Source organism: Microchirus variegatus, assembly GCF_963457635.1.
Source record: "Microchirus variegatus genome assembly, chromosome: 5".
Taxonomy (NCBI): Eukaryota; Metazoa; Chordata; class Actinopteri; order Pleuronectiformes; family Soleidae; genus Microchirus; species Microchirus variegatus.
In genome coordinates this window covers 21,786,813-21,930,991 of record NC_139806.1, presented here as the reverse complement: position 1 = coordinate 21,930,991, position 144,179 = coordinate 21,786,813, and the positions used below count along the sequence as shown (strand labels likewise).

The 144,179-nt window shown below is 39.3% G+C and overlaps 6 protein-coding genes across 7 annotated transcripts; 2 read left to right on the top strand and 4 right to left on the bottom strand.

Annotated features, from left to right (window-relative positions):
- Nucleotides 1-44,323: 44,323 nt before the first annotated feature.
- On the top strand, nucleotides 44,324-74,912 carry emilin2a (elastin microfibril interfacer 2a; the record flags this gene model as incomplete). Its single annotated transcript, XM_083890156.1, has 9 exons — nucleotides 44,324-44,475; nucleotides 46,568-46,693; nucleotides 49,795-49,985; nucleotides 50,117-52,090; nucleotides 63,525-63,878; nucleotides 72,454-72,507; nucleotides 72,907-72,966; nucleotides 73,109-73,249; nucleotides 74,359-74,912. 9 exons carry the CDS (start codon nucleotides 44,324-44,326, stop codon nucleotides 74,691-74,693), a joined length of 3,387 nt encoding a protein of 1,128 aa, XP_083746282.1. The 3' UTR covers nucleotides 74,694-74,912.
- A 3,624-nt stretch (nucleotides 74,913-78,536) lies between these two features.
- Nucleotides 78,537-89,971, bottom strand: lpin2 (lipin 2). Its single transcript, XM_083890157.1, has 19 exons — nucleotides 89,771-89,971; nucleotides 87,332-87,427; nucleotides 86,286-86,647; nucleotides 86,086-86,193; nucleotides 85,854-85,980; nucleotides 85,379-85,745; nucleotides 85,213-85,312; nucleotides 84,870-85,057; nucleotides 84,408-84,501; nucleotides 84,250-84,319; nucleotides 84,067-84,159; nucleotides 83,855-83,937; nucleotides 83,442-83,589; nucleotides 82,866-83,014; nucleotides 81,606-81,692; nucleotides 81,001-81,153; nucleotides 80,275-80,389; nucleotides 79,340-79,443; nucleotides 78,537-78,691 (listed from the first exon to the last, which is right to left on the bottom strand). The coding sequence occupies exons 1-19, from the start codon at nucleotides 89,960-89,962 to the stop codon at nucleotides 78,547-78,549; spliced, it is 2,781 nt and encodes a 926-aa protein (XP_083746283.1). The 5' UTR covers nucleotides 89,963-89,971; the 3' UTR covers nucleotides 78,537-78,546.
- Nucleotides 89,972-96,745: 6,774 nt separating this feature from the next.
- Nucleotides 96,746-121,976, bottom strand: myom1a (myomesin 1a (skelemin)). Of its 2 annotated transcripts, none has more exons than XM_083890154.1 (37): nucleotides 121,828-121,976; nucleotides 120,356-120,581; nucleotides 117,378-117,527; nucleotides 117,095-117,278; nucleotides 116,848-117,005; nucleotides 116,516-116,608; nucleotides 116,283-116,371; nucleotides 115,985-116,029; nucleotides 115,167-115,328; nucleotides 114,925-115,086; nucleotides 114,220-114,361; nucleotides 112,896-113,095; nucleotides 112,753-112,809; nucleotides 112,241-112,365; nucleotides 111,409-111,592; nucleotides 110,653-110,827; nucleotides 110,036-110,157; nucleotides 108,112-108,308; nucleotides 107,812-107,938; nucleotides 106,799-106,983; nucleotides 106,574-106,688; nucleotides 106,182-106,338; nucleotides 105,986-106,092; nucleotides 105,478-105,522; nucleotides 105,208-105,344; nucleotides 104,964-105,108; nucleotides 104,619-104,678; nucleotides 104,462-104,529; nucleotides 104,215-104,340; nucleotides 103,199-103,286; nucleotides 103,063-103,101; nucleotides 102,817-102,922; nucleotides 102,076-102,239; nucleotides 101,951-101,987; nucleotides 101,687-101,709; nucleotides 97,945-98,000; nucleotides 96,746-97,798 (listed from the first exon to the last, which is right to left on the bottom strand). In XM_083890154.1, the coding sequence occupies exons 2-37, from the start codon at nucleotides 120,529-120,531 to the stop codon at nucleotides 97,529-97,531; spliced, it is 4,476 nt and encodes a 1,491-aa protein (XP_083746280.1). In that variant the 5' UTR covers nucleotides 120,532-120,581; nucleotides 121,828-121,976; the 3' UTR covers nucleotides 96,746-97,528. The 2 variants fall into 2 exon arrangements, with proteins under 2 accessions (XP_083746280.1, XP_083746281.1); XM_083890155.1 differs by having other exon boundaries at nucleotides 120,356-120,542; nucleotides 121,828-121,971.
- Nucleotides 121,977-124,645: 2,669 nt separating this feature from the next.
- Nucleotides 124,646-126,216, top strand: myl12.2 (myosin, light chain 12-2; the record flags this gene model as incomplete). Its single annotated transcript, XM_083889617.1, has 3 exons — nucleotides 124,646-124,829; nucleotides 125,717-125,878; nucleotides 126,050-126,216. The coding sequence occupies 3 exons, from the start codon at nucleotides 124,646-124,648 to the stop codon at nucleotides 126,214-126,216; spliced, it is 513 nt and encodes a 170-aa protein (XP_083745743.1).
- A 350-nt stretch (nucleotides 126,217-126,566) lies between these two features.
- Nucleotides 126,567-129,097, bottom strand: bag1 (BCL2 associated athanogene 1). The gene is made up of 7 exons (XM_083890162.1): nucleotides 128,989-129,097; nucleotides 128,176-128,304; nucleotides 128,015-128,097; nucleotides 127,817-127,930; nucleotides 127,536-127,643; nucleotides 127,400-127,462; nucleotides 126,567-127,319 (listed from the first exon to the last, which is right to left on the bottom strand). The coding sequence occupies exons 1-7, from the start codon at nucleotides 129,023-129,025 to the stop codon at nucleotides 127,230-127,232; spliced, it is 624 nt and encodes a 207-aa protein (XP_083746288.1). The 5' UTR covers nucleotides 129,026-129,097; the 3' UTR covers nucleotides 126,567-127,229.
- Nucleotides 129,098-130,980: 1,883 nt separating this feature from the next.
- On the bottom strand, nucleotides 130,981-136,468 carry chmp5a (charged multivesicular body protein 5a). Its single transcript, XM_083890161.1, has 8 exons — nucleotides 136,318-136,468; nucleotides 134,217-134,321; nucleotides 134,068-134,114; nucleotides 133,442-133,535; nucleotides 132,621-132,692; nucleotides 132,183-132,291; nucleotides 131,977-132,092; nucleotides 130,981-131,447 (listed from the first exon to the last, which is right to left on the bottom strand). The coding sequence occupies exons 1-8, from the start codon at nucleotides 136,384-136,386 to the stop codon at nucleotides 131,397-131,399; spliced, it is 663 nt and encodes a 220-aa protein (XP_083746287.1). The 5' UTR covers nucleotides 136,387-136,468; the 3' UTR covers nucleotides 130,981-131,396.
- Between the last annotated feature and the right edge of the window lie 7,711 nt (nucleotides 136,469-144,179).

Sequence of the window (144,179 nt, the reverse complement as noted above, 5' to 3'; positions counted from 1 at the left end):
CTTAAGAGCCTTCTTAAGTCCTTAAGAAAGATCGTATCTGGGAAACGCGGCCACGGTTTGTGATGTGTTCAATGAAATAAAATTATTGTACATTTGGCTTTTTTTTTTTAATTCTGGCAATGCTGGATTCAGCTTTCAGATATTTACTGTGTGAGGAAGCCAGATATTTATTACAGTGGTATGCAAAAGTTTGGGCACCCCTGTAAATTTTCATGATTTTCCTTTATAAATCATTGGTTGTTTGGATAAAATTTTTACAGGGGTGCACACTTTTGCATACCACTGTATAATCCAGTATGTGGGTTTGATTCCTGGCTCTGCTAGTGTGCATGCCGATGTGTCCTTGGTGAAGACATTGCTGGCAGCATGTGAATGGATGATTGATAGAAAGATGCACATAGATGTGCTGAATGAAAGTGTGAGTGAATGAGGGTGAATGACAGCTTTGAGCGCTCATCAAAACAAGTGCTATATAAATACCATTTACCATATTTATTACACTGAATACATTTGTGAAATACAAAGTCACTTCATAGCACTCCTAACACGTAAATAGCATTTAAAAAAACGATTATCCATTATCTGAAATGAAAGGTAATAGCAGTATGGTTTAAGCATGTTCATACATACAGATCATAAACAAAGGATATTTCATATGTATTTGCAGTGTATTGTCACCGCAAAAGAAAACTCTTCATGCGTCCAGAGAAAGAACCTGTGTGCAGCTATATATTCCTGTATGTCGGAATACAGCCTAAAAATATCGAGATATTGTTTATAAGCCATATCGCCAGCCTTAACAAACACATAAATGTCAATGGTGAATTGCAGTTACTGTATTTTGTTTTAAAGGTACAATGTGTAGTATTTATGGGTTTATATAACCCAAAATCCACTTTTTTATACACTGTATATTATGTGCTCCTGCATTGTCTAGTCGCTGTATAATAGTTTTTGTTTCATTTTCGTAGTGTTTCAAAAAGTAATGTAAAATAACATTACTGCGGACCGTGGTTGCATAGCCACTGTTAGCAGCGAGACGCCATGTTTCTACCGGAGCCTGCAAGGACAAACGCGAGAGAACAAAACAAGCGTCTCTTTACTTGTAGCGGAAGTCCCGCCTCCACTCTCTCCGCTTCGTCTGCTACGGCCGCGGTAGCTCGCCCTCTCCCTCGCCTCAAGAACCTCATCTGCTGACACGGAGAAAGACAACGAGGACGACATTTGACCAGCTGCGGATACCGTAGCGTTCAGGGAAGGGAGGGGGTGAGCAGAGCAGCAGGTCTTTGTTGTAAATTTCAGCCTCTCCTCTAGATGGCACTATAAACTACTTATTTCCCCTTTAAGTCTATCCCACATACATCTATAAATTAAGTTCCAGGTCTCGTCATTAGTCGTCTTTGTAGAGTCAGAACATAGTTTCAGCTCCGTGTGCACCAGTGTCACGGACATGAAGATCAAACTTATTTAAAACACACCATCAAAGTCTGAAAGAGAAGCAGACGGCAGCATACACCAGTGACGTGCAGTCAGGGTAGGCAGTGCCTACCCTAGGCACTGAGGTTGAGGTTGAGTTCATGTAAGGTTTGATAATTTTTTTAATGGAACAACTTCGGAACAAGGGCGTGTGCGTGGGTTTTCTCCAGGTTCTCTGGCTTCCTCCCACAGTCCAAAAAACATGCAATATGGGGATTAGGTGAATTGGTCACTCTAAATTGACAGTAGGTGTGAGAGTGTGAGTGAATGGTTGTTTGTCTCTATATGTGGCCCTGTGATGGACTGGCGAACTGTCCAGGGAGTACCCCGCCAATCGCCCAATGTCAGCTGAGATAGGCACAGCACCCCCCGCGACCCTCTGGTGGAGGATAAAGCGGTAGATAATGGATGGATGGATCTTTTAATGTCAGAAAGCTTCGCTACAGCTTTGAATGTGTCCGCATTTGGTGATTTTCATAGTGTAATAAAAATGACTCAACAGCATTGTTTTCTGGTCAGGCAGCGGCTGCACAAGCTGTTTGCCATTGCTCTATTACAGAGCAAAGTCACAGACCTCCTCTGCCTTTCTGTCTCATCGGCGTGAATGGGACTGTTTGCGCATACGCACTCAGTTTCCCGTATAGTTAAAATGTACGTCAAAAAGCAGATCGCTACGCTGCCTATTGACGTAACTGTACTATGTTTGTGCTGCATTTACGTTCACATTGCTTTCATGAATTGTCAACACACCGTCACGCCCTCTCGCTGTTTTACGTCCAGCAATTTAGCAGGAGGTGTAATGATAGCTCTACAAGAGAGGCTTAAACATTTCTCAAGGCTGGCATTTGATGAAAAACAGAAGCTTTTATTAGAGGGAGACCCACGCCTGAGCTACTGAACCTTCTCCAAAGGAAGGGACCGAAAATTATACATACTTTTCAAAAGGAGTGGAATAAGAAAAAGGACAGAGCAACTGTAAACTCTGTAGACTGTAAACTGAAGGCCAAGTCAGGAGACTTTTATAACTCTGTCATCGACAACTTTGTGAAGAAGGAACGGTGCATGGACTTCATCTTCAAATGAAATAAGCAAGTTTTAACGCACTCTCTCTACCTCCCTCTCTCTCTAACACACACACACACAGTTTAAGTTACTGTTATAGTACAGTAATACAATCTCGATATTCTCAGATTGCATGGTGCACTGTCTGCAACGTATGAAATACTAATTTAGTGTGTACGTCTTGGTCTGTGACTGCCTGCCTACCCTACCCCAGAGCCACGTCACTGGCATACACTCTAATGTGTATTTGTACAGTATGCAAGTTTGACACCTCCACAGCACATTCCTTCTTTTGAACGGGCACCCACTCTTCCTTCTTTTTTGTTCTGTCACTTGTTTGGTGTGGGAACTTTACTCTTCACTCAGTCAGCTTAGACGTGGTCGTGTGATTCGCCGAATACACAGTCGACACCTCTGAAAACACCACAAAGAACAATGATCTTTGTTCTGATGTGAAGCAATAAAGCAACATGTACTTTCATTGCTCTTTACGTCTGCCGGGTTACACCTCAGCACTGGATATGAGTGCTGACCTTTGGCAAACTTAACCCCACCACGTCAACCACTTCAATAAGCAGGAGAAAAGTTTTGCCTAAAGTTTTTTTATTTTCTTTCTTTTTGTTGAGCTCCAGTTGAGAGCGTGGACTCGCCTTTGTGTGCATGCACTATTAAAGTAGCAGATATTGGCGTTTTGAGCCTGTCTATTCAATTCATGTCAGCATCAGTCATAGAGTGTTAACAAAACAAAGACAGCTGCAGCCCTCATGCCCTGTCTTACTTTTGACTGACACTGACCTCTGCTCAGACCCGAGTGCTGAGAAGTAGCATACTTATCCATCTGACCATAATGCCCTCCCCCCATCCTTTCTACTCACTCTTCTCCCTTCTCTCCCCCCGTTTGGCCCCACCCCTCTCCTTCACACCCTCTCTCCGTTTCTTAACTTGGCTCTTTCTCTCCTGCCATCACTCCCACTTAAGTCCCGTACGCAGGGGGCCTGACCGAGCGGATTGATTTCCAGTAAGGCTGTGTCTGGAGCACATTCTGGAGCTTTCCAGACGTGATCATCCTCCTTTATTGCACTCTAATCTCAAGGGGTGACCATGCTTCCTAGACACTCACTCACACACACACACATATACACACACACACTACAATACAATACATAAAAGCTTAAACACAGCCACATGGAGCCAGCAGTACAGTGATTTCAGTATTTGGCTCTTCCCTCCAAAGGCCCCTGCTTAATAGCTAAGCATTGTTATTGCCTTCTTTGTCTTAATGAATTTTATTGGCCTTTCACAGTTGAGCTAGTCTTATTGAAAAATAAATAGGCTTTTCATTTATAGCAATGAATGAATCCGATCAGTATTAGTGCTCCAGTAAAGGAGATTTATACTCTAGTTGCACACACTGGGTAACAAAAGCGTAACAGGAGGCTCTAGAAACTTTTCTCCATTGTTGTTTCTTAACGCATTACTTTCTGATACCAAGCAAACACCTGCAGGGTAGAAAACCAGCTTCCTTCCAGTGTACGTGAATGGTCACATTATATTCAGTTAGTATCATTATTATTTCAAGAGAAATCCTTTTTATTTAAAAAATAAAATGTAATATTATGGATGTAGCCATAAGCTTCTTTGGCCCCTGCACTATGCACATGAACCCTCACCCATCGGTCCCCTGATGCTCTGCTGACGCTGCCCACCAGCTGCTGCAGGGAAAAGACGCTCCTTGCTGTGAAAATCCCTCACCCTCTCCCAGTGCAGGCACCCAAGCAGCCATGCCCAATTAATGCAGAGGTCAAAGTTTTAATACACTAGCCAACCATAGTTGCTATTCAGCCCAGTACTCTGAGATCAGGACCTGAGATAATGAGATTTCTTAGCACCTGGTGATTACACCGAGCAGCCAACCAGAAACCAAACAGATCAGGACGGCAGGATATGCCCACTGATGGGCCTATTGGTTGGATCGACCGTGACAGTCTATTTTTGGCCATGTTCTGTCTGCCATGTTCTCCAGGGTCAGGTTTTGGGGAGTATCACACAAGTCCTGAGGGTTTGTTTTTAACACCCAATGAATAACAATTACCAAGAAGGCGAAAATGGACAGACTTCAATTAACCCTTGTTCAATTATTGAATAAAGTGTTAGATTACTTTTACGATTAACTGATAGGTCACTGTTCAATAAAATTGAATTGAATGAATTAAATAAAAATAAATAAAACAATCTCAAGTAGTTATATCATTTTTGTCAAATAACAGTCCAGTGATGTCAGCTGCAGTTTTACAGTAAATATAGAAAAGAGGAAAAGAACTTCAGCCAAACTGAGAGAAGTGTTGTACAGTTGCTGTTGCCAAACTACTGTATGACTCAATTTTGGTTGATTTTGCCAGGTCTAACATTGGCTCACAAATCACTATTCAGCTGTGGAGATGGGACATTTACAAAGGATCCACATCTTTAGAATCTATGTGTGACTGCACCTGCTTTCTTTGCTGCCTGTTTAAACACTAAAATTAGATTTCTGAACCGAGGTGTACAATCTTTAAAAAAAACGATCAACACCATTCCCATTGTCAGTGGATGTACCTTTTTCACCCTGTGTCACCCATGTGTGTATAGTGACATCATGAATGCATCCAAAAGAAAAACAAATCAGAGGAAGAGGTAAACAGCAACACCATGGACAGAGGCGATTCTATAGTCTGTAGGGGCCCTGAGAAAAAATTCGCAGGGGGCCCTTCCAACCAGTGTTCATTACCATTATGTTATAGATAATCTGACACCAACGAAAAATGTATGCGTTCAAAATATATATATATTTTTTTTAGGAATTAAATAACATGGAAAAACCTTGTCATTAAAAAGTATGTGAAAATATAAATGTAATAAAATACTGTAAATAGCTTTTAAAAAACTATATAAACTTAGTAAAAATAATACATTACACTGTAAAGAACCCCAGTATAAAACAATATAAATATATATAACAATAAAATACTGTAAATAACTGAAAAAAAAAAACATATATAAACTGAGTAAAAAACAATCCTCTTAATTTTCCAACTTGCAGAACAATAACATCACAGAGGTTAACGTGAGGTAGTTTCCTACCGAGTGTCAGGGGCCCCGTATCAGCTCGGGGCCCCAAGCAGTTGCCTGCCTTGCCTGTTCACAAGCTGCGCCTCAGGAGCTCAGTCACAACATTATGGTGGTTAAAATGTGTATATTTTCCATCCATCCATCCATTTTTTACCGCTTATAAAATAGTATTAGTATTAGTATTAGTAGTATAATAGAGTATTATCCCAAGCTGTAAAAATTAAGGGTTGTCATAAACATTCATGGTTAAAGGTAGGAATACACGATACTTCATGATTGGACTTTATGCCAATATCCTGACATATCGGAGTGTTTGGGCTGATAACCAATACATTTAGTTTTCCCTGCAGAAAGATAAATGCAAAATAGAAATTAAAATAACAATAAAGGACGCAAGCATAGAAGTCAAGGAGGTAGCAACGTATTTAGCAGAAGTAGAAAATAAATCACCCACTGCTGAACCTAAAACCAAGGCTTGATGATATGCAGGACATTAAGGCTTTAAATGATATTTTGTCCCACCTGCTTAACACAAGCTCAAATAACACTATTTAACTCTTTATATTTAACTCTTCGTGTGATGTTAACAAATCCAGATCATCTTTGAGGTGGAATGGGTGATTGTCCCACATTAACCGTCGCAATCTTGCTCGTGAAATAAGCTTCCAGTTACCATGGAAAACACTGATTCTGCGTCACAGAAAAGGATGAGCCAGGAGGACCCATAATTTGCGCAAGGGCCTAGGAATAAAGTGGATGGCATTGACAGTCAGCCTCTCTCTTTTTCTTGCAAGCAGCTTCCGTGTTATGGTGCTTTAGTTTTCATTCAATTCATTTCCTTTGTTTGGTGCACACACTTCATCCCTCACTGCTGATCATTGTGCTCCTTTATACTTTCTTGAAATAAATTTCTATTCATCTGCAGTAACTGTGCGTCTCCTATCTTCTGTCATGGCTTCATAAGTCAGGTTGTGACACTCTTGTTCAGCTCCTAACAGGGCTGTCACACATCTACGCCCTTGACATGTTCTTACACCACACCCATTTTCTCATCCTAAAGAGAACACTGACAACACACGGACAGAAACAACAGAACAGCTCGGTGCAACCTTGCAGCAGTGACTTATTCAGAACAACAGGGAGAAATTGAGAAATATTTTTTAGATTATAATTTATTCACAGGCAGCAAGCAGCACCGTCTCCCCCTCTTCTCTCTCACTATGCACATGCAAGCAGGTGTGTGAGTCCCTATGGCAACACGGACGCTCTCTCTATCTGTGGCTTAGAAACTTTCTCCGGATTCCAAGCAACAGATTTTTAGTTTAGTCTATTTGGTTTATTGAACAGGGGCCATGTACAGCAGCATTACCCACAGAGGAAAACATGCTTTATACCACATTATAGCTCTCTAAGCTCATTTCCATCTGCAGTCCCTGAGACACACAAACACCTGGAACAGTAAGGAAGACAATACAGAGTCTTCCTTACTCTGTATTGTCTGTATTGTCTGTATTTCACTATTCACATAGTGAAAAAAATGCAATGTAGTAATAAAAGTGTTACCTGGTTTAACTCCCTGCCCACCCTACTTCCCTCAGTCCCCTGTGTTTGTGCTGGCATATTTTTAGTTCTGTTGGGAGTTTGTTCCATTTTCGGTCAGTATAAATCTATATTTTCGATCAATATCACACAGGGTTGCCATCAACCTCTAACCTCTCTCAAATCAAACTCCATAATCTCACGCCAAAAACACAGAAACCTCAAAGCAAAGTGTTCATGAAGACGTAATTATAAAGGCAGGAACAACTTGTAATATTCATTTATTGTTTTTTTTTTATATAGATTTTATGGACATTTTGTCCTGTGATACATTTAATTCAGTTTTCAGAAAGAAGATGGGGAGTGTTATAATGAATCTCATCCATCAGCCTAACACTAATCAACACTTATCCAATACTAAAAATACACACACAAAATAACCTGCTGTCTACTATAGATCAAACCTTGGAGACATATATCAACCTTCCTGTTAGGATTCCTGTGAAGAGCCTCTCCTCTCTTGCCGTGGTGTCTGGTCCTGTGTTCCAGGGTTGAGTGAAAATGCTGCCAATGTGACATGGGCTGATGGGGTGCTGGTCCCCAGCAGCTCGATAATGATGAGATAGATGTATGACAGCCACTCACAGGAGAGTGTCAGCCTATTTGTCTTTCTGTCTGCACAGAAAGATGGATGACGCTTCAACCCCATGCTGGTGGAAATATTCACATGCTGCCGTGTCAGGAGAAGCCTATCATCATCCCTCACCTTCTCGCCAGTGTCACCTGAAGACTTCACAACTTGCTTAGACTGAATTAGTGAGCTGGTTTTGGCATTTGTTTGTTTATTTTTGAGTTTGGGAGCTGCTGCCATCCAGTGAAAAGAGATTCATCATGCGAGTGGTGATACTGAACAAACCTAAACATGTGATGTCATAGAACTTTTGACCAAGGCTTCCTTTCTTTGTTGTCAAAATAAAAAAAAGGTCTGAAAAGTCGTATTAGAATCATTTTCAAATATCTGTTGAGTTATTGGCCTCTAGGAGCAGCCTAACACAATAGTAACCACAACATTAAAACATTACGGACTTAAAAAGTTTACACGAATGAGGAGTTAGCAAATAAGAGAGGACCATTTGCACTGTTTCACAGTTGTGACATTAAAATGAATTTAAGATCAAAAAAAGAAAAAAACAATAAACATTAGCTGTTAATTGCATTAGACATAGAATTGTCATGATTATCCAAATCCTTGATTCAATTAGATTTCACAATTTGTTTTGATTTTCCATCTTTTTTTTCTCTCCTATAGCGCCGATGGGTCTGCCTTTTTAACATTTTTGTCCAGGAATATTGTTTTTATGTATTGATAACTCATGATATTTTTTATTCCCATTTGGTTGATTGTCTACATGGTGTCACGAGTGATATAATGTCCATCATTTGTTTGCAATGTACCAAACTCAGGCCTCACTATCAAATTTAAATAATGTATTAACAAGTGTAGCAACAATAACCAGGAAACTAAGTGTAAAAAGAAGAGAACATCAAGAATCATGTCGCTCTGTGTTCCTCTGAAAGTCCAACAATCTGTTGTTAAGGTCACTAAATCTGACCTCTGACCTCCAATAACATGATCATACATGGAAGGAAACAACTTTGTAGTCAGAAGTAGGGATGCACCGATTAATCGTCCAGTGATCGGAAATCGGCCAATTTTCACGTGATCGGCCAAAATCGGTGACCGGCCGATCAGTCAGAATATTCCGATTTTAATAAGCTGATCAAAATGCACCCGCATCGCGCTACATCAGCAACACACGTGCACGCGGCTACACGCACATGTAGTGGAGTGTATGGCTGGGCGGTATACCGGTTCCCACTGAAAACCGTTTTTTTTTCCGTTATGATATGAATTTTTAATATACGGCCGTGCCGGTGTATTTGATTACACAACATCCGTGCAGCCGCAGAGCTGTGGCGGCGCTGCGCCGCTGCCGTCTGCTTTGCGAGTGAGCGCGCTCTGCATGTAAATGTTTCATTAATGTTTATATATTTGTTTCAATCACTGAACGAAGCCTGTCATATTTAAGACAAGAGTCAGGATCTTAAATCACTTGCACAAAACTTTTGATCAGCATTTGTTTGTTTGTCATTTAAACCAGTGCGCGCAGAGAGCGCGAGGCATTGTTGGCACGGGGCGGGAGAGAGCGAGCGAGAGAGAGAGAGACACACACACAGAGAGAGAGAGAGAGGTCATTTACTTATTTGTGTGTAGGTACTATATTGTAAAATATGTTTAAACTTAAATAAACTACACATACAGGTAGGGATTCGTTTTTGTATTTTTAGTTGGATATTGGATGTGAACAACATGGTTCCATAACACTGCACTTTTAAGATGTGTGTGAATATTCCACAGCATTATTTAGTTCTATTTTATAGTGATAATCTGTTCAAAAAGTCACACTAAGTTATTATGTTCCATGGTAGCATGTTCAAATGTATCATGACAATTGTTTTTGTATTTTTATATATACTTCTATTTTATAGTGATTCGTTTTTGTATTTTTAGTTGGATATTGGATGTGAACTGATTGTATTTCTATGTTAAAATGTTCTATTAAAGAGAAAAGATGCAGAAAATATATATCTTTCTATATGCTGAAAAGTGGTTTAAAAAATTGAAATCGGGATCGGCTAAAATTGGTATCGGCAGGTCAAACTTCTTGAAATATCCACTGCTGAGAACGTTGGGTTTTAAGTGATCTCGGGCTCAGCGAGATGTCTGAAAAAACCTGTTCTCGTTACGTAACAAGCACTTCTCCTGAACAGCAGATCCTTCTGGTCCGGGCACTAGTCCAGACACATCCGGTTGCGTACATTGAACCGCAGAAGAAGAAGAACGTCCGTTGTGGAGGTGTTTCACGACCGACAGTGTCTTCTGACTGTGTCCGACTCTGGGTCAAAATCGTAAAAAGGGACTGCGGCGGGGAGTCGTGACAAAGCTATTTTTAAACATTGTTAAAACAATGTTTTGATAATGAGTAGCAGTGCATTCACCGCTCCAGAGGGGGGAGCTGCGCTTCTGAGAGTTGGCGTGCCAATTACATCACTTCCAGGTACCTGGCCAATCACAAGACAGGTGGGAAAGCTGTCATTGGCGGGCCAATCACAACACAGTCTGTCTTCTGGGGGTGAGATTTCTGAAATAGCGCCGCTGACGAGAGCTTCGGTGAGGAGAGATTTCTATCAACTCGTTTGTGCCAGGAACGAGATCGTGATGACCAAGGTAAGACACAGTCGCAGAGACACAAGGTTCAAGCAGGTTCAACAAAGTTTATTCAGTCCAGGTCAAAAACACAGGAATTCGGTCCAAACGGGCAGATATATCAGAATCGCTAGGCAGAAGACTTGGTCGGACAAACAGGCAGGCAAGGGTCGAAACACGGGAAGACAAAACTATGACAAGGAACGTGGGAATTAACGTGCTGGAACGCGAGACAAAGCTACAAACGAACTGGCAACGAGACAGGACACAGAGGGGGTTTAAGAGCAGGGCTGATCAGTGAGCAAGTGCATGCAGGTGCACAGGAACAATCAGGAAGCAGGTGGACACAGACGAGAAGGGGGCAGGGCAAATAGGAACCTGGAACAGATACAGGGGTGATTGATCACAAAATAAAACAGAACAAGACAAGACATGAAACATGAAGTAGAAAACCATAATCAAAACATGACAGACAAAGCAAACCATGACAGTTTGCAGCAACTAGGAGGTGTTTGACCATAAAAACAAGTTGCAATGTATGCAAGCAGACCTCCATAACTATACTGTATATGTGCGATACGACCAATATGGTGGCTGCCTTAAATCTAGGGTTTTCCACCACTGAATAAGATCATGATGCTATAAACATGCCTATTGTGCTAGGTACAGTATACCAAAGTTTATTTTTGTTTTGCTTTAAATGAGGACAGTGAAGTTGCCTGTGTTAGCGTCCATTTGATGAGGAAATGTCCTGCTTTTCTACACGTGCATAACAAAGCTTACACACCGTGGTTTTCTTCAAGTCAAACTGGGGGTTTAAAGGGTTTAATCGTCAATTCCACCTTTGTTTTTCTGTGACGTCGTTTCAATCGATATTCAATTTACAATCGAGATCGTGACACCCCTAATAGAAGTGTGACAGTTGTAGCTGTCACAAAAATATAAATGAACACCCTGTCTTACATGGAGAAATTAATTGAGATCTTGATGTTCTTTGTTAAAGGACACACTTATTACTTGTTATTTGCCGAAGACATACAAGGGAACATGTGCTGTACTAGCACAAATCAAATGTTAATGTTTATTTATGGTGAGGATTAAAATCAAATCCATGTTTGAGTCAGATACTATTTTTAGGCATCTTATCAGGACGGAGTAGGATGTAAACACATGTTTCACGCATCTGTGGGCGGAACTGCAGCATTATATTTCTGTATGATTTGTTGCAACCTCGCAAAAGACGAGGTTGCAACAAATCAAGAGTTAAAACAGAACTTTGCAAGATTTGTACCCTAATTTAAGAGCTTTCGGGTCATTGTGATGGTTAAATGTCTTGTTGCAGGGAGACTGGGAGCTGTCTCCGCCCACTCTATTGTCTGTTAATGGAAAACCAGCCTTTCAAGATCAGAGCCGCCGATCTGGAGTCCTTAGAATCAGGAGGTCTTACAAAGTATCTGGTCTTCAGGTCCAGAAACACAAATTACACCCTAACCATGTACCGGCTATAAGATCAAGGCAGTGATAGTGTTATTTTAGACGTTCGTCATGGCAGAGCTGGTGAAAGAGAAGCAGAGAAAACCATCGATGGAGGAAGCAAGGAAATGGAGTAAACATTGGACCGGCTATTGTGAAACATGCAAAAACAGATGGACATGGCTCCACGGCTTGTGTTAGCCGGCTCTGTTGAAGGGAAGGGGGAGCATCAGTGGTATTTTTTACAAACGTGGATAGAGGATAAAGCAGTAGAAGATGGATGGATAGATTGGTGTTGTAAAAATATGTATTCTGATATTGTAGGAGGAGCTCCTTACTTTTGTTTTACTTTTGAAAATAACAGCACTACAATCAAATATAATGCACGTGAACTTAGAGCTCCAGTGAGGAACCTCTATCGCCCCCTGTGGACTTCTGAGTAATTACCAAAGCACTGAAGTCTCTACAGGCGCTTTTCCGCTTTTCTCAACTCTACTCGGTTTGGTATTGTTTTCTTTACTACCGCCTCAACGTGAGCGGAGTCATCATAGCACAGCTGTAAAGCATTTATTTCCAGTGTAGTGAATCATTAGAATCCGTTAATTAAAAAGATTTGTTCACAGAATCGTTCAGTACTTCCTGCATGACCGGAGCACAGACACAGTCACTGAACTGAAATACGGCAGAAGGGGTTGTGATGTGGCTCTCCCCTCGTGATTGTGGCTTTTAGCGGTGTTGTCGCTACAACAGACTCCTCTGTTAAATGATTTTAGACATTTCCTTGCAAAATGGAAATTGACGCATGTTTTCTGGATTTAAAAGTATTTTTAACTGATCGACAGTTCAGCATTGTTCAGTTTGATTCCTGTGTCAGACACCACTCTCATGACTCTTCCAGTGACGACACTCTGACCAATCAGTGACCGACAGTCTGACGACACAGACATTTATTATCGGCTCAGCTCACTTGGAATCTCGCCAGAGCAGGTACTAAAAAAAGCACCATGAACCAGGTTTCTCCTCACTCCTATCAAAGGTTATAAACAGAAGATGTCACACCTTGTCAAGCCCTATAAGGAAAATTGGAGTCTGCCTCAATGAGCTATATAAATAACATTTTTATTTGATTTGAACATCTCCTGTTGATTCATAATTACTGAAGAATTTAGACTAATCCTGGCACACACACACACACACACACAAACACACACACACAGCAGGTCTCTAGAGAAGAAGGGTCAGTCACAGATGGTACACGGTAGACAAGGGCAGAGCAGGCCGGAAGATTGGAGGAAATAATTATCTCCATACATTCCAGTCCCTCATTTCCCTTGGGGAATGCATCCATCACTCATGCTCCCAACCACCATTTCCCAAGATCACATCAGCTGTGTAGTCCTTCCTCGGCAGGTAATCATGTTCAAATGAAATTCAGTCTCATTTGAAGACAATTCCAGTCCTCAACTTTTCATATGTGCAGTTTTTGTCTCGGTAAGCCCAGATCTCTGAATCCATGTGCTAGACTTCAAGGACCCACAGCACACTGTTCTGTTCAGACTGCTTTGATGGTGCATTACACTCTTGATGACTCCCACTGTTACCTTGGTAACAGCAGGTGGTACTATGGGGTTGGGGGGGGGGGGGGGGGTTCAGAGAAGGTGTGAATTGAGTTTGTTGATAATGAGAAAATATGTATGGGTGGTTAGGTTTTTCTCCTCAGATATCTCGGAGCTCAACATACCATCATGGCATCTAGTAATTCTAATTCATTGTGGAAAACTCTGCATAAACAGGATGAATAACTTTTAGATTTACTTAAGAAATCTTCCTTTCTATGACATTCTCTCTTGGTTAGAATTAAACCCTTATGAAAGTTAATACTTCAATAAACACCGAGGCCATTTAACCTTCCCTAAAATTTACAATGTAAATCATCATGCACAAGATTATCCCTGAACCCTCACGGCTGTAAAGAACCATGCTTTTGTTCTTCCTTTTCATACAGTATGTTGAAACAGAAACTGCAGATCATTCATTTTTAGTACAAATGATGTCGAGTTTATCCCTGGCATTCAAACTAATTACTTTGTTCTGAAAAATTGTATTGTTATTGAGGATCATAAAAGGAAAATGGATTGTCTTTCTTTGGCCACAGGCCACATTATACTTCTCCGACTGCGTATGCGCTATCCGACTGCGCAACCACGGAGACCACTCGAGCCTTCATACTTCTGCGTCATGGTGACGGATACGCGCTGCAATTTCCCGCCCGATCAGTAGGGGTCGCTGCGCAAGGTTGTTGTGCTTCTGGCTACAGTGAGCAATGGCGTCTGAGAGAGAAAGAGAGAGAAAGACTGTTGTTGTTGAAACAGTGGCCGTTTCTCATTTTTCTGTGTCACGGAACGTAGTTTTAAGATAATTTGAGGTGAGAAATTTGCCATTTAGAGTCTAAACATGTGCTGTGTGTGTTAAGATATGACGTATTTATAGTTTGGCAGCGACGTAGTCGGCGGTGATCAGCTCCGCCTCTGTGGACGCTCGGTGCTCAATGTGAGCCGGCACAGAGCAGCGTTAGCTCGGCCTGTCCTGAGGACCAATCGCAGCTCTTGCCGTCTCCATTGTCCCTTGACGGAGTGACGGACACTTAAAAAATATTTTGTGCAGTCGGAGACGACGCAGAGGCTCTGCGTAACCTACGCAGAGCACTTTACGCAGGAGTATAAATTGGGCTTTTTGCTGACTTTTGTGGCAGTGAAAAATTTGTCTGGCTTGCCTGAAGCCCTTTCTACATCTTGTCGGACAATATATCAAGTACTGACGTCACCCTTCATACTTCAGTCCACTTTCTTTTAGTTTGTCCACTTCTATTTTCATTTTTTTAATTTAACACATTGTAATTATGGCAAATAAAAATAAAAAATGTTACAAAATCTATTAAATCTTCATTTCAGATTACATAAGACAAACTAAACACATGTAAAGGTCTGCTGTGTAACAGCAGGTGTCTCTAACCTCGCTGCTGTGTTTTGAATACAACATTTTTTTTTCTTTTGTTGTTTTAATGCTGTTTTGTGGATCCACTGGCGCTCCTCCACCCTCCCCACAGTGACAGCTTGATGGATGTTGTTTTACGAGTGAATGGGATTTGCTGTAGAGTGTGTGTCTGTGGTGTTACTGCATGTGCAACAAGACCTACAGTTGTGGCTCAAACACAGCGCTGTGGGTTATCCAGACATTGCTCAGTATAACAAACAAGGAATTTAACTAATCTGTTTACATTTCATTGTGATTAGCTGTTGTGACTTCATTTTTATGTTTTACATTCTTTAGGGGACTGATGAGAGAAATTAGCCTTTAGTCAGAATAATATGTCCCTTTGTTAACTCACTTTAAGGAACAACAAAATAATACTCAGTATGTTTACATGCCATAGTCAAGAAATATCAAATATCTTCAAATAAAAGGTAAAACAAACTACTTTCAACCGTTTGTTTTAAACTAACGTGGTGACAATACCAAACTGCAGAGGTAAAAATATAAGAGTAGTCTCTATAATAAAAGCAAATAAACCTGTGATGTCACATGACACACTCACATTCAACATTAATAACAATGAGCAAGATTTGTAAGCAGATGTAGGAAAAATCACTGCTGAGCACTTCCATCATCATTAACATGATGTTTTTCCTTCTGAAAAACTGTTTTATTATAGAAGATGTCAACTATATTTAACACATTCATGATTCCCTGACTATGGATCGTTAACATGGGTGAATATCAATTAGAGAAATTGCTTAAAATGTGCATCAAACATCCAAATTATCAATTCTAAGTGATTTAAGAGAATACGATTAAGTGATATTCTTAATCCAATAATTCACAGGCTACAATTATTTCTGAAGCATAATTAACATTAACGGCATGTAATAAATTAGTGAATTACAATCAATATTATCTTTTATAACCAGTGTCAAACTTTTCTTCTTTTTTTCAACTCGAAATATATTATGGATAATAAAAAGACATTGGTCATAAATCGTGAAGTGAGAATCATCCATTATGAATGAAATTCCCATGAGAGCAGCACGTCGTTGCCATTATCTTCTACAGGCTGATACAATTTCTGCAGAAGCTCAATCATTTCAGTAGAGGTTAACCCGTCAAAGACGAGCGCTGATATTAAACCCTGATCAGAAGTCCGGTAATCATTACAGATTGGCACATTAACAGCAACATGAAATGTGATGCAACGGAGCCACTGCTGCTTTCAAAAAGCTTCTTATTTATTAGATTTCAGAGGGAGATTTATTCTCCAACAATGGTTAAGTGATACACAGCCCACATAAATGATTAGAGAGCAAACCTCCATAAAAACTAATTCTTTCAGGCTTTTGCATGAGCCCATGTGAATTGAAACATTACCATTGCCAAGTGCTATGTGGAGGCTGATAGAGGTAAGTCAGGTCTCCATGCTGAGCAGAAAAGTTGCTAATTGTTTTCCAGAATGGAAAGGATTAAGCATCCTTTTATAGATTAGAGCAAGAAAACGCTATTGAAAAATTGGACATTAATGTTTGACCTGCGATACTGCCTTTTACAAGTCACGGAAATAAAAATATTTAACTATTGCATCTCAAAGTACATTTAACAGAATAATAAATGACAAATGTCAATGTTATCAAAGTTATCAGGCTACACAGAGTGATGTCAGTACTACTGTGTTAGTGTTAGTGTTTCTGGAGTGACCACAGGCTGGGCCATTAAGAGGTTGCTTTTGGGCCACATGTGGTCCACGAGCCACTGGTTGAATAGACTAAATGTACAGTAATTGAATCAGCTTTATTGTTTCTTGAGTCTATAAGAAGTGCTGCTCTGCTCAGTGTATCAATAATAATACAAATGTCAATTATACCATCATAAATATTTTGTGTATTTGATAAACGGAGAACAAATGTGTATTTTATGAACATCATCAATGCATCTGTTGCTCAGGTGAAAACACATGAACTCTGGTCTTTACTCCAGGTTTTAAAACAGATTCATGATGAGGACAAAATGAAACCAAGTGTTTGCTCAGGAGTGATACAGTTTAACTGCTTACCTGTCAAAGTTAAAACATTTGAGAGAATGAAGTAAGGTTTTTGTCTTATTCACAGAGCCTTGAGATAATGTATGTTGTGATTTGGCGCTATACAAATAAATTTTATCGAAAAAATTTAATTGATTGTGTTTATAACAGAGGTGTCAAACTCTACACTTTGTATCATGACCTACGATCCTCCTCATCATTATAATCGTAGCACAGGTGGCTGAGGCACCAGCTGCCAGGTGATAGAATATAGACATACTAAATGTGTTTGTGAGCAAAACTTTTATTATCATTAAAATAATAATAATGCATATTCCATTAATTAAATGCATCGCATTTAGCTTGTCTAGTGTTTTTATTACAGTTATTTACACATAATGTAATACACATTATTATCTGTCTGTAAAATTCCAGGAGCGTCTGTCTGTCTGTGTGTGTGTTATTCACATCTCTCGAACCGATGTTCTAGACCAGCCCCCTTTTGACCAGATTATATGGTCATTGCCCCACCACGTCATTTGAGTTCTATGACTTCAGGCTGCAGAACTCCACAACCAATCAAATGACCACACGTCCACTGCTCATTCAATACAGGGATTCAAAAGGAAGGATGAGACACCTAGTTACCTGAGAGGAAACAACTCATCATGCCCTAACGTTTTTAGTTGTGCTAATCTGGTTATTTCCAATTCATCATAGTTAACAAGGAAGTGCAATACTTAAATGATGCCGCCATGTAATGACTCACTGCAGCAACACTGACCAACAAACTTCAATTCTTTGTGTGATGAGAATCTTTTTCTTCTGTTGTGAGACTATGACATCAAGAGTTATATATATATATACATACACATAAATAATAATGCATTGTATTAGGGCTGTCAAAAGATTAAAATGTTTAATCAGATTAATCACAGGGTATAGCTGTGGATTAATCACGATTAATTACCATTCGTAAATATGCCATAAAAATTCAAATTTTCTCTTTATATTGGTGTAGGAACAGAGAGATAAGTATGTGAAAATATAAATTTAAAGAACAATAAAATACTGTAAATAACTTTTTAAAAAAACCTATACAAACAGTAAAAAATAAACATTACATTGTAAAGAACCCACATTATAAGACAATATAAATATATATATTAAAAAAATACTGTAAATAACTTTTTTTTAAAAAAGAAACTTTAAAAAAAAATGATATATTGCACTGTAAATAACTCATATTAAAAAACAAAATATAAAGTATAGAAGTTAAATAGTTTTCTTGGGGGAACTAAACCCACAGCAGGAAATTCCTCATTAGCACCTTTGAAGCACCGCTTCTACTAGTTAGCGTTAGCATCAGCTAGCATTCTGACGTTATGTTAGCTGCTGTTCAAGTCTGTGTCCCCGTTAGTTAAACACAGTAACTGTTCAGTAACAGCAGTCGTTTACTATTAATGTTATGATTATATCATTATCTGCGCCAGCAGCGCCACTTACAACTGTCTTTCCTTCTTTTTTCTTCATCCTCTTTTTTTTTCTTCCTCTTCTAACTACCTGATTGATAACTCCTCTTTATTTTCCTTCAGCTTCATTTACAACTTGCAGAACGATAACTTCACACAGATTAACGTGAGGTGACGTGCATGGGGCCCCTTTAGGGAGGTTTCCGACTGAGATGTCATTGCAAATCAACCATTGTTGTTTAAGGGGGACGGGGATGCGGCTGCTCACTGATGCATTTAGGCTACAGCCCTCAGGCTCTGAGTGTCGGGTGCCCCCCTATCGGCTCGGGGCCCCAAGTAGTTGCCTGCCTGCCTGTTCATAAACTCTACTCGTAGGGTAATGAAAGTGAGAAAGTGCGTTAATGTGTATGTGTATATATATATATATATATATATATATATATATATATACACATACATACAACAATTAACTTTGGAAATGTAGTTGGTTACAATTACAAGTTACCCTGTTGAATATGTAATATTAGTGTAACTATTTAAATTACTTTCTCAAAGTAATGTAACTAATTACATTTGATTACATTTTGATTACTTTTCTTAATTTTGAATGAAATCTCTTAACTGTTAACCATTTTCACATGTTAAGACCTATAGTGTGATAAACCTTTCAGCAGTACTTAAGACTATATAAAAACAACATAATAAAATACTTTTTTTTAACCATATATTATGAGTCTGACCTTAGGTCTGTACTGTGAAGGAGGCTCACTTCCTCACTAAATGGAGCGACAATGGGCTGATTTCAGCCAAGAGGAGCAGGTTGTTTTAATGGAGAGAGTATGAGCGATACAAAAAAGCCTGATCGCAGCCTGAAGCAACAGTGTTGCTGCAAATATGACAAGAGGCTGATTTTAATTTCTGACAGCTCTTCATTGAGCTGCTTTTAAATATGAACCTTTAGAGCAACAACAACTGTTGTTTTAAACTGTGTTTTATATTGTTTCATATATTTCACTGATCACAATTATAAAATGCCAGTGTCTGTTTTATTGAAAGCGAGGCTGGGTGTGCGTATGAAAATAGGTAACGGTACAAGCAAATCTCATGTTGTCTCTGTAAAAAGACCTTTTTGACTGTATATAAAGGTAAATAGTCTATAGCCTAATAAATGACCTCCTGACGCTGAGCAGCTGAACATCTGTAGACGGACACGCTCACAGAGAAAGTAAACAGCAGCGGATCAGCACGATCTCTCCCTCCGTACAAATGCTCCGTTCTGATCCAGCTCCACTGGACTTTGGTGACGCCAGCTGTAAATGAGTTAAATAGTGAAACAGCGGCGCTTTTATAGCCGATGTTATGATTAAACTGGTCGGGACCAGGTTCTGGTCTGTCTGTATGAAGTGTTTTTTGTATTTCCAGCCCAGGAACATCGCTGCTGAGTCTGACTGCAGCCGTACGGTTTGTTGGTTGAGTCGAATGGCACATGACCAGAGAGAGCCAATCACAAACGTCAGTTTTGGAAGGAGGATGTTGATTTGAAAAAACTAAAAACAAACATGAATCCATGGGGAAGAAAAAAATGATAAATCTGAGCTTTTGTGGCGATTTTTTTTTTTTCAAATGTAACTTAAGTTGTAATCATTGACATTTCCAAAAGCAACTGTAATTTAATTACATATTTTCTCCCAGTAATGTAACTGTTTACAATTACGTAAATTTTGTAATTAAATTACGTAACGTCGTTACATGTAATTCGTAACTTCCCAACACTGTATATATATATATATATATATATATATATATATTATAATTATTTTTATTTCACTTTACTTTTTTTTTTTTTTTTTCTAAACATCCTCTACAGGTGAGTATTTAGCGTGATCTACCCTTACACTTGAACAATAACACAGCTCTGTTAGAGGTGCATTATGTAATAAATCTAAATCAACTGGTCATAAAATCCTCCTAATATGTCACAGAGACTCAGGAATAATGTTCATATAACAAACTGAACTCACCCACAACAACAGTACAGGCAAAATATATGCATTGAAAAAAATGTTTTATTTTTTTATATAACATATCATGTTTTGGCATGTGGCGCCACCTACCGTCGTCTACCAATCATTGCAGTCAGTGGAGTCTCAGCTGTCGTTCAACCACGGGTTGCCAGTTACGTCAGAAAACGAAACCTAAAAGACCTCGGTATTTTGAATTTGAATGTAGTAACCGTTTTTGGCCACATTCTTACATATGGCACCTTTAATACTGAAGCGGAACCTTGATTAATGTTACTGGTAAATCCTGTGTTTGTCCGACTATTTCATTTAAAGAAGCCAGATTTATTCAAGACATGCTTGAGCATTACATACATATTGAATGAGTTAAACTCATTGACAGCTCGCTAATATATAAGACTAGCTAGCAACAACGAGGACGACTAGCAGAGGTTACTGTGTAGTACAACACAGATGTACTGAGTTTGGCAGATCAGCCTTTTCTGTCAGAGCCACTAATTATTGGAACTCTGTACCAAACGAGATCAGAGATATTAGTACATTTACTAGTTTTAAATTTAAGATAAAATCATGGCTTAAATCTACTCAATTATGCACCCACCAACCATAAATTCAAACATTAACTCACTATTTTGTAATCTTTTTAGTGATGTATCTTAACACGGTTTTATTGTGTTTTGACATTGTGATTTTATTTTTGTTGTGTTGTGTTGTACTGTGTTTTGTGTGAAACTGTGGTATCGTTGTTGTTTGTTTATGCTAGTCTTTGTTAGATTTATATTTTGTTTGTTTTGTTTTTTCCCTGCCCAGGGACTACAGATGAAATTTAGCTAGTAGCTAATGGTAGGGCTGAGAGCCTTGCATTGTCCCTGTTAAATAAACAACAACATTCATTCCAAATTCACATGATCACAGTATTTGACAGAAAAAACAACAGAGCTGGTGGTGCCCTGAAACTTTTGCACAGTACTGTATATATACATACATACATATACAGACACACACAGGGTCTTCTCAAACAAGTCTGTAAGAGCGTGTCATTTTCTAATGGGTGATTAGATGACCACAGTCGTTCTACTGCCTGAATATCCACTCTTTAAGTGGTGTGTAACATCTAAGTGTGTTGTGAGGGACTCTTGGACATACTGCATCTCTAGGCTGGATTTTGAAACAGTATGTGACAAGACATAATTATGTCAGCCTGCAGACAGCATTGTCTAATTTTAAAAGCCTGAATGATTTTTTTTTACCTCCACACCTACAATCTATTATTTTTCTCTGAACCGATAAATAGATAAATGTCAGCTACAGAACACCGTCTCCCACCCAAGTGTTTGATCAAAGGCTGAGCAATTCAATAAAAGACTTTGCCCCAGCTGGAGTCTTAGCAGCTGGAGTATTGCCAGAGTTTTGCATTAAAAAGCAGCCACTGTGAGTCAGAGATATTGCTGTTACTGTTGGACCAACACCTTGTTCCCCATTCACAGCTCTACAGCTCATGCAGCTAAACCAATGCCCCTGGAAGAGATGAAGCTATAGTTGGCAACACTTCTGGCAAACCCGGAAATACATCATTGATCACAAACACAACGGGAAATTCATTTTACATTAACATTTAGCCGCCTTATTGAATGGATCGTCACTCGTCAGCGGGAAGGCAAACAAAAATAATTGGTTAGGTTGGTTTAATAACGTTTCAGAATGTACAGCTTGAATCTGCTTTCCCACTCTGGGGAAATATTCTCTCATTACGCTGCACATGGGGAGGAGGGAAGCGGCAATAAGGTAGATTTTATCTGAGGCTCAGGAGAAAATGAAACCTTCCGATGACAGTCGAGCATGAAATGTTTTCATCTTGCTCCACCCATAGAGGAAAATTAAACAAAAATTACTATTGCATGTAATATTTTCTGGTTCTTTAATCCTTTGATTGTTTCCTCCTTTACAACAGAGCGTTTTTTATGTCTTGATCTATCTGGTACTTTAACACATTTGTACAACTTGTTGTTTGGCAAACACTGCTGTCTTAGTGCAGTACAACGTTTGAGCAGCCTTTTCGTTTGTTCCTGCCATCACAACAGCGGGTATAAGCTTCAGAAGACAACCTTTGATTCTGAAGCAGGCGTCTGATTTCTCAAGATTACTTTGGCCTTTCTGGAACGTAAAAGGCCAGGTGCTTTGTTGTGTGTTGTTCACAGAACATTGACCAGCCAAAGTCTTTGTGTGAGTCCGTGTGTCAGTGGACCCTGCTTGGAATAGCAAAACTAACAGGTTTGAGGGAAAAGTGTCCTATGTTGGATGATTGTTCTCATAGAACCATACAAAAAAAAGCTTAAATGTGTCACCATATCGACTTTGCTATGAACTATGACTTTGAAACATGAGGAATCACTTTACGACTGTTTGACAGCGATGTGCAGGTGTTTTTTGCGCGAAGCTCACGCGTGTGTTCACACCAGCGGAGTGTCTGCTGCGTGCCGCTCGTGCTATCGCTCATCTTCCCACTCAGTGGCTCAGTGGAAGCGAGAGTCATCTTTCGACTGGAAAGGCTGTGGGTTAGATTCTGCCAGTCTACACGCGTCCTGCTTTGGAGAAAATACTAGCAGTGTGTGAATATATATGGGACATGAGGTCATCAAGACCAGAAAAGCAGATTCAATAGAATCTGGACAGGTGCTGAAATTATTACAAAGATATAATATTTATGCTTTCAGATTCAGCCTAGAGCAGCCGTTCCAGCCAACATTTTTTTATATTTAATGAACTTTCACGGACCATGTTTTGGGAATCACTGACTGAGACACAAGACTGACAGTGAGAGGTGACATTTGTTATGTAATCATGCTGGTACAAAGTCGGTATTATTATCAAGAGGCCACAACTCAAAAGTAACGGGTAAGGACATTCAAAAAAAACATGACGGGAAGTAGCAGTGACGCATATCCGATGCATCTGATGTGAGCCAGGCCTTAGGGGCAATACTTTCCACATTCTGCGTTCATGGAGAGCATTTTTTCATAGGCATACATATCCTTCCTTACTAAATACCGAGATCTTTTAGGTTTCAATGATTTGTAGACGGCGGTAGGTGGCGCCACATGCCAAAACATGATTTCAAAACATAAACATGATTTGCAGTCTGCAAAATATTTTTTTAATGCAAATATTCTGTCTGTACTGTTGTTGTTGGTGAGTTCAGTTTGTTATATGATCATTATTCCTGAGTCTCTGTGTCATGTTAGGAGGATTTTATGGCCAGTTGCTTTAGATTTATTACATAATGCACCTTTAAAGCATAATTATTCAACCTCACATTCAATTAAAATAAAGGTGATTTCTCAACAGGGGTTTAACCTCTTTTGTATTTGCTTATATTCTTTAAAGGGGAAATAAGTAGTTTATAGTGCCATCTAGAGGAGAGGCTGAAATTTACAACAAAGATCTGCTGCTCTGCTCACCCCCTCCCTTCCATGAGCGCTACGGTATCCGCAGCTGGTCAAATGTCGTTCTCGTCGTCTTTCTCCGTGTCAGCAGATGAGGTTCGTGAGGTGAGGGAGAGGGCGAGCTACCACGGCCGTAACAGACGAAGCGGAGAGAGTGGAGGCGGGACTTCCGCTACAAGTAAAGAGACGCTTGTTTTGTTCTCTCACGTTTGTCCTTACAGGCTCCGGTAGAAACATGGCATCTCGCTGCTAACAGTGGCTATGCAACCGCGGTCCGCGGTCATGTTATTTTACATGACTTTTTGAAACACTACGAAAATGAAACAAAAACTATTATACAGCGACTAGACAATGCAGGAGCACATAATATGTATAAAAAAGTGGATTTTGGGTTATATAAACCGATAAATACTACACATTGTACCTTTAAGCACTAAGTTGTGCCTGCATGGGTACCAGCAAAGTGTCTCGCATTATCTGACGCGAGTGTCCTTAGTTATCCTCTTTTTTTGTTAACTCGCTTGTCCAAAACAAGAGCGCCACCATATGGGCAGATAAGTGTTGTGTTACAGGTAGGATGCACATTCGGAGTGGACTGGAACTGAAGGGGGGGAAGCTTTCATCTGTGTGGTCTACATGCAAAGAACATATTGAGCAGTTAATGAAATTTGCGACCCCAGCTGACCTCTGCAGACACACGTGAATGGGTATGAAAAATGAGTGATAGAAAAATGTGCTGCAAATAGATGTGCTGTATGAAAGTGTGAGTAAATGGCTGTGAATGGGTGAATGGCAAAACTGTGTAAAGCAGCTTTGAGTGGTCATCAAGACCGGAAAAGCGCTATATAAGTACAGACCATTTACAATTATCAAAATAGTTGGTGATTAATTTAGTAATCGATTATTGTTGCATCCCTACCATAAATTAAAGATGTATGATTTCCATGTAAACAAAAGATGTGTTGCGGTTCACAGATGTGTTCGCATCTGAATTTAGACATTAGAGCATGATTAACGCACGTGTGACTAGTCACAGTAAAAGGCCACTCTAAAATGTGCCATTTATCTAAAATAAAAACATTTATTAGTCAATGTTTACATGGGGTATTTTTCAAGGAGAGAGCCTATCAGTACCTGATATGACTACTGACACGACACATCTCCTTCACATAGTGTTGGTCAGGTTATTGATTGTGGCCTGTGGAATATTGGTCCACTCCTGTTCAATGACTATGTAAAACTACACTGACAGAAATTGCAACCTGCTGTTGATCCAAAGCATAAGCTCAACAGGTGGCATGTCTGCTGTTCAGACCATGCAAGTACTGGAATGTTTTTATTTTATTTTTTTTATCGTTTCTATTTCACGGAATGGAAATCTTATGGGGCCATTTCTCAATAATGCAAATAACAATTACAGCCCTACATTCAGTCCCTCTGTAACATCTGTCTATATCAGAGTGGCATTTATTTGTGACTAAACAACTTGAAAATGTATTGTAGTTTCATCCTTATCGGAAATATATAACTGATTAATAAGCAAAGCCAATTGTACACATGATAACATTGAAAGTAAGATTGATATTTTTCCTCCTTTCAAAATCTTTATTTCTCTGGCATGAGTGTAGATTAAACCAATCTGAGGCATCATTGCATGGCTCCCATGGCCCTAATGCAGCCCACTGATCTAAATGGAAAGCTTCTTTTGACATATTTTTTGCATATCAATACAGCGTCGTCAAATTGAAATCCCTTTCTATTTTAGGAGATTGCTTTCCAATGGCTTCTCATTACAGGAATGTTGGCTATGGGTCAAATGAAAATGTCATCACATCGAGGGGAGTCCTCTCCTGACACAGTCATACGGCCCTTTTTTCGCTTTAACCTTATTCACCTGAGAAAGGATGAATCATGGAGCTCAACAGAGAGCGCACATGATGATGGGAGGTTGAGTAAGCGTCTGATGAGGTGCCAGTCAGCCTGTTAGTGACCATCTTACACGCTGCCTACAGTGCCATTATAGCTTTAAGTCAGAGAGATACTTTCAGGTTTGTTACACTTGCTTTTGAAAAGCCTTAAATGAAAAGCAAAAAATTAAATCAAATTCAATGAAATCTAATCAATCAAGTCATTTAGTAATTGTTTAGTGGAAGTTTCATAAATTGTAATGACGAAATAGACGGCTCCTCATGATGATAACACAACCTGTATGTGTAGGTGTTCTATACCTTTGTATTATTGGGTTAGGTACTTTGAGTATTCACAGAAATATGGTTATTAATCGACTAGTCATTCAGGATGGGAATGAGTACGCAATTATCGATTAGTTACTGTGATATATTAAAAAGATAACAAATGTTTTTTATCAATGTTTGCATTTATAAAAAAAATAAGCTTTTCCAGCGACTCCATTTGTGGTGCACACATTAACCCAAGATAGTAGCAAGTATAGCGCTCCAGACGTCATGTCACTATAAACTGTCATGTTGGGGTTAACCGAAGATGCGGCAAAAATGAACCGGGTTGGTGCTGGATTCAACATGTCAGAGTTCACTGCACACCTTGCTCTGCGTCGTTCATTCATACAGCTGTCTTGAATAGCACCGTCTTAGCCAGTCAGAAAATAGTATTTCTTGTTGCCAGGTAAATACGCTGGTTGTAGAATGGACACACTTGCATCCCGATTCGCACAGCTCCACCAATTTACCAATACATCCATGCAACTTACACTGCTCGTGTCGAACGTCTGCCCTATTTCGCACGGTGGCACAACTGGAGTCACGAGAATTGGTATTCTCCCTGTGCCTTTTGCACCGAAAATACACTGTAAATGTTGTAAACACAACAAACGGAGCAGTATTTCTACCGACCAAATAAACAGGATCACGCTGAGCTTGCAGGGTGATGTACTTAAGTAAAATACCAATGTGGTGTCAAGACAGGATCTAAACCAGATCTTGTTTTCCTACTTCCTCTCCCGCTCGTGCTGAATTGCATTGGATGTGTATTAGCTCAGATCGGAGACGTGAGACAACCGTTCCAAAACCATTATTTAGGTTTCCACTGCAAACATATTTTCTGTTGTGAATGGCAAAAATAAAACTAATTATTTAGTAAATGGCTACACTATAGCCATTTATGATTTATGGGATGTCTATATAGCGTAGTATCCTGTCAGAGGGAATTACCTTGGTTGTGTGACACCAGCCACCGGAGCTCTAAAGTGTTAGTGGAAGCTTGAAATTTAAGAGGTTTCTTGCATCTTGAAGCTGCTCCTCTAAAGTTGACATGCTGTAGATCCCACAGTAATGATGAAATCTTAAGCTTCTTGGTAGCTGCTCCCCTCATCCCATGTGCTGGAGTTTAGAGGATTAGAATAGTTAACAAATATTACCATCAAATATTTGAACAGCATATTATTTTTTCTAGAAAATGGGATAAATACCCATTACTCCTTGCTTCATAGAACAAGGAAATCATTCAAACAAAACATTTTACAACAGTAAACTGTGACTTTTTGTGGACTAGACAAAAGTTTTTAATTAACCGATTATGAAAACCCAGGAAATACTTTTTTCTGTTTTACAAACTGGAATGACAAGCATTTCTTGCGATTAATTGGGTGATAGTAAAGAAACAAAAACACTTCAGGCTTTTTCCAGATGCTGCATCTGAACGGTTAGATGCAGCATCTGGAAAAAGCCTGAAGTGTTTTTGTTGTATCGATCATCATGAGGTAACTTAAACCTATAGAAGCTGTTGATATGACTGAGGTTGTTGCTGTCTCACCAAATTAATCACTGCTTTTCCTTCACTTGCTGCTACATATAAGTGTGTGTGAAAAATAATAATAAATAATAATCATAATAAACTTGCTGAGTCTGTGCATCCTGTCCTTTATTAACTGATTCAGGTGCTTTACCTGGATGTTGGGAAGTTCAATGGTTATTTTGGCCTACTTGAAGTATTGAAAGATGCACAGAAAGTGCTCATTGAAATCTAATCAGGTTGCTCTCATTTGTGCACATGCTGCATGTGAACTCACTTACATTGGACTGAACTTTTTTGAAGACCTTGAGTTTTTTTAAGCCTTTTAAAAATCTAATGTACTCATGAGAATAAGGTTGTTACTGCATTAATATTAAAAACAACTTATTTGTCTCTCGGGGTTTGTTTCTGTGCCCTCATTTAACTTCTGCTTCCTGCTCAGTTTTCTACTCTCTTATGAACTCCCTCCACTCTGTGTGGCATTGAACTTGCTTCTCCACTCACTCGTTCATAATAGACCCTGCGACTCAAAAATCAGCTTTTCATGTCTCTTGAGCTTCACATACGAGTGGAGGTTTAAAACAGTAATTTCACTCGAGTCGCCATGGTAACACTTTTGCAATTATCTCAACACACACATAGCTCCCACCTCTAATTCTGCTCAATGCCATGTCTTCATCCTCTGCAATAGAATGTAGACATTCCCGAGGCAAATGCTGCACCCAGACATGCACTAGAAAAGATTGCGTTAATATATAATGTTTGTATGTTTGCTTGTTGAATAGCTGCTATTGTGGTGTTTAATTCATGACGATGAGCAGGAGGTCAGGTGAAGAGATGTGGAATGGGGGATTTTAAAGCCCAGAGTTTCCAGCCTGGAAGAGAAAGTCAAGCAGTAACAAGCGACCTGTGGCGTCGCAGTCAGTCTGTTTCTGAGTGTAAATGCGGTAATGAGGGTTTTATTCAGAAAGAAATTGTGTCAGGTCCCATCAGCTCCCCGTGTATGGACAAATATCGGTCTCAGTCGGGAACAGCAAGTATGTGTGTGTGGCATTTTAAAAAAGGAATTGTTTCCCATCACTGATGAATTAGATCATTTTCTCTCATTTCTATTGTTTATCTCCTCCATTGTGTGTGTGTGTGTGTGTGTGTGTGTGTGTGTGTGTGTGTGTGTGTGTGTGTGTGTGTGTGTGTGTGTGTGTGTGTGTGTGTGTGTGTCATCTGGAGTGGAGGTCAGTTCGTCGCTGTAGTGCTGTGCTAATGTGGAGGAGACATTAACCCCACTCTCTCTCTGAACGACAGAGCGCTTGACGATCATCCATCCCTGGGGAACGGTGGCATGCTTCCGTCTGTCTGCCAATCTTATTTCCAGGATAGCTTGCACACTTATTTCATGTTGGTCTGCTTCACAGCCCTCTATTGATTTCTGAAACCTTGTGTTGGTGGGAGGATGAAGGGTCCTCTTTTTTTCAAACACAAGGCACTGAAATGAGCTTGTTTTGTCTGCTGTTTGTAGTCAATACACTAAATTCCTAAATTCCTCCGTGACCCTTTGATTTGTGGATTTAAGAGCATAATTAAATAAATCTTTAAATAAATTTGTATGTGCAAGTAAAGACAGAGTAAACGGAGTAAAGGGCAAATATGTTTTTTCTCTTTGGTTTCTCTGCTTTGATACGTGCAAGATCTTTTCCTCTGCTCTCAATCTATTTTATCACTATTTGTTCAACCGCTCTCTCTTCCACGTCTTTTATTTCCCTGGTTGCTTTTCAAATCTCGTGTGCTTGCTTTGTCTGGCTTTGTGTGTCAAAACCAGCGGATATGAGACAGTGGGCTGGGTAACGGAGACGCCGCTGTCTGTCTGTCGGTCCCTGTGGTACATTAGCCGTCCCTTACCATGTATTATTGATTCCCCCTCTCTAATCACTGTCTCCAGTGTTCCAGATGAGCCTTTACTGCCAGCAGCACCTGCACTCCAAGGAGTTTATTGCAGCCAAAATCCAGTCTAAAGCGCATCTCTGATAGATACAGCAGTTTTCATGTAGAAACAACAACAGGTGAGCTATCATTAATTCATGTTTCAATTAAAACTAATGACGTGTCATTATTGAGGTTTTCGATGTACTTCCACAGAACACATCAGAGAGAGAGATTTGCAGAAAAACTAACTAACTACTTCTACTTTTGAAATAATTTCTAAGGGTTGAATCTAAAGTAAACATATAACATGGAGAAGCTACAGTACTTTAGGTACACAATGGTCTTCTTTATGCCATCACATTGGTTAAAGTCTTTAGATTTGCAGTTTGATCAGCTACATCTTGGTTTGTTTTTTGTTTTTTAAAATAAAAGATCACATTTGAAAGTAAGATAAAGATAAAGCATTGTTTACTTGTTACTAGTCGATTTTTACTTGAAATTGGACCAGCATTTGCAAAATGAATGTTATGCTAAACTGAAAACAACCTCAGGTAAATATTTACAAATGAGAAACAGGGTCATTTTTTTTCCACATCGCCTCCTGTTGGCCATTCAAGAGACACTCATTTCTGCATTGGCTTCACTTTCCCACTCTGGGAGGCGTTTTTAAACAATACAGTTTCAGGTCTCCCAAAGCGCAGATTCCATACGGAGGCAATATCAATACGATAAAAAAAAAAGAGCATGCATATCCACCTATCATTGCAGTTCTAACTAACATTCCCCAGTATAATATAGGCTGGGTCACTGGATCAAAAAACTGGGTATGATCGGTTTGACTTCACAAAAAAGCCTCCTATGTTGCTCAGAAACAAAATAAAACCTCTGGAGTTTTATAAGTGCAGTAAGTACATTGTAATATGTAATATTCCAGATACCAACCTTTTTCATGTTTTACATATTATGTAAAATCCCACAGTCAGAACTGAAAACTAATGATAACATCTAAAATCAAGCGGAAGAGGTTTGTTTGTATTTTTAGTGCGACTGAGCTTCCAAAACCTAAACATACGTGTTCATCATCTGAGACCCACACTATACATTTGCAAAAAAACAAGACTGAACTAAATAGGTCTCACAATGGGCTATGAAGTAAATATCCCAGTCTGTGGCCCAGAAGCTGTAATGACGTCATGTTCACTATATAAAGGCCATGTGTCATATTCTGCCTGTCCCTTTGTTGACAGGGATGAAACAAATGTAGACGGATAAAGCCAAGATCTTTGCCCTTTCAACTACTCCATCAGTGCTTGTTCTCAGATACTGAGGAGATGGATTTCGCACAGTGGGGAATCAGTTACATTCAGACTAAGATGGTTCAGAATCCACTGACGATCTGCATTTCTCTCCCCGTCTTCCTCTATTCAGCCCATGTATTGCAAAAGAACATCTAAAAAGCACTGAGTTTTTAAAAAGACTACTCTTGTGTGAATCTCTGCTGGGTGCTTTGGCACAGAGTGAAAATGCTGCATGTGGGAGGAAGTGGGACCCTGAAGGAATATTATTTATTTATTTATTAATTTTAAACGTAATGTGAAGGGAGAGGAGATTATTCAAAGTTTGCCAATTAACTCAAAGCATTACATGTCCCTTCTGAAGTCACGGTGACATCATCAACACCCCCCACCACCACCTTCTATGTACTCAACACAGACACATATTGACATCACTCTGAGTCACACTGCAGCATAAAGATGTAGATCAACGTGATGTCAGGAAGAGTGAAAAAACTTGTAGGACTATTCCCAACAAGCCAGCGGGGGGAACTCAGCCTACACAAATATGTGTCATGTCAAACAGATCAAAGTATTTTACACAACTGATTGAAAATGCAACCGACTGACCCCCTGTGACGTTGCCCACTGATCACTACCTCTTCTCCTTTTCCCCAGGCCACAGACTGTAAATGAGAGGTCCAGATCCCAGCACAAACACACGGAGCTGATGGTCAACAGCATAACGTCATTGTCGGTGGTGTAATGGGTCAGTTCTGCCTTCCATAACAACAGCCACTAATTTTAACTTTTCTTCCTTTCAGTTTCTCCCTCCCTAGGGAACGTCACAGCAGATGATCCACATACCTAATTTTGGCAGTGTAAGTTGCCACCTTCCCATTATGGGACCAGTAGTAAGAGTACACCTGTGGCTGGGGTCAAATTTTATAGTATCCAATAATCAATGAGCAATTTGGATTGGCTACCTTGATTACTCTTTGGTTACAAGCCACGTTCTTGCTTTAATTATGAATGAATAAATAAATAAATAAATAAATAAAACACATTGAATGGCAAATTGTCCTTCAACACTACGAGGAATTAAAACTTAACTCTCGACTCCTTTGAAGATTAGACCTTGATAGGGTTCCCACACATTGGTTGACATCAAATTCAAGGACGAACTGCGCAGACAGAGCTTAATATGAGAGGGCAACTCGTAAGGCTTGTCCCATGGCGACCACATGTATTGATTTGCAGCACACTCTGCATCTGGACAAGTGATTGTCCAGTCTTTGCAATTTCACGTCAACAGCAGAGAGAGACAGTGGACAATGTCTGCAATACCACTCGAAATTACGACTCGATGTTTGTTCTGTGTAGGCCTTGTCTATAGGCACATCAAGCATGCAACGGTATGCGGCATCGTAACAAACAAGGCAGACATTTACTTAAATACCAGCTTAACTTATTTTTTGCACAAAATGCAAGCACTTTCAATGACCCGTGTTTATTTAGGAAATTCTCAAAAACTTGGCCTAAAAAAAAAAAAGAATCACTAACTTTCAAGGACTTCAAGTACCCCTAGGGAACCCTGCCAGGATGACTGAGAAGTATACTTGTATACTTTGTTGGCATGCAGTGTTTTAGCAGCTGCAAGTTGTTACTTAAAGCTCCAGTGTGTAACTTCTGTTGCCAAAACACTGCAGTGTACTAGTATTGCCAACATACCCAGACTTACCCCACACCTCAGGTGAGCACTGCAGAGCTTTCTAAAAAGACATTCCATAATTACAACCGTTTTCTTTCAACATTTATTTTGGTATCTCACTCATGTTTCAGAGAACTAGGGATCATTTCTTAACCTAACATGTGCTCCCGTCTCACTTTACTGTAGCTGCTTCTGCTTCTGCCTTCTTTCCGTCAATCGTGACGGAAAATACATCACTCTGTGAGAAAAAAACACTGCTATACTGAGGAACAAAGTACAACTTATTTGATGATGGTTTGAATGAACTGGACAGTTGTTCATAATTAAAATGTACACACCACTGCTTTAAAAATGTCCAGTATAGAACATTTAGGAGAGTTTATTCATTGTATAGGTGTATAAATTCCTTGTAATTATTTAGTTTTTGTAGCCTTGTATTGATGCTTTAAGGGAGGGTCTTGTTTTGCACTTGGGAGCACGAAAAACAATCACGACAATTACATAAACACAGTATGGACACACACACAGCACAATTGAACTTGACTTAAACAATCCCAATCAAATTAAGTTTTTCCAGGAACTGCCCAAAAAGTGCATTAAAAACAATAAAAGCAGTAAATCAAAAGGGAATTTTGTCACAATGGGCCACTAAGCACTTAGCAGCTTATATATATATATATATATATATTGATAAATATATAGAGATATATATCACGGTTATATCTCACACTGTATATATCACTGTTATCAAGTTTCAAGCACAAGAAGTTACATTATTCCCACTTTACTGAAGTTTGAAGTAAAATCAAACTCAAGAAAGCACATACTTTTTTTTTGGACACCCATTTCAAATGAGTGTGGTGGCATTCAAGGCAATGATCAGGGTTCCTGCTTTCTTCACACTTTTTCACAAAGCACAGACGGAGGAGTGTTTGTTCTCATCAAACAACAAAAGAACAGAATTTGAAAGGTTACATCACTTACATGTGATTCAGCGTTGTCCTTGACTCAATACGGTTACAATGGAGGCATGTGGCTCACAAAAGAATGAATGGAAAAGTAAAGAAGTTAAAATCTAAATGAAAGGAGCAAGTCAAAGGGACGGGAGGCTGAAAGGCTGAGTCTGACTGAAGTGCTCATATGACTGATGAAAACTCCTTCAGAAGCCAATGTCTGAAGGGCATTACAGTCTTCATGTGAGAGGAGGAGAGCGTCACACCTCACATTGAAGCAGTGTGATGGCTGTTTGGTGCATTTATGTCAGCCGTTCAGGTTCAGGTAAGGTAAGGACAATTTTTGATTACATATGGCACTAAGGTAATATAGATTAAAAGAGTATAGATTGAAAGAACATCAAATGATAATGAGGGTACTCATATAGACATAATGTATCCCTGAGACCCTTACCTTAACCATCACAACTGCAGGTAAGTGCCTAACTCTAACCCTAATCTCAACCCGATATTCTAACTCTAAAACCAGGTCTTAACCCTGAAAAGGCCCTTTAAACATGTTAGGACCAGACAAAATATCCTCACTTTCCCAAAATGTCCTCACTCCATGTTTATGTTTGTTTTGGTCCTCACAAAGCAACACATACAAGAACACAAATGCAAACTTTACTGGGGACCAATAATTTTGCCTCAGTTTACAGCAGAGAACAGTATGAAAACAGTTATTTTGCTCAAATAAGCTCTGTAGGTATTTATGTTATGCTGCTTGTGCATTCAGTCAGGCTTTTAGACCTTAGTAAAAGCGACTGTATCGTGTTTTACGTATCAAGGGTTTCATCTCTTCATAAGTTTTCATTATAAGCTGTTGTTCAGCAAATCAGTAAATCTGTGATCGACCTCAGGGTCTATTTCAAAGAGACATGAATGCACGCTTACCAGGATAAGTCATAGCTGGCTTGACCAAGATACACTTTCACTGAGTAGCAGAGGTTAAGACTGGCATTCTCAGATCCTGGATATATATTTATATATATTAATTCTACTTTCATGTAACAGGCCCCTGGCCTCTCCTGCTCTCCCCTCACGGCAACAGACAGAACAGCCTCAGAAGAAGTTAAATTTGTAATATGAACAGTACAAAAAATATTTAAAAATCACATTTTGTTTTAAAGTCCAAAAACAGACCAAAGAAAAATGGAAACTATATACAGGCTTTTTTCCAACTCTCTGTTATCTGGTGACATAGACACTGATTCTCAAGCTTCCTGCAACAACTGGAGTGAAATTGCCATTATAACCACACGTTGGCTTTGACGTGCAAATTCTCAGTTTTTCAGAAACAATGGAATTTTTACGATAGCACAAACCATAGTGCAATTATGGTACAGTAATGCAAAGTGCGCTTGCGTAAACGAGTCGTCTACGATACACTTGCTGTTAAAAGGTTAACAAATTGCTAACAGCTGACACATCTTCCAGAGTTACAGTCTCATAAAAAGTACAATTCCTTTGAGTTCTCACATGGTCTTTACTTGCCAAGCTGATGCAGAGGATAGTAAAACAAAGTAGTAATGGCAGTACCACCCAAATAGTACTGATTCTGAGGCTATAATAAAAATGAGGTGTGCAAATCCACTAAAAATTTTGTTAAAAATGTTTATTTCTGTGCCCTCTGGTGGACAAACCTTGTAATGAGACACTTTCTTTAAAAGGAGACATATTATGCAAAATCTACTTTTTAATAATTTTAATGCTTATATTTGGGACTCTGGAGGCCCTATGACTAGTCAAAGTGTGAAAAAAGATGACTCACTTACGTGTTTGTGGTCCGCCTCAGTTTAAGTACAGAAGATAAAACACGCGATGTTAACTTCTGCACTCATTGTTACCTCACAATAATACATTCCTGGAATTGTTGTCTCGCGGAGGTCCGCTTTGTCCCTAAAAAACATGAGAGTGCATGTGAGGGCAATAGTATGCGGAAGAGCGGAAGTCCGCAGTGTTCTATTCTTGGCTGCACAGTGCAGCACAGAGTTCTACACAAACTTCCAGCCTCAGAGGATTTATCTGTCCAGTGGTTTCCTGTGTCTTATTTGCATTTAAAGAGACTGTTTTAGCAAGGATATTGAACTGCTGTGGTGCTTCATCCTTATGGTATTTTGCCCAAAGCATGTCACAGACATGTTCATTAGGACACCAGGGAACTAGGTTCACTTATAGAAATAGAGTATGTCTACTTTAAAGGTAACATAGAGTGGTCCTGTTGCACATATATGTTAGTTATGGAGGTCTACTTACATACATTAACTTGTTTTTATGGTCAAAAACCTCCTAGTTGCTGTAAACGAGCCGATTGAAATCCTCTTTTCTGACGCTGTTCTTCAGCCACGATGTTTCAGAGTGAACTTTCACTCCCAGAAGACAGAGTCTTGTGATTGGCCAGTACTATTCAGCACATCCGCTCTCAGAAGCGCAGCTCCCCCCTCTGGAACGGTGGATGCACTGCTACTCATTATCAAAACATTGTTTTAACAATGTTTAAAAATAGCTTCGTCACAACTCCCCGCCGCAGTCCCTTTTATGACTTTGACCCGGAGTCTGACCCAGAGTCAGAAGACACTGTCACTCGTGAAACACCTCCACAACAGACTTTCTTCTTCTTCTGCGGTTCAATGTACGCAACCGGATGTGCCCGGACTAGTGCCCGGAGCAGGACGATCTGCTGTTCAGGAGAACCGCTGTAAACTTAACTATTACGGGATTTTCAGAGATCTCGCTGAGCCCCGAGATTACAATAAACACAGCGTTCTCAGCAATGGCTGAACTGTTTGTTTCGAAACTTCAGGGCTTCATAAACAAGGTAATGACGCAGATACACACCAAAAAACATCGTTAATAGGAACTTCCGGTCTAGGTCCGCTTTAATGTCCACAACTTATGAATAATTTGTACTCAGAACATCCACTACATGGACATGAAGATGCACACAATGATGAATAACTCCATGGGAAATGTGTTAGAGGAGTCAAAAGTGAACCTTTTCATCCGTCTCTTCATCATCTGTGGATTTATCAGATAAATACAGAATAAGCTTCTAATCAATGCCAAGATAAGTGTTGTGTCAATAATGGATTCCTTCATGATCATTGCATCAGTAAGATGAAGTGCTTTTCATTTGTCTTGTTTTTTTTAAGCAGAATTTCTGAACTATTGTTCATTCACGTTACATAATCATATGGGTCATATGATACATGGGTCGTATTGAAATTAAAAATACTTTGATACAATTGTAACCGCATTACATATTCCTATACAGGTCCAAGTAGTGAGATAGACTTGAATGTCCAATACAATATATAATGCTATAGAATATATCTTGTGACTTGGATGACAAGAAAATCCATATACATAGAAAGTACATTTTCACCAGACAATATAAATAATGAACTAACCGTGGGCGCATCAGTCCTCTAAAGCAAAAGACCAAGACAAGATGAGTATGGACAGAAGAACAAGGATGAAAACCACATTATACTCAAAACAAAGTGTAAGATCTATGATATAAGAGCTGATCAGTGTGAATATAATCTCATATCTACAGTATATGTACAACAGTCATTGCATCACTAAAAAGTGTAAAAGACAAACATCTGGAAGTATTTTCTTTTCCTGTTTATCAATCGCTGCCCACTGAAGTCAACATGATTCATGCATTCACGTTTTTGTCATTAATATTATTTCTTAAGGTCAGTATTTGCAATAACCATAAAAGCATTCATGGGCCACACAGTCAAGCATGTGCTTTGATGTTCTGCAGTGTTTTAACCATGCACACACGTTACAGACTCATCCTTTACCAGTGAGTGAAACTATTACACGGTGCACAGCAGTTTAGATGCAAATCTGGTACTAAAGTGCCAGTAAAATCCCATTCCTTTGAGTGGAATTATTTCTCTACAGGCAAACGGAGTATTAATATGATTGTGATAACTTATATTGCGAGTGACAAATAACTTTGTCTGAAAAAATCCTCACTATAATGTCAATAAATGTGCAGCAAGTGTTGACATTTCAAAAGCTACCACACACACACACACACTATGAGAGAATCAAGCTACAAATGATGCACTTGTTTACAGTAAATCATTACATTAGTTACAAGTTTCAGTGTTTCCTGACTGGATTTAACCGTTTGGTTGTTTGTGGTGCTGTTTAAGTGCAATTGCATGAGGTTACATTACACAGGCAAGTTTCCATCAGTCTGTACTTTAGTGCATTTTCAATATGCACCTCATTGGAAACAGAACATTCGAAATACTCATAAAATAAGGCATAAAATGTTCATATCTGATGGAGGTGTAAAAGTCGGCATATTGATAAAAGTGCAATGGAAACAGATTGAGCGAATAAGGGATGGCATTTAAAAGTTAGGTGACTGAAATGTCATTCCTGCTGCTGCATTTCACTGCACCAGAGGAGGAAAACACAACATTCGTCAACTTTAAATGTTGCACCACGTACTGTTCATGTGGGTAAAAATCTCCCAATATTGAACAGTGGTGGAGGGCAATAAATACATTTTAATTTTCTATCATGATAGAAGCAATAGCAAGGACAGTGTGCTTCCTCTCACCCTATAACGGGTGAAACTAAATGCAACTCGTCCATATGACTATTTTTAGTTAATCAAAACAGCCTCAAAATGACCACACACCATCTCTAAAATCACTACAGCCTTAATATAGGTAAGATTTAATGCAGTATTGTTGGATTAGACTCAAATAGCAAGTCAAATATAAACCCAAAGACAACTAAATCCATATAAACCACATAGATACGAGCAAAAGGTTTTTACAGGAAGTTGTTTTAGCCGAGGGCAGCGGCTCTTATTTTGAAGGCCAGGGGGAAAGGAAGTGATGTTGGGTAAGAAGAGTGAAATTGACGGTGTGTCAATAATAACAAAGTCCGATATTCATGCCATACGGTGTGATTTTTTCTTTTCTTCTCTTTTTGCCTGCACACATAGTACAGCAGCTCATAACCGCTTGGTTACATTAGCATCTAAAGCCGAACAGACAACTAAGTCAGCTAATGTTTGCTAGCATAGAAGCCAAGCACTGAATGAGCAATAACAGAACAAACAACACTTACCTTGGCTTTGGGATGTGAATGAAGCAAAGTACTAATCCTAGGAGAATTGAAGGAAGGGTTTATTGAACTCTGGAGCAGCACTCGCAGAGAAAAAAAACACAAATTAGCTTGCCAATGACATGTTTCATTAGCCACAGATTTACTGCCATAAACCCAAGCCTAATTAGCAAACTCACCATTTTCTCCATAACGAATAAGCCATGTCCATTAATCCTCTGAGGTCACTGGGAAAAAGCTGCTTCTTACTGACACCGGACCTCAACCGAGAATCGGCACGTTTTAAGTTTACTTAAACCTTTTGAAACGTGATGTCATTGGCAGCTGTCAGGAAGTCCACATGGACACCCAAGCACGATTAACTCACGGTTAATTCGGTATACTTTTCATCTATATAATATATATAGTCAATATATATTGACTTCGCTATCGTTGGTTTTGCATTTATTTACAAATCCATGGTTAAAAGCCGAAGTTAATGTGACGCCGGTATTCATGAAATCCGCTAGCGCACGTCATTAGCATACTCCCATCATGCCTTTCGCTGTTCATGTACGCGCCGAGCAAGTCGATAACGCGGACGGCTCGTTCACATAGCCGAGAGGAATTATGGTAGTGACACTACTGCGCATGCTCTATGGGCCCCATAACCCGGAAATAAACGCGGAAGGCAAAAACTTTTTTGGCATATGCGCTGGGTGAGCAGCTTCATAGGAATGAACGGAAGCGAAGGGGCGGTGCTCTATCCAGTTCATATTATACATCCATGGAGTACACAAGTACGATCTCTTCAATTGGAACAGCAGTGTACTTCCTTGTTCTACTGTTTAAATGGTGGGTGGTGCCAAGCACTTAAGCCTCATTACCGCCACCTACAGTGTTGATGAATGAACATATAAAATACTTTTAAGAAATGCATTGTTGTTATTTTCTCATTTTAAATATTTAACTTAATGTGTTGATTCATGTTTATTAAAATATACAGTACCATGTGGAAAATAGATACATTTGAGCAGTGTAGAATATATATATTAGACACACACACACGCGCACACATATATATATGTGTGTATATAAAATGTGTGTGTCCATTATATTTAACTACATATACAATGACAATGCGGCTCTATATATATATATGTATATATACATATATATGTATATATATGTATATATACATATATATTTCTCACCTCAAAATGATTTCAAAACTGCGTCCCGGGACACAGAAAAATATTTATTTCAGGTTTCTATTAGTATTTTATCCTGCTGTGTTCCGCCGAAATGCATTCTGGGATATATGGCTTTCCCAAGTACGCTCAAGTCACCACCCGATGCATACTTGGTAAAATGGGCGCAGCGAGAACACTTCCGGGTATGAGAACCGTACTCGCTGCTCGCGTTCTTGAGAATTGGAACAGAACTTGGACTGAGGCTGATGACGTATTCACAAGTACGGGAGTACGCAAGTAAGGACAAGTATGGATATTGAGAAACGGCCCTGCCTGCTGGACACAAGATACTGATGAGAATTATGATCAGGCACCGTTATCATTTACTTTAAACTCAGTCTGCTCCTTTTTTTTCTTTTTTATAAAGCTGTTTATTTCACTGAACACTGGCCACCTTCAGCACAAAGAAAATTATTCTGGGAAGCAATAAAGATCCATCTTATCTTAGATGTAAAGATGAGAATAGCTGAATTTGTAAGCGGAGATGTGAAAGACAGTACAGATACAGGCTGGCTGAGGGTAAAAATGTATTATATTTATCATTGTCTTTCACTATCACAATGGTTAATTCACACACGGCCATTCATTAACTTAATTACTCGATGGCCGAATGTGCACGACCCGTCTCAGGTGCCCTGGGCGTTTCTTATTATAGTGGATCCAGCTCATCTGTTGTATTTGCTCAGTGGAGACCTCCCTGCCCCTGACACAATCTCACCTCATTAACATTTTAGGTGACGAGTGTGTCATGGCCGTAATTAACAATTCATGAGCACGGCTTATAGCTATATTAACATTTTACAACCAATAAATCAGCTCTCCTAATCTGCTGCGTGCGTCTCCACACACAGGCCCGCGTGTGTGAGGATGTGTGAGAGGCTCTGGAGGGGAGACACTGTACATGTGTGGGTGGCTGTGTTATTTGTGTGCGCTCCCTTTGTCCTCAAATCTGTCTCCAAGTCTGTCTTTGTGTACACATACACAAGAGCAACTATATTGCACTGGTTTTCCTGTCCATCTTTAACTGTGACCTTTGTGTGAACTGACTCTTAATCATTTTACAGTAATTTAGTGAATCCTCTGCACCGTTCTTTCTATTTTTTTTTTTCACAGCAGAACAAGGAAAATCAAACATGTAGTCCGATCCTGAGGGGGTTGTTTTGTGGTGTAATGCCATTTAACACCCCACAAAGATAAATCCAAGAGAACACCCACCAATACATATATCACACATAATGGAAAAGCTGAGAAATGATGGCGCTCTTGTCGATTAGTCGACAATAGCAAAGCAACAGGCTACTATTCAGTCTGTCAAGGCTTTGCCTCCGGGAAGCAAAATAAAGGAGGCAGTGAAGAAGCGGTGAGACAAGGAGGATAAATCTGAAATAGTGGTGCAAGACAATCTGGTAGAGGCAATTCTCTGAAGTATCATCATTCCTGCTTCCCTTCTACCAAATGCATATTCAGAAGCCTCTGAGAGTGGGTGAGACCGACAATCCTCCACCGTCTCATCTTGCTATAAAATGTGTTCTCCGGTAGTATGGCATGTCTCTATGCGCAGAGGAAAAATAATCAAGCAGCCTCTCGCATCTGTAGTGTGATGCACAATGGCTGCAGACAATTCAGCTTTGGATAAAAACCTCTTTTTTTTATTTACATCAGCTCAAAACCTGTGTTTGAAGTGAGTGAAGAAGGTGAAATATATGAACAAAACCACACATTCTCTGTTCTACTGTGTGTAGTTAAAGGAGAGGAAAGCTGAAGTAACAACAATCCCACCACAGCAGCCCCATGACCCCACTTCCAAAAGAACCTGTGTAGGCAGTGTGTGCAGGCCCTGGCTCTTTCACAGTCGACCAGTTTAAATGCACCATTATCATGGTGTAATGCACATGGTGCCTAGCATGTCTGCCAAATTTAAGTGCTGATATAAAAAGGCTTTTTTCAAATCTGTTGAGGCTATTTTTACCGTTTCACTTAGCTCAGGCTGAACTTCTTATGATCATATGATTGTGAGGCAGCCTTTTCCTGGAAATGCATGTGTACATGAGGACTCGGGGATACAGCACAAAACTGGTGCTTTGAAAGAAAACCCCTTCTTTGTGTTTCCTCAGTAGCAGCCGCGCAGGCCCCATCAGTGCATTTGTTATGACATCAAGATCAAAGTCAGCACATCGGTGGGCTGCACCGTGAATTTAAAGGATTCAAAGGCAGAACTAGTCAGGTTTGGCCTGTGAAAAATGCATGGCGCGAATGCAACTTCTGCAGAGGCAAAAACTACGATGTGAAAGAGGTGGCTCGAGGGAACGTCACATGGAGTTCTGGCTGTAATCCTGTGGTTTGCATTACTTATTACGTTACTCCACGTTCCACTGATTGTGAAGTTTGCTTGAACACATGTTGTGTGCTGTGTTGTCATGGTGAATACATACAGCAAAGCAAAGGGCGCTGAATCTCGCCCATCTGTACATAGAGCAGTAAAACTAGACGCATGTGATTTTCTCAAGGGCCGAGACAGAATTATCACCTGATGACAAAAGGCCATAAATGTTAATGGGCATCATTGACGATGAGATTAGATGATTTAGATGGATAACATGAATCCAATAATTTGTACAGTAATGAGTGAGGGGTGGTGAATTTAGAAGGCACGGATAATTGACACAAGCAAATCATCGATCAGGTGATGCATATGGAGAAATTCAGATGTTCGCATTAATGAAATGTGCTTCTTTTCACTCCAACATCTTTGCAAATGAATTGTTATGACTACAATGGCTGGTTGTTGTTTTTTTTGCTTTCTTTACTGCTGCTGTGCTGCCCTCTGCTGGAGGCTACAGAAACAACAAGAACCTGCCACCAATATGACTCGCATGAAGTCGATTAGAAAACATGTTCTATCCCTCTTTAGCACATCAAAGGTTGTTGAATGTATGATGATGGTTAAAACATGAAGTGTGAGACGAAACTAATTAAACCCCCTTGAAAAACAATATCCGTGCAGATATCATTCACTTACTTCTCTAAATGAAACAGTGTAGTCTTCTGTTGCTGTCTGGTGTGATGGCAGTTCACGGGGGAATATTATTTTATGCATTAGAGTGAATTTAAGTGAGGAAAGAGCTTTTAGTTCTCTCTTTTTTTTTACACACAAGCTTTTTCAGCGTCCACATCCACTGCTATGCATTGACTAATTTAACTCACTATTTTCTATGGCTTCAAGGGAAAATGGCCTCAGGCCAAAAAAAATGATGTGAGATTGCAGAGTCTCCCTGTGCTCACACTTCCACACAGCATGAAAGCAGTGACAATGAATTGCCACATCAGGTGCTTCTCCGTCTCGTGCACAATTGAAATATTGCTAAGCAAATTGTTGTTTGGCTCAGGGAAAATTGCTATAATTTCCTGCAGGAGTCAAACAGATGAAGAATAGAGAGTCACATCATATCTGTCTTTATAGTCTGTTCACTGTGGAAGAGGATTAGGACCACATGGGAAAATGGTCTGGAAACTAATTTAAAGAGAGATTTGGTATTCTCAGAATTCTGAGAGGAAAAAAGGATTTTGGATGGGGGAGTCAGAATTCTGATGCGGCAAAAATCAGAAATGTGAGGGAAACAATGTCAGAAGTTTGAGTACATTTAAAGTTGGCATTCTGAGGAAAAAGTCAGGATTCTGAGTGTACTGACTGAATATGAGAAAAAGTAGTCAGAAATTTGAGGAATTCTGAGGAAGAAATTTGAGAATTCTGAAATTAAAGTCAGATTTCTGTGAAAACATTAAGAATTCGGAGGGAAAGGGTCAGACTTCTCACATCAAAGTCAGATTTCTGAAGATAAAGTCAGAATTCGGGCTTTTTATTTATAACTTTAATTAGGATTAGGTTCATATGTGACCCTGTAATCCTCTTCTGTACTACACCAACATGCAGATTGTGAATTACTGTCATTGTCCCTGGTCATAAATGCAATCAACACTCTTTGAGGTGCCATTATCCTCTTAGTTTCATCACTGAGGTGTGAATTAATGGCTGTTGGCTCTCTCTGTGACTACATCAAGTTCTACCAAGTAGTTAGTTACAGTAATTATTAGCTCTTAAAAAAATAAAAGAAAAACATCAACTACAAGCCAGAACAGCCACTGGGCTATAAACGTTTAAAGACTTTGGGGAACTTTTTTTTTCTTCATCTGAGAGTTTGGGGAGGAGGGTGTGGGTCTTGAACGTCACTCCCCTGGAGCTGCAGTGAATGTGGACTTCCACAAACTTGAGTTATTGGAGTTGGTTTAGTCTGCAGGTCAGGAGACTTTGGGAGCTTCGCGCGTTACAACAATAATAACAGTCTTTTTCTATGTTCGGTTTATTTATTGTGGGGCGTTTGTTTGCAGCATGAAGAAGAGGCAGGGTGAGATGGACTGGCGCTGGAAAGTTTTCACTCTGTTTTTAAACCTTTTAAACCACTTCACGCACGGGTCTCCCTCCTCCTATGACTTGTTCCACGGGTCTGCACACACTGGAGTGGTCCACAGACACAGGAATCGGTAAGCAAGTGTTTTTACCGGCTGCTTTTGTCCGAACAACTGTATAAACTTTAACAAGCAGTTTCTCCGTTTATTGGACTTCACGGTGGAGGCTGCGCGCTTTTGTGTCCAAAAAAAAACAACAACGCGATCGCTTCCAAACTCCTCATTGACCGGACTGGCCTCAGATCAGCGGAGATCTAGCCTCTAATGGTCATGGAAAGGTTTACTTCTTATGGTCACGAGTAACCAACTAACATCCACCGTGTCTTTATCAACCTGTGGCTAAATTTGGCTAGAGGTTGCCAGTGTGGTCAAAGGTGATTAGGTCCAGATAAGCACTGGAATGTCAGGGATTGCTCCAGTCTGGCATTTATGAGAGATAGTTACTGCATTTGCTGTCTGATAAAGTTAAATATGCTCCCCAAAAAAACACAAAAAAATCACTAAGATCAGGGCCGGCCCAAGCCTTGCTGAATTTGTTTCGGGGGGCCTCCCCCACCACCTCAAAGTAACTGCTGCTTGACTATTATTGATACCCAAAGCAGTTGTTTTTAACCTTAGATGGCAGTAAAATCACAAATGTGGCATATTTAAGTTAACCAGTTTAATGACGATGACTTAAATGATCAAATCAACATCTTCAAAATAAAACCAAATTTACTTATTTAGATAACTAAACTAAATATATTTCGATTTTTTTAACATGTTAAAAAACATTTTTTCTCTCTTTCTTTCACACTACGACAGCCGTTTAGTTCACCCATGCTTGGGCCGGCTATGATCATGATGATGGTGCCTTTGAGGAATCAGAAACAGAGTCTGTAACATATGATGGATTTGTGAATAAGAAAATAAGGAAGGAAGCTCAGGATCAATAAAAATTAAAGCCGATTGAATTAAGAAAAGCAATTACTGTACAATTTGGCAAAATGAGACAATACATTATCCAACTAAAGCATTAACGATCTGGAGTGAAACATTTAGGATAGTTTATAGGCAGAAATTGCATATATTACCCATAAGTTATGTTTGTATAGGTGTATTATTTAAAAGTCTTAGAAGAAGTTGCTTATGTACTTTAGGCAAGGGCCTTGTTTTACATAGTTACCATCTTGGTTTTTACAGCAGCCTGAATGGACAACATAGCCAAGTATGTTCTTTTCACGTTTAGCAGAAGATTCGTCTTCTCCTTTTAGGAGGCGACACAGCGGACCATCTTGCCCAATTAGGGGCTCACATACCAATAATATCACAATACGTTCATTCTGTGATAATCAATATATTGCAAGAAAATCATATATCGATACATCACGACATCTGTCTAACTAAAGAAAACAAAAACGTCCGTGAAAAGTTAAAAATGCAGAATTTCTCTATTCATTCATAACACGGAGAACAAAGTGCATAAAGTCTATGTATTGAATGTGGATGTAGCATCTCTTAACATAGCTTTTTCCACCATTATCCCACTGTAAACTCCCTCTTCTTCAGCCAGGTAACCTCCACCCAAGTTTAGCTCATCTATTTCCTTGTATTGCACGAGGAAGGAAGGCGATATATCACATAGTTTGACCTGTTCTTTGTGTCCTCCTCTGTCTTCATGCTCACATTTACAACATCCATAACCTGGATCTTCCTCTTTTCCTGCTGCCTGGCAGCTCCATCCTCAACATCATTTGTCCAATATAATAATTATCCCTCCTCTGCACGCCACCAAACCATCTCGACCTTCACTCTCTTTATTTCCAAACCATTCAACCTGAGCTGTATATGCTCATGTACTAGTGGAAGTATATAGCATCAAATCATGTTTTGAATTGTTTTGATGCTACTACAGTACTTACTACTCAAATTAATACTAAAGACTAATCCTTATAAATTCTTACATACACTGGACTGGACCTTTAGATAACATTTAATATGAACTAACTTATCTGCTAGGTATCAATACATGTGCATAATGTCAGAGTTGCACAAATATACACAGAAACATTTCATGATTTGATATTTCCATTGTCAAATTACTAAAAAGTCCTACAATCCTATATATATATATATGGATATATATCGTCCATATATCTTTGTTATTATTTCTGCCTCTCCTCTTCAGGAACTGGTGCGCCTATGTGGTGCACAAAAATGTGAGCTGTGCCGTGCAGGGGAGTGTGGAGAGCTTCCAGGAGCCCGTGGTGGGCCCCTGCCCAACATACCAGCCCAACTGCCAGCAACAAGTGACGTGAGCATCCGGGGAGCAAAGGGAATGAGTTGAGGGTGCATGTTTAAATGTATGAGGCAGACTGGAGTTCTGATACAAAATGTTTCTTTGAAATGTTCACAGTGACTGAAACTCACTGACAAAAAAAACAGCACAGGTTTTCATAGTGAGTGGTATTAGAGATTTGAAGAAAAAGCAAATATGGCATGCAACTTTTTGTATATGAAGAGAAATATTAGAGGACTCTCCGAGTAAGTAGTGTTAAATGACAAGGTGCATTTTCTAGTCTTGATGGACAACTGAAAACTACTTTACACTACAGTTTTTTTTACCACCATTCATTCACACTTTCATACAGGACATTTAAGTGCAGCACATATCTTTCATACACATTCACATGCTGCAGGTACGGTCGTCAGGAGCAACATGAGGTTAAGTGTCTTGCCCAAGGACACATCGGCACATAGACCCTCAACTCACTCTACCACTGATCCACAGTCATCCCCAATCCTCCTTTTTAACAATTTTTTTATAACCCGAGTAATCCTGCTAAAAACATGATTTACTTAGTAAAGGAGTTTACCTTTCTGTTTTTTCCCTCTGATGAGTCATGTTTGACATTATATCATTCGCTTGCTTCAGTCCCTCTTTCAAACTCAGTGGTGGTAGAGTGAATTTTAGGCCGCTGATTAAATGGTGAGCATCAAAATATTATGGCAGAAAAGGGTGCAGAGTCAGCAGCATGACTGCCATAATAAAAACGAAGAGATTAGTGTTTTCATCTGTTGTGCCACTGAGAGTCAGAGCTGATAAACACCCGTGTCTGTTGCAGAGTCATTTGACCTGGGAGTGAATGCTGATTGTATCATTCCAACTGCAGACAAAAAAAAAAACACATGTTAATTCATGGTTCATGTTTGATAATGAAGCTTTACTGAATCACTTCAGTTGCTTCAAGCCTAAAAAGCTATAAAAGAGGACATACAGTATGGTTGAAGTTAGTTGAGATTATTTCTGAACGAAAGCTACAGTCACCAGCCAGCACAAAATATAATCTATGAAGTATCGTGTGTACAATATATTGCATGAGCTGCTCTGAACAATAGCATGTTGGACAACAATACTAATGCGTGTTGTGCCAAAGATGTTAAACACATTTTTGGCCAAACCAGGAATCACAATAGCTGACATTGAATTTAACTCAATTTTCACACTGGAATCTGGAGTCCAGCCATGCAGTCTCCATAAGAGTTTAAGTTTTCCTAATTTGTGGGAATGCGTCTTATTCATTTGTTGCTTCAGGCAAAGGTATCTGCCAAATGAACAAAATCAAATCCAAATGTAGCTTGTAGACGATTGCTCGCTTCAAAATCACTAATGACACAGTGAGTGGTGAATTGCTAAAGCGTCTCATTCATTCAGAACTGTGTTTTTTTTTTTTTTATTAATCAAAGTTTTCCATCCAGAGCAGATGTGCCTCACTGAATCTATCTACATATTTGTGCATTTTCAGTTGTAACCATGTCATGTGTTGTCATCCACTGGTTCACATCTGGTGACTCATAAGTAGTTAAAGGGGCCGCAATATAACATAACTCAGTGCAGCATTGTAGCTTTCACGAGCATTGAGAAAACATACTGGGCTTTGATGTCATTTAATCTGGAAAGCACATCAAGAATCTAATCGAAATTGTATGTGGGAGCTGCATCCCACACGTGCTCAATCAATGTCCCTGGATTTGAACAACAGACTGCTGCAATAGAGTTCTCAAAATACATTTAAGTGTGTAATCCAAGCATCTACAAGTACATTACAAATTGTTTGTGTTTTTATTTTATCTCAGCATAATCCAAATGTTACAGTCTGTCTGTATTTCTAACAGGATGGGCTTTTCTCACCAGTAATATTGTCTTCCTTCACCATTGCCTATAAATTTAACATATCTAATGGTCATGGAAAATTTAAACTAATACTCATTTTTACATTTAAACTAATACTAATCCATATAATTAATCCATTGTCTACCTCTTTATTGTCCACACAAGGATTGCAGTGCTAGTGGAGTCAAACCCAGCTGACATTTGGCAAAAGAGACCCTGGACAGTATGCCAGTCCATCGTAGGGCGAGACAAACAACTATTCGCTCACACACTTGCACCTACGGCGTTCAATCATGTTGTTTTTTCGGGCATGTGGGATGAAACCGGAGAACCCTGAGAAAACCCCCACACACAGGGAGAATATGCAAACTCCACAAAGAAAGACCCAGAAACAGGAAGCGAACCAGCAACCTTCTTGCTGTGAGGCAACAGTGCTAGCCTCGCGTAGCCCGAATATTACATTATGTTCTGTAACACTTGATTGCTCTCTACATGTGATAACTGTTGACGATAACTCTGTACAAGAAGATGCTGTGTTGCAATGTTATATAGTCATAGTCATTGCGAAACATGCTGTGGCTTAGTGAGGAGATTAATGCACACAAACGCATGGACATGAGCGACTGTGCATTAGAGAAGATCCATGGAAACTGATCGTACTCAGGTCTAAGGAGTGCGTTTCCAAATCTCTGTGTAAAAGTTTGAAGAGTAGCCAGTAAGAAAAGACACTTCAGATTTTTCCATTTTTCAATGATGACATACAGTATTGGCCTCATATTGTATTACCTCACATCAAGCACATTGTTGATTACAGCCAGACTTGAAAATGTTATAATCCCACAGGTTTTTAGTTTTTCTTTTTTGATTTGTGAACCTTGGTAACAGAAAGGGTGACAGTTGGGAAATGTGCATAAATGATTGTTTCAGACATCAACTTTCCAGATGTTCTGCATGACCCCTGCCTTCAGGGATGTGATGTCATTTATTGTTTCTTTGCAAACTGTTTGCCTTGGCCAGAAACTTAAAACTTTCATGCACTTGGAACAATAGAGAGGCTCAAAAATGCCCCAAAAAGCAGATCTTTCAGCGACATGACTGCAGGAGTCAACAATTCCCAATTCTTATTATTGAAGCAGTGTATTTTCTTTAATAAGACAAATGGTTTCAGTTAAATTTCAGTGTCCTTAATTTCCAAGACTTTGAAAAACAAAAGTTATTGATTACTCTGCCTTATTTTCCAGATATAAAACTCGCTTTCGACCCACCTACAAGATTGGCTACAAGACATTCACTGAGTTAGAGTGGAGATGCTGTCCTGGTTACCAAGGTCTGGACTGTAAAGATTTAAAACCACCCACAGAACGACAAAGAGTGCAGGGAATACAACCTTACCTCCCAACAAATCCTGGATATACAACCAGACACACGCAGAGTGAGTCTCCATTATCTACCATGTGTTTGTCAGAATGACAGTGTATAAACACATTTTACTGATTACCAATAAACTACAAATGTATTAATTTAATAAAAAATAATAATGAATGAAATAATTTGTAATTGTAGGGCCAGAGCGGAGAGAGACAGGTCACCATGAGACAAGGCATGGAGGGCCAGATAAGGTTCATCTTCTTGAAGGTGAAGTTCAGCGCCTCTCTCAGACAGTCCTGGATCTTCAGTCTGCTCTGACAGGGTTGACTGCCAACCTCCGCACAGACCTGCAAGAAGACACTAAGAAGATGCTGGTTACACTCGTTAACAACATGCGTCCACCAGACAGCGCTATAACTGCAGGCACTGAGGAGAGTGCAGCAGTGATTGATGGTCATCAGGCTACCAGAAGTGGGCTTGCTGGAGATAAGGCCATAGAAAAAATTGTGGCGCGTTTGGATGATATAAGTATTGATCTGAAAAGTAAGGATGAAGCGTTGGAAGACCTGAGAGGAAGCATGACAAGTCATGAGGGGCAGATACGTGTCCTGATGGATGCCTCTCAGTCTCAGACTCCAGCCTTGGCGGATTTTGATGTCATACAGACCTATATTGATGGGAAATTTGACAAGCTGAAGAAGGAGCTAGATGAGAATGTGGAGGAACAGTTGACCAAGCTGCAAAGCTCATGCAGTGACAAGATCCAGACCTACCATAAGATCTGTGATGATAGCCACGACCAGATTTTGGTCACCCTGACCAAGCTGTTGGAATCTAAAGAGACTGACCTGAGAAAGGAGATCCGAGCATTACGTGTGGATATGGTGGCTGCAGATGGACCTGTAAGAACTCAAAGACAGACGGATCCAGCCAAAAAGGAAGAGCATCAGGGTGAGCACAAAGGTCTGTGGCGGGAGATTGATCGCATTGCAGAGGCTCACCGCATCCTGAATGTGCGCATTGACAATGAGCTGGCACACCTGTCTACGTCTCGGGAGGACAGTGACTTCAGCTTACAATTTGAGGAGCTGGAGGCACGTATGAATATCACAGAACAGAATGCAGAGACCCATTGTTTCTACATTGAAGAGAAGCTGACCCGTATGATTGTTGAGGAAGTGGCAACGCATCGACAGCTTGTGGATGAGCGTATGAACAACATGGAGGATCAGTTTACAAACATGCTGGTGGAAATGAGCAACAATTCATTCCCGGGGATGTTTGGTGACTCAATTGATTCCATCCAGACAGAGGTCAACAATAACAAGTTCCTTCTTCAAGGATTGGATGATAAGATCAGTGCTGTTGGAGAGTTGTGCTCTGCTGGATGCTCAGGCTCAGGGATTACTGTCAAAGAAGGAAGTTCATCATCAGCTACTCCAAAAGGCTTAGAAAACATTTTGAAGGACCTGGTCCGCTATAGGAATGACTTGGATGTTCTTCACACAAATGTCAGTGCCAACATGGACAAGATCAAGCAACTGGAGAAAAACATTGAAAATCCTTCAGTTGGAAAAGAAAGAGTTTCTCAGAAAATGGACGACTTCCAGAAAGGACTAATTAATTTACAAGACAATGTGCTTGGTCTGTCTGGTGCTGTTACAGGGTTAAGCGACTCCTTGAGCAAATACCACCAGGACATGTCCAAAATAAACTCCACATGCTGTTATGCAGAGCAGAGTCACCTTGGTCGTCCAGCACAGGAAAACTGGGCATCGGTCATTGCAGTGCCCAGTAGTCATGCAGATGACACCAAAGCTCAGATAGAAGAGCTGAGGAACATGCTTCATACACTCAGTGAACAGGTCACGTCTGAACTCAGCCAGTGTACACAGAACACTGACGGCATGGCTTCTGTGGACAGACGAGTGACTAGACTTGAAAAAGTGTGCGGAAGGTTAGATGGGGTTTCTGCCAACATCAGAGAGCTGAAAGATGGCCTTGAAAAACACGTCGGTGGTCTGCGGGACGGTGTCACCAGGATCAATGTAACCTGTGGAAATCATGGCACAGACATAATCGCACTGCGGAATTCCCTGCAGAAGTTCCAGGCACAGCTGTCTGAGATCGCCAAACATGTTTTGAAAGACGTCACTGCCAAAGAGCCAGGTGAGTAGATGGTTTGGTGATACATCATTGGCTGTCTGTGCGATATGAAAATCACGAATCATGATCTATTGGTCTTTTAGTGAGATAACGCGAGATCATATGCATTAATATTTCCATTTGACACACAGCAGAATGACCTTTGGATCCATATTAAATAGCTTTGTCATTATAGGAATTGAAATTTGATGTTGAGACTCTTATCAGGTTAGGAAGCATCAAGCTTAAAGCGAGAGGGGAAGGGGTATGATAAAGTTATTTCTACGGAAAATCTGGATTTTATGCCTAGGACATTCATGTTGTATTAGAAATAGTAGAATAGAACAGTTATAGCAGACTGCACACATCAACTAGCACTTTGAGCTTCTTTGTGTGTTTGAAGTTATACTTCGTCGAGATTTTAATTTTATACAAACTATGGCAAAAACGTATTTAATAGTCCATCGGCTAGATCGTCTTCAGTGGATTCCCATAATGCCACACTCCAGCAGTGAAATGCACTCAGAAGAAATGAGATAAAGATAAGCTAACTAAATACACAATCTCTATTCAGCTTCCATCATCGCTTTCAATTCATCATGTCTGATTAACATCTGTGTAAACACAAACTCTTCCTGAAGATAATCCCTTATATAATGCATTCTGCTTGCGTGGTTTACATGGAGGTTTGGAAGGAAAGACCAAATCCAATGAATGGCCACAGGGTATTTCCCTGAGTGGGAGGACACAAGTTCACAGGGCCTGCTTTGCTTGCCTTGAGTGTGTCATTCAATATATCCCTGCTCCAAGACGCAGAGGCCCACATTGGAAACTGCCTGTGACATGTGAGATTCATGTTGTCCTAAGAATTCCCCCATTTTTTTTAATGTGAATAATGGGACTAAATGTTACATTTTTTACATGCCAAGCTCAGTTTATATTCCAGTCTGGAGCCCCCTCCCCTAACTACTCCTCATAATTTACTTGCTCTGTTTCATGTCTCATTGCTCCCTTATGTAAATGTCAGAACACCCTGCAAACTGTTGTCTTGCCCACTCCCTTTATGAACACTTGTGTGAGGTCTTCTTTCTTGCACCATGATCAAGCTTTTTTTTTTTTTGTTTACTGAAACCACATAAGTGCAACCTCAATACCCAGTCTCCCAGCGCACACACAAACACGCAGTCTCATACACAATACACCTCCCACCCTCGTCTCTTTCTCCTAAACACGTACACATACCAACCTCCAGAGATTCCCGTAGGGTGACCTCAGCCTGATGTGCGCAGTCTGGTCCTCATTACGGGCCCTGACTCACTGCTGGAGCCAGTCTTGATGGAGAGGGGAGAAGCAGACCTCCACACCCAAGACCAGATGCTTTGACTACCCTCAGCTGTGATGTCATAGCTGGGGCCCCATCACTGGTGCCTCCCTTTCTTAAACCACCATCCAAAACAATAGTGTGATAGGGAGCTGAGGAGGGATGGAAGGTGGACGGATTAAGTGTTACGGGGTTTGTTTTCTATTTCCATTTCCGCATTAGCCAAATATGGCTGGTTATTTCCAAACTGTGATATTCAATTTCATTACCGTACATGGAACACTACACTGCACTTCAGCCCAGCATTAAATCAGAGAGGACTGTGCGTGCTCCAGCATGATTGTGAAGCATGTTTGCCAAGGAGCTCACATTATTATTGTTGTTTAAACAGTGTAATATCTGTCTTCTATAGTGATTTAAAAACATAGAGTGACATGCTGGTAAATACACAACACTCTTATGTCTGTACAACAAGTATGAAGTGATTACCAGCTGTCGTTAAGTAAGCATAAGACTGGGAACACAGGTGGGCTGAAGTTCACTATAGCTGTGTTTCTACTGAGTGGCACAGTTCCATTTGGTACAGTACGGTCCATATTTTTAAGTGTTTCTATTAGGAATAGTACCAAAACAACCCAACCATTCCATTTTGGCACCCTTACCTTGGGGTACCTGAGTAAAATGGTATGGTATGGTCCGACAGTCAGCTGATTGGGCGTCAGAAAAGCGCAACTCCCTTGCGACCGGTGTTTCTTCAGTGCCTACAGTCTCATACAAATCTTGATGTCTTGTTGAGACAAACAGCCACAACCGCGCAGGACAAAATGTCCTCAGTTGTGTTGCAACTGTTGCCCTATTTAAACTATCTCTAGTGTTTTGCCGCTGTCGATTGTTCCTCTGTCCCATCATCGACTCTATTAGATGGCACAGAATACGGAATTGCGTTGACATTAAACCTGCATTTATTGTAACTGATGAGGAAGAGGAGACAGGCTCTGTGTGTTTAACAAGCAGAGTGTAGGTACATTGTGAACCCATTTATCTATTTATGTACAGTGGTTTGCAAAAGTTTGGGCACCCCTGTACATTTTCATGATTTTCCTTTATAAATTATTGGTTGTTTGGATAATAATTTTCAGTTAGGAGACAAACACAGTGATATTTGAGAAGTGAAATGAAGTTTATATGATTTACAGAAAGTGTGCAAGAATTATTCAAACAAAATTAGGCATGTGCATACATTTAGACACCCTTGTCATTTAGAAGCTGTTATTTCTGCAAAAGGAGGATGCACATGCCTAATTTGCACATGCAGACACATACACGCAAGGAAAAAGGTGCACAATCGTTTTTTTCTTTCTTTTTTGTTTTTTGCCTTAGCACAATGAGCATCACCTGCAACACTTCTGTAGCTATGATTGAAAGCTTCTTGCCCCACCACCCGATGACCTATGAACTCGCACAGTGCCGTGAACGATGATTGGTCAGGGTCATACTTGTTGTCAGCCCCCAGAACAAGACATGGAAAGGATATGTACCCCTGTGATTGATACTCTGACATGATGACCATCAGGAAAAGACAAAAATATGATGTAGTCTAACCCTGGCATAAGATTGAGGTTATGTCTTGTGTGTAGGCAGTCAGTACATGTACTCAGACCTTACACATTCAGTATAATTTTTGCACCTCGCCTTTTGTATGGATTTAACAAACAAGGTATAATGTGTGAATTCATTACCTCTGGAAAGGCCAGACATTTCTGGTCTTAAATGTCTATAACTTGTAATTAAATACAGGGTTCATACCCCTTTTTCAAGTTCAAATTTAAGCAGTTTCAAGGTCAGTTTTTCCAGCACCTCCCAGCTGTGTTAAATTAGATATTTACCATGCAAATGTATTCAAACTGGATATTATTAGATAATAAATTAGAAGGATGCTAAAAACAACCAAAATCATATTTTTTAATAGTCACAGTCACTCATGCGAGGATCACTTTTCAATTAGAAATGTTATATCCCTGGTAGATGTGAGTGTGAACGGTTGCGTCTCTGTAAGTTAAGGGTTGACCTGTCCATGGTGCGGACACGCAGCCGCCTTCTCTCGTGTACAGGATAAAGTGGAAGACAATGAGTGAGAGTGTCTAACTCTGGATAACCTAACAATACTCAGAAAAAGGGATTTGCGAAAAGATAGATTTACACTGTCCAATAGTAACAAAATACACCTCCAAATCTTGACTAAATAAATTTTGACAGTAACTTCTTGGAGTGTCTGCTGGCTGTGTTGCAACTGGACCTAGTCAACAAATACTTTGGCACACATCTCCAAGAGTGTATGGCTGCAGACCTGAGCCTCCCGTTTCAAGCCATGAATCCACGCCCCCCAAAGAAAAACAATTTTCAAAATAAAAGCTTGCGTCGGGAACCGCTCGTCTGTTGCCATAAACATAAAATGACACTGGTAAATTGTATAAAATGTATAATTCAACATCAGATTTATGCGCCACACTTTAACCTGCCTGGATATGCCTCAGTAAAGGCCAAAGTGTGTGGCTGCAGTCTGGAGCCTCTCGTCTCGTGCCAGCTTGCTTATTTTATAATTTTCAATATAAAAGCTTGCGTCCGGTATTGTTAATAATTGTGTTTTAACCTAAGGGTAAAGTAATCATGTTAATACTTATTATACGTATACTAATACTTATAAACTTTATTGGTTAGTTTCAACTTTCAACAAGTTTAATGGTAGTTTTAATTATTATTATTTTTTTTATGAATTAGTTGTTTTGTGTGTAAAATATCGTCAGCGTTACACTGATGCCGTTTCGAATGGCTAAGGAATCGAATGTTTTCCTCAAATAAACTAATATATATATAAAACTATATAGTCCAGAAATCTGCACACTATATGGACATAAAAAAACACGTTACTTTAAGAGGTAACAAGCTCCCAAAATTACCTGTGACTCCATCATCCTTCGTGGACTATTTAACTTCTTCTTCCTTTTCTTTTGGTTGTAACTATTGCTTAGGTTGGTGTAATACCGCCACCTAACGGTAAATCCCCCTGAGATTTAAATCTAATTCATGAATTGTGTTTTGGACTACGTGTGCCTGCTGTACACGCCCAGGCCTGAGACGGGAGGGCTCGCGACGGGAGGCTCCAGGCTTCAGCCTTACCCGTCTCCACATCTCACAGTAAATGAGATCAATTTTTACTACTACATTTTGCTACTTTAAACAGCTTTAACAAACATACAAAGTGTTATTTGTTCCATTTTAAAGGTGCACTACTATAGGCTCAGCTCAGCTAAGTTAGCCAGTGACTGGTGATAGCTTCCTCTTTACCATAATGAGCGTGGTTTCAATCCAACCCTTGGCAAGAAAGCCAGTATGCATAGTTCCCAAACTGTGCCCACATGCATCTTAAATCTCATGAGAAAGGAAGTCGAGCTATGTGGTTGAGGATTTTATGTTTTCCTCAAGTTTTTGGAGAGAGAGAAATTGTCTAAATACAGATATAAATGTCCACAAAAAATCCCAGTCCTGTGGGTGTGGTGGTGGTTGTTGAGAGCCTACTGAAATGTTTCCTCTCCGCATCTGAGCTCATATTCTCCACACAACATTACAGGAAGATTAACCGAATAGCTTTGCCCTTACTCAATACGAGTGCTGAATGGAATTGTGTGACTTCAGCTGCAGAATGCTGGCATTGCTTTGCCCTCAGCAGCTGCTCCAGTGGTGTTTCACTACAACCACGCTAACAACGTGTATGCATTTGTCTGCTGTCTTCATTCCTAGCAGGAGACTATTATGCAGCGCTGACACTGCTGTAGTCCTGTGCTGATGCATTCTGTTAATTTGAAGTTACAAAAGAGTTTTTTTTCTAATGACTTGACTGCTTAATGGTTTTAGAAAATGTAGAAATATAGAAAAAAGGGCTTGAAAAAGCTTTTTCAGACAGTGACTAATCAGCTTTCTTTTGCCGGATTTTCTCATTTGATTCTCAAAATGTTTTTTCCCTCCTCCTCCTTTTCTTGGAGGTGATCCCAGTTCAGCTCAAATCACTTATTCCCTCCTCCTCCTCATTCTCTCTGTCTTATCTCTGAATTGCTCTCTCTTTACTCCCTCATTGCGCTCTCCTTCTGTTCACTCTTTTGCCTTCCAAATTGTCCTTCCAAAAATGCCAGAGGACTTGTCTTTCTCCTCCTCCTTCTCCTCCTCCTCCTCCCTGTCATGTTAGTATCGACAGAGCAGACCACCAGAAACGACACACACACACACACACACACACACACACACACACACACACACACACACACACACACACACACACACACACACACACACACACAAGCAGTTTTATTAAAGCAGGGATAAAATGGATGCTTTGATTCCACGGATCAATGCTTTGCAGTTGATCATCTTGACTGGTATTGGAGAGACAGGAAGTAAGATTAATTGTCTGCTGTGACGGGGGAATACACGGGAAAACAAGACATCAAAGGACTTTTTGAAGTCAAAGTGGGAAAGTAAGGAAAATTGTATTCAACAGTGCCACACACACACACACACACACACTCGCTGTAAATATTGAGTGAGCCCCCAGAATTTTGAGGGGGCGTGTGGACTGCAACAGCATCCCGAGAGACCTCTGTGAAGCTGTGAGCTGAGGTGTTTCCACCACTGATCGAGTAAAAACCATCTGTAAGTCTTCAGGGGAGAATGGAGCCAGTTACACAATGGGAGTTCCCGAGGTCTGCCATGGAGAGCACATTTTAAAAAACCTCCCCTCATTAATACCACTGCGTGGAGAACGTACAGTATGTCTGATTCAGCGTGAGTGATGCATCGTTGCGTGTAAGCCCCACACCCTGATCTGTGCCCCTGACAACATTTTCCATCGCGTGATCAGCTCATCTGCCGTGATATTCCTTAAAGCTTGCGCACACTGAAAACTCACTTACTGTCAGTGTCACCCGAAATTTGTTGGAAGCCCCAGTGACTCAAGCATTCGCCCCCCCCCCCCGTAGTCTCTCAATCTGTTTGCAAGCAATAACATCTGGTTCTGGTGAGTGTATTGGTTGCACCAGCACTCTTGTGTGTGTGTGGGTGTGTGTGTGTGTGTGTGTGTGTTCTTGTAGTTGCGGCATACCGAGGACCAGTGAGGGTTTTTAACCAACAAAGTGAGGTCATTTTTACGGAGTGAGGACATTTTGGCCGGTCCTCACTTTGTTTTCATTGATATCACTTCCTTAGGTAGGTTGCTATAACATGCTATACTCAATTTGTAAAAAAAATTCAAATTTTGGACGTTTTTGTCAAATGTTGGACCAAGATTTTTTGTCAAACATTTTTTCCAAAATTTTTTCACATTTTTTTCAAATTTTGTCAAACATTTTTTTCAAATTTTTTGTCAAACATTTTTTTCAAATTTTTTGTCAAACATTTTTTTCAAATTTTTTGTCAAACATTTTTTTCAAATTTTTTGTCAAACATTTTTTTCAAATTTTGTCAAACTTTTTTCAAATTTTGTCAAACTTTTTTCAAATTTTGTCAAACTTTTTTTTCAAATTTTTTGTCAAACTTTTTTTAAATTTTGTCACAGTTTTGTTCAAATCTTTGTCAAACATTTTTTTCAAATTTTTTGTCAAACTTTTTTTTCAAATTTTTTGTCAAACATTTTTTTCAAATTTTTTGTCAAACATTTTTTTCAAATTATGTCAAACATTTTCTTCAAATTTTGGACCAAACATTTTCTTCAAATTTTGAACCAATTTATTTTTTTATTTTTTTGTCAAACATTTTTTTTCAAATTTTGGACGACATAGTATAGTATGCCGTTTTTGTCAAATTTTGGACCAAAAATAATAATAATAAAAAAAATAAAAAAAATAAAAGTTTTCCAGCCCTTTTTGCTCTTGGGCTCCACCTGCAGACATGTTATGGTACTGCAACCAGTAGTTCTTTGTAGATGTCATTCATGAAGTAGATATTTGAAATTGTGTTGATTTATAAAGTGGAAATGCTGGTCCTCACTTTGTCAGCACTTTTACCTGGTCCTCAGTATGCAGCAAGTACAAGAATGTGTGTGTGTGTGTGTGTGTGTGTGTGTGTGTGTGTGTGTGTTTTCAGCTCTGTGGTTACCCCCTTAGTGAGACTATAGTAGTGAGACACAGGCTCATGGGAAATATGCACTCAGGCAACTGGCATCCTGACGGAGGCACTGGGAGGAAATGAAGAAGAGATTTCTGATTATCGAAGTACAGCATGATTGCTGGGTTTAATTTGTTTTTGATTATACATGTGGTTTCTGAGTAGCTTGATGTATCACTTGCAGTAAGAAGGGAGACTTTGGTTGGTAATGTTTTATTTAATAAGAACAAAGTGTCTAATTGCTTCCATGATCCAGAGTAACAGGAAGACTCTAATGTAATTTCATTAGTTTCAGTTGGTTTTGAATTGATTAGGCTGCCGTGAGTGCTCTTGGTGATGGCACAACTTATGATAATTAGTAATTGTTTAGTTCCAACCAAGAATAGTGTGAATGTTTGCTTTTGATACCAGATACAACAAATAGCTTCAATTAACACTGGGTATTGGGCAGGATCAACAAAACAGGAATTAGTAAAAAAAATTCTCTCATTATTATCGACCAGGTAACGTTTCAGGTTTAACTCCTTTTCCAGACAAAGAGAAATGCAGCATTTCTGCCTAAAAACAAATTTTTACTACTACATTTTGCTATTTTCCCCTCATTGGGTTTCACACTTTATACTTGTTTTTACAGTATTATATTTGAAAGAAATGGTTCTATTTGTTCAGTATTTTTGGTTTATTTATTCATATCTAGTTTAGATTAACATTAATTCAAATTATTATTTAGTTGAGATTATTAGTTTTCATGATTTATTTTAGATTTTTGGCTGTAAGGGAGAGTCATGTGACATGGTATGTGCACAAAATGGCTCTGTCCTGCTTTTCTCTATTACTGACCAGGTAATAACACGTTTTCCTGGGCGAATGAACTGGTATGTAGCCATTTCTTTTAGTACTTAATGTTTGTTCTAGTCACCGTGGAGATGGTGACTGTCAGCTAAATACAACACTGATGTAAAACCAAAATTCAAGTTCAAAATGTGTTGCCTTTCTCATGGAGGATGTGACAATTTGAGTGTTTGCTTGCTATTCATCTTTGCATTTCAGTTGGCTTATTGCTACACTGCTTGCAAAGCACATGTGAAAAGTAAACATCAGGTTTGAGGTGACCAGATGTTACTGTCCCCAGAAATGTTTTTCTTTTTCCAAAGTCATTGACAGATGATTATAGTGTCTGGTGTATTGGTCTCAGAATGTTACAGAACTATTCAAATGAGTCATGTTCAACGTCCAAGAGTTTTAATCCAGATGTGAATGGAGAAAAGGTTGGACTTATTTGTATGGGTAGCTCTTATTATTATTCAGCCTGCACCATACTATCATAGTGCAGTAGTTACCATTGTCAGAATAGTATAGTCTGAGGTGACGGTGATGGACGCCAAGTTTTGTGTTGGGAGTGACATGAGTGTGCAGAATCAGGAATGAGCACATTAGTGTGACAGCGCAGCTGAGGGAGGCGAGATTGAAGAGTATTGACACATCCTAAGATGACATGCAGAGTGCGTTGGGAGGAGAATGTTGAGAAACTTCTCTTAAGCTCTTGTCATTTTCTCATGTTGAGCAAAGCTGCTTTCAGAAAAGTTACATGGGTGTGCAGGGAGGGAACATAAAAGAGACAGACAACAAACATCTGCCATGGCAACCCCTAATTTGGAGCAGCTATTAACAGAAGAAGTTACCATTGTCCAAATACATATAACAGCATGCAAGCCATCTTTTATCTATTTATCTCTACTAAAATAAGATGTTTATCGTCAAACTATAAAAGCCCCTCTTTTGTGATTTCAGAAATCTGAATCATCTCCACAGCCTCCTTTTACTGTTTTCCTATACTGTTTACCGTATGTTCATACTGAGCACGATTAAAATACATGCAAAGTCGATGTAGAGTCTACGTCGCTACGTCACATGTAACATGATCACAAAATGATCCAACAGCAGGGTACGAGGTTAACACGGTTCATAGCCCTGCACTAAATCAGCACTCTTGTTTCCGCTGCATCCACAGCTGATTCAGGCAACAAGGCAGATTTTATAATGTGCTAATTGGATTTGTCTAAATTTACTTACTTTTTTTTTTTTTTTGCTGTATTTTAACTTATTTAAACTCACTTTCTAACCTAGTTTTAAAGGTCCCATATTATGCAAAATCAACTTTTTAATCATTTAAATTTGGGACTCTGGAGGCCCTATCAGTCGACAAAGTGTGAACAAATATGAGTTTTTGTGGTCCTCCTCAGTCTAAGTACAGCAACATGCTATGTTGACTTCCGCACTCATTGGGATGTCACAATGCGCTAAATTCCTGGAATTGTTGTCTCGCTAAGCTCAGTAAAACACATGACAGTGCTGGTGATGGCAACAGTATTCGAAAACCGGAAGTCCGCAAAAAGTTCTATTCTTGGCTCCACAGTGCAGCACAGAGTTCTACACAAACAGCCTCAGAGGATTTATCTGTCCAGTGGATACATGTTATATATGACGGCAATGTGCCTGCTAGAGCCTGCAAATTATCACTTTTTCAAATGCTAACTGTTAGCTCCCAGTAGCCTCTGTGGCTGATGTCATTTCCTGTCCCCTTTTTTTTTAAGATGGACCTAAAGAGATACTACTAAACAGAGCGTTCTGAACAGGGCTGTTTTGGCAGGGTGATTGAACTGCTGTGGTGCTTCATCCTTATGGTATTTAAAGCATGTCACAGACATGTTCATCAGGACACCAGGGAACTAGTTTAACTTGGAGAAATAAGATATAATATGACTCATTTAAAGTTAAGCAAAAAATAATCAAGCATATCAGCTCTACACGACTGATTCCCAAGTATTTATTTGCGGTGTTTAGATCGAGTGTCACTCAGTAACATTCCGGCACTGCACACAGGAAGTGATTTGTTTCAGGTCAAAACAGACAGAGGCAATAACAACATTGTGCTAGAAAAGTGAAACGGCTGTAAACAGGTTGGAGTATGTCTGAAAACACAAAATGACTGTCTTCCCATCAGCAGCTTGATGGGATAAATTGTTCTATTTCCCCACCCACCCCTGCACTCCTGCTGTATACACACAAACGCTCCCTCAGAGCCTGTTCTTAGACGAAGGATGCAGCAAATGAAAACCGCCACATCACTACTGTTTATGAAACAGAAGCAGAACAATAACATTATCATCAACAACAACAACAAAATCACCAAAAGTTACTGAGTGCAGCTTTAATATTCTCTATAATAGCTTCTCTACATTTGTTGTTGTTAGTATTCTTTGAGAACTTTGCCAAAGAGCTGATCATTCAGAGCCAAAACAGACGGTAAAAGCATTTGCAATAAGTGGAAATGTTCTTAATGGAAGTGTCTCTGCCTAAATGGCACTGCTGTAATCCTGTGAAACGGGCTCCAGTTATGCCCACTCTCAACCACAAGGTTGAAATATGTGTCCAAAGCAAAAAAAAGAAAGAAAAACAAGCCATTGAATCCCTTCACTGAATCTTAAATACAGCGTGACACAAATCTGTATGACACCTGGTTGTCAACCAGGTTTTTATTCATCCCTTCGACAGCGTGCCTGTATGCTGACCTAAGGCTCTGGGGACGCCTGTGGCCTCAGGGGGTCTGGCAGGCAGCCAGTTTCCGTTCACATGGTTCTCATTGCCGACGACTCACACCTCCTGCCTGCTTTGCTTTTATGAAGGGGAAATAATGGTGGTGGAGCAGAGCAAGGCGGGTCATATCATCAGGATACAAGTTGTTAAGCAGATTTCACAGGAGGAGGAGGGGATATTGTCAAATCTAAGAGAGGAAGTGGGCTTCTGTAAACAAAAACTATTTGTGCAGTTAGAGATGACGCATTCTCAATGACCTCTAACTGGTAAGATGGTAAGAGGTGAAAGAAAGCTTTATTTGACTGATGTTTAAACCTGTTTATGTGGTTAGAGAATTAATGATACATAATCTCACCACTCTCTTTCTTTTCTATTTGACTTTTCTAGGAATGACCTTAAGGCCAGACAGGCCGGCCTCTTTGCCAGACACAACTCAGACCAGAACTAGAATAAAACAAATCCAGATCCCTATAATTATCCCACCGCCGCCATCCAGCCCCAGGCAGCCGTACAATCCCAGCAAACCAGCGCTGCCCAGCACGCACACAATCAAGATTGGCTCACCGATGCAGCCGTCCAGCCCGCAGCAGCCAGGTCAACCCACTCTGCCCCTGGTTCCCATGAGGCCGGTGGTGGAGACCGGCGAGGCGGGACCTCCAGGTTACGTCCGCAGGGTGACTGTGCGCAGAGGATCTGAGCACTCGTCCAGCGTGCCATTCACAGGATTTGCTGGAGCACCAGGTGAGTTATGTTTATAGTGACCTTCACTGTTCCACACTACATTCCCTCTGCAGCTGAACACACTCTACTTTGGATGTTTTTTTAAAAGGACGTATTTATCTGTTATCATCCGTCTGTGCGAGAACTAAACCCTGCAGCTTCATGGCACAAAACTGAAATTGGCAAAGCTTAAAATTATAGCCTGCAAATTACAGTGAAAATACCAACAACAGTTAGAAGGACGTCTGTTTTGATTGTCAGATGGATCCTACAGATGGTTCCAGAACTGTAATACTGCCATAGCATTTTGTTTTTATACATTCACTTTTCATAGACATTCTTCAATTTGTTCATCTTTACATTTTCAAATTACTGTTCTGCAACTGCATGTTTTCTCTGGATGTAATCATAAATGTGGGATATCTGAAAGATGTACCTATACATAGCAAGTATAGTTCACAAGGAGTTAAAAAGTCCAACTTCTACATAGATAGTGTTATTAGTTATATTTTTGTCTTTTCATTGTACATGTTAACCACCTCACCCAGTCTTTTACAAAGTGACCTGTGTTTCATTCATCCATATCCTGTATGTAAGATTCCCCATCACTTGCATACAGTCTTGTATAAAGTACCTAAAAGAGATACTTGAGTAAAAGTACTTTTACCAGAAAATGACTTCTAGATGGTAGAAGGTAGATTTAAAAAATATTACTTGAGTGTAGTATGACATTTACTATATTTAAGTATCGAAAGTCATTCTAATATAAAAAATACTTCAGTTTTAGAGGTAAACGTATTCAAAATGTGAGGAGTTGGAATTGAGTGATGATATCTCAGTGGTAGAGCGAGCAAGGGCAAGAAACTTAACCCCACGTTGCTTCTGACGGCAGTGCCAGCAGTGTGTGAATGAGTATGAAAGATGTCTGATAGAAGATGCGCTGCACGAACGTGTGAGTGAATGGGTGAATGACAAAACTGTTGTGTAAAGCAGATTTGAATGGTCATCAAGATTTAAAGGACCCATATAATGCAAAATCAACTTTTGAATCATTTAAATCCTGATATTTGGGACTCTGGAGGTCCTATCATTCGGCAAAGTGTGAAAAAAGATGACTCACTCATGTTTTTGTGGTCCTCCTCGGTCTAAGTACAGGAGATGAAACAAGTGGTGTTGACTTTCGCGCTCACTGGGACGTCACAATGCGCTAAATTCCTGGAATTGTTGTCTCGCGGAGCTCCGCTTTCTCTGTAAAACAGGTGAGAGTGCTGGCGAGGGCCGCGAAAATTCTATTCTTGGCTCCACAGTGCAGCACAGAGTCCTACACAAACTTCCAGCCTCAGAGGATTTATCTGTCCAGTAGATACATGTTATATATGACGGCAATGTGCCTGCTAGAGCCTGCAAATGACTTGGTTAACTTGGTTAACTTGGTTAACTTGGAGAAATAGGGTATTGAGACCTTTAAAAGAGCGCTGTATAAATACAGACCATTTATTGGCTCATAACAAATTGGAGTAAAAGTAAAAGTTGCAAGAAATATGAATAAAGTACAGATATGTGAATAATTTAGTACTTAAGTACAATAACTATGTATTTGTACTTCATTACATTACGACACTTCTTGAATATCGTCTATGATGGCCAACCATTGCTTGTGATTTTGAGTGTTCACCTTCAGTCAGTCTGTGATTCTTTTCTTTCCCACAAGGAGGATCTTGACCAAACATTAGTCTCTTGTGTACAGTTCCCTTCATATATCCCAATTATAGTACAAGACACGTTTTGTAGCCCATTCACATAGAACAGAATGTATCGCCGACGACAGGATTTGGCATACGTACTACTCATTACCGTAACTCCTAGATCGAAAATAGAAAATTAAAAACTATAGACTGGCGATCTGTCCAGGGTGTGACCCCCGCCTTTCACCCTATGTATGCTGAGATTGGCACAGCAAACCCTGCGATGGAGGATAAAGAGGTAGAAGACGGATGGATGGATATATGGATGGAAATAGCCCATATACTTGTCATTACGGTAGCCCTCTGGACTTCCTCGGAACGACTGTCCAATCGCAGACAAGATTTACCACCGCACATTTGTGACTTCAGCTTATTCCTAAAAGGTTGAATAACTGCCAGATATCGAAAAAGTGAAAGTTGCCTTGGAAATCGGAAAAGAAAGGAGCAGAAGCACTCACTCGTTTAACATTTTTTGACAATATCACAGCCATTAAATCAATATAAATCCAGACAGCATCAACAACTTGCTGGTCATAAGAGGGTTAAACTATTTCCCTAACTTCACACAGGAAGTGATTTGTTTAAGATCAAGGCAGTGAAGTATGACTGCAAACGCAAAGTAATAAAAATAAACGATGCTTGTCCCCACCCACTCCTGCCCTTCTGCTGTATACAAACTGTCCATCAGTCAGGTCTGATAGTATTGCTCGACAATATTAATACTTCATATGTGCAAGATCATTTCTCAAAGACATATTTTCTTTCATACAATAAATATGTTTAAATAAATTAATAATCTAATCTTTTAAATAATCTCAGTAATGTTTCCCCTATTGTGTGTGTCCTCTTACCTAGAAATGCAATGACTGCAAATCAATTATACTAATATGAATCGTAATGATCTTTATTTATGGAGCATGTCTCAAAACAAATTTACAAAGTGCTTCGAGGTAAAAGACATAAAATAGATAAAAACCCAACAATAAAACAATATAAAAACACTGACAATCATAAAAAATTGAAGCTCTCTTCCTGTTAGTTATTAGTCAAGGATATTAAAGAGAAACTGTCCTATCCAGGAATAATATGTGCTGAATAAAAACACTGTCTAATTACAGTGTGTATGAATGAATCTATCATCACTGCAGTTACAGCAAGCGGAATTTATGACATGACAGTTTGTTTGGCACTGAGCTGTGCCAGCGTTGCCACATGTGTTTATAAAGTCATTTCAGATAATCATGTTGTCATCTGAACGAGTCAGGAACAACAACATTTGGAGCGGAGCCTGTGTTTGTTTTGTTCTTTTCAGCCTTTTTCACACATGGAAACCATAGCGAGGGATTCATTGCCTTTGTTTTTCAGGATTTTTTTGTAATCAACACAAGCATTCTGCTGAAAAAATGCCTTTAAACAGGCTCCAGCTCAGACTGGATGAATAGGACGACAGATAGTCCTGGATTTATTCTGTTCTGGGTTTAATTATCTGCACCACATATATTGTTGGATGATTGAGGGAAAACAACAAACAAGAAAATAGGCTTTGCTGTAGTATTGCTGCAGGGTATTAGAGACCTTATTGTGCTGTTAATGTTCATTGATGTTGGAGGACTGTATGTTACTCATTCATTCATAAAAAAAACATCAGGTCTTGGTGCACAGCAGACTCTCCCAAAGTTAAGGCCCCTAAAAATGTAACTTTCTAAGCTAACACCCAGATTCTAACATCAACATGAACACAGCACAACAGTGAAGTAAACAAGAGTCCATTACTAAATTAATCTGCAACTATTTTGATAATTGGTTTTAGTGTTTGTTTTTTTGTCTGATTTTTCAGCTTTTTAAATGTGAATACTTTCTGGTTTCTTTGCTCCATAAAACAAAGAAACCGTTCAAACAGAAAATATTTTATTTTGTCCACAAACCAGAATTATTCAGACATTTCCCGATTAATTGAGAAAATAATAATTAATTAATGGAGTACCAAACTAATCGTTAGTTGCAGCCCGAATCGCATCAACATTGTCCAGAATAATTGTGACCCTATAGTGTTGTTTAAATTATAAACAACACTATAGGGTCACAATTATAGTTGATATCAACTTATAACATTTGAAGTGAGACATCATATTTATTATCATGCATATATTTATTGAGACTTAATTTATTAAATGTATCCATGAACTCAGTAAACAGAATCATTTTTGTTTGAGGTCCACTTGTGATACCACTAAGGCCCACCAGTGGGCCGCAGCCCACACTTTGGGAAACACTGATGTAGAGTCATTACAGTTTTTTTTTTACAGTTGGTTTGGCTCATTACTTGAAACAGAAATTACATTCTAAAAACTCTAAGATCGTTTGGCAAAACAGTTTTACAGTTCAGCACAACACATACATAGTTCACTTGCAAAAGCTCATATCTTTCCCAGAACTGTTCACTCATGCTTCAAAACTGAATTAATTTCCCATATAAATAGTCAGTGTCACCAAAATGCAAAAGATCCTTCTCAATTGGTTTGGCTCATTTCTCGAACCAGACCGGACGTTCAACCAGTGACGTGCGGTGAGCTCTAGGGTAGGGTAGGCAGGTAGTCACGGACCAAGACGTACACACACTAAATTAGTATTTCAGTGTGTGTGTGTGTGTGTGTGTGTGTGTGTTCTTGTACTTGCGGCATACTGAGGACCAGTGAGGGTTTTTAACCAACAAAGTGAGGTAATTTTAACGGAGTGAGGACATTTTGGCCGGTCCTCACTTTGTTTTCATTGAAATCACTTCCTTAGGTTGCTATAACATGCTATACTCAATTTGTCAAAAAATTTTATTTTGGACGACTTTTTCTCAAATTTTGGACCAAATTTTTTTTGTTTTGTTTTGGACCAAATTTTTTTTTTTTTTCAAATTTAGGAACAAATTTTTTTTTCCAAATTTTTTTTGCACATTTTTTTTGCAAATTTTTTTTTCAACCTTTGGACAACATAGTATAGAATGACGTTTTTGTAAAATTTTGGACCAAAAATTTTGGGTCACATTTTTTTCTCAAATTTTGGACGACATAGTATAGAAGGACGTTTTTGTCAAATGTTGGACCAAATATTTTGGGTCAAATTTTTTTTTTTTAATTTTGGGTAAACATTTTTTTTCCAATTTTGGGTAAAAAAAAAAATTTAAATTTTGGGTAAAAAATTTTTTTTAAATTTTGGGTCAATTTTCTTTTTCAAATTTTGGGTCAAAATTTTTTTTTTAATTTTGGGTCAAATTTTTTTTTCAAATTTTGGAAGACAGTATAGTATGACGTTTTTGTCAAATTTTGGACCGACATTTTTTTGTCAAGTACTTTTTAAAATTTTGGTCGACATAGTATAGTATGACGTTTTTGTAAAATGTTGGACCAAAAATTTAAAAAATAAAATAAAATCGAAAAAGTTTTCCAGCCCTTTTTGCTCTGGGGCTCCACCTGCAGACATTTTATGGTACTGCAACCAGTAGTTCTTTGTAGATGTCATTCATGAAGTAGATTTGTAATTGTGTTGATTTATAAAGTGGAAATGCTGGTCCTCAGTATGCAGCAAGTACAAGAATGTGTGTGTGTGTGTTAAAGAGAGGGAGGGAGGTAGAAAGAGTGCGTTAAATCTTGCTTATTTCATTTGAAGATGAAGTCCATGCGCTGTTCCTTCTTCACAAAGTTGTTGATGACAGAGTTATAAAAGTCTCCTGACTTGGCCTTCAGTTTACAGAGTCTACAGAGTTTACAGTTGCTCTGTCCTTTTTCTTATACCACTCCTTTTGAAAAGTACGTATCATTTTCTGTCCCTTCCTTTGGAGAAGCTCCGGTAGCTCAGGCGAGAGGGCGTGACGGTGTGTTGACAATTCACGAAAAGCAATGTGAACGTAAATGCAGCACAAACACATTTTAACTATACGGGAAACTGACTGCGCAAACAGTCCCATTCGCGCCGATGAGACAGAAAGGCAGAGGAGGTCTGTGCCTTTGCTCTGTAATAGAATGCTATGGTGAATGGCTTGTGCAGCCGCTGCCTGACCAGAAAACAGTGCTGTTGAGTCACTTTTATTAGACTATGAAAATCACCAAATGCGGACACATTCAAACCAGGAGTAAAATTACTGAAATTAAAAAAAAAAAAAATCAAACCTTGCATGAACTCAACCTCAAATTTTCCCTGACAGCCTAGGGTAGGCACTGCCTACCCTGACTGCACGTCACTGCTTTTGACAAAATAGCCTTGATGGTTCAGCTCAACACCATGGTTCACCTGCAGAAGCTCATATCTCTCCCAAAACAGTTCACTCAGGTGTCAAAACCAAATTTCTTTCTCATATAAATAGTCAGTCCCCACAAAACCCATTGTCCCTTTGGCATTGTGTCTGCAAGTCAAAATGTTTAAATGTTTTGTCACTATGGCAGAGGACCATTGAAATATCCCTCATGTCCACCTCTCAGTCTTAGCCCAGTCCTTCATTGACAATGGTTACTGTACTAGTTTTTTTTGTCTAGCTAACAGAATACAATTGTGTAGAATACTGATTTTTTTTTTTTTTTAGGATTCTATGGTAAGAGTACCCTCCAAGGTTTGACATCACACATTGCACTCATACTGCCAAGGAAATTGTAACCATTTATATTCACAGATATAATCTAACTTCCATACATCAGAGTTAAAAAAAAGTCAAAGAAAATGTATACAGCACAATATACTGTAATATAAACACATAAACATAAAACAAGGACAATGATGCCTACAGTGCTGTAAATAAAGCTGAGATTCAAAACAAAACATTTCTTGAGGAAATCTGTCCTCCCCCTCACCCTCCTGGCCATCCACACTCTGCTGTCTGTCTGGCCACAGATTCTCGTCCATATCACAGCGTATATTCTCCCTTGTGATACAATGAGGGAAGAAACAGCGTGCATGTCGCAACGATCCCCTACACACTGATCTCCTGTAATATCATCACATGCAGCGTCCATTGCATGGAGCAGGGACCTCTGATTTTGAGCATGATGCTCATACACTTTCTACCGCCAAGCAGAAAAAAAACTCCTCGATAGGATTGAGGAAAGGAGAGTAAGGTGGTAGGAACACCATGACCATCCTTGGATGAGTAGTGAACCAGGCCCTGATGAGCGGGGACCATGGAGGAAATTTACATTGTCCCACACAAGTGCATACTTTGGTAGGTGAGGCCCTAGCAGACACCTCTCATTTTCAGGGATCAAATCAGAATGAAGGTGGTCCAAGAAAATGAGGAGCTTCTGTGTAATTGAGGTCAAGGTCCGGTGAAAATAGAACTTGGCTAACAAAGGAGGAGTTTCACACATCTTAGATGACAGATCAGATATTGTGTGTCAATTATGAATAATGTATCAAAATTTGTTCCAAGAGATTCATATAAAGTATTCATGGTATTGACTAATTATGACAATTGAACAGACTATTGTGCAAGTGATGACTTACACAATGAAATGATGCAGAGAACAACCATTAGACTGAGAATCGACAATCAGTTCAGATCAACAAGATCTATTCACTTGGAAACTGTGCTAAATGTGTAGGCTAACTGTGCCAACTGTGTGCTAACTGTACCTAATCTGTACTAAGACAATTGCAATTTGATGAAACGAATGAGAAATGCAATTCTGTTGTGGACAATTGCGAAGTGGTTTTGAGATTTGTCCATGTTGTTTTTGAGAATGTCATTTCTGTTTCAAGAAATGAGCCAAACCAATGGAGAAAAACTGTAATACATGTATTTCCATTAATCCTTTAAAACGTTAACGATTATGTTTGTCTGCATCATCTTTGTTTCTTGAGTTTGTGGCTTTTTTGTGGAACCTGGTTGACTTGAACTGAACTGTAAATCTCTGAATGTGCTCACAGGTTTAAGAAACTGCAAAAAGAAGAAGGTACTTAGAGCATAACTAAACCCACTCTTCTGAAGCTAACTGCACCTAATAACTGATCAAGAAAAAAAGGCCAAGAAGTGGGCTGAGAGCTGGGTGAGGGAGCGTGTGGAGTAGTGTGGGGGTGTGGTCTGATAGTGAAAACCTGACATCAAGTTTATAAAAGAGGAGGAACCTGGGACAACAAGTATTGTGCTGATTAGAGAAGGTGATAAAAGGGTGTACAAGTGTTGAGAGAGCAGAGTAATGCTGTGTTCCCACAAAAAAGGCGCAGAATCACTGCATTTATCTACAACCACAACAGCATCATCCATTCTTTGCTGACTGATTTTCCACGCTCTCTCCTTTTAGTTTTTGTCCTCATACATATAAGCAACTCCAGGTGTCCACACAGAAATACAGAGAATCTCACCACTGATTGGTTATCGCATCAACACACGAATTCTGCACCGAAGTTGAAGTAGCACATTTCACGCCGTTAGTACATTTTGCACCGCGTGGCCTGGCTAATGGGAAATTCATGTCTACTCACATCTGTGGATTGTCTTGTATGTAAACTCGCCGTAAAACAAAGTTCAGTGAAATAGCTGAAGTTTGACCAGAGAGGCAGTAGATTCATCGATATTTATCAGAACCATGTACGATTTCAATAGTAAACTGTGAAGATTTTCCCCTGGATCGGTAAACAACATTACGAGATAATCATATATCCACTGGTTTACACCTGATAAAGTGGTTTAGGGGTTTTAGTTCCACTTAGATAAAACTGAAATGATGCCATCTAGAATATAATCTGTCTTTGGGGAAATACCCTCAGTGTATTGTACCATTATGTTCAGATGGAAAACCAAACAACTGCCTCTGGCAAACCTGTCTCTTCACACAATTACGACCTGATGTGTTTCTCATCTGTCTCTTTGGCAGGCTACCCTCCTCTGCAGCCGGTGTCTTTCAAGCCCCAACCAAGCAGCCACAGAGGTATTGTAGCAGTTCATTACTGACTCACATTGCATACATCTGAAGGTTTAGGCATTCCACCACAACAATGTAAAACACAAAAAAAAATGAAAAAGCTGTGAATAATTTGCAGCTTTAGAGTTTGAGCGAGGGACAACTGGATTTGTTTAGTGAGAGGAGATGTGGGCGGACAGTGGAAGTGTGGGCACAAAGCAGAGAGTTTTTTTTCCCCGGACAGCAAAGAAAACATCTCATTTAGCCATGAAAGACATTGCACTTTTTAAAATGGATAGCATCTGCGGTTAAATTTACACATAACGAGGCTCATGAATGAAGCAGCTATAAATACAGAGGTGTCATCTCTTCAGCTCACAGCCTTGACAGTGGGGAATTAACTATTTCCTTATTTGTACCTTGTAGTTCCTATAGCAGCAAAGGTGCCATGGAATCCTTGGCATCAAGTTCCAGTTGAATCACCAGGTAACAACTCATCTCTCTGTGTGTCTCGTACACCTGGAACTGCATGGAAAAAACAATAGAAGCAGTATCAATACAAAGAATATGAAGAATTGTGCTCTGTATTTCTGTAAAGTGAGACACTGACATTTTTCTCTGGCTCCAGTGTCAGTCGACAGCAGTGCCTTCGCAGATCCGTTCTCCTTCTCCGCTGGCCTCACACTCCAGCCCTTCTCTGGAGATTTTGGAGTCATTCGCTTCAACAGGGTTCTCGTCAACGATGGGAGCCACTACAATCCCCACACAGGTTACACAACATTTAATATATACGTTTAAAAGTCACAGTGATGCTGTACAGTATATAGACTTACCCAGTATGATGTGCCATTTAAATTACAACCACGAGACTGCAGGGGCAACATGAGACACCAGGAGCCTGTTATTTTATGTAGAAAAAGACGTCAAAATGAGTGACATCTAATGGTGAGACCACATTATTGCATTTGCAATGCATGCATGCATTGGCCTGGGCTTTCATTTGCAGCTTCAAAACACGTCAAATCCAAGAATCCAAGAATTTTGATGCCAATAAATGTAGTTTATAGACGCAGATTATTATTGTCATCCTGTCATTTAAAGTATCAAGTGGTCAAGATGGCAGCCTCCCTAAAGCAAGGCCCTTGACTTAAGTACACAAAGGCTACAAAAATATCCTAGTTTTCATTTTACAGCTATTTAGGGCTGAAACAATTACTCGACATCGGATTTGTGTGTTTATTTGAAATAGGTAAAACAAGCAAAACACAATACTTTTGGTTTGTGGACAAAACGAAAACATTTGAACATCATCATTTCCAGGTTTAAAGAACACTGATCAACATTTTTCTGAACCAAATGATTCGCCAATTAATGATGATTATGAAAAACATCGTTAGTTGCAGCTCTACAGTGATGACACACTTACACAAACATGTTCATGGGTAGATCAGGGCTATCAATCAGCCCTCTCCGAAATGTTACACATTGGAGCTTTAATACGTAAACACTGCATATTGCTTTTATCCTTCACTTTAGAATCACTACCGTTTGGTGTTGTTATACCTATTTTATAGATATATAAAATCGATACTCCCATGTCTATACGACTAGGGTGGTGAGCTGCTGGAAACTTTTGATCAATCAATCAAAAATGTGTCACACATCTGGTAATGACATCACAGCAGCTTATGATTCAGGCAACCTCTACAGTACAACTGTGGCTGAGCCTACATTTCTCAGCATTTCATGATTCAGCCTCAACATTCTGTGACGAAGATGTGACTCTCACAGTTTTGACGGATAGAGTGCAGAAGAAACACATTCTCAAGCTCTATTCAGTGCCCTGTCAAATGGTCTCTTCCTTCCTTCCTTTCACAGGGATCTTTACCGTACCCCTCGACGGCCGGTACCTGGTTTCAGGTCTCCTCACAGCAAAGCAGGGTGACCACATAGAAGCCGTCCTGTCGGTGTCTAACCGCAGCGTTCAGAAGCTGCAGAGCTCGTCGGGGACTGTTGCCGGTGAACACCGGGGCTCAGCGAGACGTACCTGCAGCTGCGGTGGCTCAGTGTCCTTCAGTCTGGTCCTGCCCCTGAGGAAAGGTGACCGTGTGGGTCTGGTCAGGACCGGAGGCCAGCTGGCCACCACTGAGGCCAGGGAGATCCTATCCACCTACAGCGTCCTCTACCTGTATTCACAGAAGGCCAAAAGATAGCTGGAGCTCATGTTGACTCTGAGAGCAAGGACTGGTTTGTTCCCAGACATTTGGACTGGACGAGAGGCTGAAGAAAAGCCCTAGTTTTCACTGACTTGCTGTGAAGCAGTTATTTTACAAAACGCAGTGCCACGGTGTGAAGATTCCTCAAGTTATGAATTCAGTTAAAAAGTCATTACATTGTCTTTTGTAAACCACTTTTCTAAAGATACCTGAATATAAGAGGTAGGATTTGTTCCTAATATATTTGAATATCAAGTTTGTTTGTTTTTAAATCTATTGTGAATGTCTTGTGTAAAAGTGCTTATAAATTAACATTAAAATTCATAAAATGAAATTTTTTATTATATATAAAAAAAAAAAAACTTGCAGATTATCTGTATTTACAGTATGGTCACAACATTAGTGGAGTACAGTGGGCAGTAACCTTTGGGGGCTAATCAATAATAAAAAGTAATCAATCAATTACTATTTTAATAATGATAACTTGTTAAATATGAATATTTTCTGGTTTCTTTGGTCCATAGAAAAAAAGATGGAATTCAAACTGAATAGTTTGGACATTTGAGAACATTATTATTTCCAGGTTTGGGAAACACAATTAACATTTTTTTACATTTTACTGAGCAAACTAGTGCTCGATTAATTGAGAAAATAATCTGATAGATTACTCAATTATGAAAAGAATGGTTAGTTGCAGCCCTTACTACACTAAAATAAAAAAAAACAGTCAGGTTATTACATAATGTGGGAGTGGATGAAAATGACTTTGCCTCTCACTCCTGTTATTTAAAAAAAAAAAAAAAAATCTAATTCTCAGAATTTGATGCTGAGATTTATGTCTCTTTTTTTTTAAAGAAGTGGAAATAAATAAACAATTTAATTTTTGTGTTATTCAATAATACTACTCAAAATCTGGAACAACCTGAGGGATCTCGAAGTGTAAGTAAGTTACATCATCAGCCTGTGGTGATGGTTAAGTTTTTTACCCAGACTAGATACACACAATAAGTGCAGCACACAAGTGCCTTCAGTTAGAAACTTTATTTAATACAAATACCACCACAAGCCACACTTTGTTAGCTTTAGCAGGCCTGTATTTCTTTTTCTTCTTACAATGGATTTTTCTTTTTTTTTCCCAAACATTTTCGAATCACATTTCTATACAAATCAAACACAGCATACACTTAAGGTATCTTTGTTGCTCAGACACGTTAAAATAACAGACGTCCCCTCTCAAACGGAACGAAGCAAACGGTCCCACAAAATATCATACACGTTAAAAAGAAATAATAAAACAAAAACAAACAAAAAAAGGCATCGAAAGACCAAGGAAGGTGATAAATCAGTATATACACACACACCGGATCATTTTCTGCAAATATTGAGCAGTGAGAGCAATCATTGTTTACCACACGTCTCAGGAGGATCATGGAGGGTGATGAAGTGTGACTCTTCCACACAAGATGTTTTACTTTCATAGAAAGAATGGAATTCATTTTGTGAATTAGAAGACACATTTAATCGGACGTCACTAAACTTCATAGAGAACAAGCAAAACGCGTCAAAAGCAAAACTAGCATCTCAATTATCACAAAACAAAAAGGGGGCGATGGAATGAACGCAGAAAACACTTCAGCCAAATTAGATAATTATTTATAATTATTATAATTATTATTATTATTATTACTAATTATCTAGAGGATGTGGATCAAGAGCTCATCAGTTGTGCTTTTTCTTTCCGTTGGACGGTTTTGTCAGTCCCGTCTCCTTTACGATTTTTAAATCTTCTCAAGCCTATCAAGTTCATATCACACCTGTGCTGGAGGTATGATCCACGTCAGTCTGTCCACAACTGTTTTCCTAAATTATACATGCATACATAATGACAGAGAAGCCAAAGGCTTCCTGTTACACAGTCAAGTATTTCCTGTTTATGTCCAAACATAACTCAATGGCTCCTACTCTGGTCACCAGAGGCACAGTATCAGTCTTTTCTGTCTCTCTCTCTAACACACACAAACACACACAGACAGACAGACAGACAGGGTGGCTGTGAGTCTACTTTCATGTCTATTCGGCTCCATAAATAAACTTTTATTTCCTTTCATTTCCTTCATTTTGCCCTGCAAAACAACAAATACTATCCACCCTTCAAGAGCTACTCACAAACTTAGAGACATTTTTTTTTTTTTTTTAATAGCTGATTTGTCTGTCGTGTCAAGAGATCACTCACACAACAAAGAGGTAAAACGAGAACTCTCCCTCCTGCGTTAATTGCATACTCTGGTCAATATAGACCCTTCGGAGAAGCCGACGTGGGTGAGAGGTGCGCGTCTCAAGGTGCGGCTTAGACAAAGTGCCGCACCTTTGTCTGAGGGAACGATCTCGGGACTCACCGAGGGAACATAAGCAGAGAGTGCACGATATCGTCAAACCTTTGCTTACAACAGCAGCAGCACTCAGCGACTAGGTCTGCACACGCTTACATCACGTCATACAACACATATCCTTCATTTTAGGCTCTTTTTCAATCTTCTTATTTCCACTCTTCCAACATATTCCCTTTACATTTGATTCCTATTTTAATACTAAAGCTGCAGGTTCTGAGGTTTACTTGAGAATGTGTCAATCACATACTGAGAGCTTCATTGTTAAACAAGGAATAGAGGTCACCATGAAAATGGGATACAGACAAAGACAAAAAAAAAAAAATCAAAATAGAGAGTACATAAAAGGCCTAGCTGTTACTGTTAAGTGCATGGTAACCTGTGACCAAACGTACAAAATACAATTTTAAGTATTTCCACATTTGCATTTGTGATTCCTATTTTTAAACAAGCAAAAGGCATCACCATAGAAATCAATAACTTAGACATTTCAATGATCATAAATAATGACTGCACCATTGACACAAACATACTTAAGCCGCCAGAGCTGGTTTTAACAGAATAAACATTAAAATAACAGCAAGACAATATTATATGAAGCTGCTTCATGTTGTTATTTTTTTTTTCACATACTTGTTGACAAAAATAAATCCCAGGTACAACCTTGAATATTAACAACCAAGACCAAATATGACTCCAGAGGTGGTTTAGATTTCGAGCGAAACCAATCTGAAATGTGTTGGACTTCACCAGCACTGGGCTCATCACCACAGTCTGTCACTTTTCTGAAGTGCTCATAGTTGGTGTAGTCTGTTTCTTGCCAGCCAGTATCACTACTTCACTTAGTTTTTACAATAGAAAACTACAAAGAACGATTGCGTACCTGTCTCGGCAAACACAGCAGCCTCAGCAAATACTTCCAGCACACGGCTGCTCTTACATGTCAACTGCATTTCCTGTTTTAATTAACAGTGCGTCTCTTAACACTTTGAATGTTGGATTTCACTTCCTTAGAGATTTCCGAAGATGTGAAGAGTTTCATAAATAAAATAAAAACATTCTTCCGTGAGTGCTGTGGGCTAATGGTTCTCTGTTGCTCCCCTGAAAAGAAGATCATCCTCTCTGCTAAAGGTTTTAAACAAAATACTTCAGATCTCCATCCCTGCAGTGCTGGGGACTATAGAGAGTTCAGGCATAAGGAAATAAGAATAATGATTTTACTTGGTGACTCCTGTCTGCTTGGCATGAGACCTTTAAGAGACTATCAATCAGGATTTGCTGTTCTGGAAACCACTTCCACTTCATCTGTAATTGGTAATTAAAGTAAAGCAAAACTGAATTTTGTGTGTCCAAGTTTTCTGGAGCAAAGACGGGTTTTCCCAGTCCACGTTTCCCCCGGAGATGCATTTAAGTGCACAGTCTTGAATGTGTTGACGTATACCTGGGTATCCGTATGTGCTGGATCAGAGCAGTTCATCTGGGTTGATGTTTAGTATGGGCTGTCTCCAGTAACAGAAAGAGCTGTACTCGGGCAGGACAAAGGCCTGGTTCTGCTCCTTGTTCAACAGAGGGAACACGTGCTCCACCAGCTCACTGAGTCTGCCGTAACTGTGAGATCACAGAGACATAATGACGCACAGAAAAAGTGTGGTTAGAGTGAGACGTAGCAGAAAGCAGGCTGCTAGAATTTGTAATCATTTGGAAATGTAAAGATCAAATGTTTATTTACACATCTAGAAGACTGGAAACAAAATTAGCATTCATTTAAGACCAAATATGACTATGTTAAGAGCAGAGGGAATGAAGCAAATCATCAATGCTGTGTTTTTCAAACCACAATAAAAGGCTGAAAGTAGAACTGCAGAGTTATGGATTAATCTCAGGAGGTTCCTCATTATAAATCAAATGTATCAATTGTCAACTTAAAAATATGGATTAGTGCAGGTTTAAGCAAATGTTTCTCCTTTCTTAAAACTTCCAGCACAGCAGCCATTTTGACAGGTCCCTGGTCAATAGTCAGTTGGCTCCCTCAGTTTCAGACTGCGTGCTCGTTCACGGTCACGCTGTCCTGACTTGCATGAACTGAACAAAGCCATTGTTAATGTGATCAGTAACACCTGTGGTTTCCCTGCAACACTATGTAAATATGGCTGCCGAGCAAAAAAAGAACCCGTGTGACTGTATCAGTGTCTTGTGTCTTACTGAAGTGAATCCCAACAGAAATAAAGACAGGAAAAGGGAAGTTTATGTTCTTACGAAGACTTGTTGCCTTTGGTCTGTTCCTGGATCAGCTCTCCCTTGGGATTAACTGTAAAAATCCTACACACAGGAACTCCCACCTCCTTATAGGCAAATGCATCCTGTATGGACACATGATGTTTAAAGGGTCAATCTCACATACAAATCATACAAAAAAAAGTTATAATGACCAACAACAAAGAATGATGGGATGTAGGAGCAAAGACGTCTGTCATGAGATAGACAACATAGTGTAACAAAGCCTTTCCTTTACAAATAATAGTCTCGCTGTGGCCAGTAAGAACTAATCAGGCAGTTAATGCTTCATCATCATTTCCAAAGGTCTCATTTTAGGTCCTTCCAGACTACAAATGGAGCCAACTGAGTTTCGTCTCCATTTCAGGTCTTATCCAGAGCAGAATGTGTGTGTTTTCAAACAAAAATGGAATAATGCAGATGTGGAGGACACGCTGGTACAAACGGACATCAGTTTGACAAGTTTGTAACATTAGCCACAAATTTCCTGTTGATGCTCCACCTAACGGCAATATTTATAACAAACACACACAATGGTGTGTATGTGTATGTGTGTGTGTGTGCGTTTGTTTTATGTGTTTTGGCACATAATAGAGACAGACAGTGAGTTGATGGTTGGCCCACTGCTTCTTCTGGGTGTTTGTGTTTATGCAGCTGAAGATGAGACGCTGGGCCTGGCTTGAGGTCCCTTCCACAGACAGTCACATGGGACCATAATCCACCAGTGACCTCAGCTCCGGTTCAGCCCAATGCTGATTTCATACATTTGTGAAATACTAATTGATAGCCAACATGTTGTGATGATCTTACAGTACATCGTGACTACACAGGCTTCTGGAAAACACAGCTCACCGTCATGCAGAAGAGAGTGTTTTAATGTCCTGAAGTCTGACATCTTCAAACATCCATTAACTCACATTAGCTCTATTCCCAAAGGCGGCGTAGAATGGCTGCTTGTTATGCTGGAACAGGTTCTTGATGTCTGTAAGGCATTCAATCTTGAAGATCTCTGGCTTCTTCTCGATAACCTCCCTAAAGTAATCAGACAATTCAATTAGTGACACAAATATTGTATGTCCTTATTAAGGGTCAAAAGTTAACTTGGCCAAATGTCTAATTTCTCTCAGACCACTTTATTGGAGTCTCTTTATGTTACAATTCTCTTTTCACTATTACATTTAGTAATTATAGTTTTGAATTAGGGTGCAAAACATTACAAAATGGACATTTCCTGATGGAAATCAAAATTACAGCAAAGCTCCAAATGATGTACTTCCACGTTTAAGCATTTAGCAGATGTAATTTAAGATGTAAATAATACAGTCACTGCCATAAATCTGGTTTACCAAGGACAAACATTTTTTAAACTGATTCCAAGCAGAATTGAGCAATGAATGCAAAAAAACACTTTTCAATGTCACTTGAAGTAAGCCTTGGGATTTTTGACAGAAAGAAAAGGCAAACAAATGACCTTCACCTCATATTTTGCATCCACACACATATCCAAAGGTTGCCATTAGCTTCAGTCTGAGAATGCATGAATATGTCAATCACACGTTTCAAGGCGACACCTTGGAGGCTTTCACCATTCCTTGTTTAACCATGTGGCCCCAGGAAGTCAAGCAGTATGAAAATGTACACACCTGTGAAAGGCAGAGAAAAGGCTGCTGGGAGACAACATGAGAGGTCCACGCGGCAGGATTGTGCCTCCATCATTGACCCATTGCAGGTAACCTCTTGTCATGTCTGCCATGCCAATAGCTCGGGCTGAGCAGTAAAGGAACTTGTAGCCATTTCTGCCAGTGGGAAAGTGGTGCTCATTAAAAGCTTTTCAAATTAACTTCAATATCATGACCATTGTTAACAATGACTAAGAATAGCACTTTAATTAGAACTGTAATAATGGTGGAGGAGAAGTCATACCAACTCAGTAATTTCACTGAGGAAAGATTCTATTCATCATGACTGCCCACAGTTAACAGTAGGCCATTTCCTCCAAATGTATTATACATTGTATTCCCCGCATGAATAAAGCTGCAAAGGCAGGTCAACATTTAACAATTTGAGACAAGTGGTTAAACAGGTTTTTTGTCTTGATAATTGTTTAACTTCCCGAGTCATTCACCTCAAATCAACCCACACAAAATGAACTCCAGAGAGATGACCAGGAATCAATTCCAGACAGTGTAATCCTTGACCAACCATCCATCTTTTCCTCTGTGATTAATCAGTGCTGTTGTGTACTTACTCAGCGACTGAGTGGTAAAGCTTGGCAATGCCTTGGTGGGTCCAGTCCTTCCCCAGCTGTGGCAGGATCTGTCCAAACACATCTGACCTAAAATATCAAACAACCACACACACACAAATATTAATGACAACACAGTGGCATCACAACCTACCAAACCTCTGCCAAAAACACACACACAAAACAAACAAAAAAATACTTCAGATGAACAGGCAGAAGAAGCACGTCTGTAAAAGAAAATTCAGTAATATTGGTGGCACGATCTGCCAAAAAGATGTCACATAAAGCACTGTAACTACTTTACCATTTCCATCATAAATAGAGAACATAATGAACTGTTCTCTACTAATGAGGATTACACAGGCTCATAGGAAATATATCGTCTCAACCTCAGCTTATGACAGTGGGTGCTTAAAGCCTGAAATGTAAATGGGCTCATTATAGTCCCTGTGCTCTTCACTGTATTACTGAGAGAAAGCCAGATGTCACAGGTTGGCCCGAAGGGTCACATCGATAATAAGCTGCCGTCAGTGTAGACCTGTTTGATGTTGACCATCTATGAACCTCATTGTTGGCATTGAAATCGCAGCATATACATTAATTGTATGTCAAATGAGACAGATGTGTCTTAATGCCAATTAAAGAGTTTTAATGAACAGATTTGCAGCATGTACTAAGTTTAGATGTGTTATTTGAGGTGTGAAGTTGCAGAGAACAGTGAAGAACTTTAATACATGAAAAAAAAAAAAATTACCTACACAACTGATTTATGCTAAATGTATTATTGTTCAACAGTAATGATCCAATGTTTTCATTGTTCAGTAACAGGAAAATAAAATAAACCTTATTTCACCTTAACCCAATGCTAACACTTGTGTGGGCAATTATGTACACACTGTGACATATGCTCTAATTACTTTCACAAAAAAAAACCACATAATATGTGTCATATGGTGCACAGGTATCTCCACGTGAAAATGTCATTCACTAAATTACAATATGCGTTACATCCTTAAACAGAAAATAGGCATGAATGATGGATTCACTGACTACTCCTCACACAGACGCATGCCATGTTATTTTATATATTATGAACATGCACAAACAGCTGATATTATACACAACCGAGTGAAATGCAGGAGCTGTAAATATCACATTTTACAAAAAGCTTATGTGTTTCAATGTGTTGCGTTTCCGTGTATGCATGCTATTAAACAAATGCCTCAGAGGCATACAACCACTGAATGAGTTGGGGAAACATACTTGGTGATGGTACCATCAATGTCAGAGATAATGACTTTGTCATCCCAGTTCCACAGGTAGATGGTGCCCTCGCAGCGGCATGTGCCCTGGTACTGAGTGGTGATGCTGAACGTCACATCATTAGGTCCCTCCTTCAATTTCAGACTGGCCTGGTAATACAAGAAAAACAGTCAAGGCATCAGGAATCAAAGTCCATTTTAATTAGTAACATGCATTTCTACAGCGCACTATGCCCCAGTGTCTCTCTACTGTAAGCCACAGTATAACGAACATAAAAAGGTCTTTAGAGCCCCCTACAGGGTCAACGTGGAGCAGACACAACAACAATTCATAGCTGGCCAGCAGAGGGAGGCCTAAACTACAAAATAAACCCTTTGATGTACCAATCTCTTTAAGTGCAATGCACTGTTCAATTAAAGTGTACTGATAAGCAGCCTAATTATCCCTTCAAAAGAATCCACAAAATGAGCATAAAACTTAAAAAGAATATAAATAGTATTTGACAAGTAACATTCTATAGTTTGACAGAACGATGAGTGCGAGGATGGGAAACGCATTGTTGAAGAATGTACTTACTATCTGATCAGAAGAGAGGCGTAGTGACTTCCTGTAAGTGTGGGGGCTGGGGTGGTGGTGGCCTTCGACTGGCTGCAGTCTCTCTTGACAGGATGCAGCGCTCACCTCCTTGGCCTCCTCATCGCTGGATGAATCTCCTGCTTTAGGCCTACACACAAAGTTATGTATGTTTTTAGTTATGTCTTTATTTTGACAAATTACTACAAAAAAAATCTACTCAATATTTCTAACACTGGTCTAAACAACTACTGTGTAAGTATAATGTTGAACACGTATTGATACTTGAACTACGGACTCATGTCTCATGCAGTAGTGATAACACAGTGTTACGATACAATCTCGTGCCAAGTGTTGTTTCAATTACTGACCCCTGGTGACTCAAACACATACAAATAAACTTTTATGTGACTTACGATAAGGACAGCGTCTCTTGAGATACAGAGGGCCCTTCTTCCTCCAAAAGAGACTCATCCTTGGTTTCAAGCTTGTTTTCAGACTGTAACAATTATCAAACAATAACGCGGCAACAATGTGAATAAAACAGATCTGAAAACACAACACTATCCATACAGTATGTATGTTCTTGCAAGTTTATTTATCAGGACAGCGGATTACATGTGCCCACCTGCTTTATTGTACTGTCTGATCTCTTTCGCCAGAACCACCAGCGGCCTGACTTCTTTGGCATTTTCTCCTTCACCCAGGCCTCCTCTGTAGCCTTGAATAACAAGACATGTAATTGTGAGCTAGTTGCCATTTTACAATGATCAACAGGTAGGAACTGTACATCGAGGAAAGACTCAAATACCTTTGGTAAATTCTTCTGAAATGCTTGTAGACTTAAAATCAAGGGTGCAGCTAATGTCCAGTTATAGTACCTGGTGACAGAAGAATTATTGACTAAGTATAATTAAAGTAGATGTAGCCTGTATATTTTTTTAAATCTAAATTGAAATGCTTACTTACCTATTTCCGATCTTAACTACTAAGTTGGGGTTATCTATAATTGCTGGATTTTCAGCAAATTCGAGATAGGTGATGATATGCTCCATGAATCTTTCTGCAAACACAGAGGTGAGAGGGAAATTAATTAGATAGCAGATGAAAAGGTCAGTGGTGATGAGGTTTAAGATCTTACGTAAAGCCTCACAGAAAGGTCAGAAAACGTGTACTTCCATAAGGCAGAATAGCAGAAAACCTTACGATTATATGCATATTTTTGAACGGACAAGGAACTCAAAGAAAAAAAGATCTGAGAGAATGAGAAGTTGTGATTCAGTCCTTAGAAAATAGAGACAAGTGCTCTTTTAGGGAAATGTGGGGACAAATACGTAACAGTATATCTTTACACACAGAAGACTTTCTCCCATGCATGAAAGTAATAAGTGTACTTTAGGTTGCATTTTAATTGGGGTCATTGTGGTCTACCTTTGGATATTTCTGCATTTTCTGTGAGTCCTCCACACAGAGATAGGGTAACATCAGGGAGGTCACTGGCCAAGTCAGATAGACACTCTGTCCCACTATCTGCTGCAGCACTACCCACTGACTGAGGGGACTGTGATCCAGAGCGCATGTCGGAGTCCATCCAGTGCTTAGAAGCTGCATCTGACTCACTGAAACAATAGAATATAATGACTCGTGACACCTGTCAATAAGGTCATCAGTATACTTTTAGAGCAGTAATGTGTTGTCTTATGCATGTTCAGTTTTAAAATAAACCATTTAATTAAAACGGGGCAGACCGTAACATCATTTCTCATAGGCTAACCTCTTAGGAAAATATCGTGCAGCAACATCAGGTTCAAGAACATTCAAATCATCTAGGTAGATATCCTCAGGACCCTGATGCTGACTCCTCTTTGGGACACCTGCACCCAAAAACCAAAATATGTATCATGTAATGGACTTATAATCTGTATTTTCTTTTTTGGTACAAAACTTGCCTTTCTTCTTAGAGGGTGAATCGCTCAGTTGGCTGTTGGATGGGGTGGAGGTTGCCACACTGGAAAGCAGGACATCCAGGGGCTCTGTGGGGGTTATAGGACTAATGGACTTCATTGTACTGACAGAGGTGAGAGGATTTGTTGGTGTTACAGTGGTGACAGGAGTGTGTGGCTCAGGCTTGACAATAGTGCACACTGGGGAGGCGCCATGTTTCTTTTCGATCTCCGTCTCATTCTCCGTTTCATTCTCCGTTTCATTCTCCATGGCCTCGGAACTCAGAATGACTCGGAAGTGAGTGCTCTCTGACGGGGTGATGGTCACCCTTCTTAGTGGTTCTGGTTTATCTTTCTTGGTGACCTGGATGTTGGATAAAAGAAAGAAATATGTTCTTATCTTATAGGAAATAAGATAAGCACACTTGCAACTATATTTTGTTGATGTTTAAAAGTGAAGAGAGGTGCATACCCTAGTTGTTTCTGGGAATTCTCCCCAGGTCCACTGCATGTGAGACTCTGCTCTGAGCATACTCTCTGAAGGCCTGATGAGCAGCTCAGAGTCACTCTTTGGGGAGAAGGCCTGTGAAAAGCCATGACTGATGGGGAAAAACAGATGCCAACAATCAATAAAACAGTCTATATTAATGTGTTTTTGCCAAACCCTTGTTGAAAGCTGCTTGAAGTTCTTGTATGAAATGTACCTGTCATTTGCATGCCAGTCACCATCAGACATGGGATACCCTTCAAGACTGTGTCTAGCTGCAGGTAATTTTGGGTCAATGTCACGCATTGTGCTCACTGAAGGGGATCTAAATGAAAGGTTACAAAAGATTATAATCAACCCATTTATGTTCACATCTCTTTTCTGAAGTAACAAGCACTGACTCCTAACTGAACTTACCGAGAGACATGTGCTGCAGCCTCCTCATCAGAGCTCAGTTCCATCTCAAAGATCTCTTCATTCTGCCCAGTATTAGACAGGGCAGCAGATGTAGCAGCATTTGCATTAGCAGCAATAGCATTACCAGTAGTGACTGACATGGGTGGGGTCAGCTCCTCTCTTCGGGGGTCTCCCTTGTGCTTCTTCCTGCGTTTCTTCTTCTTTTTGGTGGACATGGTGCTGGGAGCAGGAGGCTCAGGAGGGTCCTCTCGATCAGCAGGGTCATCCAGATCTTTTGGTGTCCTGTGCTCCACCTCTGAGATCCAGAACAGGTGACTCTCAGTGGGGATCGGGGAGGTGGCCAGGTGTGCAGGGACAATTTGCTAGAGTAAGGGAAAAAAAAGTGACAATGTGTGAATGTGAGGCTTAGCGTTGCAACCTCAGTAACATGATGCTGCCTTGGCAGTCAAATATTTTGATCTTCAGGGTGGATCACTTTAAACACAAATAATCATTTTTTAATAAAGTATGCTGATAAACCCAATGACACTTCCTATCCCACCCATAAACATGAATAAGAAACATGAAGCCTGTGACTTCTGTATCCTGTGGAGCAGGGTGGCCGTCAGTTTTGAGCCGACACAATGGGAACTAAGAAGGCTTGAGCAACAGGTCAACTGTCACAAGTAGAAACTGCTTTGTAGTAACAGTTTCCTCACAGATGTCTGAAGACATGGCGAAACCTGCTCAAGTGTGTATAAAATGCAATATATTGCATTGTCTTTGTTACCCTGCCTTTATATTTCACTTCTAATAGATCAGATGAATAGACATTCAAAACAAACTTCTTCTACAAATAAAATAAATACAACAAAGCAGTAAGCAAATGTTTTTGTTCATTATATAATAATAATAATAATAATAATAAAAATAATAAAAAAATCAACTAACTTAATGTTAGCTGTTTAAAGTACAAAACAACCAAACTACAAAATTTGTACAATTAGCCAAAAAACTGGATTATTTATATTTATTTAATTAAACTGTGTGGTAAAAGAGATGCTTACATTCTGCTGCTCAGACTCTTGGACAAAGAAGGCCTCTCCATTGTCCCCGAGCTTCATCTGCAGGTCTGCAGGCTCCCCATTCACTTCAATGTCAATCTGAAAGAATAAATTACAGCTTGACTGACAGCTCTGTGACAATTGTGAAGTAATGTTCATTTGGAAAATAAGTGTCCACTGGTCCCTGGAGCTGTCTCTATTTCTTTGTTTTACAGAATGTTTTTATAGCAAGGTTATAAAAATACACAAACCAATATAGCACTCCATTATCTCCTTGCATTTTATACAATGACAATGACAATTAAGCTCGCTATTCTTTTTTTAACTGTGGGTACTGTATGTTTCTTCTGGAAAACCTAATAAGTGTATGGGTCCTCTGGGGTTGCATTTTAAGGAGGCTGCCAATAGAACAGGGCTATTCATGTCTGCCAGGCAAAACCCCAGTGGACCTGAGGCCATTGAGAAATTTGACACCACAAAAGCAAAAGAACCAGGTCACGTCTGACAGAGACTACAAAAGCAGGCAGACATGGACTCAAGTGCTCTGCCTAGTCCGACAACCTGAAACCAGATCATTAATATTCATTCCAAACCAATGCCTACCAATGTAATAGGATGCATTTTATCTTTTCCCATTGCTAATGATTACAAACCTGTGTTGTGGCTTCTCCACAGATTTTATTTCACCCCTTCGAGTTTGCTAAGGGGAGTACGTGGTGAATGATGGTTGAGAATTTCAATACCCAGTTATTAATCAGGCAGAATAAATGTCCCCCATCAACTTTTGTCAGTAACATGTTACATAATACTGAAGTGTCTGACCAGTGAATTTTCCAAAGCCATGCAGATCGACTGAAGGCAATTAAAACCAGCTGATTGTGCAAAATTAGAGTACTTTTTGCTCTGACAACTATATGACGCATTTATTTCCAAAACAAACCACAGAGGAGAAGTGAGACAATCCGTGGTGAGGGTTTTTATAATGAAACAGCAATATTTCTGGTTGCCAACCAAAGAGAAACATCACTCACAGCCAAAAAGTAATTAGTTTTTGGGTGAGTACAGTCCAGTTCCAATATGGAATTTTTGAAAATGATCTGCATGATAGAAAGAAATATCACAGCTTGTGTTTGGTCCAGCACAAATTTAGCAACAGCCCTCGAGAATATAATAACTGATTACAGAGACACATAACTGTTTGTTACAAAACAGCCCTTGTTGAAGCCTATGTCTTCATGTTTCCTCCCCCTCCCACGCATTCAAGTTGTAGAGCTGTTGCCATAGAAACCTCTCATTCATTCCTCCCCTCTAAACCTATCAGCATTCTGGGTAGGTGTTGAGACTGTGGCGATCCCCTGCAAATCATCATCCACTTGCTCCACAAACAAGAAAATTCGTTTTTTGTCAGTGTGCACTGTTTTTGGATCAAGTTCAACACTCACTGTAATTAGCCACTTATGCCAACCAAATATCAAGTGATGATGCGAGTCTGAATATATTTAAATAACCTCAATTTTAGTTCAACGGTTATCTGATTCCACTTTTTTACCCACAAGTACATCTTATTTTTAAAACCAATAACATTTTACTTTACATTTTCTACTGCGTCAATACTAAGAAGGCTTAACTTCCCCTCTTTACCCATCAAGTAGGTCGAAGCAAAAGTGCAATTAGAATACTATTTTCTCAAGTGAGATGTGGAGGCTGAAAATAGCACCATCATCGTGCCTCAACCATGAGGAAATGGATCTTATCTCCAGGCAAGAATGTAGAGTTAACAGCTAGAAAGCCTGAGAACATCCCATCTGTGTTCTACAAACAGAGCCAAAGACACTAAATGATTCAGAGATGCTCCAGTGATGAAATTTATTATGGCTAAAACCCCACATATGTATATCAAACGGATATTCTGACTGATAAGTGGTAAAGTTCATCTCAAGTGAGAAACGGTGATTGCCAGGCCAAAACAATATTTGAATTAAAACAGAATTTGTTTCAGGTTATGGAGCTCATCATCTGAAATCATGAGCTCATGTCTGGCATGTTTAAGTTTCAGTAAAGTAGAAGCATATCTGCATCTGCATTTTTTTTACTTTAAAGCTTGACTGGAAGCAAACTTGCTGCAGGTGTTCAGTTTAATTCAGTTATACTTTGCTTTGGATTTTAGACACTGGGAGATCTGCGTGCGTTTACGTAATATCCATGGCATTGTAATTCGTTTGTGGACTTTGCCCAGGCACCTCAGGACAGAAAGCACATTCTGATCAGCTGAACATTGCAAAGTTGCAAAGATAATTTGGATGAATACAGCATGCTTCACGGATATAGGATGACGCAGTGATTATGATTTAACTGAACAACTGGGACATGTTTACTCAAACTGAGCTCTCGAGAAGGAAACAGGACAGAGGTAAATTAAAGAAATTAAAAATGTCAACTTACTACTTTCTCTTTGGAGCGCAGCACGCCCAGCTTGCCGAAGCGCACATGAAATGGTGAGCACTGGTACGTTCCATCTCTCTGACGGACAACTACAACGTCGATGCAACCCGATAAAGTGGCTTGATTTATGCCCTTGTACAGTTCTTTGACGGTCACAAGCACCTGACCTGCCAGCTGGCCCACGTAGTTCATGGTGTCCACCTGGAGGGAGAAAGGGCAAATTAATTAAATAAATCAAATAAATAAAGCAGAGTTTGAGGAACAACTGAACTGAATATGAACAGCTGATAAGGGTGTATTCCTCAGCACTGTCATCTATTATTTTAAGTGTCTTTTTCTTGACAGTTGGACAGTATCATTTGTGTTTTGCTTTCGTCTCTAAGCGCTCTCTGTGCCCATTTGCCTGTTCTCTGGTGTTTGTCATCTCCTGACCTGCATAAACAGACTGCCAGAGTGCCACTGTCACGATGACACTGGTCACAGTCCTGTAGGGCAAAAATCAAGAGCTGAAGCCCGATGGCTGGCCTGAAACAATGTGAAGAGACAACATTACACATTGTTCCCACTGCTCTGCTGCGCCAAAAGCAGCTGACTTCCTGTTTACATTCACAACCCTCTACTGTGTACACAAATGCAAGCCAGAGTGTATGTGGCTATATTTAAATAGACCTGATTTAACTTTGCATTCACAAAAAAAAGTTTTCCCGTCAAGTAGTTTGAGAGTCTCAATGAGATTACCAGTATAAATAATATGGTTGAAATATCTGTTCAATCCCATTTAACATTAGTTAAATAAATAATACACAGGCTTTAAGTAATCATCTGAACCACCCAGGCCTCCTGTGGCCTGTTTGCTGAATCTCCTGAACTAGATCATTGACAGTCAATCTGTGAACTGGGACAGAGTGTGTTGTGTTTAACCATTAACTTGGCAAACATGTTTCTGGTTTGCTTGGTTCAGGGTTTCATTTAATAATGTGTGTAAACATATTCTCCTGGGTTATATAACCTGAAATGCACTCTCACACTGACCATTAGGTCACAGTCTGGCCATGATGATAGCAATGAGGTGGGTGTAGGGAGTTGAAAACATTTCTGCAAGGCTGGCATCAGGAGATACAGGGAACACTATCAAGATATTCTCCCCTTAACATCAGTTGGAAGTAAAATGGAAAGTAAAAAAAAAAGGAAGTAAAATATTCAGATGTGGGAACCTTGGAATAATTCCAACACATTTAACCCCACAGACGTACTGTAACTAATGAGACATAAAATGTCCTTTTTTTGAACCAACCTGTGGACTTTGTGACATCCTATAGATCAATCAAAAAAGTTTGCAAAGATCGATTTGTTTTTGTAACACATTTTCATTGACCTTGACCAACAACATATTTGACAAATCAGCTCCAAACGTACCTTGAGATACCCTTACAGACTTGTAGATAATTAAAAGTAGAATCGAACATTATTTAAGTTTAAATACTCAAATGGGTTTACATTTAATACTTTGCAAACCCTGTGTAACCTGTGCATTTTTCTACAGAGAACCGAGGCCTGCTAATGCATTTAAATCCTCAATTTAATTAGACATTTCAGAACATGAAAAGCAAACAAAGGAACTTGCTACACTGGTATCTTTGGTAGCAGCTGAACAACCTCTGACATGATAAAATTATTAAGCTGCAAAGAAAATGTGGAACTGAAAACTCAAAATTAAAGATTAACAGTCTAATCAATAAACACTTGAAATATCTGAAAACAAAAAAAAATGAGTTTGCAGTGAAGGTGAAATCTTCATAGACTATTGTGTAATGTCAGACAGGACAGCAACTCCAACATTAATGTACTAAGACCTGAATAAAGAATATTTTAGTTTACTTAGCATTGTTATGTTTGGTTGAAAGCATTTATAAAAATGTGACACACATGCACGCACGCACAATATATAATAGATTCATCTTAAATAATCGGTCACAGATTTGGTTCAATAAGAGATTGTGGGTTATGCTGTTTAATGATTGCACACATGGTTGACTCAACTGGTAACAACAACAACAACAACAACAACAACAACAACAAAACAAAGCATAAATAGATAAGTGAATAAAAAAGCAGCATGCCACAGATACAAAACCATTTCACTGTCCCACAATCTGGGAAAAATGCAAGTCAGTTCTTAACTGATTATTTTCTGTATGTCAGAAAAGTAAAAGTATCATACTGTTTTCAAATAAATAACACACTGCATAGAGAGGTTGATTATGAAAGCAAGTTATGTAAGCAAGTTTCACTTTTACTTTAGATTCATGAAGTGGAGGTGCAATTAAGTACAACAGTACATTGCTAACTTCTGGTCATGTTTGGAGTCTTCAGGCTATAAATTGTTATTGGTCAGCATATTACACATTTAAATAGAAAAGTATACAGAGAGGTGCATGGAACGTTGTCACTCTTTCTGAAAAGTGGTCACACAAGGTAAACATGCTTGACCTGCTTCTAAGAATACTACTAGATTCAGTGTCAGCTCAGAAGTTGAAGGAATCAAGCATCTGTAATCCACAGACAAAACTACTATTAAATCAGTTTGTATATTTGCAGATTAGATGGGAGACACAGGGTAATTTGATGCATCTTAAACCTAACGGCTAGTGTTTATCGTCCTTTCATCTTCTTTCATAGTTAAAGATGAAAACCTAGTCTTGAGAATAGCCATAAACTGACACTGTCCTTGTGCTATACTGTTGTAGATATTAAGGCAACAATACTGACTCAGTTAACCAAGCAAACCTAGTAGTGGGCTGTGACTGAATAAGAGACCTGTTGTTTAGACTCACCAGGGACCAGGACAACCTCAGAGTTGAGGACTCATCCTGCTCACTGTTGTCTGCGTTGCTTCCCAGAAACTCCCAGTCACCCCAGGATCTATGTCGCTTCATCACCATTTGTGGGGCAACAGCTCTGACTTTTCTGACATCAGGAGACTCCACTGAGACCAGTGTCTTCCCTCAGATTATGATAATAGTGACTCTCCGCCATCCTGATCCAATCTCAAAAACAGTCCACCTTATCGCCTTGAAATGAACCTTTTCATGGGTAAATACTGATACTCCATCTCTTGACAGTGGCAACACGGTCATAAACGTCATCCTCTCTCTTGGCTACTCTTTACAGTGTCTGCGCTCATCCAGTCAGATGACGGAACCCACAGGTTTTAGCCAATGGGATGGAGTCTTTAAGGTGGCAGTGTACAGCTGATAAGGCACAGCTAATTCCACCGAGCTAAGAAGTGTTTTTCCCTGATAGGAGTACATGCGCCGTACAACATGACGTTCTACAACACTCTGTCACGTGTAGTGCAATTGTTGCTACATGTGCTTGTTATTGTGCATGACTATTTAAGGGAGAGGCACATGACAACTGGTGCTAAATGCGACATGTTGGTCATTTGTTGCACTTTATACCCTTGACCTCTTGACATTCCTGCCATGTGACCACACAGATAACCAGGTAAAAGTCCTATAGAAAGTGCTGTAAAAGATCAGATTATCACTTTAGGGATCATACCTGACAACATATAATTACAGCTGATAGCTAAAATTAGCCTAAATGCTAATTAATTAATATCTATACGCAATAGAATCTCAGCAAGTGCACTCATGACTCTTTGTCCAAGCAATAATGAATTCCCTAAGGTTTTTGTCTCTTTGAGGTCTAAATTAAAGCATCTTCCTGCCAGATTTAGCTCCTAAATGAATTCCTTAGAATAATGTAATGCATGAAACTTGTCCAAAAGAGCCTCAGTCCAACTCTCCCACCTGCTAAGCCTTTTGTAAACATACCAAAGAAAACAGAGGCCCACTGAGATAACAACCGCTGGTTCATCCCCTCCAATAGGATGGGTTTTTTCTCAATTCATGGCTATTGTCAAATTCTTCAGCCAATACTTTTCTTTTAGACATAAAAAAAATTCAAAAACCAGTCAAAAACCAAACAAAAGACTTGTCCACCAAGCTAGAATCAACATAAAACCATGCTTTTACTAACAACATACAGGATTATACATGCGGGTGTTCTGGACCCACTTACTCAAACTACATAATCACTGCCTGCTTTTGGAAATTACAAAATGAACATTTGCTTTAACCGAGTGGCAAATAATTAAGTCATGTGACTGATCTGGCAAAACAGAACACACAGGCCTCATGTTACACAATGCCCACTCTTATGAAGTTCTACCCAGTGGAACAGCAATGAGCATACTTCTTATCTGTGCAAGAAAAATCATGACAATCATAACCACAGACAAACAGTCCAAGTCTGACTTTCAGTTTTGACACAAGTCAATAAAAATGCTGCTTTCGTTTTCATTTGGACGCAATTCACAGAAAGTCAAACCCAAGAGGCAGATAGCTTACACAACACGAACACACACAAACACAACCACAGGCTACTAGGTAATGGATATATGACAAGAATGCTGAAATAAATCCTTCTTCTATGAAACAATGGCCAGTCATTCTTTAAACTAACTTAGAAATATGATTGAACTTTATGTCAGATTAATAAACCTGTAGATGTGATACTGCTACTGACATTTTTGACATTCTGTTTTAGGACATTGATTATTATTTAATTGTTTAACTAATCATTTTAGTCATTCAAAATGCTGACTCTGGTACTCAACACTTCTCTGGGTTTTTGAATGTACACTGGGGTGTTGTGAAATGGTCTGAAATAGTCATTGATTTTACTTTAAACCTCTGTAAAACACTTCCAACAAGAACGTGACATACATGACCAGCTTCACTGTGATGCGAGCGTGGTGCTTCCTAGAAAACTAATGTTTACATTCAACTGTAGAACGGGGTTTCGTAACACAGCTCATTCGAAGTCCATGTTTTGTAAGGTTAGCTACAACAATAACAAGGCGCCGAGAGTCTGCACTGGAGTGTCAGGGATAAAGTGATCACTGTGATCCTGTCACATTACAAATTTACATAAAAAGCCTAAAATGTGTTCGTCCTTTCGTCCAAGGAAGGTGGCTTGTTTGGTGAGGTAGCAGCACTGTTTACGAGCCAAGGAAACACATATCAAACGTATACGAGCTATCAAGTTTAAACTATATAAGACAAATGTAACATTCGATTCAGCTATTCTGGCTTAATATATATATATATCTATATATATATTCACTAACTAAGAGCAAACACATCACTTGACTGAAGTCGCCAGCACAGATAACTTTTGTTACGAAAACGACATTAAGCGTGTGTCGTTGAAGCAACAAATGGCATTTCTGAAAGATAAAAGCCATAAAAAAACAGTGAAGCATACCTTCTTAGGACATCGATATTTGAATGGACTGACAGCAGTTAGCCGTCACTTCACCCTCAGCTAGCATCAGCGTTGAGTTTACGTTACCGTTAGCAGCAAACCGTAAACAGCGAGAGCCACAGCCACCGCTGGCGCTACGTCGCCGGTTTCAATTAAATGAGGACACACTCGTGTGTTTTTATTTTGTGGTGAATTGATTTGAAATCCCGTCAATATATGCCGCTTCATTTCAAATTATTCCATCGCAGTTCAAAGATGTTAGCCATCTTATAGGCTATAGCTAACGTTAGCAGAGGGTGGAATCGAGAAGGGGGGCACGCTTTCGTAAGCAGCTGCTGTCAAAAACAAACAGAAATCAGTCTGTGAAGTAAACACTTACCTTTGGAGGACTTCCGCGGGGTGCTGCCGGTGAAGGACGCGCTGTTGTCCTCAGTCGGTGCCCATGACTATGCCTGGGAAATTGCCCTGAAGTCTCCCCCCTCCTCCTCCTGACGTGTCAATGTATGAACCCCGGCGTTGTGAATGGTGAGAGGCTGCGAGCTGCGGGCTTAAAGAGCAGCACAGTGTTGTGACAGGGTTAAGAAAGGGATACAATTAATTATCCCTGATTCTTACGTTTTGTAAAGTCACTTATTCAACATTCACTAAACTACACTGGTGATGACTGCATTTAACAAAAGTGGCTAAGAGGATGAACTAAACGTAGAGGCGTTTCACTTTGCTGCCAAATGCAAAAGAGACCCCCCATTTTGAAGTGACAACTTAAAGTAGTGGTGGTGTTCTATGACAGTCAGCATCTACAGTTTTTCATTATGTGAGACTCATCTATTTAGTACACATGCCTTTAATGCTTGAGGTGGACAGGCCTGAAGTAAAAATACCACTATTGAATTGAATTTGAATTGAATGACTTTATTCCGTAAAAGTAAGTTAAATTGTTTAATATATTAAACATAATATTCCCAATAAAATCATTTGCTCTCTCATCATCATCCTCTTCCTCACTTCACACACTGGTGTAGTGACATTAGATTAAGATGGAGCGAGAGATAAGGTGACTCTAATTATTATTTGTTTCATATTATTTGCACTCCAGTCAGAATTTATCAGCTTCACTCCGATCACATACCCTGATACAGTTGAACAGAATTTCTGATTTCCAGTGGACGCACACGTACTACTGGTATTAGAGGTTAGCATATAACAGTGTCTGTCAAGGTGATAATGTTGCTAAAGTGATGGTGATACGTTCAGCATTGTTTGACAAAACATCAGCAGCGGGGTAAACAGTATGCTCCATTTGGGCTGTGTCGTGTTTGAGCCAAACTTATTTGTCACAGTGTGAAGTAGTGTACCCTAAGAAATTATTATTCTGGGCCATAATAATGAATTGGACAGATGACCGAAACAGAGTACCGGCATTTTGTGAGAGGTGCCAGTAAACAAATAAAAGTGCTGGTACTTACAAAAGTAACAAATTAAAAGTTCAAGAGAGATCTGAGAACCTGTCTACTGCAACTTTAAAGGGGTTTTCACAAAATTGTAATGATTTTGGACTAATAATAATAAGCACATAATAACACTTTTTTTGCAATAATTTGTAGAACTGTTTACAGGAGACAATAGAGACAAGGAGAAATCTTTTCCAAAGCAGAAGCAGCTTTATTACCATAAAGATACTCACGTTTAACTTGTTTGTTAGATACACAGTCACAGAACAAATGCTGCAGGGTCGTTACAGAGCTTCCCTCTGTAATACCTTCGATAAAACCTTCCCTCCATTTTTAACACATTTCTTTCTGACAGTGTATGACACTCACATGACTAGCTACTGAGATACCTTTAAAAGTATGCCAATTATGCATGTAGTAGTTTACTTTCAGTTTTGTTGACTGAGAAAGACATCTTGAATGGACCAGTTTTATCAGTCATGTGTGGTCACACTCACACTACTTTACATGTCAACAGGGACTACCTGCTCCACCTCTCCTGCAACATGTGATAACAGACTACTGTAGCTAAACACGGCATCACAGGTACAAGACAAAAGCAGAGTTTAGACATAATGTCGGTTTATAAATAGACATGGGGAACTACACAAGAGAAAATGTGACATTCTCTTAATGTCTCACCTAACAAACCATAACGGTGGCAAGAAGTTTGTGACATGTTTGGTTTCCTTTTGTTTTTGTCTAGTGCATAAACCTCAGTTTGACATGGATTGAAGGGTCAACGGATACCCAAATGTTATACTTTAAAATAAGAAAGCAATGCCCAAAGCTCTTGAAAAATGCAGGGGGGAGCAGTTGAATTCATCATTTATTTGAATTGCTTTGGTACAACAGCATGTGCCGAAGTAAAATGCTTTGGAGAAAGCCCAGCTGTAAATCTTTTCTCCGTAATTACATAACACAGGATCTGCCTTTAGTCTTTGTTGTCTTCCTTGCTGTCTTCCTCCTCAGGGTTGTAGACGCTGACAGTGAACTCTCCCGCTTCTGTGCCATACTTGTTCTTGACCAGGAGGGCATATTTTCCTGAGTCAGTTTTGGTGACAGTGGAAATTGTGATGCTGGCAAACTTCCCGTGCTCGTACTTGAGTATGTAGCGCTCGCCAGATACCAGCAGCTTTTCGTTCTTTGTCCAGGACACCTCAGGCGTGGGCTCACCCCAGACGTTGCCAGTCAGGTTCAGGGACTAAAGTGGAGAGGAGGACAGCAGGGGTTTGAATGGATGCATTCAATACAGTTCACAAATATGAGGCTATCCAAGAAATAATGCCATGATGATGCATAAAGAGGTAAGACAAAACACTGAAACCACTGTATTGATCACTTATTTACCTTGCCCTCTTGGATTGCAACCACATCTGGTAAGCCTCCAACAACACGAGCACGATCTAAACATGAAATACACAATGGCATGTATCAACAGCAAACATCTGAATAAAGTACTTTAAACTCTGCAATGTTCATGAATTTCCAAAACATTGAAAGAATCTATGCGAATACCCACTAGAGTATGTCAGCTAATCTCTGCTATTGTGACGTCTTTGTTGCCTTCAACTTCCTCTTCACTCTCAGCCATCTATATACAGTGGTATGCAAAAGTTTGGGCACCCCTGTAAATGTTCATGATTTTCTTTTATAAATCATTGGTTGTTTGAATAAGAAATTTCAGTTAAATATATCACATAGGAGACAAACACATATTTCAGAAGTGATATAAAGTTTATATAATTTACAGAAAGTGTTCAAGAATTATTTAAACATAATTAGGCATCTGCATACATTTAGGCACCACAAAAGAAACATTTTGTGCATCCTCCTTTTGCAGAAATAACAGCCTCAAAACACTTCCTATAGCTTCCAATTAGAGTCTGGATTCTGGCAGAAGGTATTTTGGACCATTCTTCTTTACAAAACATCTCCGGTTCAGACAGGTTTGATAGTTTCCGAGCATGGACAGCCCGCTATAAATTACACCACAAATTCTCACTTATATTCAGGTCTGAGGACTGAGATGGCCATTCCAGAACGTTGTATTTATTCCTCTGCATGAATGCCATAGTAGATTTTGAGCAGTGTTTAGGGTCATTGTCTTGTTGAAAGATCCAGCCCCGGCACAACTTCAACTTTGTCACTGATTCCTGGACATTGTTCTCCAGAATCTGCTGATATTGAGTGGAATCCATGCAACCCTCAACTTAAACAAGATTCCCAGTCCCTGCACTGGCCACACAGCCCCACAGCATGATGGAACCACCACCACATTTTACTGTAGGTAGCAAGTTTTTTTTTGGAATGCTGTGTTCTTTTCCGCCATGTATAACGCCCCTTGTTTTGCCCAAATAACTCTATTTTAGTTTCATCAGTCCACAGCACCTTATTCCAAAATGAAGCTGGCTTGTCCAAATGTACTTTAGCATACCTCAAGGGACTCTGTTTGTGGTGGGTGCAGAGAAAAGGCTTCCATACAGCATCTCCTTGTGTAAAGTGCGTTGAATATTTGAACGAACAGTGACACCATCTGCAGCAAGATGATGATGTAGGTCTTTGGAGCTGGTCTGTGGGTTGACTGTGACTGTTCATCCTTACCCTCTGCTTATATGAGATTTTTTCTTGGTCTGCCACTTCAGGCCTTAACTAGAACTGTGCCTGTGGTCTTCCAATTCCTCACAATGTTCCTCACAGTTGAAACTGAGAGCTTATATCTCTGAGATAGCTTTCTGTATCTTTCCCCTAAACCATGATGTTGAACAATCATTGTTTTCAGGTTTTCAGAGAAGATGCAAAGAGGAGAAACATTTACAATTGACCTCCTTAAATACCCTTTCTCATGATTGGATTCACCTTTGTATGGAGGTCAAGGGTCACTGAGGTTACCAAACCAATTTTGAGTTCCAATAATTAGTGCTAAAGGTATTGAAATCAATAAAATGACAAGGGTGCCTAAATTGATGCACATGCCTAATTTTGTTTAAATAATTCTTGCACACTTTCTGTAAATCATATAAACTTTATTTCACTTCTCAAATATCACTGTGCTTGCCTCCTATATGATATATTTAACTGACATTTATTATCCAAACAACCAATAATTTATAAAGGAAAATCATGAAAATGTACAGGGGTGCCCAAACCTTTGCATACCACTGTATTTGTACACAAGTAAACAAGCAGTTTGGGGATTAGGTAAAGTGGACACTAAATTGATAATAGGTGTGAGAGTGAGGGTTGAATGGTTGTTTGTCTCCATATGTATGAATGATCATGGTGGTGGTCGGTGGGGCTGTTTGGCGCACATTGACTGTGGCTGCAGACGTAGCTTACCACCGCCAGTGAGAATGTGTATGAATGAATATTTATTTAGGTTTGATATCATTTGGTATTTCCAACCCTGTTATGTAGTGACTGCCCATGTGTTCAGGTGCCACCAGCTGTATTACCAGATATTGGCAGTGGGTGGCGCAACAGACCACAACATTAAAGGGGAAAGTAAGTAGTTTATAGTGCCATCTAGAGGAGAGGCTGAAATTTACAGCAAAGACCTGCTGCTTTGCTCACCCCCTCCCTTCCCTGAGCGCTACGGTATCCGCAGCTGGTCAAATGTCGTCCTCGTCGTCTTTCTCCGTGTCAGCAGATGAGGTTCGTGAGGTGAGGGAGAGGGCGAGCTACCACGGCCGTAGCAGACGAAGCGGAGAGAGAGGAGGCGGGACTTCCGCTACAAGTAAAGAGACGCTTGTGTTGTTCTCTCGCGTTTGTCCTTACAGGCTCCGGTAGAAACATGGCGTCTCGCTGCTAACAGTGGCTATGCAACCGCGGTCCGCGGTCATGTTATTTAACATGACTTTTTGAAACACTACGAAAATGAAACAAAAACTATTATACAGCGACTAGACAATGCAGGAGCACATAATATGTATAATAAAGTGGATTTTGGGTTATATAAACCCATAAATACTACATATTGTACCTTTAAATCATTTGTGGCTCACAAATGAAAATGTACATCATGAACACTAGCTGCTCTAATGTTATCTGTAGCTATGTTTAAATATGCAAAAATCCAAAAAGATTAATTCTGATTGGAATTTACAATTCCATTGTTCAATTATGGTGTGCATACACATGCATTAAGCGTTCCGTCTAGGACTATTATGTTTAGTTCTCTGGAAGTAGAAGCAGAAAAAGGAGCTTAACTTCTGCTTCTGTAGTAAACAAACGCTGCATGTGTCTGCTTGTCCCCTCACTGTCCGCTTTCTGTCTCATTTTCCCCCTCTTCCACATCTTTGACTTTCGTGTTTGTTCATTATTCTTTGTTGGATTGGAAAAACGGCAGGAACAAAACTGATATACACTGCGTTTATGTGGATCAGACGTGATAGAACCAAACCAGGAAGTCATGATCAGATTAACTGTTTATACGAACACTGATCTGAATAGCGATCGCCATTTACAGCCCTCATTCAGAATGAAATTTGTCTCCAAATGGGCTGTATCGGATCTGGGTTTTTGGATTGGCAAGTTTACTTGACATATCTTTTACATGGTTTAATTAACATCGGAACTCGGAGTGATTTCACCCCTGAGTTCACACACGTTGCAGTTGAGAATTCAGAAATGCAAATGTTACTCGGGCTAGCCACCGTTAGCAATACCAGCCTACAGTGTATTTTGTGCTCACGTACAGAGCAGCAACATGGCTACAGTTAAGAATTAAAAGACATTTTATGTACAACTGATCTACTGTGAAACAAATGACAGAAATTATATTGGAGTCCTATGTCAGGGTTGGCGAGGTTGCAGGTGGCATTACTTACATAGGAACTAACCCGACTACAAATCCAATGCACCATCAATCTCTGATGACATACATGGGGATTTGTTGACCTAATGTAGTACATTTCTTACATATAGCCCCTGCTTGAGAAATGCTGAGAGTTTCCTCTATTTAATTCATATTTTAGTTGTGAATGAGTTTAAAAAATACTATTAAGTCTGCCAGAGCCTCAGTATCCACAAGATATATCATTTCAGAGAGCGCTGCCGTTAGGGAGAAACCACAGATTAAATAATCACTTACTTCTCTCTGCAATAGCTGCCGCCCTATGGAGGGAAGGAGACACACAGTGTCAGCAACAATTTGTATCACAGGCAGATGACTGAAGTCATTTTTTCCCTCAGCTATTCAATGACAGGATATGTATTTTGAGCTTTTCTGGGGGGCACACAGATTACACGGAAACTATTTATAGTGTGTGATAACTTTTATGTGTATTTGTTTAAACATCCTCTTCAGACAGTAATACAGAATTACACAAGACAAGGATCGAGAGTGTTTACTTACTTCAGCCTTTGGAATTCTTCAAATGCTTCTTCCCAAGCTGCATCAAGTGCAAAGACATAGCTAAGGTTAATGGCACACAACTCTTTCATCTTTACATTTTTTCTAACTTGAAAACTAAAACTCACCCTTGCCACTCAGCTCAAAGACTCTCTTTACACCGTCCTTGCCATCAAAGATGTCCATGGCGTATTTGCCTTTGTCCTTCTCGGTGGGCTCATTGATCTTAAGCCACAGCTGGTCTCCTGTGACCCCACACTTAACTCTCTCTGAGGCAGCAATCTTCGCATCTCTGATGCGGAGATGCGGAGCAGAGAGATCGTGTGATGTTATGCAAATTGTTTTTTTTACTAATGTGAAGTACAGAGTGAAATAATTATTTACAGAAATGTTCAATGCAGTAATTGGAGTTAAACCTGAAAGCCAGTACAAGCATGCCTGTGATTAGATGTGCTTTGACATAACCAGGACACTCGATTTAAATGCAATTTAATACTTACTAGTCTAATACTAAACTAGTCTTTAGAAACATCATTTCCATTGTCTCTTTCTACTGTGTATGTGTTGTCGTTGTATATGTATAACTTCAGCGGTTGAAAATGAGCCCCTTTGGCTAAATCTGACAGATTGATATCTTACTGCTGTAAATAAATGAATATACATTAATATAGATGTAAATTAATATACATGCAAATTAATGCAAATATACTTCACTTTTTCTAGTTACTTGTTAGATCTGGTCGTCAATAAATAAACCCACATAGTTTAAATGGGTTGCTGTTGAACCCTTCATGATAACTGCAGTATGGCAGTGAGGAAATCACAAACGCATGAAGAATACAGTAAAGGAATAAGGACATTTAACATACTTGTGGAGCCAACTAACGCGCAGATCCTCATTGTAATAAGTTACATTGGAGTAAAGGACGATGCCGTGTTCTGTACTGACAACTTTAATTTCAGAGGAGGAGTTGGCTGAGAGGAAATAGAAAAGGGTAAGCAGTTACTCACAGCCCACAGACACCACATTTTCATAATAATCATAAAGAAGCAAACAATATTTCACTTTATATTGTTAATAGTTCATTGCTTATGTGTGAAGTTTAATGACTCACCAATAACCCTGAACAGCTCATTCATTACAGCTTGGTATCCTGGTGATGAAAGATAAGAACCGTAATAAATCACAATCACATTTGTTTGCCGAACTAACATCACTAATTCACAAACTTTTTCAAAATCCAACTTTACCTTCACCGGTCAGATTGAAGACACTCTTATCTTTGCCTCTGTCATCCCTCAGGAAGACCTCATAAATACCGATATCGTTCTTGGAGATCTAGAGTTTGAAGTAAAAGTATCTTTAGTGTACTTAAAAACAATAATATTCCCTTCTCCGTCAAAGGACAATACAGTGTAATTGTATGGACAGATAACAGACATTAACAACAGCCAGACAGAGACAAACTAAACTGAAAAGTCAAGCTTTTCTCCTGCCCAAGATGCTGCAGGCATTAAATGAAAACTGCCAACTTATGGCAGCAAAGATTATGTCCAGACTTTGGGTCTTGGTGCTGGCGAAACGTCATCTGCAGGTGGATTTTTTCCTTCATTTTCTTTCTGTTTCTCTTGCTTAATTATCCACTGTGAATTAGACAGATAAGCCAGTTAATGCAAGTGCGAGAGCTCATGCAATGTCACCAACCCTCTCTTTATGAGTCATGTTTATAAAGTTTCAATGCTATGGTGCCTTGAAACAGCAATATAACTTCAATGGCACAGGCACTGACTGACAGGCCTGATTAATATCCTCAACAAAGGATTGCTTTTACTTTTTTTGTGAGTTGGTCAGAGAAGTTATATTGAATATAATTAGAAATGAATGAATGAATGAATGAATGAATTAATTAATGAATGAATGAAGCACAGAATAACCATAGAGTGCATTTACACAGTACGGTCATAAATGATGAAAAATATGAGTTAAAAGCAAAAGTAAAAAAATTAAAAATGATCATGTGTATTCCAATTTCCAAGGATAACATGCTGATGTGTTGCTGAGTCTAGCAGCACTTCAGCAAGACTCAGGAGCGTGAATACTTTTAAAAGTGTTTCATCATTTATGATTCTGTGTGTCAGAGAGGGAATGGTTGGCAGCATAGCATCTAGTCTACCTCTGAGATGGAAGCATAGCTGCATCACTACTAGCTCTTTGCTCATAACCTCACGACTCCTCACAAAGAATGGCCTGCATCTAATGGGCTGACCTTTCCAATATTAAAGGTCAGGTCTCCGTCCTTTCTCTCAATTTTCTTAGCATCTTCATCACCCTCTGCAATCTCATTGCTGTCTTTAGACCAGGTGATCTCCGTCTCTGGTCTGACATTTCCTATCTGCAGAGAAAAAGGAGAGACGTGGGGATAAATTGTTTTCGAGTAAAGATTTCAATAATTCGTGACTGTCCTCCATTAAAACAGCATTTACGTCACTAAAATGTGCTGTTATTTGTCTTACCTTGCACTTCAAAAGCACATCACATTCTAGAGTAACAGCAAAGTCAAGGTACTCAACAAAGTGAGGACCTGTGGAAATTCAAAGGAGAATAATCCATTATAAAGCCACTTGCGTAACTAGAGTTTATGTTATGTAAAGCAGAAGAAAGATCTCTTACCTTGCTTCCTGACCCATTCTGCTCTTTCAAACTCTGATTTCTTTTGAAGCTCCCTGAATTCTGTACGTCAAAGGAAATGTAAAGGTTTCATAATTAGTTCTAAGTTCTTTCAGTTTTTTTTTTCATAACTGAAATTCTCCTCAGGAAATTGACTGCAGTAAGAAAGAAGACATTAACAGTAACAAAATGGTTGTCTTCTGCTGCCCCTCAATGGACATATGCTTTAACTGCAGTAGATGCAGCACACCCAGCAGAGCATGATGATAACTCATCATTAATCATTAATGTTCTGACTAATTTGCATGTACAAAATAAATAAAATAAAATTGCATTTTTGAGTCTTACCATCTCCGATGAGCACCAGACTGGTTGTACCCTTGGCCTTCCCATCCACCAGGTTAAAGGTGAACGTTCCTTCATCTGTGACCTCCAGAGAGTCCATGAACATTTCAATGATACCAGTGGTCTTGTCAAAGTTCATTGTGTATTTCTGAAAAAAGAAATAAGAAAAGAATTCATCAGTTGTGACACAAAGATTGGAAAAGAGGGTGAGGGTGAAAAGAAAATAGCTTTTGAGAATGATTCCCACCTTTCCCTGAGTAATGATGACATCGTTAAACACATACTCCACTTGGCAGGCAGAAGTGAATTTCTCCACCTGGGTCCAGAATCGCACACGACCCTTCTCAAGCAACTCCATTGCCATTTCATTCTTGAAGGGAATAACTAGAGAGCACCAAAGGTTTCAGATTTCTTGTAAAACCAACTGTACTTTTTGCTATATAGCTATTGTATGCATGGTATATGAAGTGACACCAGCAAACTATGATATCCTTGGCAGGCCTATGTGGATATTTACCGGGGAACTTGTGGTCATGACTGATGTCCAGAAGACGCATGAGACCTGTCAGAAAGCAACAACAGCAATACAATAGTAAATCTGTGAACTCTGCAAACCCAATTACTAACTGGCTTAATTGCTTATTTTCTCTTTTGACTACATTGAAAGGTCTATTATGTAAGCGTTTGTGACATATCATGATAAGACTCCGATAACAAGTGGAAGACTCCTCCAGTCACCTCAAGTGTATAAGGGAACTACGATGGCTATGATTTTAAATGGGAAATGCTCTGGTGTGTAGAAAATAATTTTTTTGTCAATAAACTCTCCTAAATATTACAAACTGGGCTGGACCTTTATGTCAGGTTTATTATATAAATATTGTATAATATAGCTGCAAAACAAATCACCTTATCAAAACAGGGAAACAAACAAACAAGAGCCCCTCCCACACCTACAGTATATGTCATAGAACAAATAATTTAATGAGGTTTGAGGCAAACAGGAATACTGGCGGCTCACTCACCCTCCTCAGTGAGTGTGTAGCTGGATGAGATGCCCTCAGTGTTGGTGACCACACAGGAGTAAATTCCCAGGTCTTCCAGAGAGGGACTGTTGAAGATAGCTCTGGTTCTGAAGACAAGGACAGCAGGATGTGAAGACACATGATTGAGTCCCTTCAGAAAGCTGCATTACAAATTCAGCAAATGTAAGATACTTACCTGCCCTTTTCACTGACAATAGTCAGACGAGAGGTGTCTGTCATGGCCTTGTAATTCTTAGACCAGACAAACTCAGAGCCTTCATTCATCTCAGAGCATTCAAAGACCATAGATATGACACCATCATCATCAACATCCACATAGATCTCCTTGGTGCCTGATGGACAGTAAATAGTGTATCTTTTATTTGTTTTTTTTCTAACAGATTCCACTAGCTTTCATATTGAACTGACTTTTGTTCTCTGTTGTAAATAATGGCTTTCTCTAACTCTTTTGAATTTTATCATGTCAATCATCATTTTTAATTTTTCCTACTTTTCCAGATTTTCTGGACCGAGTGTGTAGGAACACCATCCAAATGAATGTGTGAGTTACATAACAATCACACTCACCAGGACGAGTCTGGGCCAGGACTGGACCCAAGGTTTTGGAGGCATTTCCAACTCCAGCAAGATTTTGAGCACGTACCCAGAAGACGTAGGATGTGCCAGCCTTAAGTCCAGTCACCTAAATGAGAACATGAGGGAGAGGCAGTTAAAAACAATACTTAAAACATTCAATATTTCACATGCATGCAAGATACGTGCAAGTAATGACATGTTGGAAGCACTTCTCACCTTCAGGTATTTCATCTTGTTGACCTTCTCATGGACAGCCTTCCAGCCCGCCTCTCCAGCAGAGGCTTCCTTCACATCCAAATAGTATCCAGTGACAGGAGTGCGGCCACTAAATACAGGTGGCTCCCACAGGACCACGAGAGAGGTGTCACGCACCTCCAGAGCATGAAGACCAACAGGAGGACCTTGAAAGAGAAATACAGTGAGGGAAGTATGTATGCACTTTGATATTATATAATCATTGATAATCAGTGAACGCAGTTGCATTCTTTTTATTTTGTAAAGTGAATTAAGAGCCTTTCTTATTATCATGCACTTGTCTTGGATTGATTTTGAGTAGGGCTGGGCGATATGGCTTAAAAATAAAATCCCCAATTTATTTATAAAAAATTTGATTTTCGATTTAAATTTTAAAAAAAATTCTACGAAAGACAAAACAATTATTCATATGATGTACTATGTGTAAATTCATGACGTTTTATACACACATACACAGTGTTTCAGTGTCAGGTAATGAAAATATTTTAAATACGTCCTCCATGACCTTAGCACAGACTCCGTGTCTGTGTCACAGTCTCTGGACTAAAATACACCGGCAGCGTGATGCCAGTCGCGGACCAGACTATTGTGTTAAATATTGTGATTTTAGACATTATCCTGATAATTGTCGGATATTAATCCACGTTTTTGGGATTGTCAAATATTTTAAATGATCTACAGTTTGGCACTGTTCGGCTTGATCCCTGTGGTGGAGGTCCAGAGATTGGGAACACAATCCTCGCACTTGTTTGCGGTAGCAATGTTGTCGCTGTGTGTGCATCATTGTGCATGTCTGGAGGGGAAACAAGTAGGAGGGGTTCCGCACAGAAACTCCCGAGGGCAAAAGGTGCTTCGTTGTAAGAACAGAAATAATCTATGTTTTTATTTTTTAAATCGTCCGGAACAAAAAACTCGAATTAATCGATAATATCGATATATCGACCAGGCCTAATTTTGAGTTTTGTTTCACATACCTGGGACAGTAATGGTCCATTCTTTGCACTCCAGAGATGCACTGGGCACAGAGCCTTTGCTTACACCAGCCAGATTCATGGCGCGCACCTGGAAGTGGTAGAAGGTGTTCTCCTTCAGGTTCTCAACCTAAAAGAATGCAAAAAATAATGAGAAATCATTAAAAGTTTAAACAGAATAATAAAAAGTGTGCTTCACACATGCATTAAAGTCAACTGCATGGCAAGTGACATTGTGACTTATTTTATAAAGACAGAAAAGCTGAAAGAGATTTATTATACAGAATATTTGGTAAATCTCACTTTGTATGAGGTTGTAGTCAATGCCTGATGATTCAGTTCACGCCATTTCCCAGCAACATTCCCCTTCACAGTCCTGTAGTCCACAAAGTATCCCCTGACAGGAGCACCTCCGTTGTTAGCTGGCTCAGTCCAGCCAATTACCATGTAGTCCTTGACAGCCTCCAGCAAGGTCACACCGGTTGGCTTTCCAGGGACGGCTAAGGTTAGAGTAGATAATTTAATCATCATTTATTTTTCAAACATTCCGAATCCTGAATCATTGACATTTCTTTGATGAAAATATATATATATAATCCTATACAGATGAGATGACCTAGGACCAGACAAATAGATCTGATATCAGGGCAATTACTAAATGTTACATTTGAACATGCTACATGCTTTGCACACACAAGCAACACTCAATTTGTACGGTCACTTTAATGGATAATGTACTTACGCTCAAGACCAGAAGCAGGCGTAACTTTGATGCAAAGAAACGCTCCGAAGCAGGATGTGACTCTCATTAGGTTCTTTAAGAACACATTGTTTTAGCCTTCATTATGGTCATGCACCAAGAGGCATCCCTGAAGAGTTGTCAAACAGCAAAACAGAACTCGAGCAAATCATATGTATACCAAAAGCAACACCTGCATAAAGGAAAAGCATTGTTAAACATGTTCTATGTTGTTATCTAATCATGTTATTTATACGGGGGAGGGGGGGCTCGGTGACAAAATCTTCTGTTAGTGATGACGATGTCAGGCAGGCAGATGCACAAGTTAGCAATCACACATAAAGATAAAGAAGTTGTGTGCAACTTTAAAATAAACAGTACTTCAACAACACAAGAGGAGATTATTGGGCAGCCAACACTTAGAAATGCATATTAAAGGTGCATTATGTAATAAATGTAAAGCAACTGGCCATAAAATCCTCCTAAAATGTCACAGAGGACCAGGAATAATGTTCATATAACAAACTGAACTCACCAACAAAACTAGTATAACAAAAATATTTGCGTTAAAAAAAATCTTTTGCGGACCGCAAAGTTATGTTTATGTTTTGAAATTATGTTTTGGAATGAGGTGCCACCTACCGCCGTCTACCAATCATTGCAACCAGTAGAGTCTCAGCTGCCTGAGCAATGGTTGCCAGATACGTCTGAGCTACAATGGCAGAGAAAACGAAACCTAAAAGACCTCGGTATGAATGTCAAAAACGCAAAGACAAAGTTTGCGGCAAAGCGAGGGTCTATATAGGACATGCTTTTGAACAGTGGAGAGAGTTGAAAGCTGAGAGGAATTTTAAAACGGATGCAGAATTGGCTACTTCTTCTTATATTTTGAATTGTCAAGTTCTGTTTCGAACTCTTCCCTCGTTTTTTTGCAGCGTAATCCACATGCCGGTTTGTGTCATCTGAACCACCGGTAAGAGCACAGTCGCCCGGAGCGGGGAGAACAGCGGTGATGGTTGCCCCCACCGGGTGGTGGTTGTACAGGACGCCGCTACGCACTCCTCGCAGCTCGGCGGCGTTTCAGATGACACAAACCAGTGTGTGGTTTGTGTTGGACGAACAGTTTACAAACCCGAGAGATGCATAACGTTATTCCCAAGTCAACAGCTAATGTTACCATAAATTATAATACATCTTGATCTTTACTGAGAGAACAGAATTGTGTTTCTTAGAGCCACTCATTTATGATAAAACGAAAACTAAAAATGATATGTTTTTGACTGGGTAAAGGTAATGAAGGAAGAATTTCATGGCTCAATGACAAAGGACAGAGAGCTCCAGGTCATGTGTACTGTGTAAAGCAGGAGAGTGCTCTTTCAGCAAACATTCCCCGGGATAAAAGGATGTTAAACACTAGTCAGAGAGAGAATGGCTAGAATGCTGCAGGCAAAGTGAACTATGGAAATTAGTTCTAATGAGGATACTCACAGACAGCAGCCTTTACAATCACTGCTTCAGAATCAGATGAGCTCTGACTGTATCCAGCAGCGTTGACGGCCTTCACCCTGAACACGTATTTTTCTCCAGTGGTCAGACCATGACATACAAACCTTAATGCAGAAAAAAATCAATTGTTAATCAAGTAATATTTAATTTAAAATATCTGGTATAATTAACTAATAGCTAACATTGTCACACTTTGTGTGTAGAAAAGATACTAAATATTTGACCTTTTTTATTATCCAATAATGTCACCTTAAAATATCGAGCAATACTTCAATTAAGCTAATTAGCCAGCTAATTATTGTGGCAATTAGATAAAGACAATTTAAGAATTAATTTTGCCACCTGTACACATTGTCAGTTTGCAGTTAAAAACCCTTAAATTGTGTGAATATCTGACAAAAACATCATTGATGGACCAGTTTGAGTGAATGTGAGTGAATGTGAGGGAATGGGCCATTTGCACAACAGCCATTTTGACAGGTCACATTTGGAAAATCACAGGTATAATGTTCGTTTCCTGCTGAAATATGTCAACAAAGCTGCCGAGTAAATGGCCCATGCATAGTTAAACTGCGTCTTCAACCTTTTAAACTTCCTACCTGGTCTGCTTGACAGGTTTGTTGTTGCAAGGCATCCACACATCAGTGCCCACCACCGTGCATTCGATATAGTACCCAACGAGTTGTACAACATTCTTTGAGGCAGCCCATATGACGGCCACTGAGGTGTCAGTGTTCCTGATGGCCACGGGATTCCCCGGAACAGAGGGCAGGTCTGTTAACAACAAGGGTCATAAGAATAAAAGGAAGAAGACACACTGTTAGAAGAATCATAGTGACCAGAGCGTGAATCTAAAGGTATTGATATTAGGGTTGCAACTAACGATTATTTTCATAATAGATTAATCTAATCGTCTTTTGGTGCATTAAATGTCAGAAAATGTTGATCATTATCAATGTTGATTTTGTCCACAAACAGATTTCTTTGTTATATGAGACAAAGAAACCAGAAAATTCTATTATATACAGTAGATTGTAGAGCATACACTCACTGGCCTTTTTATTAGGTACGCATGTTCAACTGCTTAACACAAATATCTAATCAGCCAATCACATGGCAGCAACGTATTTAGTCATGTAGACATGACTTCAAACTGAGCATCGAAATGGGGAAGAAATGTGATTTGAGTGACTTTGTTCGTGGTATGGTTGTTGGTGCCAGACAGGCTGGTCTGAGTATTATAGAGAATGCCGATCTACTAAGATTTTCAGCACAGAACCATCTTTAGGATTTACAGAGAATGGTCTGAAAAAAAAAGAATATCCATTAAATAATGTGAAAACTGGCTGACTCACCCAGTTTATCTCCAACAGTGATTTCTCCAGTGGATACAGAGGCTTCGCCCACACCAGCGGAGTTGCAGCAGCGCACACGGAAGCTGTAGGATTTACCCTCTGCCAGGTCAAACAAAGCAAAGCGGGGAGACTTGACTGGCATACCAGTGTTCACCCTCTGCCAAGTGTCTGTTCCTGAAATACACTGAGGTTGACAGAGAACTGGTGACATGTCAGAGTGACACACGATAATGTGACAGCAGTAAGCATATTGAAATTTAAATACTATTTATACACGTCAACATATTTATTTATTTTGAATGCACATTTAGGAATGTGTTTAAAGCTGTAGTGAGTAACTTTGGATGATTTCTGTTGTTTTTTAAGTTATTATTCTTCGTGAAACGATATAACATTAGGATGCTGTATCATTCATCTGAAAACAGGCTCTGTCAAGCAATACTATCAGACCTAACAGAGGGAGCATGTGTGTGTATACAGCAATAGCACAGGGGTAGGTGGGGACAGAAGGCATTTTATCCCATTAAACTGCTAAAACACTTCTGGAACTTTTCTCGTGCGAGTCTTTGTGTATTCAGTTGCACTCCAACCTCCATCCATCTAAAATGAATCAATTCCTGTGTGCAGTGCGGGAATGTCACTGGGTAACATGCAATCTACACCACTATACTAAAAAAATACAGAGTAATGGAGCTGATAGCTTAATCGGCATTGTATGAACTACTTTGACAATCGTTTGAAACAAACAAACATTTGGTTATATTTAAGAGTTACGCACTACAGTTTTAATGTACTTCGATATTGCATTGGCCACTTCTCCATTTCCCCTCACCTTCTCAATGTAATACATGACTCCTTCATGACCTCTCTGGACTGGGGGCTTCCAGGCAAGCACCACATAGCTCTTGGTTGCCTCAGTAACCACAACATCAGAGGGTTCTCCAGGGACAACTCCCACTAAAGAGGAAAGAGAACCAGAAGACTTTGACATGAAGTCGGCACAAGACACATGAGCAGGATATCATTTCATTCACATTAATGGCAAATTATACAATTTTCCACACTGCATGTAATATAGTCATGATTTTGCCCATTAAGAAAATAAAATGTCAGACTTTATCAATAAACTGTGTTTACTAGACAAGTAGCTGTTAAAGAACCTTTCTTAGGTAAAACATAGTGTAAAATTAGCATAATATTAGATAAGTATTAAAGTTTTGATACCCAGCCCAACAGGCAAAGTTTGTCTATATAAATCAAATGGCATCTTAAACCAAAATTCAAATATCGTATTGTATTTATTTCCTTCTAGCATTGAAATAAGAAGTGTTAATGTTGTCATACCAGTGGGATCCTCCTCTGTAAACTTGATCATCCCAGTCCAAGGAGCTGAGGGGCCAGCTGTTGAGAAAAAATAAAATTAAAATAAAAACACGTCTATTGGCTTTTTAAAATAATTGGGGGGGGGGGTCTAGTGCAACTCTTACCTCTGAGGCGAGCTCTGTCAGAGGGATCCATGGCAACCACAGCATCAGAGACACGGGATGGACGGCTGACACCTGCCATGTTCAAGGCCCGCACTCTGAAGATATATGAATGGGCCTCCACCAGCCCTGTGACAGGGAAGCGGGCGTACTTCACTGGAGTGTCATTACACTGAGCCCAGTGATGGGTGCCCACCTCACACCTGCCAACGTCAAACACACACAGGAAGTCTACAAATTACCAAGTAGTACCAATGCCTTGTACACTCATTTCAGGAACCCTCTGTCTCATTAGGATTTCACTGATATGAAGAGCGCATGCTGCTGACATTAACTGCTCATTATTTATATCATCTGCCCACATAGTGACCAAATGACTGACAGTTACAGTAGGCAGGTAGAAATGGATGTAAGAGTTGTTTTTCTGGAACATATCTGTCAAGATGCCAGTTTGATAGAAATCTAGGAGGAATTGTCTTGCTTATACTATAAATATTCCAACACAGGGGAAAAATTAAATATTCCTGTACATTCAGCACTGTGCTGAGTCTTAAGCCTCCACTATCTTTGTTGTTAGCCTCATTGATCCTAAATTATCATTTAATATCTGTCAAATTCTGTGATCTGTGGCATTTTGAATGGAATTTTGTGATTGAAAGTTGATCTTATATGAGCAAGTTTCCACTGAGATAAACTCAACATGTAATTGGTCTGTGTTTATGTAGCGCTTTTCTGCATACATGTGCATGTAATGCTTAATCATATTTTGAATAAACTTTGCGTAATAGACATTATTAACAAAAGTCATTTTTGACATGAAATAGTAGAACAAACACACTGCTTTACTCCAGTGTTATTGTTTAAGTGTAAGATGGAAGTCACACTACATACTTGACACAGGTTAAAATATTTTGTTATTTTATTACTGCATATATATTTCATTTGTTTTCTGATAAAAAAAAATATTGAGAAATAATTATCCATGGCCATTATAGCACTGCGCTGTGAAGGCCTCACTAAGATTAAAAAAAGACATGGCAAAGACAGATTTACAATATCATATTATTCAAAACATATTCATACAAAAGAAAAATATACAGTATGATAAGATACCAACACCATAAAATGTACAGCATTCAGCGATAAAACAATTCACTGTGATAACATCTGCAGCCAGAATTCTGAGACCCCAAGTTGAAGAATGCAGTTCTTCAATGCATTCAGCTGCCTTTGTTTTACTTTTGATGTGGTATCATAGAAATTTAATTATAACTTCACTATGTTATATACATTATGGGCAAAAGTGTGAAAGAGTGATTCGACCAACCTATCGATGTAGTATCCTAGGATGGAGCTACTGCCCTCCACCGCTGGCTGCTTCCAGGTCACCACCACATAATCCTTGTTGGCATCATGACAGCGCACATCCAGGGGGGCCACGGGAACCCCCTCCACCTCCACATCAGCATCTGGTGCACGCACGCACACACACACACACACTAATGAGTAGAGCAGTTTCTATATCAGGCTGATCTCCATTTCAAAATTCAGTTCCTCTGACCTACTTCTGTAACTTTACACTATACTGTGTGTGTGTGTGTGTGTGGCACCAGCTATGGCTTTCTGTGATAAATTAATTTATTTCTTGGAAACACACAAAAGGTGTCTCTTCGGATTCCCTTTTAATGCATAAATGCAGATTTCTAGTGCAGGGGAAAACACACAGTATGTAGACTTTCTAGATGTGCAGACAGATTTAGAAGTAACATTCCTCAGAGGAAACCAAACACCTCCGAAAGAGCTTTGAGGCACTTAAAGACACAGCAGCGTGTATGCTTCCTTGCTATATCTGTATGTGTGGTTATCTCCAACATGTTGCTTTATTTTGCACTTGAAACTGTGCATCAAATCTGTAAAGTTCAGCACACACGAGGGCCAGTGGCATCAGAGATTAATTACATTTTTAGTGTACCACTCTAAAAAGCAACATGTTTGCAGTTAATTCAGCAGTAACTTTAATGACGTACTTTACCTCTGACAAACACATAAGCAGAGTATGTGTCATAGCCAGACTTGGTGTTAACACGCAGGGTGTACATGCCCTCATCTTCCTTGTTTAGGTGAACAAGTGTGAGTGAGGCCCGTTCTCCAGACCAGTGGGTGTGAACCCATTTAGAGGGCTTCAATGGAGCAGCTTTGTTTTTGAAACAAAACAGAACAGATTAGTTATCCGAAAAGACAGAAGTCATGGTCCCATTTTATTAATTTACTTACAGTTTCTGTACCACACAACTTCAGGCTGGTATTTCTTCACGGTTGGATAAACAATGACGGTGCAGCCGACACTCAACGTCTCACCCTCGTGGCCAAAGGCCACTTCGAATTTGTCGAGGATGGTGGTCAGAAAGGTGACACCATGCTCAGAGCAAAAACCATCTGAAGAGATGAAATAAAAGCATTAAATACAGTATATATCTATACCTATATATAGATATAAATATTTTAAAAACAGTTGTGACCCTGTGAAATTGGGACAGGAGAATCCTCGAGGACAAACCCCCTCATTTTCACACTACATTTCAACACATTTCAACATTGATGTACTGTAAGAAACGCAACATACAACATGAACTCTTGTCTGCAAACATTATTTCTGAGTAAATTAGGATGTCTGATCACCTGGGAAATTTGAGTGCATTAATCACTCTCCCTTTAGCTTTGTTTTTGCATTGCTCATCAGTAAAAAAATCCAAACATGTAAACCACTCTTTGTTACATTTACAATTTATGACAGAATGGAGACATACAATAATACGATACAATACAATAATAAGACAAACAGTTCTTAAATTAATAAGTCCAAATTCGTATTATGCTTACACTTATTACACTTACTATTTGTATTGCTGATCAGATCAACTTTTCAGTAGATTAAAGAATTTACATAACCACTTATCTATTACAAACAGTTTGGGATTCATTGTTTTTAGCAGCCAATAAACATGTTATTTTACTGTCTTCATTTGACATTATACTAACAGACCACTAGAAGGACAGAGTTTTTATTTGAGAATAAAATAAAAGTGACTCACGTGGCTTCGGATCAAATGGACCTGCTATCTCGTCTTCCTGGAATCCTGTGATAAAATATACCAGAGTCAGTTACTTTGCTGTAACTCGAAACAGAGAGTTTTCTGTTCCATATGTGTCAATATTAAAAACACAAACATACACACATTTTGGCCCTTAAAAGTATTTTGAGAGTGAGATTTAGGATTTTGAACTGAAAAAACTCTACTACACACAACTAACCTCTACATGAAACTATGACCTTTAGCTGGAGGGAGAGGAGCTGTATCAGAGAAGGAGGCAACAGAAACGCTGACTTACTTTTCACAACAATGGTGGACACGCAGGAAACTTCTCCTCTTATGTTGAGGGCAGAAGCGCGATACTGAGCAGTGTCGAGGAAATCACAGCTGAAATTAAAATATCCACATGATGAATGATTGTGTCTCTTAGCAGTTTCAGCTTAAAACTTTAAATTTGTGGTCATGAGAATTTTTGCTTCATCTCATTATTTCTCACAGAGGCCATGCGGTGTGAGCTGAGTGATTACCTACTTCTTGATCTCCAGGGAGTGCATGTTATAATTGCTCTCTGCTGTGTACTTCTCAGGGTGGGCCTTGGCATCAATGAGCACATTGTTTTTGTACCTTCAAGACAGCAGAAAGACAGCTGGTTTATTTTTACCGTTGTCCTCAGAGTCTGTAATTGCAGAGGAGTGTGTTTACGTTGATGTGGCGACTGAGGAAAATAAGACTCGTCTGATGATTGGACAGCTGAATGGAAAATTCTCTATGACGCACTCATAAGTGAAAGCGCTCATCAGCATCTTTTTTGTGTCTTGTGACTCAGAGAAGGTGGGTACCAGTGAACTTGGAACATATCTTACCAAGCAATCCTGGGTTTGGGCCACCCGGCCACAGTGCAGTGAAGCTTGACAGTAATGCCCTCCCAGACAGTCTGTCCGCGGGGCTTGACAATAAACTCTGGAGGGTGTGTCAGGCTGTCTGGGTTCATTTTCTTGCGGAACTCTGTCCACTCCTCCATCTACATAACAAAAGGATATTGGATATTGATGAATGAATTAAAAGATTAGGTTATTTGACCCAAGAATCAAAATGAAAAGGAGGGTGTACCGTCTTGCTCAGTTCCACGCGTTCAGCAGATTCTCTGATCTTAGTTGACCTGGTTTTCTTCTCCACCCTCACCTCCATAGCCTCCCTGGCCTCCCTGACAAACAGGTTCCTCATGGCCACATAGTTAATCCCTTCCTCTGTGAACTCCTCCTGGGCCTCCATCAGTCCCCGAACCACGTCATGGCTGCAACAAAGCAAACGACCACGGTGTGAGAACAACTTAGGCAGGAAGGAAAATCATCGTATTGGTTACTGCAATTTAAAATAATGTATCTTTACTCACTCGGCTCTAAATACAGGAATAACATATCCGATAACTTCTTTGTCCTTGTCCATTGCCAGGTAAGTGCGTTTGGCTCTCTTAGGTAGCGGGCTCAGTTTAACCACCTGCTGCCCCTTCTCCGTCTTCTCTGTCCTCTCAGAGGTCGTCACGCTTAGACAACACAGAAACAACAATGATCACATACAAATTCAGACATGGACTACTGTATGCCTTATTTTTTGTACATATTTAATCAACATGTCCCACTAACTCCTCTTAATACTAACTACACTATTGAAAATCGAAAGTATGTTAAGTGCATGTGACAGATGCTTCTGTAACTTCTCTTTAAAACTCAAATGACCTGGGAGTGTCTCGTCTGGTCAGGGGGGGATGGTGGAGTGGGGAAGAAATGTGATATTTCATAGAATTTCAAAACAAGTGATTGTTTTGACATGGAACAACAAATAGTTTCCAATAAAAATGATTTATGATGCAAAATGAACCTGTGAATAAAAATATCTGATGCACAATTTTGACCAGTATTGGACCAATACTGATACTGAATATCATCCCTAATTGACACCTCTGAGAGATGCATGGATTCATCTGTAAAAGTGAGTTTTGGAGGCTGTATGGTGCTAATAGACTGTACTGCATTGTATATCAATGTCAATGATGATGCTGAACTGATGTGTGAACATACAGTATGTACCACACTTGGTGAAAGGTGTCCTAAAGATAGAGAAAAGTATCTATAGTGCATTCTAAATATAAAAACCTGAACCACACTACCTCACTGCGTTCATAAAACTTTAAATAGGTCTAGCAGTTATGTAAAAACATATTTTCAATATGCTATATTCAAGTTATTCAGGAAAGAAAGACATATTTCTGTCCACCTTCTAAACCCATGACCCACATTAAACTCTGACTCATTTACCAATCAAACTCTCAAGCCTCCCGTTTACAGCTTGGTTTATAAATGGAGCCGGAACTGACAGATATACAGGAGGGTGGGAATTCATGTTAAAGCCCCACTTTCATTCATAATCTCGGTCAAGTCTGCCTTCCTCTCTCTGTGTGCCCGGGAAGAGTAGGAGCACAGCACAGCTTTAATAAACTCCCTTTGAGACCGGTGAGGTGGGATCATTTGCGTGGAAGGGGCTAAATGCACAGCAGGGACAGACAGATGGAGAGAGTCTCACAAAAGATTTCTGCAGTGCCAAGAAGTTATTTCTACCGCTGACTCACGGTCTTTGGTTCAGAAAGTCAAAGGTATAAAAAGTTTTGGTGCTGATAATAACATTTAATCCCTTCTCCTAGTCTGAGAAGCTGCAGTATGTGTCAGCCTGGAGATGTATTTAATAACAGCGGCAACCTTTACGCAGTCAATTTCTAGCAGAAACAAAGCGAAACTTCAAATCTACCAGGAGAATTGCCAAATGTACTTCACTGGCTAACACTGACACTAAACCGAGACACTTAATGATTAAATGTCCACATAAGCTGGTGTATAATCTTTTATAATGACTTGACTCACACAGTTTCGTTACAGTGGCAGTGTCTCATGTCCTGCCAACCGAAATAGCATGGCTCCATAAATAAATCTGGCAGCCCTTCACTACAGCTGAAATTCCTTCCTTGACCCCTTTTAAGAATCTCTGCAGCATGAAGGACAAAGACTCTCTCGCCATGTTACAGTTTGTCAAGTAACACAACAGATCTTCATTAGGTGTGCGTTTGGCAGCTACTAATGACGGATTTGTTTTGATAAGCACCTAATTCATATTGTATGCTAGAGTTTGAATAGAACAAGTTGATTAAGCCTTGTTCCATTCCAACACTGGGATTCACACGAAACTGTTAACAAATAAGACAAGGTTTTGTTAAGTTGCAGGGAGGTCACATAGGACCCACGTAATGGTGATCATTTTGTATTTTAATGCAGAGTAGAAGTGAGGTCTTACAGTTGCTTAGTTTGTCCAAAATCCAAATATATATAGTTTCTTCAGAGCTGGCTTAAGTAACAACATAGTTATCATAACTGTACAAACTCTCACATTGTAATTATTTTTGTTAATTGCATTTATGGTATTTTGTTCTATACAGACATAAATCAAACATCTGAATATACTACAGATGAGTTTGTCTTTATAGGTAATCACTTTGAAATGACAACTTGGTTTTTTAATGCACTTTGAGTAAACCCGGCCCAAATGGGAACGGCTCCAGCTACATAAACCTACGGGGAGCAAATAAAACAAAAAAATGGAGGGTGGCAAAGAGGGTGGGAGTTGTGAAGAGTTGTCTCATCCTTTCTGGTTTGCAGAGGCCACCGTAGTTCCCTGACAAACTTGGGAAAAGGAAACGAATGGGCGGAGAAGTTTGTTCGTTTGTTGCTATCTGCAGTGTCTCCGTAAAATGTCACTGACTAACTTGGCCTTTGACTAAAAAGCACACACGCACAATACTATAGCTAAATGTATATGGTTAAAGACATTGTCCCAGAGCTGAAAAAAAACACTTGAAGCTTGGTCTTCAGCTCTTGACTGGTTTGGAGATTTCAACCATAGGCAGTTATCATAGTGGTAAATTAGAGTTTAAAATTAACCTAGAAATCAAAGGAACTGGTTGCCATTATGACACCTTTATGGGCTCCATCTTGATTGAAAACACCATATGAATACTGAAGAGAAATCAACTGATATTGTATCTTGGTTTGAACTTGCTCCATAAGATCTCCACAAGATCTACAGATGGATGACGACCAGGAGAGTGTCTCACCATGAAAACTCTTTGAGCTGCCTGTATTTTTTTTGTCTTCTTCAAAACTGCTGAACACACTTCACTCCAGAGCCAGAGTGCAGTGCTGAATATTTGAAATATGTCGGCTTGAAAGCATTCATCACTTCCCAGGTTAGGGAAAGGGGCAAGTTCTCCGTCAAGAGAGCCTCATTCTTATTTTACAGTTTTCACATATCAGCCCATCCACTTACCGACGGCTGGTGGTCTTGGAAGTAGTGAACGACTGCTTGCTAACAGATGACTTGCTGCTGAGGTAACTGCTCCGCTCATGCTGCTGTTTCTCCTGATGACGGTGATGATGATGCTGTTGCTGTAGTTGTTGATGATGCTGCTCCTGCTTGTGCACCACTTGTAATGATCCTGACATCCTGACAGCCACTGTGCCAACTTATAATGTCAGACTTTCCTTTACCAACTCTGTAAATCAATCTCATTGTTATTATTCTCGATTGGTTTCTGATTTGGGGGTTAAGGGGCAATTCCCCGAGGTTTTAAGCGATGGTTAGGTTTCAAGAAAGCAATAAGGGTGTATTTCTAAGTTAGGATGGTGTTATGATTCTACTGTGTTAAATAAAGCAACAGTTGGTACAAAGAATTCATCAGCATCAATTTCTGAGTGAAAATCTACATTTTTATTTTCAGCCTTAATAAACATTATTTAAATGACGATCATCTCCATGTGTTTGTTTCCAGTTTCTGTTGAACTGGAAACAAATTGTAGTTGGATGTGATCCAATGACTGGTGAGGCAATCAACTGGAAAGATGGTACATCATTATGAGTGGGGGTGTCTTCATTAGTTTGCAGGCTTTGGCCAATTACAGTGATATTACACTTAATGTCCAAAGACTGCAACACATAAATATGCTTTGGTGATTAAATTGTTAATCATCACTCATAAAATATGCCAGGACATGGTGACAAAAAAAATCGCATCACAATATATTGAAACATCTGTAAATGTATTCAAACTGCTTCTGTCGTCCAAATAATCCCAGATAATTGTGTTGGAGTAGGTGGAATTAGTGAATTGTTGTGAAAACCCACAAAACATTAATATTAATGTTTTGCCTCAGTTAATCAACTATTAGTTTAAAATTTGTAGGTATTGCTCAAGAATCCTGACAACATGAGCCTCCATTAGGTGTAGGCCTATCACCATGGCACCAAAGGCAGATTATGTATACAATCTGCTGTTTTACGACAGTAGATTGAAAACTATGTCCTTGAGCAACACATACTGCAGGCAGCATTATGTCTCTTTACAAAGAGCTATGAAAGGTAAACTGGCCTGTAAGCTATGACGGAACAGGAGACACAATGGGTTTAGTTTAAGTTAAAAGCTTTAATGTTGATTGAGATTAGCTAAGAACTACAGTGACTAATTTCACGGCAATGACTCATGCAGTCTAATCTTTGTGAACACATTATCTTAAAATGAACCTGTTAGTACAAAGGGCAATACAAACAGTAAACATTGAATAACAGCAGTTTAATAATAATATAATAATTATAAATAAGTAGGTTGAAGCCAGGCCTTAGGCCTTACTGATTCATGGTTTTGAAATATAAGCAAATGACTCACTGTAACACAACAACTGCTAAAGCTGGAAACCGACTTATAAATATATACAGATAAATAAATGAATAAATGTTTCACTCACCACAAGTAAGAATTCACTTATCCACAGCGGTTGTAAATACGGGAAAATGTGTGATATTCCAAAAAGTGGCTAAAGCAGGTTGGAACACAGGCAAAGCAACAGGGTGAGGGGGCAGTGGACAGAGCAGCAGTCCACTGAACAAAAATAATGCTGCCACTCGGCAGAATGTACAAGACAACCTCAGTACCTTTTAAGGCTGGAACAGATTTAAATTTAGACCATGAGACCACGAGAAGGACCTCAGGCTGGGCTAAGGAGCCTCTGCTAGGCCTGTCCTGTCCCTCCACTGATTACAGCAGTGAGGAGGGGACATGGACACCTCTACTGTACATTAGGAGCGCCATGCTAAAATACTGGAGCTAAATGGAAGGAGCTGCAGGGTGGCTGACTGAGGTGGATACAGCTTCGAACAAAGTGCCACTGTTTAAATAATGCCATTACAGCCACAGTGTATCAGTTTAAACGAAACAAAAAAAAACGAAAAGGTCAAACTGGTGTATATTCACACTCACTCACTCACTCACTCAACTCAACTCATGGCGAGACTAGTACGTGTATAAAAACGAAAAAACTCAAAACACTTCAAAGTCACTTCTAAGTTCAGTTTCTTAGCTAACTTGTTGAACAAAATGTGTCTGCCAACGTGAGCAAATACATAGAAAATGGGCTTCATTTGACTATTTTGTTCACACGAAAACGTCACACAATAACCCCCACACCCCTGCTTCTGATTAGGGCAGGGCATGCACATTTGTCAGGTGATTGCTGCCACCTAGCGATGAGACAAATTAACTGCAGTCTTATGGTTTGGACAGAGCATAGATAGATAGATAGATAGATAGATAGATAGATAGATAGATAGATAGATAGATAGATAGATAGATAGATAGATAGATAGATAGATAGATAGATAGATAGATAGATAGATAGATAACACACACTTTATCTCTGCCTGGTTTCTTTCCTTGTTTGCCCTCTTTAACCTCTGAGTCAATTATTTTGTGACAGTGGCCTCATGCACGCCACTATTGAACTAATTCACCCTATCAATAAATAAATCAACCAATCAACCAATTATTCACTAAAATACTAATGATTGTGCAGAAGAATACAATAAATAAATAATGGTAATGGTATACCTGTATAAAATGGACCAAGGAAGTAAAATAATTCCAAATACAAACATAGATATACAAAGTAAGCAGATAGGTCCGATTCAAAAATGCATATGAACATACCATTTTGAGCGTTGACGAGAGTTGTCAAATAATAATGACAATTATTGTAAAAATTTATGAAAATCAATTGTAAGCAAACACTGAAAAGGTTACAAATATGACAATATACAAATAAATACTATTTAGGTTAAATGGAATGTTCCAGGTGGATGGTACCGTCCAGCTCGGCTCTGATTGGTCAATTTGTTGTGGAACAGGAAATAAAACATTTGATGGTTCTCCATCATCAACCTGCGGATGCTCCGTCTATTGTGCTCGACACCTTTTGGCTGAAAACGCCTGTATTTCTCTGAGGTTTGTTTACTTGTTTACTTTTGCATTTTCTCTAGAACATGTTTATGCCGAATGAGTCGAGGACACAAAGTATAGATATATTCCCTGTAACATTGATGTCGTGTTGCTGTATAAAGTTAGCCTGGTCACTGTGCTATGTAGGTCAACAGTAGGTCCTAGCTAAGTTGTTAACGTTATTTAAGCAGTGGAGCAGATATAATGCATGATTTAGCACAAATATAAACAACCGTTTCACACACCAGTATCTGTTTGTTTGTCATTTGAATGCATTATTGTTTATCATGGTTAAATATTATGTGGTGGAAATATGTTTTACATTTGTAATTAACAAATACAACATACAAAGTCATTGAAGAGGCCATAAATAGATTCAGTGGGAGCTCCCATACAAATATATTAAATAAACACCACATAAGATTTTAACAGCTATTTTATTGTTTGAATAAGATGTTTAATGCCCGGTTTCCTTCATTATTAATTAAATGTAAATGTAAAAGTACTTCATGTAGACAGCCCTTTACAACAATCCTTTCAGTGATCCAAAGTGCTTTACAAAAATTAAATAAATAAAGAGGAAACAAATAAAAGTAATTAAAAACAGTAAAAACAATAAAATAGTGCAAAAATAAAATAAGATAGAATCAGATAAAAGATAAAAAATATAAGAAGATAAAAGATAAAAAAAAGTGTCACCATACTACTCGGTATTAAAAGCCATCCTAAATAAATAGGTTTTTAGCCTTGATTTGAAGAGGCCCAGGTCAGAGATAAGACGCATCTCAACAGGGAGTTTATTCCAGAGGCTGGGAGCAGCAACAGCAAAGGCTCGATCACCCCAGTGTTTATACTTAGACCTGGGCAGTTCCAGCAACATTTGGTTGTTTGACCTCAGAGCTCTATCCGGATCACGAACAGTTAAAAGCTCAGATAAATAAGATGGGGCAAGATCATGAAGAGCTTTAAAAGCAAACATTAAAAGTTTAAAATCGATTCTAAAAGAGACTGGAAGCCAATGGAGAGAGTGAAGAACAGGGGTGATGTGCTCTCTTCTATTAGTGTTGGTTAAAAGACGGGCAGCAGCGTTTTGAACAAGTTGAATTAACCTATTAATTAAGGTTAAAAGTGACAATTCAACATAGTATGTTCACACAGAAGTCTGCTGACTTTTGCTTTCTCCCAAAACACAGAGGAAGGGCTTGATACCACTATTTTGTGTGTAATTCATAGCCTTTTCTGTTTTATTTCATCTGTGTTCTCCAGGAAGGGGGAACCTGCCACCGACCATCATGTCGAGCAAAAGGACCAAGGGGAAGAACACGAAGAAGCGTCCTCAGCGCGCCACTTCCAACGTGTTTGCTATGTTTGATCAGTCCCAGATACAGGAGTTCAAGGAGGCTTTCAACATGATCGACCAAAACAGGGATGGCTTTATCGACAAAGAAGATCTTCATGACATGCTGGCCTCGTTAGGTAGACGACCGTAAACTATATTAGGATTATAATTTTAAAATGTTCTTTACCAAATAAAGCACTGGCAATACACTAGTAAATAAATGCCCTGAAATTAAGACCTAAAAGCTCAGTGGATTAGTGTTGAAGTTAACTGTAATTGTAACTGACTTCAAGAGGCTCTATTATGACTTTTGCGTCGTCTTTAAACTGTAAAATCAATTTATTGGTAAATATTCTGGATTTTGCCCCTGCTAGTATGCTAATGAATGAATTCATCTGAGAGAGAAGAGAAATGGAGACATTTTTTGGCTGCTTTACACTGCATGGTGCAAGTGACCAGATTCAGATTTTTATTTTTCCTCCCATGTGGAACAAATCAGCTATGACCTGTGAAGGTGTAGGCAGGGAAAAAATGTCAGATTTAAGGCCTTATTCGTATGTCGAAATAAATAAGATATGTGTATTTGCGTCTGCCATATAATTCAGGATGGAGAATGGAGCATGAGGGGCTGAAGCAAGTGGACTTGTGCTGAGGTTTCAGGCCTTTGGGGGTGAGGATCTAATTTAAAAATGACGCCACTTTCTCTTCAGTTTCAGTCTTCTAACCATTTTTAAGTCTGTAGTGTCAAACGGTGTAAATGCAGATTTCTGATAGATGGGTCACTTTTGAAAGATCTGCAGTGTAAATGCAGCCTTTGTTTGAAGTGACAAAAAACTATAGGAGCAGCCAAAATGGTTTCTTAAATGTTGTTGAAACCACCACAACTGAAACTTTATTTAAAGGAAGCCAGAAACATTTCTGCTAGCATCTGTTTGCATGTAGTCGATATGCTGTAAGCATTCACAGTGGTTTAGAGTCAGAATTTTCGACCCTAAATACTCTCATACCCTCATTCTTTTCTCAGGTAAGAACCCCACTGATGGATACCTGGAGGACATGATGAATGAAGCACTAGGTCCAATCAACTTCACTATGTTTCTGACCATGTTTGGAGAGAAGCTAACTGGCACGGACCCGGAGGATGTGATCCGTAATGCGTTTGCCTGCTTTGATGAGGAAGCCACAGGTGAGTTAAGGGTGCAGCTTTCTGAATATTTCAAGCTGTGTAATGCAGTTTGTCAATGCACTTTTTCACCAAATGATGTCAGGACAGATTTGGGCTTTATGTGCAGTAGGTATTTTGAATTTAAACAGCAAAAAAATGGCAACTCTTTCTCATGTCCTGTCTTCCTGACAGGTATCATCCAGGAGGAGTACCTGCGCGAGCTGCTCACTACGATGGGTGACCGCTTCACAGATGAAGAAGTTGACGAGCTCTTCCGTGAGGCCCCCATTGACAAGAAAGGCAACTTCAACTATGTAGCATTCACACGAATCTTAAAGCATGGTGCAAAAGAGGATTAGTGAGAGGTCACACTTGTGTCATGGTTAAGTTTCACTGTGGTGTAACCTAAGGTCATATATTTAAGCTGCTTTTTGGACCACACCTCTGAACCCTACGCCTCCTTACACTTAAGCTTATTTGTACATTTGCGCACACGGCTATGGCTCCGTATAAGGTGCATATGAAGACCCCATAAAGCTGGAAATAAACTATAGTTTGGTTTCACTGAATTCTCTGTATTCTTTATATTAAATATTGCTCTGAGATGAAAAACCATGGCTCTTTTCATATTCCAAAAAAGTTTATTCTTAAAGCAAAGATGTTTTTCTCTTTGAGATAGTTGATAATTAAGATACATTTAAATGGGATTACACACAAAAAAATACAATGGTGGTGCTGAATGTTAACACAATGTAGATGGAAAAGTAGAAATATATGACCACAAGTATGTGAACAGTCTCTTTGGTTTTTTCTTAATTAATTGTCATTTTTCCACAAATCTCAGTTTTCAAATTTAAGTTTATTTTGGATATACAAAATAAAGCTTTTTTTGTCCACATACTTTTGGCCATATTTTGACAATACCTCCGTATGTAGAAACAACAAAGATGGCACATCACAATCAGGAAAACCGGGATTTCTGTGTTGTCAAGTTTCTGAGACACTGTGTGATCAGTTTTCTGATACCTTCATGGACAATTACAGATATTTGGCAGTGTTATTTCAATCGATCACTGCTTCTGGATGCTTTGAGGGGATCATCGGTATACATTTTTCCACATATTTAAATTTAAACATATGTCTGTTTAAAAATACATCAAAAAGCACCTCAATTTATCCAAGTGTTTATACTTGTGTTGTACTGAGCATCAGTGTTAACCTGCATTTGTCGTTTCACAGGATTACCTGTGAATGAGGGATTTCTAATACACATCACTCCAACAATAAATACACATGTTTCTGCTCCTCACTAGGAGCTTTCTGTTCATGTTCCAGTTGCTCACAGAGCAATAATAAGCAAGGATTCAAAACTTTAGTCCGCCAGGGCAAGGTTTTTCGACTGGATCTTTGATAGGTGATCTGATATGCAAGCCTCAGTCTTGTCGCACTGAGCCAGAAAACCCTAATGATGACACAAATGAACGATCGTAAGTGGTTTTTAATTACAAGAAAAAGACAATACTGAAAGAAAAAAAGATTTACCTGCACTGTTTTCACAAGTCCCCTTTTCTTAATTTTGCAATCGTTGTAGTTTTCTGGAATACTCTGTAAGAAGAGAAGTTTCTGGATTGTTATATACGTGACACAAATAAAACATACCGAAATAACAGCAGCTTACTATAGCATCTATCTCTTCCAGAATCTTCATGAACTGCTCAGCTGCTATTTTCACTCTGTGGTCCAGTTTGCCCAGTGCTTCTGCCTGAAGGTCTTTAGCCAGGAAACCCTGAAAATCAAACAAACACAGGAACTGATGGGGGATAATGTAAGCTTCTGGATACATCCATATGAAATTAATAATTCAAATGTATAAAATTAGATATTAAACTGCTACATTTCAGAACAGAATGAAGCAGCAAAGACATAATATGCAACTTAATAACGTAATGTAATTCTTACATTTTTAAGTCCTGTCAACTCCCCATCTACTTTTTCCAGTTTTTTAGCTGTCACTTCAATGGATTTTTCAATGTCTTTCAGCTTCTTTAGTTCAGCTTCCTCCTCAGGACTGTTCTGTTTGGAGATTGATGCGAGTTATTTGACCATATGTACGATCACCCAACAGAAATATAAGAAAAGAAAATGTACATTTCTCACCCGCTTTCCAATCATCATGAGCTTGCAGCCGTCTTTTACCCCACAGCTGGATAAACTCTCCTCCATGTCCTTCAGTGACTTTCCTGTCAAAATTAAGACGAGGTATAAGTAATATGACATTCAAGCTCACTCGGCTGTAAAAGAAGAGACTCCAGATGTACCTTTGAAAATGATTTTCTGTGATCCTGATGGAACTCCAGTGGATTGACAGAGAGCGTCTGACAGGTCTCTGACAGTCGGACCGTTCCCATCATCATGACCCGTTAATGTGACACTGTGCTTAACCGATCCTGAAGTAGGATTGTGAATTCAATTCAAGATTATTTATCATTCAGATGGATCATCTTAATTTAAGTAACCACCTGCAAACAGTCATTCACAGTAAAGACTGGGACAGGATCCATAGATGGGTCGCATGAGATTATTTTTGGGTTACTAAATGCATTTGCTGATTCTATCTTTAGCCTTTTACTTACTACTAGAGAAGCCTCAATTTATTATCTTCATTAACTAAAAGAACGAATTAATAAGATGAAATAACACATACATAAAATGGTGCAGTCTTTCACCAAACATGTACCTCTTAAAAATGATTGGATTATCCAGACACGCATAATGTGTATAATCCAGTCATTGTTTGTATAGATCTCAAAAAGTGGATCACCATTTAAAAGGCTTGGGAAACACTGCTATGCACACGTTTAAAATGTCAGTAAATATTGCCTGCACCACAGAGGCAGGGTGTGTGAATATACTGACATTTTATTTTACACATTAAGTATTTAACCAGACTATATCCTATATTGAATATTTATCGTAGGCGAGCAAAAACAAAGAGTCATTTCTTCGTTGACCTACTGGACGTGAGCTAACAATTTCGAAGCTACTCGAGCCACGTTTGTCAATGAACCTTCATAATTATGTCTACATATCATCTAATATTTGTCGTTTAACGTCGAATAACACATACTTACCACATGCAACTATCACCGTGATTGTTTGCTGCGACATTTTCTTTTTAAGAGTCCTGAAATCACATCAACATAGGGCAACGGCACGGCTAACTGTTGCTGAACACTAACTACTTCCGGGGAAACTGAGGTGAAGTCAAGCTAACCGTATTCCAGTATTTCCGTGCGATAAAACGGCCTGGGTAGAGAGCACGCTAACCCACATCCGGGTTTCAAAATAAAGCGAAATTATAATTAAAGAAAAAACGGATGCTCCTTTCCACGCCCAGAACTAGTCAGTTCTACGTCTCCTTTTAATAATTTCCGAAAAAAAATCTGCGTATTAACATCTGGGAAAGGCTAATTATTAAAGGCAGGAAATAAACTGAAAATTGATAAATTGTGTATGAATCAAAGGCAGCAGACGTGATTGGAGGTGAAGCCAATGAAAATAATAATAACCCTGTAGCGTAATGGACAGCGCATTGGACTTTTAGAAGTAAGAGAAGCTATTCAAAGGTTGTGGGTTCGAGTCCCACCAGAGTCAATTTTAAAGTACCGGTTCTACCTGGTACCTTGTCTTCAGTTGCTAAACGTGTCTCACTCACGGCTGAGAGGCTCAGGCAGCAATCACTAAAGTTTAAAAGGTGAGCTTGTTGTTAGACAGATCGGTGAGGTTCTTTCATGAAACATTTCACATTGAAGTGTTAAAATAAAGCCAAGTGTCTTCTTACCTCTAATGAAGTTCTGTTTTTGGCCTTGCGTGACTGAGCAGCATCGCTCAAAAAGTAAAGGATGGATTTATGGTGACATTTTCTGGGGACTGAGTTTGTGTAGGTTTTATATCAAGGAAGAAATTCTTACAATTGAATGCATCGGCATTGTAGGTAACTAAGGGGTCTTGGCAGAGGTTTGCACTCTCTAAGTGCTTTCTCTGGTTTTTAGTTTACGGTTCAAATATACATTAATGAAAGTGATCGAACCAGCATTTATATACGGTATGTGTGGCTCTGTGACACAATGGCCATTGAATTGCGTTAAATATTTGATCCAAGTTATGGGTTTGAGTCAGACCAGAGTTGGTATTTTGAAATGATAACTTCACGATTGCCCAACCCACGCAGTTAATTGCACATTTCGTGCATCAGATGCAGTACTATAACTTTGTTTGGTGTCCTGTTATTATGGTAAATGGTCTGTATGTATATAGCACTTGTCAAGTCTTGATAACCACTCAAAGCTGCTTAACAATCCAGTTTTTACTCAAGTTCCCACTTTACTCAAGTGTCGTTAGTCAAGATATTCAAAACATGTGCCGGTGCTGCCCAGTCCACAGTACAGTCCCACTCCAAGCACTCGATGTCACACTTACAAAGCACTACGTTGTCTTTGTTATGTTTATGTCCTTTTAACACAGAGCTGGAGGATGAAAATAACCTGATGGTAACGGTCAGGTAACGTTGGCATCATTGTGAGGTTGTCTTTGGGCAGAAGGGGTAAAAAAACACTCCAGACTTGGTCCTGGATGCTTTATTTTTACTGTTTTTTGTTGGAATTATTTTAGCTTTAGAGATGCTGCTGGATTTGGTTACGTTTATAGAGAAAACACGTTTCCCAGTCTCTTTTAAACTAAGCTGTTCTTGCCTGTAGTTTTTTAATAAATAGAGATATATACAGTAAGTCCTCTCACTCTTGTTCCCCTTAATGATGATAATATTGTGCTGACAGTTAAAATTGCAGGGTCATACGATAAAACAGGAATATGCACTTGCTCTCTGGACGAGTGGGCGCTTATTATGGAAATGTAAGTGTGTGGGAGGTTCAATAGCAGCTTACAACTCTGTGTAGCCCCAGGTTCCTTCAGCCCGAAGTCTGACCTTCACAAATAATAAATATCGACAAGATGTTGATATGAGTTCACTTCTCATTTTCTTGGCCAGCAGCAGAAACGTCAAGGTCTGTGTGTAAATATAATCATTTCTTAATGACCAATTAATAAATAACTCAAGGTTACAGTAAAACATGTAATTTATTTTTGAAACGTTTAAATAACCTGAAGTCATTTTAAACAGAATGAGTAGGAATCCGCTCCATGTTTGAGAACTCAACACACAATGTTAATGTCTACACAACACACACAACCAGAAACAAAGCAAAAATAAATAAATACTAATAATAATGAGGAGGGAGTAAGAGTGACAAGAGTTAGACATGAGGCTGAAGCGGAGAAAGAAAATAATAAGAAAAGAATAATGGTTTTAAAAAGGCCACATGCTAGCACAGTAGCAGTAACAACACACAACCAAACTCTGGGACAGCATCAAAAGTCGTTGTGTTCTCAGGTCAAATAGTTTTCTTTGCATGTATGAATGTTACTCTACATATAAAAGTGTTTTTAGCTGAAGTGCAGTTGTTTTAATCCAGTCTTTGCTTTACGAAGCAGGAATCTGTGGGAGGCCAAACTCGTCCACCAGAACACCGTCCTGAAAACAATAGAAGAAAAATGTCATTAATTACAAACACAAGCAGATTATTTTGTTATTCTTTTGACTGGTGTTGATTTAGCACAGAGATTTAGTAAAATATTTAAAGACTTAGCACACACAATGCTATGCAAGCACAATCACAATTAAACTAGAATCAAATGATCCCCTTTTTTAAGACCCACAATAGGAAAATTAACCTTATTGCAGCATCACAGTTGATAGCAAAACAGAAGCATGAATTAAAAAGCAGTACATTTATACATTAATGGTACAAATGTACTAGAGCTTAGAAATGCAACTCCGGTTCAGAAACAATTCATTCAGGATTTATTATCCATATCCAATATTTTATGTTATACCACCTGCTCCACATCTTCTCCATTTTTGGTGTGTTAGTTACAGTGCCGCATCAACACTGACAGCCCCGAATAACACCTTAGACGTGTGTTGTGGTGTAATCATGTGGTTTATAATCTGTGCATCCTTAATTCTAAAGTGTGCCCCAGCGTTCCCTGTGCTCCATTACCTTGTTCGTCTTGCTGTCACTGGGGATTCCTTCAGGGATAGCCGGGGCAGACGAGGCCTCATCCAGGTACGTGCTGTCGTCATCCATCAGCAGCTCATCACCCAGTGCATCCAGCTCTGAAAGCACAGTTACACTGACGTTCACACACACAATCCCGCTGCTTTTAAATGTCGTAATGTCTCTAAATCAAGACAAGACATGCATACCTGCTTCGAGCTCCTCGTCGTCTATCTCTGGAGTGCCGTAGTTACGGCTCAGTGCCTCTTGTACCTCATTGGCTTCTTCCATCATGTCCTCCAGCTGGTCCTGTAAATCCTGGAAGTTCACATACGTGATCACTTTTAGTAACAGTAACACATTAGACTTGATCAGGACAAAGGAACCTGCGAATATGCTCTCCCATAAGCACTTACAGATATTTTAAATGACATAAAACATGGAATTTCCTTATATCTAGAATGGATTTTTACATTATATGGACAGAACATGCACTTCCCACTTTAAAGGTTTTAGCAATAAATAGACTAATAGAAAAAAAATGTTCCTTCCAGTCTAAAACCATCACAACCAAGCAGAAATATTGCAAACATTGTATTAAATGAGACATTGAGAAATGTAGTGATATTCATATAACAAAAACGTACATCAATCTGATCAATTTTAACGTCCTTGTAAGCCTTTTTCATTTCCTTGGCACCAATCTTCATGGCCTCCACCTGGAAATAGACATAAATGACGTTTATTTACGTGAAAACCACTGTAAAAAGACGATGATCTTCAGTATACAGGTGCTTCACTATCACTGCTATGTGTCTTTTAACTGACCAAAGGTTTACAATTAAGTTACTTCTCAGCTAGAATTCAGTATGACATCAATCTAATAGAATAGTTTCATACAACCATTTAATATGAATCACATTAAATGGTTTTATTAAACTATTTTTACTACTTTTTCCCCACACCAGCCCCAGCAAATTATAGCAACTAGAAAAGAACTCAGAGAGCGCAGACCTCCATCAAGGCAGCTCAGTGCCTACAAAATACACCCGGCCGGCGTGCCTGGGTCAGACAGCGAGTGCTGTAACCAGTGACAGCGTTTATGGATCACACCCAAATTTAATCACTTGTTCCTGGTCCCATTGCGGACATTTCCTGAAAATTTCATCCAAATCCATTTGTGACTTTTCGAGTTATGTTGCGTACTAACATACAGACAGACAAACAAACACTGGCAAAAACATATACCTTTTTGGCTGAAGCCAATAATCCTACCACTGAAATCTATAATCACTGCAACACCAGACCATGTACAGTATCAAGAAAAAAACCCACAAACAGCCTTAAAAAAACAAACCAAAGTCTTAATCTCAACTCTGATTCATAAAAAAAGATGTATAATTATAACACATGAAAAAAAACAGTGCATACAACAGAGTGTGTCTTTATCACAACATGTGGCTCTTACTGTTGTTTTGGTGTCCTTCAGAGTCTGGATTGTATAGTTTGCCTGCTCCATGTTGAAAGACTGCTGAGCCAGCTGCTCCCTTTGACCTTCATACCTGTGCAAAAAAATGATGTCACAGTTTGTTTTTCAATCTCAATTTATCACAAGCCTAAGCAACAATGGATTTGTGAGTCTAAGTAATATTTGATTGGCACTGGAATGACGAGTCACAAGATCTTATGTCAGCTATCTGATCATTTTCAAAACTATCACTGGTTCCACTTTCTCAAATGATTCAAATCTGTTCTCCATTCATCCATCAATTTTCTACCGCTTTATCCTCCACAGGAGGGTTGTGGAGTGTTCTGTGCCAAGCTCAGCTGACAGGGCGATATATGGCGAGATACACCAAAACTAAATTAATAATCAACTATTACAACTATAATCAATGTTTTTTAATAGTTAAAACAATCTGAATGTTCAGCTTCTTAAATAGTTTGGGAACATTTTTAGATATTTAGGGACCAAACAACCGCTCAATCAGTCAAGAAAATAATCAAAAGATTTTTTACATCAATGATGAACATAGTCATTAGCTGCAGCCCTAATCACAATGTTTTATGTTTGGTGACTGAAACAGGACTCACATTCTCTTCTGCTTCAGTACTCTCATCGCCTTCTGCTTCACCATGTTCTGCATTTGAAAAAAAAAAAATGCATACATTGCTTCACTAAGACAAACAACAAATCATAATGTGACTGTTATAATTCCTTGGATGGACAGAGGGTGACCCACCTTCGAGGGCCCGTCTCTCATTTTTTTCATCTGATCCTTGTACTTCATTAGTTCAGCATCTAGTCTGCCAATCTTCTTCTCTATGGACTCTGACCTGGCGTCCACCTGAGAGAGGAGAGGAGAGGAGAGGAGAGGAGAGGAGAGGAGAAAAGCAGATCAATAAGTGGTGCAATGATTTGCAGCTTCACAACAGAGGGAGTGTGTACTGTTTTCACCTTCATGTGTTAGTCTGTCAGATAACTGGGGGCTCTGGACTCTAAACCACTATAACAGGGGTGTCAAACTCATTTTCACTGAGGGCCACATCAGCATAATGGTTACCCTCAAAGGGCCAGATGTAACTGTCATACAGAATAAATGTAACTAAATGTAACCAAATATAATGTAAAATAAAGGTAACTACTCTGTAACATATTGCTAAATAACTTTCTGCATTTATAACTTATTCAAGTTACAAATATGATGCATTATAGATGTAACTCGGTCCGCAATGGTGTTTCTTGACAAACTGGTCAGGTCAGACCTGCTTACACACCATCAGCATGCACTGATTCAAAAACACACCCTCAGAAAAAGACTTTGAAGCACGGCTGACATCTGGCCCCCGGGTCTTGAGCTTGACACATGTGCAAAGGCGCCTCCAAAAATATAATGCATTATTATTATTGAGTCAATTTTCTTATTTTAATTCACGCTTTAACATATATATATACACACAATATAGACAATGGTCACCTAACCACGACAAACTGAACAACTACAAACACTGAGTAGGGTTACAGAACAGAGTAGTTATGCAGTAACTTGCTTGTCCTGCTATTTTTTGAAGGGAAGATCATTGTCATTTTTAAGAATCATTTTTAAGTGTACTCATTTTGTTTGTTTAGTTTTCACACATTCATTCACATTTTTTATCATTGTTTTTTTATATATATATAAGTGCAGTGCAGACACAAAATAAGTTTGAAGAGAACATGAGTGCCATTCAATAAATGTTCCAATGTTCCAGTGTGTAACATTTAGAGGATTACTGGAAGAATTTGAATATACTACTGCTGAGTATATCTATATCGGGGTTCCCATACTGTATGGGTCCATCAAATTAAAAGGGCCTTATCAATGACTTTCCAGGACCAATTCCCTATTATTATCACTATAGTGTATGTTCAAGTTTATTTCCCCCACTAGGGTGGTTTTAATTCGTTATTTGATTGTATAAACACAGCCTGACCTCCTCGAGCTTTTATTTTGGTACATCCGGTTACCGGCAGTGTGAATTTGCATATCATAGCTAAATATTTAGTTTCAAACGAAACATTTAGATTTAACATTTAGATTTAATATTTAACATTTAGTTTTTTTATTCAGATTAAACATTGAAATTATATTTTCATTATATTTTTTATAAGTAAATATCACAAAATTCACTAATATTGCTGTAAATCTGGTCAAAACTAACATTAAAAAGATTCACATGTTTTTTATACATGTTTTTTTTGCTAAATGTGGCAAAAAGTTGCTGTTTATTTTAACATGCGCAACTTTACAATCGGCCTATATCTTAGTTTCTGTGCGATGCAGATCAGGAACCTGCTGTTAACCAGTTTTACCTGAGCCAGCCCAGTTTAACTGTAACTACTCTTATTCGTCTCCGGTGTTATTATAAATTAAGATGACAATAACATGAATAAAGTTTGATGCCAAACAGTTTTCTTTAATTTGACGTGGAGCTCTATAACCAAACAAGTCCAACAACAGTATCAGGAGGAAATGTAATATTCAAACATGTTGAAATACAATTAAATGTTTAAAAACCATTAAGCACAGCTGGGCAGTGACACAGCAAATGTGTATTGTTAAAGCTCCCTTCCAGTTGACAACAACCATGGCAGCAGAGCTCGGGTGATCTCGACTGCACCTTTGTGGGTCTGAAGGCAGTGATATAATCATTATTGAGGGGTTTTCAGCTCCATCGTTCTGTCTGTGACCGATTCACAGTCCTGTTTGTTGTTCTGCGGTTTAACACCGTGCTGCTAGCTCGCTTTAGTTGCTATAAAACCCGACATAAACAACAAAACACTTCCACCATGACAGTACTCACGTTGCCAATGCAGTCCGAAAGATTCGGAGGAGGCGCTTTAGGTTTCCCGCGTCCGAATATTCTGTTCATTGTACACACGTTTTATTTACACTCAGCTTTTTGCTGTTTTATTATTTTTAGAAAGACACAAGACGCTTAGCGGATCACTTCTCTGAACACACCCGGAAGTAACGGTCCCGACGCAACCGCTTCTCATTGGTCGGCGTAAACAGTGGTGGCCAATGATTGTTTAGAGTCCTGCCCCCGTGTGGCGAGAATAGGAAGTGTCGTTGTGGTGAAAATTGTGGACTTTTTTTCCTTTTGTCTCTGTGGACTCCATCCATCATTATCACGTGCCTTTGTTACGTCATAATTGCAAATATGATGACGTTTTATGGACTTTGGACACTTGTCTGACTTTTTAAACAAATATTAATGTGGAATAACTATAATTCTTTCAAAACCTATGACTTTATGTGCAATAAAATGAGGGCAATTGGCAAATGATTTTCACTCTCCACAACAAAATTAGTGTATATTAAAAGGTTAAAATAAATTGCACATTAAGATAATAATGTGCAATTTATTTTAACCTTTTACAAATTTAGTGGCAAAAACAACACCCTGTGCCATTTACAGGGCTGTATTTTTTAAATTAGATGGATGTGCTGTAAAATAAGAATAATGTGCAATTAATTTTAACCTTACACATTTTTGTAAAATAAAACAAAAGGCAATGTGCAATTGATTTTGACTCGGTATCTTTGAATGTATGTGCAATAAATTAAGCACCTTAGCACCAGTCACTAACAATTTTGTCCAGTTTATAATCTCTATTTCCTGGTTTGCTGTGCAGCATCATTTTACATTGTTATATACTCTACCAGATGATTGTTTAAATACGTTTTTAGATGGCAAATATACATTTGTAACAATATTAAGTAAAGTCAACTTTATTTGTAGAGCACATTTAAAAACAACCATGGTTGACCAAAGTGATTTAGACTAAAAGTCATAACAACAAGGTATAAAACATGAAAATAAAAACAAAACAACATAAAGGTAAAAGTAAAATAATAATATGGTAAATCTAGATAGAAGTGCAGTCTGGGTTGACTAATGTCATCCTGAAATGAAGGCCAAGAAGAAGTGGTGGGTCTTTAAAAGTGATTAAAATGTTCATGGGGCCAGATTTAATTGCAATGAGTTAATCTGTGGGGAAGCTACAGAAAAGGCTCGGTCACCCGAGTTTTTAGTTGGGTTTTAGTCACATTTTAAAGCAACCTGTTATTAAACCTCAAAGCTCGGGGTGGGGTGTGAAGATGAAGGCGTTACGAGAGGTTAAATAGTGCCAAACCATTGAGAGCTTTAAAAGCCGACAATAATAGACGCAAAAGCTTTCAACAGAAGAGTGGATTTTTGAGGACGGGAGGGCACCCATCCACTCAATCACGGTGACCAAACGCTATGATTTCTGTTTTTATTCTTGTTTAAGTTAAGGACATTTTAAGTCATCGATGTTCTAATGTGACTATGACGAAACAAGGGCTGGAGAGTTTCCCCATTTGAGTGGTAGATACATTTGCAAACGTCCGGAAAATCTGATCCCAGAGACAGCCATTTGAATGCAACACCTTTTAGTATTTTATTTTATTCAACGCCTGTTTGCAGTGTAAAGAACAGCAGCTGGGCTCTTGATGAAATAAGCCAATGATTCATCTAAAAATTCACTTTTCATCAGAGGATGCACTGCAACACTGTTTTTATGAGCTCATTATTTCTAAACTGCTGGCTCAAACTCAGGTTATGAGCCATTAATTAGAGAAAAGGTTTGCGCTGGCAGATCTTTAACCTTCAGCTCTTTAAATAATGGATCAATTGAAAACGAAACCACTTACTCCATCTGGAAAATATTTACTATTGACATTCATTTAAAATAAGAAAAAAAGAAAGTACACAATCATTAGCTACGTGATTTATTTTATTTTATTTTAAAGAAGAACATGAAAATGATGAATCACATGGACAATACACCCAGTGAAAATTGGAATTCAGTTCAAAGAAACTGGTTTAAGCATATCTGTAAAACTATATTTGAGTGACTTTAACATAAGATTATAATTTAAACAATTCAAAGCACAGTTGCCAGGTTATACCAAAAATAAAACAATCTGGACAAATATTATGGAATATTTCAATAAAGTCATTGGTGATACTTTTGTTTGTGATGTGCCTTTGGAATTATACGACTGAAGGAACTTGGTCAAAATGCAATTTTTTTCCGCTAGTTTTGTCAATTATTTCAATTAAGTAAGCTGCAGCTCATCTCTCTGAAGTTATTATCGAGAAACAGCAACTCTGGGGGTTTTTCATAAAAAAAACTTTTTCAGCAGCATCCAGAGTAATATATATAACATTCTAGACTTGTGTCTGAACTGTTCTTTGTGACTGCTTGATTCCTTATCATCAGCTATAAATAAACCATAGACTATTTAATTTCTTTAATTAGGATTTTTTTTTTGTTGTTTAAGGACAATGACATAATTAAATGTTTGTCACTCTCTCTTCTTTTGTTGAGAAAAATACATACAATCCTCGAAATAAATAAGAATAAATAACCATCTCAAATATTAATAATAAATCTGATTTTAAACTTTATTTAAAAAAAATAAAAATAATAATAATAAAATAAATCATATTATATAGCCAAAAAACACAACCTGTGAATAGCACATTTGATCCATTTCTCTTCTCTACTGATATGTGTAGGATGTTTATGTGACAGCTTCTCAGATGAACAATGAAGCCAATTAGAGCCCTATTAGACAGACGACATGCAGTGGCTTACTAATGCAACACACATTGACAGACAAAGGCAGAGACAAGAGGAAATTCAATAATCTTGGTCATTATGGATGACAGCTTCATCAGTGCTCACAAGGACCGACTGATTTAAATTGCCTCCACTGAGAATATCTTGTGCACCTATAGTCAGCTGCCGAGAAGAAAGGACACATCTGTCTCAAACACTGCTGACAAATCTTAACTATATAGACATAAAACCCCATCATTTCTGATACAACAAAAAACAATAACAATAAAGCCATTGCCCACACACTACTGCAGCACTGAAAGTGGGAGCAAATATCAGTGTGACTATTTGTCACTGCTTCTCCAAGACCACTCACCACTCATAACACTAACATTTCTTGTTTTTCTTACTGGAACAACAGTATTTCCCAGCATGTTACAAGAGTTACAGCCGACCTTTGACCCTCACTTTGTCATAGCTGCAACACTGGTCCATTGATGTATAATATGAACTGGATAGAGCACCGCCCCCTCTGCCTTGAAGACAATTTTTACATGGTGGTCACTGTGGGTACTGCAACAGAAAACCGCATAAAAGCCCAAAAGCCCAAAAAGCAATTTTCCCATTGACCGCAATAGTAAAAGAGATGCCTGTAAAAGTGTCCACAGGACACCTCGAGACATGGACACAGGCTTTTATGGATCTTTATATGGTAGTGACACTACTGCGCATGCTCTATGGGCCCCATAACCCGGAAATAAACGCGGAAGTCAAAACACTTTTTTGGCATATGCGCTGGGTGAGCAGCTTCATAGGAATGAACGGAAGCGAAGGGGCAGTGCTCTATCCAGTTCATATTATACATCCATGCACTGGTCAATTAGCATTTCCTGAGATCCGCACAAGAAAAACGAAAATCAAGATCGCATATCACACTTCAAGTTGAAAAAAAAATGAATTCTGAATTCCTACTGGCTTCACTGATAACATTGGCAGAGCCCGTATATTCACACATGCAGAGAATGTCCACACAGGAAGGCTCTCAGTCAAACCAGGATTCAAACATGTTACCTTCTTGCTGTGAGGCAACAATGCCAGCCACTGTTCTGTGATATGACCCAGGGCTAATAATCTCTTTATGTTCTGGTTTGTTGTGCCACCCATCAACACCCACCCAATAACACAGCCAGTAGCACTTCAACATGTGATGCTAGGAGAGTGAGCCATGGATGGAGAACCTCACGCATACACCAATAAACCTTCTGACTACGGGGTTATATGGCCCAAAGAGTTTAGAGTCCTACACAGCCATGACATCACTTGTGGGAAATAAGATTTATGTGGGCTTTTAGGAAGGTTTTACAAAAATGAAACTCCCAGAATTAGAAATATCTACATTCATGTCCTGAGGTGTCCTGTGAAAACTTTTACAGGCGTCTCTTTTACTATTGTGGTCTGGGGAAACTGCTTTTTTGGGCTGGACAATTATATTATATTGCAGTACTACAAGTGGCCACTAGAAAGAATGAGCTGCAATGTTTGGGGATTATTTTTAATTATGTGGGGAGAAAGGAACAATGGCGCACATACTGGCAGTATGCAAGACTGCGCTCAGCCACGGAAGATACAGATGGTAACACGACAAGTTCCTCAGAGCACTGGGCAGTGACTGGCCATCATTACCGGCCCACAAAATCCAGGGAGTTGTGGTTCATGGTTGAAACGCCTGTTGAAAGTTGGATACCACCTGATGACATCTTCTCCTGGGAAGATGTCATCAAGATGAAAGCTAGTCATCTCCAAGGCGACTGGAGGAAGCACTATAGTGTATTAATAGCTAGGTGAGGACATTTGAGACTAATCAAGTTAATTCTTTTTTCGATTTGCCACTGTGAGTCACGCACACATGGATGTGTACTGTGTATCAGTTAGAAATGACTTGACATGGTAACTTGATGAAACACACATTTGTAAACTAAATGTAAAATTATTGAGGCCCCAAATCAGAGAAAATCTAAAAAAATAATAATGGCAGATCTCGAAGGAGAACAAAATGTAGTTTTTGCAATTACGTTCCATCAGTGTGAAGCATCATTGTCAGATGCTTTTAGTAGGATGTGGTGATGATGGAGAGCACACACACTTGTGTGTATTTGTTACCTCTTTAGGACCATTTTTGGCATAAACCCTGACCTTGTCAGGACCAGAAGTCCTTGTGGAGACCAAAACCTGGTTGTATGGGGCAGAACCTCTCAAATTTCTGAGAAACTACCCATCCATCCATTATCTACCGCTTTATCCTCCACCGGAGGGTCGCAGGGGTGCTGTGCCTATCTCAGCTGACATAGGGTGATAGGCAGGGTACACCCTGGACAGAACAAACAACCATTCACTCACACTCTCACACCTACGGTCAATTTAGAGTGACCAATTCACCTAATCCCTATATTGCATGTTTTTGGACTGTGGGAGGAAGCCGGAGAAAACCCACGCACACACGGAGAACATGCAAACTCCTTGCAGAAAGGCCCTTGTTCCGAAGTTGTTCCAAACGGGGCTCGAACCCAGGTCTTCTGGGTTCCATGTGTCCATCCATGTGTGCGTGACTCACAGTGGCACATCGAAAAAAAGAATTAACTTGATTAGTCTCAAATGTCCTCACCTAGCTATTAATACACTATAGTGCTTCATCCTTCAGACAGGTCTTCTTGCTGCAAAGGCAAGAGTGCTAACCACTACACCAACCATGGGCCCTCTGAGAAACTAGTTCAGGGTTAAGATTTTGATTTTGGTTATGTTAAGGTTAGGGTTAGGCATTAACTGGGAGGACTAACACTTTGTTCGGGCTGTCCAAATGTTCCAAAAAGTCATTGATATTAAAAGGATAGCTGTGAGAACCTGTGGGAGCAATGTAGGTCTGAAAAAAGCCAGGCAGAATTGCTATGAATCTTGACCTGAAGAACATGAGCAGACAGGTCATCGTTGGATAAGATCATCCTGGGTTTGTGAATGGAGCTACATGAGAGTGTGAGTGAGAAAGAGATTATGTGAGTATAGCCTTGGTAACCTTGCAAGATGTGGAAGTGTTTTGACACAAATGGACATTTGCAAGTATTATATAGTTTTTTGGTAACGCTTTCTTTTACAGTCCCCTAATTACCTGGTATTTAGCTGGTAAATTCATGGTAACACTAAAGTGTTGCTAGGTAATTACCAAGGGTAATAAGATCAGTAAATACAGTGAAACCGTTGCCAAAATACTGGGTAATGCACGGTAATGTACTCGGTAAGTAAAGTAAAACTGTACTGTAAAAGAAAGCCAAGCTTGTTTCCATGTAATTACACACATTTTAGGGTTAGGTTTGTTAGATTACCCCTTGGGTAAATAGCTAGTAATTAGGGGACTGTAGGTACCTGCTTATTACCAGTTTATAACCCAATAATACACTTACATTTACCATAGTTTTGCCATAGTTTAGCTGTACATACCTTCTTATTAACAGCAGTAATAACACGCTATAATTAACTATATAGTTACCAGGTAAATGCCCAGTATTTTGGCAACAGTTTCACTGTATTTACTTTCTTATTACCATTGGTAATTACCTAGTAACACTTTGGTGTTACCATGAATTTACCAGCTAAATACCAGGTAATTAGGGGACTGTAAAAGAAAGCGTTACCAGTTTTTTTCCTCCAGAGATTCACAACTAAAGGAAGGACAGAAGGAAACTGATCCACTACTGGAACATGTGTCCTTGTCATCTAATTGTTCCAGATGCACATCTCAGCAGCAGAACTGAGAAAAAAAACTTGACACAGCAACAACATTACACTCTTCACACTGTGGCTCCATGTGCTGTCACTTGTGCACTGCAAGGCTACTGACACAAAAGCCCTCACGACTGGTGCTCTCACCATGGAAACACTAACCTTATACCTGAGTTGCATAAAGAAAAAATTGAGAAAGAAGTGAGATTAGAATAAAATAAGGAGGTGTATTTAAATCCCAAGATCACACAGGAGAAACTTGTTTTATGTCCTTCAACTCAACAATATTCACATTTTTCCTGCTTTATTGTGACTTAGTTGCACATTCATGAATCACATTCTGACACGGAGAGAGAACATTACAAATAGCATATAATACAGCAGATACAGCGAGTTTGTAAAGCAGCAGCAAAATATATGATGCTCAGATGTTATTATTTAAAAACAATGTAGGCAAAACTGGAATCTGGTCCAATATGAGTTTACAGAACTAGAGGAATAATTGAAAAGGACAGGTGTCCATTTTTGACACCAAGAATATAAAATAACTTTCAACAGCGCATACTTTTGTACTTAATTTACACAAACAGGATGTGGTTTCAGAGCAAGCGACAAAGCCGAGTTATTAGACCAAATATAAGGCACACAAAACAAGGCACAAAAACACACTTGCTGCTAAAGGATAACTACATTATTTGATTTAGGCAGGTACAGATTTATAGTCCAAAGCCTCAAAATGTCTCCATATAAAAGCAACAATAATCCAGGAAAGCAAGATTGTAGAGCACAACAAACGGCTCCCAGCTCAACTGATGTGAAACGAAGTAAATACGGTTGAGAAATGTTCGTTGCGTAAATTCACTCATTCTGATTTTTTTTTCCAGCAACTCAAGAATCAATGCAGCTGATATGAATAATATACATTATGATTACATTAAATGAACTGCCCAATACCACATTATTCAACATGTGGGCTATATGATCCCCCGCCCCAAAAATCAGAACATTAATTAAAAGAAATATGACAAACTGACAGTTGTTGATGTGACGTAGCATCATGGAAGAGAACATGAGCGGTGGCAGAGTCAAATTGTATAATAGCTGCAAAATCCAGCTTTAAACATCTGCAGGCACCGATGATTCAAAACCTCGTCAACCACCTGACGGAAAAGAACACTCACTTGTGATGAATTACAGAGGACGATCCCTGAGAGTTTATTGAAATATCCTACGTGAGTTTAATTAACCATATAAAGTGTGATACATACATTTATTGTGCACCTAACTACAATTTACATAA

What these genes read in the sequence shown, in the direction of transcription:
- bag1 (XM_083890162.1), bottom strand. Translation starts at nt 129,025, where the DNA reads ATGTCGCAGCAAACAATCACGGTGATAGTTGCATGTG. An exon ending in ACAGAAAATCATTTTCAAAG is followed by an intron (nt 128,098 to 128,175) that starts GTACATCTGGAG and finishes TAATTTTGACAG; the next exon opens with GAAAGTCACTGAAGGACATG. An exon ending in TCATGATGATTGGAAAGCGG is followed by an intron (nt 127,931 to 128,014) that starts GTGAGAAATGTA and finishes ATCTCCAAACAG; the next exon opens with AACAGTCCTGAGGAGGAAGC.
- lpin2 (XM_083890157.1), bottom strand. Translation starts at nt 89,962, where the DNA reads ATGAACTACGTGGGCCAGCTGGCAGGTCAGGTGCTTGTGACCGTCAAA. An exon ending in GCCTCTCTTCTGATCAGATA is followed by an intron (nt 83,015 to 83,441) that starts GTAAGTACATTC and finishes TTGTATTACCAG; the next exon opens with GCCAGTCTGAAATTGAAGGA. An exon ending in ACCAAAGGCAACAAGTCTTC is followed by an intron (nt 78,692 to 79,339) that starts GTAAGAACATAA and finishes GTGATCTCACAG; the next exon opens with TTACGGCAGACTCAGTGAGC.
- myom1a (XM_083890154.1), bottom strand. Translation starts at nt 120,531, where the DNA reads ATGTCAGGATCATTACAAGTGGTGCACAAGCAGGAGCAGCATCATCAA. An exon ending in TCCATTTGATCCGAAGCCAC is followed by an intron (nt 115,329 to 115,984) that starts GTGAGTCACTTT and finishes TCATCTCTTCAG; the next exon opens with ATGGTTTTTGCTCTGAGCAT. An exon ending in TGAGCTGTTCAGGGTTATTG is followed by an intron (nt 102,923 to 103,062) that starts GTGAGTCATTAA and finishes ATTTCCTCTCAG; the next exon opens with CCAACTCCTCCTCTGAAATT.
- chmp5a (XM_083890161.1), bottom strand. Translation starts at nt 136,386, where the DNA reads ATGAACAGAATATTCGGACGCGGGAAACCTAAAGCGCCTCCTCCGAAT. An exon ending in GTACTGAAGCAGAAGAGAAT is followed by an intron (nt 133,536 to 134,067) that starts GTGAGTCCTGTT and finishes TTTTTTGCACAG; the next exon opens with GTATGAAGGTCAAAGGGAGC. An exon ending in TGAAGGACACCAAAACAACA is followed by an intron (nt 132,693 to 133,441) that starts GTAAGAGCCACA and finishes GTCTATTTCCAG; the next exon opens with GTGGAGGCCATGAAGATTGG.